The 132,121-nt window shown below is 43.9% G+C and overlaps 3 protein-coding genes across 4 annotated transcripts; 1 reads left to right on the top strand and 2 right to left on the bottom strand.

Annotated features, from left to right (window-relative positions):
• Positions 1-27,455: 27,455 nt before the first annotated feature.
• Positions 27,456-43,155, bottom strand: cript (cysteine-rich PDZ-binding protein). The gene is made up of 5 exons (XM_070889366.1): positions 43,101-43,155; positions 41,827-41,892; positions 41,675-41,729; positions 38,832-38,935; positions 27,456-35,334 (listed from the first exon to the last, which is right to left on the bottom strand). The coding sequence occupies exons 1-5, from the start codon at positions 43,114-43,116 to the stop codon at positions 35,270-35,272; spliced, it is 306 nt and encodes a 101-aa protein (XP_070745467.1). The 5' UTR covers positions 43,117-43,155; the 3' UTR covers positions 27,456-35,269.
• A 2,118-nt stretch (positions 43,156-45,273) lies between these two features.
• On the top strand, positions 45,274-110,104 carry pigf (phosphatidylinositol glycan anchor biosynthesis, class F). The gene is made up of 5 exons (XM_070889362.1): positions 45,274-45,758; positions 45,853-45,944; positions 54,389-54,505; positions 77,545-77,653; positions 109,276-110,104. Exons 1-5 carry the CDS (start codon positions 45,528-45,530, stop codon positions 109,387-109,389), a joined length of 663 nt encoding a protein of 220 aa, XP_070745463.1. The 5' UTR covers positions 45,274-45,527; the 3' UTR covers positions 109,390-110,104.
• On the bottom strand, positions 108,712-128,741 carry rhoq (ras homolog family member Q). Of its 2 annotated transcripts, none has more exons than XM_070889363.1 (5): positions 128,115-128,741; positions 127,775-127,833; positions 121,827-121,991; positions 111,786-111,881; positions 108,712-110,020 (listed from the first exon to the last, which is right to left on the bottom strand). In XM_070889363.1, the coding sequence occupies exons 1-5, from the start codon at positions 128,257-128,259 to the stop codon at positions 109,865-109,867; spliced, it is 621 nt and encodes a 206-aa protein (XP_070745464.1). In that variant the 5' UTR covers positions 128,260-128,741; the 3' UTR covers positions 108,712-109,864. The 2 variants fall into 2 exon arrangements, with proteins under 2 accessions (XP_070745464.1, XP_070745465.1); XM_070889364.1 differs by having other exon boundaries at positions 109,948-110,020; positions 111,756-111,881.
• Positions 128,742-132,121: the final 3,380 nt, after the last annotated feature.

The following is a 132,121-nucleotide window of genomic DNA, read 5'->3' as shown; positions in this document are numbered from 1 at the left end:
CTCCCTCAATAGCAAGCCTAGATTATGTGCTCAAGTCTTTGAAGTGGAGAGGAAATTCATAACTTTCTGACTCAGAGGCAAGAGTGTTACCACTGAGCCAAGCCACCTGCTGTAAAAAATAAACATTTTTAAAGGATATTGCCAAACTGGTGCTTTGCAACCTAGGTCATATTTGAGAATAACACTATACTTTATAATGTGGCCTTAATGAGTACGACTTGTATAATGTAAGATGTCTTGAAATATAGAAATTAAATAGCCATTTCAATGCTCTGTCAGGTACTATCAACTAACTGTTCTGTATTTCTTTTCATTGTCCTATTCTTTGTGTTAAAATATATACATTTTATATTGTTGTTAAGCTATTTTTTAAAGAGTCTGCAGTCTTTCTGCTGCAGATATGTGTTTATACATGTTAGTGTATGCTACACTTCCACATCATTTATATTGTACTCCTGTCCCTATAAAATGGTAAAGCTTTAGACATTTTTTAAAAACACAGTATGTGTATACTTGTGGAAATGAATTGTGCCTTTTTAATGTGTGCAATATGGAAGAATTAGAAATTGGGGTGCAATGATTTATCAACATTTGTGAAAAACTCTGTTGATTTTGCTCATTGTTTAACTGTAAACAATGTTAAAATATAGATAGTCTTTGTATAACTATACCAAAATATATGCTGCTGCTATTAACAAAATGTTCTTTTCATGTTTAATACAATTAGGATAACATCGTTTATGTCTTTCTCAGTTATATGGGTCATTAAAATTCACTTACAAATTGTGCCTTCTATATCATAATGGATGAAACCTTGAAATTATACTATGGGACTTTATCATAAGGACACTGAGCATATTTGTTCAAATTCCTTTGCTAATTTAACAGAGGCATTAATCCATTTAATCAACTCTGTGAAAAAGTGTTTATACATTTATATTGCACAGCATACTTTCCAGGGTTGCGTCATTTTGTCCGAGACTGAAGCAACAAAACTCATGCAGTATAGTGTCTATTTTGTTTGAGGCTGAACCAGACTGTTTGTAATCTTGGTGTCATATTTGACACTGAAATGAGCTTTTGACCACATATCTGCAGCATAACTATGACCACCTAGTTCCACATCAGTAACGTTGTCCATCTCCGCCCTTGCCTCAGCTTATTTGCTGCTGGAATTCTCATCCATGCCCTTTGTTACCTCTAAACTTGACTACTACAATGCACTCCGGGCTGGCCTCTCATATTCTACCTTACGTAAACTAGAGATGATCCAAAACTTGGCTGCCCATGTCATAACTCGCACCAAGTCCCGCTCACCCATCACCAAAGTGCTTGCTGACCTACATTGGCTCTCAGTTAAGCAACGTCTCGATTTCAAAATTCTCATCCTTATTTTCAAATCCCTCCATGGCCTCGTCTCTCCATATCTCTGTAATCTCCTCCAGCCCCACAACCCACTGAGATGTCTGCGCTCAATTCTGCCCTCTTGAGCATCCCTGATTATAATCACTCAACCATTGGTGGCCGTGTCTTCTGTTGGCTAGGCTCCAAGCTCTGGAATTCCCTGCCCAAACCTCTCCGCCTCTCTACCTCTCTTTCCTCCTTCAAGACACTCCTTAAAACATACCTCTTTGACCAAGCTTTTGGTCACCTGCCCTAATTTCTCCTGATGTGGCTCGGTGTCAAATTTTTTGTCTCATAATATTCCTGTGAAGCACCTTGGGATGTTTCTCTATGTTTAAGGCGTTATGTAAATGCAAGTGCATGTTGTTGTTAAAGGCACTTCACAGGAGTATTGACATAAAAAATTTGACACTGAGCTGCATAGGTAGAAATTAGCAGAGGTGATCAAAAGCTTGGTCAAAGAGGTATGTTTTAAGGAGCGTCTTGAAGGAGGAAGCGAGGTAGAGAGGCAATAGGCGGTCTTAGTTATGCTGTGGATATGTGGTCGAAAGCTCATTTCAGGGTCAAAGTTGTGAACAGTCTGGTTCAGCCTCAGACAGAAGTTGGGGAGAAGGATAGAGTCAGTGGCTAGGGAACGGAGTTTGTGGTGGGGACCGAAAACAATGGCTTGGGTCTTCCCAATATTCAATTGGAGAAAATTTCTGCTCAACCAGAACTGGATGTCGGACGGGTCGAGGGTTGGTTTTTTGAGGAGAGGGGTGATGATGGCAGGTTTGAGGGCATGGGGGACAGTACCTGAGGAGAAAGAACTGTTAATAATGTCAGCCAACATGGGAGCCAGAAAAGGAAGTTGAGTGGTCAGCAGTTTGGTGGGAATTAGGGTCAAGGGAGCAGGAAGTGGGTCTCATGGACAGGATGAGCTTGGAAAGGTCATGAGGGGAGCTCGGAGAGAAACTGGAAAAAGATATGAGGTCAAGGCTAGGGCAGGGAGCTTCCTTAGAGTAAGTTTGGCCCGGTGAGCTAGGGAAAGGAAGAGAAGAGGCAGAGGTGGCCTCTCAATCTTAGAGGCAAAGAAGTCCATGAGCTCCTCACACTTATTGTCAGATATGAGGGTGGTGACAGGGGAGAGGGGTTTAAAAAGACGGTTGGCAGTGGTTTTTTGAGGAGAGGGGTGATGATGGCAGGTTTGAGGGCATGGGGGACAGTACCTGAGGAGAAAGAACTGTTAATAATGTCAGCCAACATGGGAGCCAGAAAAGGAAGTTGAGTGGTCAGCAGTTTGGTGGGAATTAGGGTCAAGGGAGCAGGAAGTGGGTCTCCAGGGTTTATCTTTACATTCCAGAGTGATTCTGAAATAATGAGTGATTTTGGCAGACGAGAGCAGGACCCAATAGTGCTTTATGTGGTCCCGCCAGATCTGGCGGTGAATGGCTAAAGCAGTTGTCCGCCATATCTGTTCAAGTCTGCGTCCCTTGGACGTAAGGGAGCGAAGATCAGGGCTGTACCGAGGGAACGGCCAGGGTGAGAGAGAGTAATTGTTTAAACAGAGACTAGGGCTTCAAAGGTGGTGGTGAGGGTGTGATTGAGCAGATCGGTAGCTGCAGAAATGTCATGGTGAATGGAGGGCCAAAGGCTGGACAGTTGAACGAGAGTCGGGAGAGAGTTTGTTCCAGGAGCGGATACAGAAGAAGGTAGGGTTGGGGGAGGTCTAGAAGGGGGATGTGGGTGGAGAGCGATACGAGGAAGTGGTCAGAGATAGCCTTATCTGTGATTGACACGATGGGAGTAGTGAGGCCATGAGAGATGGCAAGGTCGAGGGGGTGGCCATGAATATGGGTTGAGGAATTTACATGGAGGGAAAGATTAAGGGAGGATAGGAGGTTAGTGAACTCTGAGGAGAGAGAGCATGATGAAATGAGATGGAGGTTGACATCACCGAGGATGAGAAGTCATCCGGTGCAGAGGCAGAGGGAGGAAAGTAGTGAAGAAATATCGGTAATAAAATGTTTATGGTACTTGGGTTGAGATTGAGAATTGTAAATGAGAGGTGAGAGGGGTGGAATAAGGTAAGATGCTCAAAGGAGGAGAAAGTGGCGGAGGAGTAGGGGGATAAACCAAGGTGTGATTTGACGATGAGAGCCACATCGCCACCACGGTGGTCTGAGCGGGGTAAGTTGTGGAAGGTATAGCCAGGCAGGAGGCGTCATTTAAGAGTAAGGTGACATCGACTCTCAATCACGTCTCTGTCAGGGCCATGATGTCGATGCCATCATCCACGATAAGCTCATGGGTGGGAAGGGCCTTGTTCACAAGCAAACAGACATTCTGGAGGGAGATGTGGAGAGGGTCGGTGATGACTGCCCCACTGTCAGCGTCTACATGTCAGCGCTGGGGGATTGAGTTGGACGGGGAGGAGATTGGCAAGATTAGCCCCTAGTGGGCGCGCTGGGCAGGAAGGTCAGCAAGAGAATAGGATGGGACAGTTGGGGTTGCTGCTCGTAAGGAGGCAGTGACGAATAGGATGCCAAGAGAGGTGCAGAGGGAAGCTGTAGGCTTATCTAGGAGGGAGTCAAGCCTGGGACGGCGGCAGGAGAGTAGGAAGGTCAAAGAGTAATGAAGGATCAGGGTAGGTGTTATGTATTTAATCCCTTGTAACCTTGTAACCACACTTGCATCACACTTGTCCTCCAGAGGGCCTACCTGTTGGAGTCCTAAGGGATCCCAGCATCCCTTGGGAACACGGTATGTAAGCAGGCCACCCACGAGGTAGCTGCACTCTGGAACCACAATAAAGGAGCTAAGGTCACACTTGCTCATTTCACACACAGTACTCGGTCTGACCATGTATTGTGAGCATAACAATTGGCGACGAGGTAACAAACCATGCGAAAATGCAAAGAACAGTCGGCATCCTGGAGAAGTTCTTGGAGGCGGATAATTGTGAGGCCTTTGTGGAGAGACTCGACCAATACTTCGAAGCCAACGAGCTGGAAGGGGACGCGAACACGACCAAACGAAGGGCGATCCTCCTAACTGTGGGGCCACTACCTATGGCCTCATGAAGAATCTCCTGGCCCCGGCTAAACCAACAGAGAAGTACTATCGAGAACTATGTATGCTGGTCGGGGAGAACCTAAATCCTAAGGAAAGTGTTTTGATGGCGAGATATTGGTTCTACACTTGTCAATGATCGGAGGGCCAGGAAGTGGCGAGCTACGTCACCGAACTAAGGCACCTTGTAGTACATTGTGAGTTTGAGGGATTCCTAGAACAAATGCTCAGACAGTTTTTTGTACTGGGCATCGGACATGAGACAATCCTTCGCAAACTGTTGACTGTAGAAACTCCGAATCTGAGTAAAGCCATAACGATAGCCCAGACATTTATGTCCACCAGCGATAACACCAAGCAGATTTTGCAGAACAAAGAAGTGCTGTGCATAAAGTAACGTTGGTTTTGAGCACAAATGTACAGAGCAGAATGTACACGCCGGCTGCTGTGGCCCGACCTCAATTGACCCAGAGTCCACCATCATCTGTGAATGCGAGGCAGTTAACACCCTGTTGGCGCTGCGGGGGTGATCATCAGCCCCATCAATGCCGCTTTAAGCACTATGCGTGCAATGGCTGCAGAACAATGGGACACCGTCAACGAATGTGCAGGCGAGCTGCAAACCCTGCAAACCACCATGTGCAGAGGAAGATCGGTCCACAGTGGATCAGACGGAATTGGAAACTCGTACGGATGAGGCAGAGGTGTACGGAGTACACACGTTTATGATGAAATGCCCACCAATAATGTTGAAAGTTGAACTGAACGGTATTCCCATGTCTATGGAGCTGGGCACTGGGTCAAGTCAGTCCATGATGAGTAAAACGGTCTTCGGCAAGCTATGGGGGACGAAGGCACACAGGCCCAAGCTCAGTCCCATTCACACGAAGCTAAGGACTTACACAAAGGAACTAATCCTGGTACTTGGCAGTGCTGAAGTCAAAGTCTCCTATGATGGAGCAGTACACGAACTCCCGCTGTGGATTGTGCCAGGGGATGGCCCCACGTTATTTGGCAGAAGCTGGCTGGGGAAAATCCGCTGGAACTGGGACGATATTCAAGCGCTTTCGTCAGTTGATGACACCGTATATACCCAGGTTCCAAGCAAGTTCCCATTGTTATTCGAGCCAGGCATTGAGGTTTCTCGGGGGCGAAAGCGCAGATCCATTTGGCTCCTGGTATGCGACCCATCCACCACAAGGCTCGGGCGGTACCGTACATGATGCGTGAAAAAGTGGAAATCGAGCTGGACAGGCTGCAACGCGAAGGCATCATCGTGCCGGTGGAGTTCAACGCCTGGGCCAGTCCGATTGTTCTGGTACACAAGGAGGATGGTACAGTTAGAATTTGTGGTGACTATAAGGTAACAACTAACCGTTTTTCGCTGCAGGACCAGTACCCGCTACCCAAGGCAGACGACCTAATTGCGACCCTGGCTGGAGGGAAGACGTTCACCAAGCTGGACCTGACCTCGGCCTAGTTGATGCAGGAGCTGGAAGAGTCTTCGAAAGGCCTCACCTGCATCAACACGCACAAAGGTCTATTTATTTACAACCGGTGTCCGTTCGGGATTAGGTTGGCTGCAGCAATCTTCCAGCAAAACATGGAAAGCCTGCTAAAGTTGGTTCCTTTTACACTGGTCTTCCAGGACGACATATTGGTTACAAGTCGGGACACCATGGAGCACTTGAAGAACCTGGAGGAGGTTCTTAGTTGGTTGGATTGCGTGGGGCTCAGGTTGAAACGCTCGAAGTGTGTTTTCCTGGCACAGGACGTCGAATTCTTAGGAAGGAGGATCGCAGCAGATGGCCTCAGATCAACTGACGCCAAGACAAAGGCTATCAAGAACACGCCGCGACCACAGAACGTGACAGAGCTGCGGTCGTTTCTGGGACTCTTTAACTACTTCCGGAATTTCCTACCTGGGTTAAGCACCCTGCTAGAAACCCTGCATGCACTACTGTGCAAGGGAGACGACTGGGTATGGGGGAATTCACAAGAGGTTGCCTTTAAGAAAGCCAGAAATTTACTGTGTTCTAATAAACTGCTTGTTCTGTATAACCCATGTAAACGATTAGTGTTAGCTTGCGATGCGTCATCATACGGGGTCGGGTGTGTGTTACAACAGGCCAATGAATCGGGAATATTGCAACCAGTTGCGTATGCATCCAAGAGTTTGTCCAAGGCCGAAAGGGCCTACAGCATGGTTGAAAAAGAGGCTCTGGCGTGCATGTATGGGGTAAAAACAATGCACCAGTACTTGTTTGGCCTCAAGTTCGAGCTTGAAACTGACCACAAGCCGCTCATATCGCTATTCTCGGAGAGCAAAGGGATCAATACCAATGTCTCTGCCCGCATCCAAAGATGGGCGCTCACGCTATCGGCATACAACTATGTAATTCGCCACAGACCGGGCACAGAGAACTGTGCAGATGCTCTCAGCCGGCTACCATTGCCCACCACCGGGGTGGAAATGGCACAGCCAGTGGACTTGCTTATGGTCATGGAGGCATTTGGGAACGAGAAAACCCCTGTTACGGCACGCCAGCCAGGATCCTTTACTGTCCCTGGTAAAAAGCTGTGTCCTCCATGGGAGCTGGTCCAGTGTCCCAGTGGAGATGCAGGAAGCGATTAAGCCATTCCACAGACACAAAAATGATCTGTCCCAGTAGGCAGACTGTCTCTTGTGGGGCAATCGTGTGGTCTTGCCCAAGAAAGGCAGAGACACATTTATTTGTGAACTGCACAGCACCCACCCGGGCATTGTAATGATGAAAGCCATAGCCAGATCCCATAAGTGGTGTCCAGGCATCGACTCAGATTTAGAGTCATGTCTATGCCAGTGCAACACTTGCTCTCAGTTAAGCAATGCACCCAGAGAGGCACCGCTAAGTTTATGGTCCTGGCCATCCAAACCGTGGTCGAGGATCCATGTAGACTATGCAGGCCCATTCCTGGGCAAAATGTTTATTCAAAGTGGATTGAATGTGCAATAATGTCTGTAAGCATGTCCACAGCCACCATTGAAAGTCTACGAGCTATGTTTGCCACGCAAGGCCTGCCCGATGTCCTAGTCAGTGACAATGGGCTGTGCTTCACCAGTGCTGAATTCAAAGAATTCATGACCTGCAACGGAATCAAACATGCCACATCTGCGCCGTTCAAACCCACATCCAATGGCCAGGCAGAACGGGCAGTTCAGACCATCAAGCAAAACTTGAAGAGCGTGTCGGAAGGCTCCCTCCAGACCCGGTTGTCCCGAGTACTGCTCAGCTACCGCACCAGACGCCGCTCACTCACAGGGATTCCTCCAGTCAAGCTGCTCATGAAAAAGGCGCTTAAAAAAAAGGCTCTCTCTGGTCCACCCTGATCTACATGATCACATGGACGACAAGCGGCATCAACAGAGTGTGTACCATGACCGCGCAAACTTGTCACGCGATATTGAGATCAATGATCCTGTGTTTGTGCTCAATTATGGACACGATCACAAATGGCTCGCTGGCACGGTCACAGCCAAAGAGGGGAGTAGGGTATTTCAGGTCAAACTGACCAATGGACAAACACACAGAAAACACCTGGACCAAATTAAACTACGGTTCACCAACAGCTACGCACATCCTGAAGAGGACACCACCAGCTTTGACCTTCCAACACACACACACAAGTGTCAACTGACATCACAGTTGACCATGAAACAGAACTCATCATTCCCAGCAGCCCATCATTCCCAGCATCCCTTGGGAGCACGGTATATAAGCAGGCCACCCACGAGGTACCTGCACTCTGGAACCACAATAAAGAAGCTAAGGTCACACTTGCTCATTACACACAATACTCGATCTGACCATTTATTGTGAGCATAAGAGTAGGGATTTGGGAGGGCAACATATCTGATAGAGGAGAGATGATGACAGGAGAGAACCGTCAGAATGGTTAAAGAGAAAAGGAAAGAGGGGGAAAAAGCTCGGGTTATATAGGCCGGTATGAATGTAGTAGTTAATGGGATACAATAGTAGGGAAACCAGTGTCAAAGTCAGAGGTCCCATGGAAGGACAAAGTCAACATAAGCATCGACAAACCGCTGTCCGAAGCAGGCGAAGTCCAGAAGCTACTTAAAGTGGAGAGAGATCGAGGATATGCTGTAGGAAGGAGAGTTGGTAGTAGTGCAGAAAGATGATAGGACGTTTCACTACATTAAAGGTGCTATATAAATAAACGTTGTTGCTTGTTACAGCTAGAAATTCGGTGCATTTGCACCTCCCATTAGCACCCCCATGGTGCAAATGCTTTACTGTCTGGGCGTGACGCTGGCAATGACTCCCACCATATTGGGCAGGGGGTTTGCAGTGGCACTACAGCTTTGCACCCCAATCTCCCGAAGATCATGATGTCAACGCCGCACGCATCGCCCTGTTAGCGCCCCGGCCCCAAAATTCTCTTCTGCTCCTGCAGCAGCGCTGGGCGAAAGCATAGATAGGTGCAGGGGATGAGGATTGTCGGTTTGCTGCTACTGAGGCAAAAATTAAAGGCCAGGTGGCTGGGTGGGGTGGGGGCGGGGGTGCGGTCGCGGGATGGGGGGGCGGTGGGGGGGGGGGGGGTTGGAAACTTACCTTGTGCTGCTCTGTTTTCTTCGCAGGGTCCTGGCCACAATCATGTGGCATCCCCGCTCACTGGGGGTCCTGGTAGGACAATTGTTCTTATGCAAAGTCGGCAGCATGGGCCCTTCCCTTTAAGTGAGGGAAGAGCCCCGTGGACGCGTCAGCACTGCGCAGCCCAGTGTGCAATGCTGACGAGGCATCCGCCCCATTAGCACCCCGGAAGGAAGTGGAGCGCTTGATTTAGCGTTCCATTTCCTTCCACGGCAGTACCCAAATTTCTCGAGAGGGGCGGGAGTTCGGCGCCTGGCGCTAAGTTTCGGCCTCCCAGACATTACCGCCCCCAAATTGGGTGGTAATGAATTTCACCCCCAATAATTTTCCGTTTTAATTTAGCTGATCTCAGCCGGAGTGGCAGTAGGAGCAATACAATTGGAGTCATTGGTCCTTCAGAGAAAGTGGAAAGCAAGTATTCCACCCAGGGAGAATTTAGGGCACAATCTGGTTATGTCAAGATTCTACTATGTTTACTGTGTCTCTTCAAATGCTAGTGTGAGGCTACCTACCTTCCACCTGTCCAGAGGGAATTGATAACCTTTGTCTGCAGGGACATTTTGGACATTCTTTTTCATTGGCCCAGATAAGCCTGGTGTAGCTCAGGCAGAGTGGCTATGGGCTGTTCCGCATTCCAGCTGGCATATCAGGGTGACACCACTTAATAACCCATGTAGGTGCAATGCCCCTCGAATTGGTCCACCATTCAATAAGATCATGGCTGACCTTCAATCTCAACTCCACTATCCCGCCCGATCCCTATGTAAATAATCCTATCCTCAGGATGTGGGATAGAGTCAGTGGCCTTGGACAGGCATCCCATTCTTCTTCAATTACATTGGCAGGGTGGCACCCTAGGAATTTCAGGGCTATTGTTTCCCGGCTGGGGAGAGGAAAATATTATCTGGGGTTCCCTCTTCTGATTACTTGTGGTTCCTGGTCAGAGTTCATGTGTGGACAGTGGGGAGGACTTGATTGAGTTCAGCTGTAATTCCTCTATGGTCAAATAGCTTGTTGACGCTCACTGTCCAGGCTCAAACATGAAGAATAGCCACCTGAGTGAGGTGCCAGAGGAGTAAAAGCCAGTGAAACTACTCAACAGGAGCCAAAATCATCCGGAGGGCAGAATAGGAGAGAAAACCAGCAAAGAAAATTTTCCTTTGCCAATGAGTTAACTCTTGTAGATTCACCACAGCTCTTAAGATATAACAGTTTACATTTTGTCTTGAGAATACTACTATTCAAGAATATTTCATGCATTTGCAAAAAGTACTTATCCAAATTATACTATTTTCTAATAGCCACAGATAATGTTATATTAAAATTATGTCAAATTCCTCTTCACTTAATTGATACAATTCCTACCGTCTGCATCTCTCCATGCTACCGGTCTAGTTTTGGGCCCCAGATGATCTAGTTTCTAAAATATATAAATCAAGCAAATAAAAAACTTTTTAAAACAAAAAGTCTATTTTCCATATACTGTTGTGTCTCATTAGATAGAACATTTGTTATTACCGTCTTCAAAGAATTTTCACGGTGAGCAAACCAAATAACAATACAACTTGCATTTATATAGTGCCTTTAATGTAGTAAAATGTCCCAAGGCGTTTCACAGAAGCATTATCAAACAAAATTTGACACTGAGCACATAGAGAGATGGTAGGACAGATGCTCGGTCAAAGAGGTAGGTTTTAAGGAGAAAGATGGAAAGATTTAGGGAAAGCATTTCAGAGCTTAGGGCATAGGCAGTACTGGATGGCGGTCGGACAAGCAGTGTGACAAATCAGAGATGGTGGAGGGGTCAGGAAAGGTGCTGGTGAGGTAGAGTTGGGTGATCAAGTCTTGATTGCATCCCTATCCCGCCTTTATCCTGCCCGCTATCCAGTTTTGGACTCAATAAAAAAGTCCACTCTAATTCCATGCTTTAAACATTAGTTGTCTAAAGCTCCAGTGCTAGGCCTCATCCAGTGCTGCTATGTAACTAGGAGGCATTGGGAAGGAACCATGGACGACTTACTCAGACATTTGCTTCTTCCACCCTGTAGTGGAAGTGCCCTTCCATTAATATCACCTCTGAGATCAGGGAACAGAGTACCATGAACTGAAGGCCCAAAGCCTTTGTCCTGCCAATCTGTGCACAGTGAACTGGAATACAAAATGCTCCGTTACCATGCTGTTCTCAATAATAGAATGTATAAATGGGTGGAAATGTTTCAGATAACGGTACAAACAGAATGCTGATTATTGCTCTCTGGAGTGGAGTTTGTTCAATCCCAAGTGTACTGTAGGTTTGTGCTGTTGAAATAGTTAAGTACACAAGGTATTAAGTAACATGATTCAAAAAAAACTGATGCAGCCTCCTAAATTCTGTGTTTTACTGTCAAAGCAAGCATTTTATAACTTCTGGAATGTATCAGTGTCTAACAAGTTCATATTGGTAAAAGACCTGAATTTTGGAGGGGAAAAAACAATTTTGTTAAACATTTATTGGGAGTGAATTTCCACAGGGGTTCCCTGCTCGTCCCATCATAATTCAGCGGAGGAACTGTGGAAACCTCCAATAAATGGCATTTTTCTGGGATTTCTGTGGCTCTTCTGCTGAAGTTACAGACATGAGCTGAAGAACCACCGCTGTATTCACAAGTAGGATACAGCAACTAATTTATGTAATATTTTAATATGTGTTATCAAACTGTCCTCTTTACATTACTATAAATGTAAACCTCTCCAGGTTGCCTTTTTAAAAATGTTCATGTTTCCCTATCTCTCCAATTTTAAATATATATATAAGCCTCTATTTAATTTTATCATCAAGCTATTACCAAAATAGAAGGTTTCTACCTAGTCTCCTTTTGTCAGAGGACTGAGTTATGAAGAAAGCTTGGAAATCTTGGGATATACAGCCTTGAAAGGTGGTGACTGAAGAGAAACCTCATAAAGGTACATAACAAATTAAATGGCACAGAAAAGGTAGATTTAGAACACCACTTCAAATTAAACAGTGACAGTAGGAAATGGGGACAGAGGTTCCAAATGTAAAGTCCTGTCCCCTCAGTACAGATTCACACGAGGCATTAGTGAAGTCAAGGTCACTCTGGACCTGCACCTTTATTTCACAGCTCTGGAATGCTGCACTTGCCTGAGACCTGTCCTTATATACCTGTCTCTTGCAAGTGCATCCCTGGTGGTAAGGTATGCTGGTGGTTACAGGTCATATCTTATTACAGTCATGTATAGCATGTTAGGATACAGTTACATATATAATAATGTAAGATACATGACATCACCCTCCCCCAAGGTCTTATTGTCTTGAAAGGTTCAGTCTCTCAGGTGGTCTACGCTCTCATGTGGAGCGTCTGAGTCGTGGGTCAGTTGTTTGCCTTGGTGTCTGTTTTTCTTTCGGTGTGGTTGCTGGTATCTTGCCTGGGCTGTATGTTTCGATTGGTGTGATAGTTGTTGACTCGCCTGGGCTGTCTGTTGGGATTGCCCTTTCCAAAGATTATTTCCTCTGTCTGTCCACTAGGTGTGGTGTGAGTTCCACTTTGTAGTCTGCCTCTGGTTCCGCAGTGTTGTTGGTAAATCTGCTTTTGACTTGGTCTACATGCCTCCAGCAGGTTTTGCCATTGTCCATTTGTACTACCAGTAGCCTGTTTCCTTCCTTGCCCGTTACTGTCCCTGCAAGCCATTTGGGACCCCTGCCATAGTTTAGTACAAACACTTTGTCCCCTATCTCATTCCATCTCCTCCTCGAATTTCTGTCATGGTACTCAGTCAGCTTACGGTGCTTTGCCTCAATGATTTCGTGCATGTCTGGGAGGATTAATGAGAGCCTTGTTTTTAAAGTCCTTTTCATCAACAGTTGCGCGGGGGGGGATCCCAGTCAATGAGTGCGGAAGAGATCTGTATGCCAGCAGCAGTCGCGACAGGCGACCCTGCAGCGTGGGACCTTAGATTTTAAGCATGCCTTGTTTAATGATTTGCACTGCTCTCTCCACCTGGCCGTTGGAGGCCGGCTTGAACGGTGCCGTCTTGACATGATTTATGCCATGGTCAATTATAAAGTCTTGGAATTCTGCGCTGGTGAAGCACGGACCATTGTCACTGACCAATATGTCAGGGATACCGTGTGTTGCAAACATGGTTGCGAGGCTCTCCACAGTGGTGGAGGTTGTGCTTGAGTTTAAAATGGTGCATTCGATCCACTTTGAAAATGCATCTACAACTACGAGGAACATTTTGCCCATGAATGGGCCCACATAGTCTACGTGCACCCACGACCACGGTTTGGTAGGCCGGGGCCAGGGGTTCAGCGGAGCTTCCCTGGGGGCATTGCTGAGTTGGGCACAAATGGTGCACCTTCGGACGCAGAGCTCCAAGTCCGCGTCAAGACCAGGCCACCAGACGTGGGATCTGGCTATGGCCTTCATGAGAACAATCCCCGGGTGCTCGCGGTGGAGCTCCCAGACAAATGCCTCTCTGCCTCGCAGAGGCATGACTACTCGGCTGCCCCACATCAGGCAGTCTGCTTGTAGTGATAGCTCATGTAGGCGCCTGTGAAAGGGTTTTAATTCCTCGGGGCAGGCATCGCGAGCCTCTGTCCAGTCACCGGTTAGGACACATCTTTTTACTAAGGATAACGTGGGGTCGCTGGCCGTCCAGGCTCTGATTTCACGAGCCGTCATGGGTGAACCTGTGGACTCAAAGGCATTGATTGCCATGACTATCTCACAGTCCTGTTTGTCAGACCTTCCGTGGTCGCCAGGGGTAGCCTGCTGAGCGCATCGACACAGTTGTCTGTGCCTGGTCTGTGCCTTATGGTATAGTCGTAGGACGCCAGCATGAGTGCCCACCATTTAATTCGCGCCGAGGCGTTGGCGTTTATTGCCTTGCTCTCGGATAGGAGGGATGTGAGGGGCTTGTGGTCGGTTTCTAATGCGAACTTGGCCCCGAAAAGGTATTGGTGCATCTTTTTGACACCGTACACGCACGCGAGCGCCTCCTTCTCTACCATTCCGTACCCGCACTCCGCCCGCGAAAGTGACCTGGAGGCATAAGCTATGGGTTGTAATTTGCCCGCACTATTGACATGTTGCAAAACGCACCCGACCCCATACGCTGACGCATCGCATGTGAGAATTAGCTTTTTACCTGGGTCAAAGAAAGTCAAAACACTGTTGGAACACAGAAGGTTGCATGCCTTATTGAAGGTGCGTTCCTGGGCGTCCCCCCAGAACCAATCGCACCCCTTCCTGAGTAGCATGTGGAGAGACTCCAGCAGCGTGCTTAAGTTCTGCATAAAGTTCCCAAAGTAATTGAGTAGCCCGAGAAAGGAGCGCAGTTCTGAGACATTCCGGGGCCTGGGTGCCAGGCGAATTGCTTCTGTTTTGGACTCTGTTGGGCGGATTCCATCAGCGGCAATCCTTCTGCCCAAAAATTCAACCTCGGGTGCGAGAAACAGGCACTTGGATTTCTTGACTCGTAGGCCTACCCAATCCAACTGCTTTAGTACTTCCTCCAAATTACGGAGATGGGAGTCGGTGTCCCTGCCCGTGATAAGTATGTCGTCTTGAAATACAACCGTCCCCGGGATGGTCTTGAGCAGACTCTCCATGTTGCGCTGGAATATGGCAGCTGCCGAACTGATGCCGAATGGGCATCGATTGTACATGAAAAGGCCTCGATGTGTGTTGATGGTGGTGAGTAGCTTGGATTCCTCGGTCAATTCTTGCGTCATATACGCAGATGTGAGGTCTAATTTTGAGAAAAGTTCACCTCCAGCCAATGTGGTAAATAAGTCCTCCGCTCTGGGCAGCGGGTACTGGTCCTGTATGGAGACTCTGTTTATGGTAGATTTGTAGTCCCAACAGATTCGTGCGGATCCATCAGGCTTCATGACTGGGACGATGGGACTTGCCTAGTCGCTAAATTCCACAGGTGATATAATGCCTTCCCGCAGAAGCCTGTCTAGTTCGTGTTCAATCTTTTCCCTCATCACATAGGTTACAGCTCTGGCCTTGTGATGGACCGGTCTAGCATCCTGTGTGATGTAGATTTTGACTTTGGCCCCTTTGAAAGTGCCCACACCTGGCTGAAAGAGATGTTCAAATCGCTTTATAACTGTTGAGCAGGAGGTCCGTTCCTCTAATGACATGGCATGGACATCATCCCATTTCCAGTTTAGTTTTGCCAGCCAGCTTCTCCCCAACAGTGCTGGGAGGTCTCCGGGGACAATCCACAGGGGAAGTCGGTTCACTATCCCTTTGTGTGTGACAGAGAGCATGGCGCTGCCGAGTACTGGTACGATTTCTTGGGTATAGGTCCTTAGTTTGGTGTCGACCCTTGTGAGTTTTGGTCTGTCTCTTTTATGCGGCCACATTTGTTCAAATTGTTGAGCGCCCATGAGAGATTGACTCGCTCCCATATCCAGCTCCATGTTGACAGATATCCCGTTGAGTAGGACCCTCATCATTATAGGAGGCATCCTGTTGTAGGAGCAGCGGCCATTGATCGTGTTGACCCGCTGTACATCGGTGTCCCGGGTACTGTCCCCCCATCTTCTGGTCCGCTTTCTGACCCATCCGATTCGTATACCAGCCGAGCTGCCATTTGTTTGCACATGTGGGCCAAATGCCCTGTATTTTCACAATTTCTGCAAACAGCCTGCTGAAATCGACATCTCCTTGATGAGTGCCCACCCCCACACCTCCAGCACAGACCTGTTCCATTGTTCAAAGTGTTCCCAAAGAATGAGCTGCATCTGGTTGATATCTCTTGAGCTTCTCTCAGTTTGTAGTTGATTGCTCGCATTGTGGGTTGATGAGGTGTGAACGGCTGTTCCTGTGGCCCTTGATGGCTTCTGCCTGCTGTCGAGAGCCTGTTCTCCCGGTTTTGTCTGTGTGTGGGGGTAGCAGCTTGTTTAGTGCTGTGAACTTCTTGTTCCGATATTTCGTTAGTTGTCGTACCTGCATTGTAAATCAACCTCGTTTCTTCTTCCCCTACCAAGAATGTCTGTGCAACTGCCTCTAAGGTCAGGTTCTTGGTCTCTATGAGTTTTCGGAATATGCCTGCGTGGCCTATTCCTTCAATGAAAAAGTCTCTCAGCATTTCTCTCCTCAGTTCATCGGAGAACTCACATAAACTAGCCAACCTCCGAAGTTCCGCCACGAAGTCGGGTATGCTCTGGCCCACACAGCGTCTGTGGTTACAAAGCTTTGCTGGCGCCTTTCTATAAAGTCCTCCCAATTGTCTCCCGCATTGTACTTTTCATCTGATCTGTTGTTCGCCATTCTGTGGATTCTGTAATCCCGTAACTCGTCGCCACTGTAAAGTCCTGTCCCCTCAGTACAGATTCACACGAACCTCAGTACAGATTCACACGAGGCTCTGGACCTGCACCTTTGTTTCACAGCGCTGGAATGCTGCACTTGCCTGAGACCTGTCCTTATATACCTGTCTCTTGCAAGTGCATCCCTGGTGGTAAGGTATGCTGGTGGTTACAGGTCATATCTTATTACAGTCATGTATAGCATGTTAGGATACAGTTATATATATAATAATGTAAGATACATGACACCAAATGTCAAAAGATAAATTTAGAATAGATTTCAGGATTATTTCCACATACAGAGTGAACAACGTGTGGAATGGAATTTGTGATACTGTAGCGGAGACTAAATTCCTGGAACCAATTAAGACCAACTGAGTGCTCTGATCCGTTGTTCGCCATCCTGTGGATTCTGTAATCCCGTAACTCGTCGCCACTGTAAAGTCCTGTCCCCTCAGTACAGATTCACACGAGGTTTGCCACACGCTCCTGTCTGCGCTTGATTTCTGCATGCTCTCGGCGACGAGACTCGAGGTGCTCAGCGTTCTCCCAGATGCAGTTGTCTTGAAAAACGGTAGGTTCCATAGTTTTTCAGACGGCAGTGAAATTCTGTGCTGGTGTGCGATGCTGAAACTGCTTCACCTCCTGCCCCAGTGGCAATGTGAGCATTCCAACTGTTCATGCTGGTAGTGATCATGCAATTTGCCTCCACTTGCATTTATAACACAGCAAGAAGTGACACTGCCCTCAGATGCATAAGTGAACACCACCAACTTTAGTAATGCTCGCTGCCTCTAAATCCAGATACATCACTGAACATTTGTTGCAAACTTAGGCTACTTTGTCAAAAATAAATTGTCATGTTGTGAATCGTACATCATCATTGTTGTATATGCTGAGTATGGATGTACTCTATGTGTAGTCACTGTGAGATTGTATAAGATGGAGACTTGTTTACCTGATGTACTATCAATAAGGTTCACACCATGTACATACATGCTGGCACCACTAGAGGGTGCAACTGATGGAGACTGGGGGTTTCCTGCCCTGGTGGCAGCGCCCAGTATAAAAGGCTGCACACCATGCTTGCACAGCACTCTGGAGTTTGGAATAAAGGACCAAGGTCACTACAGTTCAAGTACAACAGATTGCCTTGTGGAGTCATTCATAAGCACACTATAGACATAACAATCATCATAGGCAGTCCCTCGAAATCGAGGAAGACTTGATTCCACTCTAAAAGTGAGTTCTCAGGTGAATGTACAGTCTAATACAGGAATTACAATCTCTGTCACAGGTGGGACAGACAGTAGTTGAAGGAAAGGGTGGCTGGGGAGTCTGGTTTGCCGCACGCTCCTTCCGCTGTCTGCGCTTGATTTCTGCATGCTCTCGGCGACGAGACTCGAGGTGCTCAGCGCTCTCCCAGATGCACTTCCTCTACTTATTGGCGGTCTTGGGCCAGGGATTCCCAAGTGCTGGTGGGGAAGTTGCACTTAACCAAGAAGGCTTTGAGGGTGTCCTTGAAACCCACCTGGGGCTCGCTTGACATGTAGGAGTTCCGAGTAGAACCCTTGCTTAGGGAGTCTCATGTTGGGCATGCGGACAATGTGGCCCACCCAACAGAGCTGGTCAAATATGGTTAGTGCTTCGATGATGGGGATGTTGGCCTGAGCAAGAACACTGACGTTGGTCATCTATCCTCCCAGGGGATTTGCAGGATCTTGTGGAGGCAGCGCTGGTGGTACTTCTCGTAAACAACAATCATGTAAGGCTCTTTGACACAAACCCAATACCCTGCAAAGTCCTATTTCATGTGGCATTACATTGAATAAAACAACAGAAAAGATTGCATCCCACCATCAATCAAATTAACATGCGAAACCTAAAGCCATCTTATTCAGCTTCTGCCAAAATCTCTATACCCTTTTCTCTGACTCTCCCTTTTGGCTACATACTCAGGCTAAATCTAATGGGTCACACCTCAGTGTCCTGTTTAGCTCTGAACTGAGCATCAAACCTCACATTCTATCCATCACCAGCATTGCCTAGCTCTACCGTAGTTTTTCCAACTCCCTCCTCACCAACTTTCTGAGCTGCATCCTACACAAACTCCAACTCATCCAAAACTCTGCTGCATCAAACCTCGCCTTTGTTGTTCAGTACAAAATAAATAATTTCCAGTCAAATAATCAGAGCAAGGAAACGTTAAGAGTTTTCTAATTATGTTAGATAAGAAGAGATTCGTCAAAAGGATTTGGAGCACTCAACACTTGGGTCAGATGAATAATAAAATACATTCAGCATAAAAATTGGAAACCAATGTATACTGAAGTTAAATACATACCACAACTATGCAGTGAGCACCAAGGTAACATCTTGCAGAATATATAACAGGAGAGAAAATTGGGTGAGACAGTGCATCATTTGTAGGGTTTCCAACCCTCCAGGATTGTCCTGGAGTCACCAGAAATTAAAGATTATTCTCTTGGACACCACTGTTCACATCCTGGGAGAAAAATCAAAGAGACATTATAAAAAAATTGGGTGTTTCTCTTTCATTTTCTTTGAACACACGTGTTTATTAGTTATAAAAATATTGGAGATGGGTGGGCTGGTTGGACATGGTAGGTCATGTGATGGAACCTCCAGGAATATGTCCAACCAAAGTTGACGACCTTAACGTGGCTCCAGGATGATCAGGGCTGGGAACTCAACATCCAGGGGTATTCAACATTCAGGAAGGATAGAATAAAAGGAAAAGGAGGTGGGCTAGCATTGCTGGTTAAAGAGGAGATTAATGCAATAGTTAGGAAGGACATTAGCTTGGATGATGTGGAATCTATATGGGTAGAGCTGCAGAACACCAAAGGGCAAAAAACGTTAGTGGGTGTTGTGTACAGACCTCCAAACAGTAGTAATGATGTTGGGGAGGGTATCAAACAGGAAATTAGGGGTGCATGCAATAAAGGTGCAGCAGTTATAATGGGTGACTTTAATATGCACATAGATTGGGCGAGCCAAACTGGAAGCAATACGGTGAAGGAGGATTTCCTGGAGTGCATAAGGGATGGTTTTCTAGACCAATATGTCGAGGAACCAACTAGGGGGGAGGCCATCTTAGACTGGGTGTTGTGTAATGAGAGAGGATTAATTAGCAATCTCATTGTGCGAGGTCCCTTGGGGAAGAGTGATCATAATATGGTGGAATTCTGCATTAGGATGGAGAATGAAACAGTTAATTCAGAGACCATGGTCTAGAACTTAAAGAAGGGTAACTTTGAAGGTATGAGGCGTGAATTGGCTAGGATAGATTGGCGAATGATACTTAAGGGGTTGACTGTGGATGGGCAATGGCAGATATTTAGAGACCGCATGGATGAACTACAACAATTGTACATTCCTATCTGACGTAAAAAGTAAAAAAGGGAAGGTGGCTCAACCGTGGCTATCAAGGGAAATCAGGGATAGTATTAAAGCCAAGGAGGTGGCATACAAATTGGCCAGAAATAGCAGTGAACCCTGGGATTGGGAGAAATTTAGAACTCAGCAGAGGAGGACAAAGGGTTTGATTAGGGCAGGGAAAATGGAGTACGAGAAGAAGCTTGCAGGGAACATTAAGGTGGATTGCAAAAGTTTCTATAGGTATGTAAAGAGAAAAAGGTTAGTAAAGACAAACGTAGGTCCCCTGCAGTCAGAATCAGGGGAAGTCATAACTGGGAACAAAGAAATGGCAGACCAATTGAACAAGTACTTTGGTTCGGTATTCACTAAGGAGGACACCAACAACCTTCCGGATATAAAAGGGGTCAGAGGGTCTAGTAAGGAGGAGGAACTGAGGGAAATTTTTATTAGTCGGGAAATTGTGTTGGGGAAATTGATGGGATTGAAGGCAGATAAATCCCCAGGGCCTGATGGACTGCATCCCAGAGTACTTAAGGAGGTGGCCTTGGAAATAGTGGATGCATTGACAGTCATTTTCCAACATTCCATAGACTCTGGATCAGTTCCTATCGAGTGGAGGGTAGCCAATGTAACCCCACTTTTAAAAAAAGGAGGGAGAGAGAAAACAGAGAATTATAGACTGGTCAGCCTGACCTCAGTAGTGGGTAAAATGATGGAATCAATTATTAAGGATGTCATAGCAGTGCATTTGGAAAATGGTGACATGATAGCTCCAAGTCAGCATGGATTTGTGAAAGGGAAATCATGCTTGACAAACCTTCTGGAATTTTTTGAGGATGTTTCCAGTAAAGTGGACAAGGGAGAACCAGTTGATGTGGTATATTTGGACTTTCAGAAGGCTTTCGACAAGGTCTCACACAAGAGATTAATGTGCAAAGTTAAAGCACATGGGATTGGGGGTAGTGTGCTGACGTGGATTGAGAACTGGTTGTCAGACAGGAAGCAAAGAGTAGGAGTAAATGGGTACTTTTCAGAATGGCAGGCAGTGGCTAGTGGGGTACTGTAAGGTTCTGTGCTGGGGCCCCAGCTCTTTACATTGTACATTAATGATTTAGACGAGGGGATTAAATGTAGTATCTCCAAATTTGCGGATGACACTAAGTTGGGTGGCAGTGTGAGCTGTGAGGAGGATGTTATGAGGCTGCAGAGTGACTTGGATAGGTTAGGTGAGTGGGCAAATGCATGGCAGATGAAGTATAATGTGGATAAATGTGAGGTTATCCACTTTGGTGGTAAAAACAGAGAGACAGACTATTATCTGAATGGTGACAGATTAGGAAAAGGGGAGGTGCAACGAGACCTGGCTGTCATGGTACATCAGTCATTGAAGGTTGGCATGCAGGTACAGCAGGCGGTTAAGAAAGCAAATGGCATGTTGGCCTTCATAGTGAGGGTATTTGAATACAGGGGCAGGGAGGTGTTGCTACAGTTGTACAGGGCCTTGGTGAGGCCACACCTGGAGTATTGTATACAGTTTTGGTCTCCTAACTTGAGGAAGGACATTCTTGCTATTGAGGGAGTGCAGCGAAGATTCACCAGACTGATTCCCGGGATGGTGGGACTGACCTATCAAGAAAGACTGGATCAACTGGGCTTGTATTCACTGGAGTTCAGAAGAATGAGAGGGACCTCATAGAAACGTTTAAAACTCTGACGGGTTTAGACAGGTTAGATGCAGGAAGAATGTTCCCAATGTTGGGGAAGTCCAGAACCAGGGGTCACAGTCTAAGGATAAGGGGTAAGCCATTTAGGACTGAGATGAGGAGAAACTTCTTCACCCAGATAGTGGTGAACCTGTGGAATTCTCTACCACAGAAAGTAGTTGAGGCCAATTCACTAAATATATTCAAAAGGGAGTTAGATGAAGTCCTTACTACTCGGGGATCAAGGGGTATGGCGAGAAAGCAGGAAGGGGGTATTGAAGTTGCATGTTCAGCCATGAACTCATTGAATGGCGGTGCAGGCTAGAAGGGCTGAATGGCCTACTCCTGCACCTATTTTCTATGTTTCTATTAACTATTTGCTTTATAAGCAGTAGCAATGCACCATTTGGTAAACCAAATCCACAGCGTAAGACAAAATAAATATTCAGATGCAGAGTCAGGATAGTATACAATTCCTGAAAAATAATATTAACTTACTTATGCCACATACAGAATATTCCATCCAAATATGTTCCTACTCTGTTGGGGGACTTTTCAAGTGCAGTCCCGGGTGGGTTCGAGGGAAGTCTTTAAATTTGGAAACTGTAGGAACAGTGGATAGGACAAAATATTTTTTATACAATATAAAAACTTGTGTGTAAATGTTGTCTCATTTTATGGAGCCAAGGCAGGTGCATGGAGTTAAGATACAAATCAGCCATGATCTCATTGAATGGTGGACAGGCTCGAGGGGCTGAATGGCCTACTCCCATGTTCCTATTAAAGTGAGGGGCATTAATGCTGGTGAGCATCCTGTGTCAGCATCAAACACTCGAAGTTCAGATATAGCACACTTAGATGCCGAATAAAGTTTTGTATACTCTGCAATGTCTGCATCGCCCCTCTCGATCCGCTCTGGTTCTGACCTTGTCATAAACCGTTGGGTCAGCTCAATTACATACCCTCTAACATTTTCTGAACACAACTCCCACGTAACACGAGAGTACTGCTCTTGGAGGAATGGTAATTGCAGGTACAGACTTTTGAAATGCCTGGAATGGCTGATGATTGCAACAGCAGGCTGTAGGGGAAGTAGGTTAGTCGTGAACATTTTGCAAGAAAGAGGTAATTGTCAACAAATTGCAATAGATGGCTCATGCGAAATTGCGTGACACTTTTAAAGCATTTCTTCAGGTGGAGGACCCGCTGGAAGCACCTAAAATAGGAAGCAGGGCATTGAATTGAGACGGAAAGAGGAAAGGAGGAGCTCAACATTTTAAATAGACCAACTTTCTCCTGAATGAGATGCAAGAAAGGAGAAAAAGAGACTGTTGATTACCCATGTGAGGAAGTTTCAGCAAAGTGTCTTATGTGCCACGTTATGGAAGGTGACAGTGGCACAGCATGCCATCTCTCTAACCTACAGAAAGTGCAGACCAGTGTTGAAAGAAGTTGATCACCTGATGAGATAGACAAGGTAACACATTGGCCTTTTCTTCCTTGGGCGCTGTAGGCACCAACAACTGTGTTATGTCTGTAATGTACTTATGAATGACTCCATGAGGCAATGTGTTGTACTCAAACTGTAGTGACCTTGGTTCTTTATTCGTAACTCCAGAGTGAGGCATAAGCATGGTGGGCAGCCTTTCATACTGGGCCCTGCACACCTATGCAGGTGACCCTCAGGTCTCCCACCTCTGGTGGACAGCCTCTGCTACAGGGGCAGGAAACCCCGGTCTCCACCAGTTGTACCCTCTAGTGGTGTCAGCATAGTATATACAGAGCAGAAACCTTATTGATAATACATCAGGTAAAAGTCTCCATCTTATGCAACTATACAGTGACTACACAGAGAGTATATCTATAGTCTGCATATATAACATCACTCTCCCCCAAGATCTTTGTTCTGATTACCTTTGCACTATGTGCTCTGGCTTAGCTCTCCCCAGACTTAAGTGCCATTGCCCTTTCACCTTGGCTGTGCTTTGGCTTGGTTCTCTTCCTGTTAACCCCCAAATCCTTTTGCCACAACGTTGGATGGTTCGATGATGCAGTGGAGGTTCCAGTGGGTTCTGGGTGTGATCCATGTGTGTGTCCATGGCTACATACATCCATTACCCCTCACCCCCCCCCACAGTGAGATCGTGCAGCAGGTCCGTTACATTAACATACAGGATCAGACACAGTGCAATTACAAAGAAAGGAAGTTACAGTTTGTATCGTGACACCTTGGTTCAGTGACTTACATTCGTTATGTTTTGCGGTCATGCGCCAGGATTGGGTCGATTCCATTCATGGTTCAGTCATGGTAAGTACTGAGGTAGCAGTACAGGTATGCGAGGACGTAGGTTCCAGAGCAACCGGGCAGGGTCCTAGTCGTCTGATAGTGGTGCTGCGCCCCCTGCTAGCGAGGTGGGCTTGGTTTGCTCACCTAGCCAGGACTCAGGGCCTTTGCCATTGCCTAGTGGTGGGCAGAGCCACAGATGTGTGTGGCAACCCTGTCCTCCTTTGAGGGCTGCAGAGTCTTCTGCCTACTCTCTAATGGTGTTGGGAACCTGCCTGTTCCAGGTCCCGTTTGGTGAATTCGTTGGTTCTGACTTTTCGCTCCCGGACATGGCCGAGGTAGCGACTGGGTCTGGGGGCTGCACCGTCTCCACCCAGGTGGTGGGCAGCGGCGGCTGACTGCGCGTATTGGCGCATTTTCGTCTCCGGGTCTGTGGCGAATAGTGCCATCGGGTGCCTGCAGCATGGGATAGACCTGGGGCAGGGTATCAGGATCAGCGCCTTTACCCTCCCGAATTCATTCACTTGCTACTTTTGGGGACACTCTATCCCCGACATCTCGCAACAACATTTTGTTCTTTACATTAGGATTGGTATCGACATCTCGCAACAACATTTTGTTCACAATCTTAATCGGTTCGTTACATTGATTGCCATGCATACAATGTCTCTGTAAGTTCAGTAGGTTGCAGGTCTCCTTTAAGAGAACCCTGCTGGCTTTACCCCAATCAGATCCTTTGTTAGACACCACGTGTTGGTCCCTCAGCGTTGCACCTCGTGATATGGCCGTGGCCATCTTTTTTTTCAGCCACGCTGCACCTCGCTACAGCAGGGATGCCATCTTGCCTCAGTCCTCGAGGTCGACTGCCTTGATCCTTCTCTCCTGTGATTCTGCCACAAACACTGGAAGAGTGCCTGTGAATTTAATCTTCCTCCCCTGCCACTGGAGCTGGGAAGGTAGTTTTAGGTCATTCCGGTCGGATCACTGCCATGCAGTCATGATGGACGGTCTGTGCCTCAGGTGCTGCGCTGGTCTGTTCTCTGGTGCCTGGCCCAAGCGAAGGTGAGGTTTTGCTCTGCTTCTGAGCATGGGGGTCATCGATTGCTGGAGTGAAGAGGTCTTCCCATTTCCACTGGATTTTCCCCATTCACTTTCTTCTGAGTAGCGTTGGACCATCACCTGCAACAATCCACAGAGGTAACTTGTGCACCATGCCATTATGGATTATACTTACATCCGCACTACCAAGGACTGGGATCAGCTCCTTGGTGGAGGTGCAAAACTTTTTCTGTACTGGAACCAGCTCGGGTCATTTTTCGTTCCGTAGCCTCTCAAAGGCATCCTGGCTCATCACTGACTGGCTCCCTCCCGTATCCACTTCCATGAAGACTAGAACGCCATTTATCTCGACTTCAATCTTCACTAGAGGACAATCGGTGGTGCAGATATACACTCCATACACTTCATCTTGGAGCTGAGCTGCCTCTCTGGCCAAGTCATCAACTCCCCGCTGGATTCAAAGTCATCTACCGACTCCTCTGCTAGAGGGTAAGTCATATTTCTTTTACACATATGCTGGAGGTGACGCTTCATGTTGCAAGCTTTGCATATGTACTGAGCAAACTGACACTGGTGAGCTCTATGGTTTCCTCCGCAATGCCAGCATGGTGCTACTCAATTAGCACCCCTCGGCGGACTCTGAATTGTGGAATCCTGAGGTCTGTGCTCTCTGCCCTGGGCAGAGCCACGTTCTACAGTCTTGCCTGAAAAAGGCACCATTCTTTGTACAGTACTTGCTGGGTTTGAGTCCACAGGCTTGGTGCTGCAAGTCGAGGTCATGAACGCCTGACTGATGCTGATGGCCTTCTGCAGGTTGACTGTGGTTCGGCAGATAATAGCTTGTGAAGGAGGCCCCCGTGGCCATTTCCTATAGCGAAGATGTCTCGCAATGCTTCGTTGAGGTGCGTGCCGAAATCACACAGTGCCGCAAGTCTCCTGAGGTCGTCAGCATATTTTGCAATCTCCTGGCCCTTCGGTCTGCGGTGAGTGTAGAATCTGTGCCTGGCCGTGAGGATGCTCTGTTTTGGTTTTAGTTGGTCGTGAATTAGTTCAGTCAGTTCATCGTATGTCTTATCCTTGGCCTTCGTAGGTGCCAGCAAGTCCTTGAGGAGGCGGTAGACCTCGGGCCCACAACTGGTCAGCAGTATAGCATTCTCCACCAATGTGTCCGTCTCCCCTGCCAGGTCGTTTGCCATGAAATATTGCTCGAGCCTTTCCGTGAAGGCATCCCAATCATCACTCTCTGCGAAGTCTTTTAGAGTGGACAAGGGACAAGGGAGAACCAGTGGATGTGGTTTATTTCAAAAGGCTTTTGACAAGGTCCCACACAAGATGTGTAAAATCAAAGCACATGGTATTGGGGGTAATGTACTGACGTGGATAGAGAACTGGTTGGCAGACAGGAAGCAGAGAGTCGGGATAAACAGGTCCTTTTCAGAATGGCAAGCAGTGACTAGTGGAGTGCCGCAGGGCTCAGTGCTGGGACCCCAGCCATTTACAATATACATTAATGATTTAGATGAAGGAATTGAGTGTAATATCTCCAAGTTTGCAGATGACACTAAACTGGGTGGCGGTGTGAGCTGTGAGGACAGTAAAAGGCTGCAGGGTGACTTGGACAGGTTAGGTGAGTGGGCAAATGCATGACAGATGCAGTATAATGTGGATAAATGTGAGGTTATCCACTTTGGGGGCAAAAACACGAAGGCAGAATATTATCTGAATGGTGGCAGATTAGGAAAGGGGGAGGTGCAACGAGACCTGGGTGTCATGGTTCATCAGTCATTGAAAGTTGGCATGCAGGTATAGCAGGCAGTGAAGAAGACAAATGGTATGTTGGCCTTCATAGCTAGGGGAATTGAGTATAGGTGCAGGGAGGTCTTCGTGCAGTTGTACAGGGCCTTGGTGAGGCCTCACCTGGAATATTGTATTCAGTTTTGGTCTCCAAATCTGAGGAAGGACGTGCTTGCTATTGAGGGAGTGCAGCGAACGTTCACCAGACTGATTCCCGGGATGGCGGGACTGATATATGAGAGACAGGATCAACTGGGCCTTTATACACTGGTGTTTAGAAGGATGAGAGGGGATCTCATAGAAACTTATAAGATTCTGACAGGACTGGACAGGTTAGATGCGGGAAGAATTTTCCCGATGATGGAGAAGTCCAGAACCAGGGGAAACAATCTTAGTATAAGGGGTAGGCCATTTAGGACTGAGATGAGGAGAAACTTCTTCACTCAGAGAGTTGTTAACCTGTGGAATTCCCTACCGCAGAGAGTTGTTGATGCCAGTTCATTGGATATATTCAGGAGGGAGTTAGATATGGCCCTTACGGCTAAAGGGATCAAGGAGTATGGAGAGAAAGCAGGAAAGGGGTACTGAGGGAATGTTCAGACATGATCTTATTGAATGGTGGTGCAGGCTCGAAGGGCCGAATGGCCTACTCCTGCACCTATTTTCTATGTGCCACAGGTAGCCATAATCGCGTGAAAGTCCATATTCTCATCGCCAGTTGTTATGTCTGTAATGCACTTATGAATGACTCCACGAGGCAATGTGTTGTACTCAAACTGTAGTGACCTTGGTCCTTTATTCATAACTCCAGAGTGAGGCACAAACATGGTGGTCAGCCTTTTATACTGGGCAGATGACCCTCAGGTCTCCTCATCAGTAATACAATTAAGCAACAGCTGGATCAATCTATAATGCCACAGAAATCAAAATATCATTACATCATTATTGAAGACATTTTTATTTATAAGCCTTGACAACATTTTTGAAGAGTGTTTACACGGTAGGTGCCCACTATGAATCACTGCTTAAGCTATGGACATAATAAAGAGGCAGGACAGAAGAGTCAGCTGGAGGGGAGGAGAACCAAACCATGTAATCAAGAAAACTGGAGCATCAAAAGCTAGACTTTCTTCTGGTTGGAGTAAAAAGAAAAAGAAAATTGAAATTTTATCCTCAATTAAACATTATTTTTTATTATAACAGATGAGACCCTATATTACAAATCCAGTATCAATAAATTCCTACCTCGCACAGCACTGTCAGTTTAACCAATTGCAATCAATGGAATGTCATATGAACATAAAACATTTTTGACACATGAAAAGACCATTTAATTTGTGACAAAGGGCAGGTAGTAGTATCAGTTTATTTTAACAGTGAATAATTGGCTAATACATGACTTTTAACCAATTTACACATGATTCTTTCATCCCTGGATCATCGGTTTGAAAGAAACGCATCGTTTTATTTGTTTTCAGGAAATGCCGCATTTATTGCCCATCTCTAGTTGCCTTGGAAAGGTGGTGGTGACCTTCTGCTTGTTGTGATGATGGTGCTACTACAGTGGTGTTAGGTAAGTGTAATGTATTTGCTTCATGGGTTCTTTGCTTAAGAATTCATAGCAACACATTCTATTAAGAACTAGTTGATTTATTAGCAAAGGTTTAACAATCACGCTACACATTACAGTTCATCCACTCAGCTCACAACCACCTGCCTCATCGTGGATCCCCTGAACTCAACTGGCTGGGATTTTATTGAGTCTTGTGAACATCACGTGACTCGCTAAGCCACTCCAAATTCAACAGCTCTACAATTATTTTAGATATAACTTAAATGGAGCACCCCTTTTAGTAAGGGCACTAGAACCCACAAATTTACAAATCAACAGGGAACCTTGTCAAATCAAATTAAAATTCTGTATTTTACAGAAATAAAGATGCATCCCAATTGTTAAGGCAGAAAATCTACACTTCTGTCTGCAGTGAATACTTGCTGCTTCCTATCCTGGTAATATTAATTCTACAATATCATGCGGTAATAAAGCACAAATTGCATGTAGCATGAACTGTGTGCTAAGATGAATAAAGCTGAAAGAGGAGTCATCATTCAAATGGACGGACTGCCATCTTGTGGTAATTTTGAACGTTATTTTCCACAAATTAGGCAGATCCAGGAAAAAAATGTTGGCAAGCAGTTTTCCTAATGCCCCGTTAGGTGATCTGAGCCAGAGCAGTCATGGGTGTGCTAAAAGTGGATCCTATACAGGAAAGGGGGGACAAGTAAGCCAGCATGCTTCCTTAGGATCACTACTTAGTAATTTCCTGTTGGAAAGAGTACATTACATGTGCAAATGTTGGTGAAGGACAGAATCTGGCTTAGTTGTGATGCTCTCCACAGTTGAATAGCCTGATGACACTAGGCTCAGACATGAACAATTGGGTGAGGTACTGCAAGACAGTTCCATAGAAACATACTTGTGACTTCAGGAGAGGGAGCAGAAATAGGTTTTTAAATAGAATCGTGCAACAGCAATCTGCAAATGAATGCAAGCTTTATGGAAATACTTGGTGCAAGAGCATTTTATTGTACAATCTTGAAAATTAAAACAGCAAACCTACAACTTTTTCTGTTTTGCTACTTAGCCTGACAATCTAAAAACACAAATGGGGACACAATGGGGCTGAATGGCCTCCTTGTGTGTCGTAATTTTTCTATGATTCGTTGAATATAATCATGGTGCAGGTGGACAGATTTTTGAGCAATAAGGGAGACAAGGGTTATGGGGAGCGGGCAGGGAAGTGGAGTTGAGGCCAAGATCAGATAGACATGATCTTATTGAATGGCAGAGTAAGTTCGAGGGGCCAAATGGCCTACTCCGCTCCTATTTCTTATGTTCTTATGATTCCATAAGTATTGTAGGCCAAACACTTAGCATTACACTTTGTAAAATTGCAACAATTTCCTAATTTCTGATCAAACATTGCGTTACTGTAATTATTGATCTAAACAAATAAAATAAGTGTATACACATCATATTAATGATCTCTTAAATGCAATTTAAGATTCTGATCATTTTCTTCAGTCCCATTATGTTTCAGGATATGTTAATAATTTCACCATTTGCAGTTTCATGTGCCTATTGTTGTCAATCGGCGTGTCATTTGAGAACATTTATCTGACAGCGCCTCATGATTTAACACTCAATATTTGATTAATTTTAACTTTTTAATACTGAGAAACAAAGGTGAATGGCCACAATGCAGAGCACTGCCAAAATTGAAGAGAAAATGAAGTCTATCAGGATGCAGTAATTAAGTGACACCAAGCTTACGATTTAAAAGCCTGAAAATTGCTGCAGGAAGACTGAGCCCGAAAATTGTAGAGGAGAAAGACTGAGTGAGGTAAAGAGCTCCATGGGGTTGAGGTACTGGGATAGAATGAGTTAAAATAGGATTATGCAATGAAACATGATTGCAGTTTTATTTACACGAGGGTGTCTGAAAGCACATGGCCCTACTTATGGATATTGCTCTTGAGGTGCTGGTTTCCCTGATTGGCATTCAAGAGTACCCTTCCCAGAAAAGTCATCTGAAACTCCTGGCAGGAGATAGCTAACAGGGTGATTGTTCTCAGCAGCATGCAGCAGACCAGGTTGCAAATGTAGAAGATGGCAGATTTGGGGAAAGATGCCAAGGTAATGCTCCCCAGCAGATTCCTGGGTAGTATCTGCCCCCAAATATACATAACCACAAAATATGTTCTCAAAACCTCTTGTGTTGCTCATCCCATCAAAGCCGTCAGGCAGCCTTCTAAATGCTTAGCATGCATGACTGAACAGTCCTCACATAAATATAGGATGTAAGCTACATTTGAAACTGTTGTTGCACTGAAATCCTACCAGAGCTTCACACATTTCCTGTCAGCATACTCTAAACTGCATGATGCATGTTCAGTTACTGACACTTTAGAAAGTGCAGCAGTGCAGTGACTTTGAGCAGACATGTTATGTTACTTAATGTGAATGGAAATGAAAATGCTGTTCCTGAGAACAATACATCAGTCTAGTGCGATAAATCTGCGGGCCGAAAATTGGCTGATACTGTAGATGTTTCCTAGGCTACCCCGAAAGGAGGTAGAAAGACCCAACTGTTGAAAAATAAAGGAGCCTTGATTGCCACTGGTAGTGCCATCCCTACGATGGAGGTTGGTTACAGATGGCCTTGCAGCAGCTGGCATTGCTTTGCAACTGCTTCCATACTGACCCAAAGCCTGTGGAGGCAGTTGACAGGTACGTGCAGCAGTGTCGACAGCCACAGTTGGTGAGCAGGTACAGGCAGTTTAAGTTCTGGTGCCAGCTGATCTCCCAAACTGGCTTTCTTTGATCATCTTCAAGCAGGGAAATATGTGGTTGGCGCTTTGAAAGCAAATCCTATATTTGTAGGTGTCAGTTTAAAAAAAAAATGTCTATGCACCTTTAAAGGCTCTTGTTGCCACTTTACTATTGCTACTGTTTTAACATCCACTTTCAATAAATAGACTTAAAATTGGGTAGGAAATCTACCTAAAACACATATCAAGTTCTGGATTGCAAAGCCCTCATTAATATGGACTATGCATCCACTTAGAAGTGTAGATGAACAAAGGGACCTTGGAGTGCTTGTCCACAGATCCAGGAAAGTAGCAGGCCAGGTGGATAAGGTAGTTAAGAAAGCATATGGAATGCTTGCCTTTATTGGTCAAGGCATATAATACAAGAGCAGGGAGGTTATGCTTAAATTGTATAATACACTGGTTAAGGCACAGCTGGAATACTGCTTGCAGTTCTGGTCACCGTATTATAGGAAAGATGTGATTGCACTCGGGAGGGTGCAGAGGAGATTTACGAGGATGCTGCCTGGAATGGAGAATCTTAGTTATGAGGACAGATTGGATAGGCTGGGTTTGTTCTCCTTGGAATAGAGGCTGAGAGGAGACCTCATTGAGGTGTATAAAAATTTGAGGGGCCTGCATATAGTGGATAGCAAGGGCCTATTTCCCAGCAGAAGCAGTTCCGCAAAAAAGTTAATGCTGGGGCACTTAGAGATCCAGCTAAGAGAGCCCTATACAGCCAGCGCCTCACAGCCAATCTGGCGTGCCTTGATGACCCTGAGATGCTGAATGCCCACAGCGCTTGGTCTGCCCTCCAGGCTTCTATAACCAGTGCCTGTGAAAAGACACTTGGTCACTCAACCAGAAAACATCAGGACTGGTTTGATGAAAATGATCAGGAGATCGAAGAACTAATAGATCACAAGCGCAAAGCATTTCTGACCTCAAGCAACAACCCAACTCGGGAGCTGCAAAACAACATTACAGACAGCTCAAGGCTCAGGTCCAATAAAAAACCCGGGACCTAAAGAACAGGTGGTGGATGGAGAAAGCACAGGAGATACAACAACTAGCCAACAGCCACGATAAGCAAGGATTCTTCACTGCAGTCAAGGCCATCTACGGTCTAAACTCCCAAGGCCTCACCCCACGCCTGGCCAAGAACGGGGAAACACTCATCAAGGACAGGGCCCGATGGAAGGAGCACTTTGAAGATCTCTTCAATCGAGACTCTGCCTCTGACTCGAGTGTTCTCGACTCCATCCCACAGCATGCGACCCGCCACCAACTCAGTGAAACGGCAACGTTGCACGAGGTAGGCAAAGCCATAAAACAGCTCAAGAATAACAAGAATTTCCCTTGGTGGAGCAGTCAATTATGAGGGGGCATAGGTTTAAGGTGGTTGGTGAAAGGTTTAGAGGAGATTTGAGAGGAAGCTTCTTCACGCAGAGGGTGGTGGGGGTCTGGAACTCACTGCCTGGAAAGGTGGTAGAGGCAGAAACCCTCATCACATTTAAAAGGTGCTTGGATGGGCACTTGAAGTGCTGTAACCTGCAGGGTTACGGACCTAGAGCTGGTGTGGGATTAGACTGGATAACCTCTTGTTGGCTGGTGCAGATACGATGGTAAGTACTTCAGTGAATCTAATACGGCCAGAGTGATCTCCTGGACTAGCTTCGATCGCCTGGATGGGTTGGAGAGGAATTTTCCCAGATTTTTTCCCCCAATTGGCCTGGGTTTTTATTTGTTTTTTTGCCTCTCCCAGGATCGCATGGCTCCGGGTGGGGTGGAGTGTAAAATGTTACGATACATGGGGTATCGCAGTTGTGTGGGGCGGACTGGATACTTTTTACCTGTCTGCCCATTGTTCATTGTTTTATATGTAACCATCACAGCTACGGACCGAGGGCCATGTGGCTCTTTGTCGGCCGGCGCGGACACGATGGGCCGAAATGGCCTCCTTCTGCGCTGTAAATTTCTATGTTTCTAATTAAGCCCTCGTGCATTCTGTGCGATAAACAGAATGGCGCATGTTATAAGCAGGGTCCCAACCAGATTATTAGGTCCCACTTCTCTGTCCCTACTTGGCCATTTTTCGACAGAGCAGTTCCCACCAATCAAACTTCCTTGCTCACTGAAAGCCATGAAGGAGATCCACACGAGGACTTGAGGCTGTGAGCACTGAGTGTGCGCGATTGGAAGGAAGATGGTGAATTTTGAGTAGGACTGGTTCGGGATTTGTTAATGAATGAAGCAATGCATTGACATGGAGGAAGAACAGGGCAGGACAGAAGGGAACCCCTGAGATCACAGAAAAGAGTGAATAGACTTGAGACAAGATAAAGGAATGTGAGGAAAAATAAACTTTGTCAGAATCCATAGGATGGTAACTTATTTCGAAGTGCATAGTGCCGGACACTATTGTCAAAGGTTTTGGAGATGTTCAAAACAATGGCAGATGATTAACCCAAGTGTTTTTGAGCAGAGATGAAGAGGTACAGAACACAGACAACATGATCAACAGTGCAACAGCAATGCTTTAAATTATCCTGGTGATCTTGGATCATGCCTGATGTTTAAGGTGATAATTTGAATTTATAGCAGTTGATAGAGGAAAATTTTAATGAATGAAGGACATGAATGACAAATCAGAACAAGTCTGAGTGACAATCTCTCATTGGATTAGTGGATGCAATAGTTATTTTACTTTTTTCCAAACTGGTTATAACAAAAAGTCTGTTACATAACATTTTAAGAAAAATTAAACAGATTACAAAATCACTCAGGAATTCTGTAATTGAACTCAAAATATTAATTTCAGTAATGAAAAAAGCTCAAATTACAGAACCCTTGATGAATATTCTCACTTCCCAATCTAGAACAGAGCGAAGCCAAGATAGCAAACCAACAATCAAGAATTTGAAGTCGTTCCCAAAGTTTAGTTTGTCACTGCTATTATACGGTAGCTAGTTTTACAATAAAAGCTGTCCTCCACTTGTGTCTTTATAAACCTCCAGTTATTTTCTGTAGCACCTCCAGTTTCAGAGAGTTTGCTGCCACAGGAACAGTTTCACTTACCACACACAGGCAATGGAAAGAACTCATATGCCATCATGCACTCTAGACTTCGCTGCAATCACATCTTGCCAGTATACAGCTCAGGTAATTGTGTTTCCACAACGTCACTTGGACATGTTGCCACCCATCAAAGTCATTCACAGTGACAACATTGTATTTTTTTAACGTATATATATATTTTAAAATTAAAATTTACACACAAATAGAGGCTATTAAGCAAATAACTTTTGGGGCGAAATTGCCCCTTTTTATAGCCCTGTTCGCAGCTCCGGGGGAAGGGGGGGCGCAACCGCCTCCTGAGAAATTGCCCCGGAGGTTTGGGAGGTGCTGTCTCAGTAGCGCCGTGGGTAACACCTCGAGCCGGTGTGCAACCGGCGATGACGTCATTGGTGAGCGCGCCGACCTCGCACCGCCCCGACCCCGTAATGCCCCGCGGGGGAAGTTGCCCTGCGAGCCGGGAAGTTGGCATGGGCGGATGGCAATGCCAGCTTCATGGGTCGCAAAGCTGGCGGCGATCCGCTCCCGGGATGCTGCTTATAGGGGAGGCCTGCCACGCCCCGGGCCACCATCTTTTTTGGTTGTCTGACTTTTGGGTCGGGCCGACCATGGCAGCCCTAGCGTAAACCGGGCCGCCATCATGCAGCCCGGCACTCCATTTTGGGTGCCGGGCTGCTGGCCTGGTCGCCCAGTGGCAGTCACCAAAGGGCCATGCAGAGTGCACATCGGCCCTCCCCTTTAATTGAAGGGGAGGGGCGTTGTAGTGCGGCATTGCTACACGAAGCATCCGTGTAGCGCTGGAACTCAACGCCGCGCTGCCGGCCCCCAGAATGCCCCTCAAAGGAAGCGGAGTGCCACCGACAACACTCCGCTTTCTTGAGAGGCGGAAGGCCCAATTCCGTGTCGGGATGGGACTTCCGGGCTGGGCGATAAAAGTCCCTGCCCAGAAGGTCTAATCGGGGCAAGGGGCAATTTCACCCCTTTAGCACAGAAGTTTTATTTACTTGACATTTTTCTGCTTTAGAAATATGAATGTACTTTATCTCATTCAGCGACATAGAGTTAGTTATTATTGTGCTCACAGCACACATTGGTCAGATGTTTCAATGACAGCCAATATACCCATAAGCATATCTTTAAAGTGAAGTTATACAGATGTCTGCTTGTAGTTTTTCGTATCCAAGATTTTTTTGCCACACATTGCACAGATGCCTGTAACAACAAAAAAAGTCAGTTTATTGTTCAAACATTTGATAATTCAGTTGATCAAGATAATAAAATTGATCAAAAAGAAAAATATTACAAATGTTGGAAATATGAAACAAAAGCAGAAAATATTGGATGCATTCATCAGATCAGGCAGCATCTGTGGATAGAACAGACAAGTTGACATTTTGGGATGGAGCCTTCATCAGAACTGGAAAATTGTACAGATAAACATCATTTAAATAATACTACTTTTATTTATTATTACTTTTATTTATATAGCACCTTTAACGTAGTAAAACATCCTAAGGCACTTCACAACATTGTTACAAACAGATAAATTTGACACTGAGCCACAGAAGAAATTAAGGCAGATGACCAAACCCTTGTTTAAAGTTGTAGGTTTTAAGGAGTGTCTTAAAGGAGGAAAGAGTGGTAGCGAGCCGGAGAGGTTTAGGGAGGGAGTTCCAGAGCTTAAGGCCCAGACAGCTGAAGGCACGTCCACTGATGGTTGAACAGTTATAATCAGGGATGTTCAAGAGGCTAGAATTTGTGGGGTTGTGAGGCTGAAAAAGATTACAGAGATAGGGAGGGGCAAGAGTGATTTGTAAACAAGGATGAGAATTTTGAAATCGAAATGATCAAAACAACTACACGCACAAGACAAGAAACAGCGTAGGAACATAGGAACAGGAGTAGGCCATTTCGCCTCTGGAGCCAATTCCACCATTCAATTAGATCATGGCGGATCGGAACCTCAACTTCATTTACCTGCTTTGATCCATAGCCCTCAACACCCTTACCTAACAAAAATCTAGCTATCTCCGTTTTGAATTTTTCAATTGAACTAGTCTCAACAGCTTTTTGAGAGAGTTTCAGATTTCCAGTATCCTTTGTGTGAAGAAGTGCTTCCCGACATTAACCCCAATTGGCCTAGCTCTAATTTGTTCTGAGTTTTGCATTATCTACCCTATCAAATCCTTTAATCATCTTAAACACCTCAAATTAATCACTCCTTAATCTTCTATACTCAAGGGAATACAAACTCAATCTATGCCAGTGGTTCTTAAACTGGGGTCAGCGGAGCCCTGGTGGTGTATAGACAAGGTTCATGCTAATTATTTTCGGCCCATGCGGCCCCTTTGACCAACTGAGTGAGGGCCACTCAAAATTCCATGCATGGGCGATCTTTCTATTTAAAAGCCGTCACACTGTTCCCATTGGCAGAAGGATCGAGAAGCAGAAGACACAGATTTAAGGTGATTCACAAAAAAACCCAAAGGCAACAGGAGGAAAAACATTTTTACACAGCGAGTGGTTAGGATCTGGAATGTACTGCCTGAAAGGGTGGTAGAAGCAGATTCAATCATGGCTTTCAAAAGGGAATTAGATAAGTTCGGCGCAGTGGCCCCGACCTGCAAGGACCATCAGCAGATCGGGGCCTTCAAAGGAGCAGCGTGTGACCCGACCCGGCATTCGGCGGGCAGCCCCATCCTGCAAGGACCATCAGCAGGTCGGGGCCTTCAAAGGAGCAGCATGCGGCCCGACCCGGCATTCGGCGGGCAGCCCCATCCTGCAAGGACCATCAGCAGGTCGGGGCCTTCAAAGGAGCAGCGTGCGGCCCGACCTGGCATTCGGCGGGCAGCCCCATCCTGCGAGGATCATCAGCAGGTCGGGGCCTTCAAAGGAGCAGCGTGCGACTCGACCCGGCATTCGGCGGGCAGCCCCATCCTGCAAGGATCATCAGCAGGTCGGGGCTTTCAAAGGAGCAGCGTGCGACCTGACCCGGCATTCGGCGGGCAGCCCCATCCTGCAAGGATCATCAGCAGGTCGGGGCCTTCAAAGGAGCATACCACTTCAAGGTACAGTTTGTGCTGGAGAGCGACAGCTGTGAAGAGGGCGACTGGATTGGATGTCACCAATATCCAGGTCGTTGATTGGAGCGTGGGCAGGTCCAGCAGGCGCGGCGAAGTTGGGGCGCAGGAGCGGCGAGAGATCGCGGAGCGACGTGATTGGAGCCCTGAGGAGGAGTGAGTTCGGAGCCCAGAGAGGCGAGGGCCCAGGGGCAGCACAGGTCAGCCCACACTGCGACATGTGTGCGCACTAGGTCCGTGCAGCAGAGCTGGTCTCCAGTTGTCTTGGTTAATCCTTGCCACTGAACCAAGACCTAGCTCGGTCAAGCCCGTGTGGTGGCTGGTGTGCAATGGCCACCACACGTTAAAAAAATCCACACACAGACATCTTCCACCCTTCGACATGTAGTTCTGGACCTGGAATGTTAGGTGTTTCAATGAAACACCTGTGAACTCATCCCTTTTTGGCGTGGAAGCAAGCCATCCTCGATACAAGGGATCGCCTATGATATGATGATGATGAGATAAGTACCAGAAGGAAAAAAAAATTGCAGGGCTTTGGAGAGAGAGCAGGGGAGTGGGACTAGCTGAAGTGTACTTGCAGAGAGCCGGCACAGGCTTGACAGGCCAAATGACCTCCTTCTGTGCTGTAACCATTCTATAATTCTATATTAGGAGACAGTAGGCATAATGAAAGAAATTAAAAGAAATAAAAGGCATGTATGAGACAGTATATGTGACTAGCTAAAGGAGTAGAGGATAAAAGCAGGTAGAAAGAGAAGTATGACAAACTAGTAAACCTATCTATCTCTTGTTACACCTCCTATTGTTTTTTGGTAATCTAATTCCTGCCATTTATATATCTGTTCTTCACTTAAGCACTTTACAGGTCATTCTATTTCAAATTAATTTTTTTTGCTGCTTCACCTTGTTCCTTTTGAAATGCTGCTCATCTGCACTCTCTTCCAATTCTGATAAAGAGTTCATATCTGACACATCAACTTGTTTCTTTTCTGCAGAGATGATGCAACTACTGAGTGTTTCCAGCATTTTCTGCTTTTGTTTTAATAAAATTGATGGAAATGCTGCACAAAGCCTCGCCACAGAAATGTGGAAGTATGGATGGCTCAAGAGTAACAAGACAGGAATTCAATTCTGAAGACGGTCTTGGCCTAAAACTTTGACCTGTCTGTTCTCTCCAAGGACGCTGACTGATCGACTCTGGGTTTTCAGCATTGTCTTGTTGCAATATTTGTACTTTTTTTTTGTTGCTTTTTTACAATAATTTAAGTGACCGGTTTAGATGACAAACCATGTGTGTATGATTTTTCAATTTTTCCTTTTTAAGTAGGAATGACCAAAAATTAATTAGCTGGAAAATAATTGCTACAAGGCAACAGATATAAATGTTTTACTTAAAACAACAGACTATAAAATATCTGCCACATATGTTTGAAAGCAAAGAATTCTGAGTAAACACAAATTATTCTAAAATTACTGAAAAAATCATTTTCAGCTACATTGAGAACACTCCAAATATTTTCAATACAATCTTATGAATGATAATTAAGTTTAAATTTGAGTTTTTCCTGTAGGTGAAAATATTGTTATCTCAATGATTGAAGCAAAATTATAATGGCCAACATGTACCTTTTTTGTACGCACAGCCTTGACAATAATTAGAACCAGCTTGGTGAACTGCACTTTTACAGATACGACATACTGAAAATCTGCTTTTTCCATAAGGATCAAACCTGAAGAAAAAATATATTTTTTTGTTAAGTTTTCATTTAACTATTTCTGAATGCAAGACTTCAGAAAGACAGATTTTAAGAGAACATGGAGTGAGTTCAGGAAACTGGACTGGACAATATTGTAAGAGGGAAAAGTCATGGAAGAAGAGTGGCTTAGAAGTTTAGAAATACTTTACAGAGTACAGAACAGACACATCCCACGAGGGGAGAAGAGTAACAGATAGAAAGGACTGATGTGAGCCACAGTGGAAACAACATGGGAATAAGAGCAAAAATGAGTTTGTTGCTCAAGTATAAAACTATAGTGGAGCAAAACCAATACAAGAACTGGTAAAAAAAAAGTTACAAAATTAGTCAGAAGAGCCAAAATCAAAAGTATTAGGAAAGCAGGGAATATTAAATATTAAAAGAAACGTCAAGCATGTCTTTATTCACAGCAAGCAGGTAATAAAAGGCAAATATTGTGAGAGAGCCCAAAGGTTGCATATCAAGGCACAGCAAACACAGTAAATTAATCTTTCTTTTGTGCCTTTACAGTAGTTAGGTTTCCAGAGGGTATGGAGAAAGTACTGAAGGAAATAGAAATGTCAAACAAGTCAGTCACTAATAGCTTCCTTTAACATGCTAGTTAGCCTAAGGATGGACTTCAAGGATACATAAAAATTTGCTCAGTGAAATTATTCACATCTTTCCCATTATCTTTAGAGAATTATTATAAATGGAGAGTCATGTTCAAGGCTTAAAAATAGATAAAATAACACCAATCTTTAAAAAGGGGCATATGGACAAAGTGGGAAAGTACATACGCCTAATTGTCTGTGTGTGTAGTGTTAGAAGGCATCCCAAATGATGGGATAATAAAACAGAGATAGGTATTGCATGATAAGAGGGTGTAAGCATTAATTTGTGGGAGGAAAGTATTGAATAATAATCTTTTAGTTCTCTGAAGAAATTACAATTTTGTTGATGAGAATATACTACCGTGAGGATTAATTACTTGTGTAGCACAGTATTAAAAGCTTTAGTGCTGTCAAAATATATTGCATCTACAAAAATTCAAAAAAAGCATACAAATGAATCCTATTTATACATAATACCAAGCATACAGATCAAATGGTCCCAGGTTCATTTCCTAGTCCAGGCTGTTAGCTAATCTCTTCAAATCAGCAGCTGGAACACTTCTGTTAATCCACAATTCTGCCAGGGTTCCCACTCCCGATCTTTACCCAACAATTCCTGCTGAAAAAATATATCTACACAATGAGGACTGATTGGCTGTGTTGCGATCCACAACTGAGTAGTCAGAAACACACGTTGCTCAAGCTCATACATTAAGAATGCCAGGGTCATGAGAAGGATTTATGAAAGGGAAAGCATGCTTTACAAATCTTCTAGAATTTTTTGAGGATGTAACTTGTAGAGTGGATAAGGGAGAACCAGTGGATGTGGTGTATTTGGACTTTCAAAAGGCTTTTGACAAGGTCCCACACAAGAGATTAGTGTGCAAAATTAAGGCACATGGTATTGGGGGTAATGTATTGACATGGATAGCGAACTGGTTGGCAGACAGGAAGCAGAGAGTGGAAATAAACGGGTCCTTTTCAGAATGGCAGGCAGTGACTAGTGGGGTACCGCAAGGTTTAGTGCTGGGACCTCAGCCATTTACAATATATATTAATGATTTGGACGAAGGAATTGAGTGTAATATCTCCAAGTTTGCAGATGACACTAAGCTGGGTGGTAGTGTGAGTTGTGAGGAGGATGCTAAGAGGCTGCAGAATGACTTGGACAGTTTAGGTGAGTGGGCAAATGCATGGCAGATGCAGTATAATGTGGATAAGTGTGATGTTATCCACTTTAGTGGCAAAAACAGGAAGGCAGATTATCTGAATGCTGACAGATTAGTAAAAGGGGAGGTGCAACGAGACCTGGGTGTCATGGTACATCAGTCATTGAAAGTAGGCACAGGTACAGCAGGTAGTAAAGAAAGCAAATGGCATGTTGGCCCTCATAACGAGAGGATTTCAGTATAGGAGCAGAGAGGTCTTGCTGCAGTTGTACAGGGCCTTGGTGAAACCACACCTTGAGTATTGTGTGCAGTTTTGGTCTTCAAATCTGAGGAAGGACATTCTTGCTATTGAGGGAGTGCAGCGAAGGTTCACCAGACTGATTCCCAGAATGGCAGAACTGACATATGAAGAAAGACTGGATCGACTAGGCTTATATTCACTGGAATTTAGAAGAATGAGAGGGGATCTCATAGATGCATATAAAATTCTGACAGGATTGGACAGGTTAGATGCAGGACGAATGTTCCCAATGTTGGGGAAGTCCAGAACCAGGGGTCACAGTCTAAGGATAAGGGGTAAACCATATAGAACCGAGATGAGGAGAAACTTTTTCACCCAGAGAATTGTGAACCTATGGAATTCTCTACCACAGAAAGTTGTTGAGTCCAGTCGTTGGATATATTCAAAAGGGAGTTAGATATTGCCCTTATGGCTAAAGGAATCAGGGGGTATGGAGAGAAGGCAAGAATGAGGTACTGAAGTTGCATGATCAGCCATGATCATATTGAATGGTGGTGCAGGCTCGAAGAGCCGAATGGCCTGCTCCTGCACCTATTTTCTATGTTTCTATATTTCCTATGTACCGGAGTGTTGCCAGAACCTGCAGAAACCTGTGTGCGACTTCAACATTCAGACAAGATAATCTTTAAAAATGTAGCATTATACCGACCTTGCTTTTTTAGAAGTCAATGCCTTATTTTCATTGATCTTGCGGCCTCCGCTTTCTGTATAAATAAAATTGCAACTTAAAGTTAAAAAGACGAGTTCCCAGAGTATAAAAAGAATTTAAATCCTTATACAGCAATTGAATTTGGTTTGTACCCATCGTGTTTCTTGATCCATCTTTCCAAGTATCTGGAGTAATAACTCTTCCCAGCTTCTTTTCACCTATAAGAATATAGTAATACATAAACAATAAATTAAATAGAACCATTAATAAAGGGGAATCATTGGGAATATTATTTATATTCATTAACTGGGAGACACCGAGATGTCTCGAGGACATGAAAGGTGTTTTTAAATACAAGTTCTTTCTTTATAATTAAAAGACGCCACAGACATCAACATTTTGCGAGAGAAGGGAGGTTGGAGATGGGGCAGTGTTTGGAAGTACAGAGCGATCAAGGATGGGTTTTCTGAGGAGGGGGTGATGACAGCAGATTTGAAGGCAGTACCTGGGAGGGAACTGTTAATAATACCTGTATTAGCTAACAAGGGGGCCATGAAGGGAAATTGGGTCAATCAATAATTTGGTGGGAGCAGAAGGTGGGTCTCCTGGTCAAGTTGAGCTTGGAGAGGGCACGAGGGGAGATTGGAGAAAGTAAAAATGCGAGTTCAGGACTAAGGCAGGGGACAGGGGAGCCTTGGCTTGGTGGACTATGGGAAGGAAAAAAAGAAAAGACTTTGATTTATATAGAGCCTTTCATGACCACCAGATGTCTAAAAGCGCTTTAGTCAATGAAGTACTTTTGGAGTATTGGGGGTGGGGAAGGGCATGAGGGAGAGATGGTGGGTGGGGGGAGGGGTCGTGAGAAAGAGTGGGGGCATTGTAAGGTGGGAAACATTGCAGCCAACTTGCTCACAGCAAACTCCCACAAACAGCCATGTGATAAGGACCAAATAATCTGTTTTTGTTGTGTTGATTGAGGGATAAATATTGGCCAGGACACCAGGGATAACTCCGGTGCTCTTCTTCAAAATAGTACCATGGAATCTTTTATGTCCACTTAAGAGCTGACGGGGTCTCGGCTTAACGTCTCATACGAAAGACAGCACCCCCTCAGCAGTGGAGTGTCAGCCATAGACTTTTTGTGCTCAAGTCCCTGGAGTGGGACTTGAACCCACAACCTTCTGACTCAGAGGCGAGTGTGCTAGCCACTGAGCTGAAGGAGACGGCAGAGACAGTTTCCAGCATGTCCACACCAGTGCTCTGCGGGCCGGTGTGAGTGACACAGGCCGCGGGCCGCCTGTGAGGCGGCGCAGTGTCACAGGCGGCGATCACTGCTGTAGCGCCGTGTCCACAGAGAACAGGTGGGTGAGGGGAGCCGGGGGGCGGGAGGGCTGGGAGCCGGGCCTCACTCTCCGGGATCACTCACAATTCTCACAGACCATTCTGGCCGCCTCTCCGCTCGCTCACTTCCGGCAACAAACTCTCGCGTTTCCGCTCCGGAAGCGGCTTCCTGATTGGCTCAAAAGACAATCACTGCCGGAGGTTGCCACCTGGGTCTTAGTGCGAGCATGCGCAGCTTGACACTGCTTTAACAGTCTGTAATTCACAGACACTTTTTGCTGAACATTTATATAAAACATTCACAATTATTAGTCTTGTAGATTTTTTTTTACAGGTCTGTCAAGTGTCACTGCTCGGAGCATACATGCTAACCATCATCATCATCAGAGGCAGTCCCTCAGAATCGAGGAAGACTTACTTCCACCCCTAAAGTGAGTTCTTTGGTGGCTGAACAGTCCAATACGAGAGCCACAGACTCTGTCACAGGTGGGACAGATAGTTGTTGAGGGAAGGGGTGGGTGGGACAGGTTTGCCGCACGCTCTCGGCTTTGAGACTCGAGGTGCTCAGTGCCCTCTAGTAAGCACTTCCTCCACTTAGGGTGGTCTTGGGCATCAGCTTTCTGACCCATGTGTCAGATTTGGGATTAGAATTGAAAGTTGTCAATATGAACCACTGAGTCAGAAAGCACAACTGGGGGCTGCCAGAGCCCATTGGTTGAAAGGAGATCTGATGTTTGACAGATTATTTTCGCCCCAATGTAGGGTGCATATAAACAAGAGCCAAAGGCTTTAAGTCGAGCTGATGGTTTGAGAGCCACAGATGTGTTTTCATTTAGAGTTTGTCTTCAAAGAAATTGGATATAATAAATAAGCTGCTGAAATTCAGCTTTTGAAAGCTTGTAATATTCTTGAAGGGATTTTTCTGGGGCATGCCTGGATTTTTATAATTCAAGACTAGTTGCAGCTTTTTTTTAAGATAAGGAAAATGTTCTTTGATGTGAATGTGTTAACGGGTGTTGTTGAGCATTCTTGTCACTGCATTGGGAAATTGCCATGGTTTGGAAGTGAAGCCACCAAGGAGGGTGCTTCCAGGAACAGTGGAGATTGTGGGTTGGTTCAAAGGATGGGGATCCCCTATTGGTGCACGGCTGGTACAATGCCTCCACTGACAGTGGATAACAGCAACTTACATTACTTTCAATGGGTTACACTTCCTTGACTATACTCACCTCCAAACCTGTAGGTGCCATTTACAACAACAACTTGTATTTATATAGTGTCTTTAATGTAGTAAAACGACCCAAGGCACTTCACAGGTGTATTATAAGACAAAAATAATTGACACTGAGTCATATATGGAGAAATTAGAACAGATGACCAAAAGCTTGGTTAAAGAGGTAAGTTTTAAGGGGTGTCTTAGAGGAAAGAGGGGCAAAGAGGTTTAGAGCGGGGATTCCAGAGGTTAGGGCCTAGGCAACAGAAGGCACGGCCACCAATGGTTGAACGATTAGTCAGGGATGCTCAAGAGGGCAGAATTAGAGGAGCGGAGACATCTCGGGGGTTTGTGGGGCTGGAGGAGATTACAGAGATCGGGAGAGGTGAGGCCATGGAGTGATTTCAAAAGAAGGATGAGAATTTTGAAATCGCTTAACCGGGAGCCAATGTAGATCAGCGAGCACAGGGGTGATGAGTGAATGGGACTTGGTACGAGTTAGGACACAGGCAGCCGAGTTTTGGATGACTTCAAGTTTACGTAGGGCAGAACGTGGGAGGACAGGAGTGCATTGGAATAGTCAAGTCTAGAAGGTTATGCTGATAGATTTAGATGAGGAAAGATAGGAGGAGGTTCCAGTGGAGCAGAAATGTCGACATGGACTGGTTAGGCCGAATGAACTGTTCCTGTGTCGTATATCTTATATAATCCTATGTAAAGGTAACGTTTTTTGCCTGTACTAATTTCAATGTAAACTTCTTTACATTGTTCAATTTTAGATTGTATTGACACAGTGTTGAACAGCCGGTGTGCCCGCCCTGCCACCCACCCTCCCACACTCCCACACCCCTTGCCCAGGTGCACCTGCCCAGGGACTGACAGCGCCGTCCACCCTCAACTTCCGGACCGAAAGTTACATTCCAAACCATCGACGTCAGAAAGCCCCGCCCTCACTCCAAACGATTGGTCGGGAATCGCCCAATCGGCAGGCAGCAGGCTGCGGATGCCTCGGCTCTGATTGGCCAGAAGGTGTTGCCAATCCCCGAAAGCTGAGCCTGGCGCTTCCGCTGGATTGAGGCAGGTTGTCTTGTGCAGGATGGTGGCAGTGGGAAGGTTAAGTGAGGCTGGCCTGTAACCTGGGAAAGAGAAAAGGAGAATCCTGATGGACCAACACTGCAGAATAACGTTTGATTCAAAAGCTAGTGTCACAAGCGTTCTTTTTATTGGCTGTTGGCAGTAATTTTTGCTGCTGTGAAATTTTGCACAGACGAGTTGGTAACAGATCAATAAGGGGCAATTATGAAGGATGTCGAGTTAAGAGGCATGTTCTCTGCGCATATTATTCTCATCCTCTCTGTCGTGTTTGCCACCTATGTTCCCCCTTTATTTTTGGATGACTTTTCTGTAATTGGAACCCACCTGCTGTGGTTGTGTGTTTGCTCTGCCACTGTTGCTGCTGTTACCATTGTTTTGTATTCATTGCTGGAAACCAACCCTACCTCTAGTAAAAAGAATTCCTTCAGTCACAAGGTAAGATTGTGATATATGCTTCGCACATTTTTGGCTGCTGTACACTTTTTAAAATTTTAAATGATCTGTATTCACTGTTGTGTCTTTTCTTCAGGTCACTAAGATCTCCAGGTCCTGTTTCTTGTTCTTTACTTCCTGCTTAATGTTTCATGGAGTTATAGTTTTATATGGAGCACCACTACTCGTGTAAGTATACAATGAACTGGAATTCTACTAAGACTCATTCCCAAGGGTACTTTTGGTTTGCACACCTGTGTAAGACCCCAATTTGTGTATATAAAGGGCGTAACACCGGATGTAGGTAGGTGTACTGGATGAATAAAAGTCATTTGAATCAATATCATTAAAAATAGCAATGCAGATTAACAAGGCCAGAACAAATGGAAAATAAGTACTGGAGTTTATTTCTAGAGGAATAGAATTTAAAAGCAGAGAGGTTATGTTAAACTTGTAGAGAATCTTGGTTAGACTGTGTTTAGAGTCCTGTGTGCAATTTTGGTCTCCATATTACAAAAAGGATATTGAGACACTGGAGAAGGTACAATTATTTTTTTTAATGATAGTTATAACCTCTCAGTTCTGGTATCAGGAAAGATTGAACAGACTGAGGCTCTTTTCTCTAGGAAAGAGGAGGCTGAGAGGTGACCTAATAGAGGTCCTTAAAATTATAGTGACAGGGGATTCGATTGTAATAGGAATAGATAGGCATTTTTGCGGCTGCAATCGAGACTCCAGGATGGTATGTTGCCTCCTTGGTGCAAGGATCAAGGATGTCTCGGAGCGGCTGCAGCGCATTCTGGAGAGGGAGGGTGAACAGCCAGCTGTCGTGGTACATATAGGTACTAACGATATAGGTAAAAAACGGGATGAGGTCCTACAAGCTGAATTTAGGGAGCTAGGAGTTAAATTTAAAAAGTAGGACCTCAAAGGTAGTAATCTCAGGATTTCTACCAGTGCCACGTGCTAGTCAGAATAGGAATTGCAGGATAGCTCAAATGAATACATGGCTTGAGGAATGGTGCAGAAGGGAGGGATTTAAATTCCTGGGACATTGGAACCGGTTCGGGGGAGGTGGGGCCAGTACAAACTGGATGGTCTGCACCTGGGCAGGACCGGAACCGATGTCCTAGGCGGAGTGTTTGCTCGTGCTGTTGGGGAGGGTTTAAGCTAAAATGGCAGGGGATGGGAATCTACACAGGGAAACAGAGGGAAGTAAAAAAGGGGCAGAAGCAAAAGGTAGGATGGAGAAAAGCAAGAGTGGAGGGTGGAGAAATCAAGGGCAAAAATCAAAAAGGGCCACATTACAACATAATTCAAAAAGGACAATGATTGATAGAAAAACAAGCCTGAAGGCTCTGAGTCTCAATGTGAGGAGCATTCATAACAAGGTGGATGAACTGACTGTGCAGATAGCTGTTAATGGATATGATGTAATTGGGATTACGGAGATATGGCTCCAGAGTAACCAAGACTGGGAACTCAACATTCAGGGGTATTCAATATTCAGGAAGGACAGACAGACAGGAAGGAAAAGGAGGTGGGGTAGCGTTACTGGTTAAAGAGAAGATTAACGCAATAGCAAGGAAGGACATTAGCATGGATGATGTGGAATCTGTATGGGTAGAGCTGCGAAACACCAAAGGGCAGAAAACTTTAGTGGGAGTTGTGTACAGACCACCAAACAGTAGTTGCGACGTTCGGGATGGCATCAAACAGGAAATTAGGGATACGTGCAATAAGGGTATAGCAGTTATCGTGGGTGACTTTAATCTACAGATTGATTGGGCTAACCAAACTGGTAGCAATATTGTGGAGGAGGATTTCCTGGAGTGTATAAGGAATGGTTTTCTAGACCAATATGTCGAGGAATCAACTAGAGAGCAGGCCATCCTAGACTGAGTGTGTAACGAGAAAGCATTAGTTAGCAATCTGGTCGTGCAGGGCCCCTTGGGGAAGAGTGAACATAAGATGGAGAGTGATGCAATTAATTCAGAGACTAGGGTCCTAAACTTAAAGAAAGGAAACTTCGATGGTATGAGATGTGAATTGGCTAGGATAGACTGGAGAATGATACTTAAAGGGTTGATGGTGGATAGGCAATGGCAGGCATTTAAAGATCACATGGATGAACTACAACAATTGTACATCGCTTTGTGGCGTAAGAATAAAAAAGGGAAGGTGGCTCAACCGTGGCAAACAAGGGAAATTTGGGAAAGTATTAAATCCAAGGAAGAGGCATATAAATTGGCCAGAAAAAGCAGCAAACCTGAGGAATGGGAGAAATTTAAAATTCAGCAGAGGAGGACTAAGGGTTTAATTAGGAGGGGGAAAATAGAGTACGATAGTAAGCTTGCAGGGAACATAAAAACTGACTGCAAAAGCTTCTATAGATATGTGAAGAGAAAAAGATTAGTGAAGACTAATGTAGGTCCCTTGCAGTCAGAATCAGGTGAATTCATAATTGGGAACAAGGAAGTGGCAGACAAATTGAACAAATACTTTGGTTCTGTTTTCACTAAGGAAGACACAAAAATACTAGGGGACCGAAGGTCTTGCGAGAAATCCTTATGTCAGGAAATGGTGTTTGGGAAATTGAAGGGACTGAAGGCTGATAAATCCCCAGGGCCTGATAATCTGCATCCCAGAGTACTTAAGGAAGTGGCCCTAGAAATAGTAGATGCATTGGTGGTGATTTTTCAACATTCCATGGACTCTGGATCAGTTCCTATGGATTGGAGGGTAGCTAATGTAACCCGACGTTTTAAAAAAGGAGGGAGAGAGAAAACAGGGAATCATAGACCGGTTAGCCTGACATCGGTGGTGGGGAAAATGCTAAAATCAATTATTAAAGATGTAATAGCACATCTGGAAAGCAGCGACAGGATCGGTCCAAGTCAGCATGGATTTATGAAGGGGAAATCATGCTTGACAAATCTTCTAGAATTTTTTGAGGATGTAACTAGTAGAGTGGATAAGGGAGAACCAGTGGATGTGGTGTATTTGGACTTTCAAAAGGCTTTTGACAAGGCCCCACACAAGAGATTAGTGTGCAAAATTAAGGCACATGGTATTGGGGGTAATGTATTAACATGGATAGACAACTGGTTGGCAGACAGGAAGCAAAGAGTGGGAATAAACGGGTCTTTTTCAGAATAGCAGACAGTGACTAGTGGGGTGCCGCAGGGTTCAGTGCATGGACTCCAGCTATTTACAATATACATTAATGATTTAGACGAAGGAATTGAAGATAATATCTCCAACTTTGCAGACGACACTAAGCTGGGTGGCAGTGCGAGCTGTGAGGAGGATGCTAAGGGGCTGCAGGGGGACTTGGACAGGTTAGGTGAATGGGCAAATGCATGGCAGATGCAGTATAATGTGGATAAATGTAAGGTTATCCACTTTGGTGGCAAAAACAGGAGGCAGATTAGTAAAAGGGGAGGTGCAAGAGACCTGGGTGTCATGGTACATCAGTCATTGAAGGTTGGCATGCAGGTACAGCAGGCTGTAAAGAAAGCAAATGGTATGCTGGCCTTCATAGCAAGGGGATGTGAGTATAGGAGCAGGGAGGTCTTCTGCAGTTGTACAGGGCCTTGGTGAGGCCACACCTTGAATGTTGTGTACAGTTTTGGTCTCCTAATCTGAGGAAGGACGTTTTTGTTATTGAGGGAGTGCAGCGAAGGTTCACCAGACTGATTCCTGGGATGGCAGGACTGACATATGAGGAAAGACTGGATTGGCTAGGTTTATACTCACTGGAATTTAGAGGAATGAGAGGGGATCTCATGGAAACTTATAAAATTCTGACAGGACTGGACAGGTTAGATGCAGGTAGAATGTTCTTGATGTTGGGGAAGTCCAGAACCAGGGGTCACAATCTAAAGATAAGGGGTAAGCCATATAGGACCGAGATGAGGAGAAACTTTTTCACCCAGAGAGTTGTGAACCTATGGAATTCTCTGTCACAGAAACATGAGTCCAGTTCGTTGGACATATTCAAAAGTGAGTTAGATATGGCCCTTACTGCTAAAGGGATCAGGGGGTTATGGAGAGAAGGCTGGGTTGGGGTACTGAGGTTGCATGGTCAGCCATGATCTTATTGAATGGCGGTGCAGGCTCGAAGGGCCGAATGGCCTGCTCCTGCACCTACGTTCTATGTTTCTATGAAGAAGTTTGATAGGGCAGATGTAGAGATGATTTTACTTGTGAAGGATTCTAAAACTAGGGATCATAAATATAAGATAGTCACTAATAAATCCAATAAGGAATTCCGGCAAAACTTCTTTACCCAGAGAGGGGTTAGAATGTTGCACCTGCTACCAAATTAAGATGAATAGCTTGGATGCATTCAAGGGGAAGTTGGCTAAGTACATGAGGGAGAAAGGAATAGAAGGATATGCAGATAGGATGAGATGAAGTAAGGTGCAATGGGACTCGGTGGAGCATTAAAAAAAAATGGCATAGAGCGGTTGAGCTGAATGGCCTGTTTCTGTGCTGTAAATTCTATGTAAAAGGAAGGAAATGTATCTCTTAGATGTGATATGCACTGAAGAATTGAAGATGCAGGAGAAACCTGATATAGGCTATTGTCATAAGAAAGTAAGAAATAGGAGCAAGAGTAGGCCATAGGGCCCCTCGAGCCTGCTCCACCATTTAATCTGATCATGGCTGATCCGATCATGGACTCCGGTCCACTTCCCTGCCCGCTCTCCATAACCCCTTATTCCCTTATCGTTTAAGAAACTCTCTATTTTTGTCTTAAATTTATTCAATGTCCCAGCTTCCACAGCTCTGAGGCAGCGAATTCCACAGATCCACAACCGTCTGAGAAGAAGTTTCTCCTCATCTCAGTTTTAAATGGGCGACCCCTCTAGTTCTAGTCTCTCCTATCAGTGGAAACATCCTCGCTACATCCACCTTGTCAAGCCCCCTCATAATCCTATATATTTCGATAAGATCACTTCTCGTTTACCTCTCAGACATTCAAGTTTGCAGATGACACTAAACTGGGTGGCGGTGTAAGCTGTGAGGGGGACGCTAAGAGACTGCAGGGTGACTTGGACAGGTTAGGTGAGTGGGCAAATGCATGGCAGATGCAGTATAATGTGGATAAATGTGAGGTTATCCACTTTGGGGGCAAAAACACAAAGACAGAATATTATCTGAATGGTGGCAGATTAGGAAAAAGGGAGGTGCAACGAGAGCTGGGTGTCATGGTACATCAGTCATTGAAAGTTGTCATGCAAGTACAGCAGGCGGTAAAGAAGGCAAATGGTATGTTGGCCTTCATAGCTAGGGGATTTGAGTATAGGAGCAGGGAGGTCTTACTACAATTGTACAGGGCCTTGGTGAAGCCTCACCTGGAATATTGTTCAGTTTTATTCTCCTAATCTGAGGAAGGATGTTCTTGTTATTGAAGGAGTGCAGCGAAGGTTCACCAGACTGATTCCCAGGATGGCTGGACTGACATATGACGAGAGACTGGATCAACTGGGCCTTTATACATTGGAGTTTAGAAGGATGAGAGGGGATCTCATAGAAACATACAAGATTCTGACGGGACGGGACAGGTTAGATGCGGGTAGAATGTTCTCGATATTGGGGAACTCCAGAACCAGGGGACACAGTCTTGGGATAAGGGGTAGGCCATTTAGGACTGAGATGAGGAGAAACTTCTTCACTCAGAGAGTTAACCTGTGGAATTCCCTACAGCAGAGAGTTGTTGATGCCAGTTCATTGGATATATTCAAGAGGGAGTTAGATATGACCCTTACGGCTAAGGGGATCAAGGGGTATGGAGAGAAAGCAGGAAAGGGGTACTGAAGGAATGATCAACCATGATCTTATCGAATGGTGGTGCAGGCTCGAAGGACCGAATGGCCTACTCCTGCACCTATTTTCTATGTTTCTAATGCACTTATACAGCTCTGGAATACATTTGCTGCTGTTAAACTTCTGTTATTGACAAGGGCTATAATGCAAATTACTTTTTGTTTTCCTATATTTTACCTAATTCATCTGACATTTCAGATTGTGTCATGGCTCAGGTACTGCCACTCCTGGAATACTTTTTTCAGATTTGCTTATTCCCCTCCCCCACCCCCAGAATTTATTTGAATTATTGCAAAGGATGCCAGGAGCATTTTGACATTTATGAACATACAAAAAAGGATAAGAAAAGACTGAGAACCAGCAATGCTCCCTCCTTTTAGCTAGTGATGCAACTCTGAAGGGAGGCCAAAAAAAATACAGAAACAAAATCTGCACCTAATTTTAAGCAAGTTTGGGTCATTGTTTGTCTTGGGTTATCAGAGAATCAAGCAAACCACAGAAGATGGTTTTTCATGATGCATCACTATTTAAGCAACTCGACTCTCTAACATATATTCAAAAAGGAGTTAGATGTAGTCCTTACTACTAGGGGGATCAAGGGGTATGGCGAGAAAGCAGGAATGGGGTACTGAAGTTGCATGTTCAACCATGAACTCATTGAATGGTGGTGCAGGCTCGAAGGGCCGAATGGCCTACTCCTGCACCTATTTTCTATGTTTCTATTTTATATGTTCCAATGTGTTTAGGAAATAGGACTGTTCAGGGACGGTAAGACCATTTCAGTCCATCTGGTCTCAAAGGTCTCGGATGTCATACTCCATTTTATCTATCTTGCCTTTTAGTAGACTTGTGCGGCAAAAATATATCCATCACCTCCTTCAAATTTATAATATCGTTCACTTTCATTGCTCAAAGTAGACTATTCCAAATATTCACCACTTGCTGTGTGAAGAAGTTGGATTTTAACTGTTTATTCACCTCCTGGTCTAAGCTTGAATCTGTGTCTCCCTGTCCCAGAACTTGTTAATATTGAGCTTATCTATTCCCTTTAATATCTAAAATGCATCAATAAGATCACCTATAAACTGCCTTTTTCCGATGTAAACATCTTCAGTACCAATAATCACTGTTCAATGCATAGGTGCCCAATCCTATTTATAAAAAAAAATGAATCGCCTTCGTTTATACTGCTTCCAAGGACAGGATGTTTTTATTTTCTCCTTTTTCCCGCAGATGGGGTGAACCTGTGCTTTGTATGTGCAAATGCTAACTTGCAGAATTTGTGTTGTATCCCATGCTAAGATTCTTTTTCACTGCTGCAGTATGTGCTGGTGATTGTAGGGTGTTTTCCACTAAATCTCCCAGATCCCCCATCTGCCTTTCCCGTGGACTGTTCCCATTAGTTTTGTATCTTTACTATTTTGTTTCCCTTCCACATCTTCATGACTTTGAATTTCTATTCATTTAGCAACATTTCCCACTTTTAGGCCCAAGCTCCCAGCCATCCCAATACTAATGCAAATGGTCTAATTGTTTCATATTCGACCCTTTCAATTTGTTTTCATCAGCAAACTTACATGCCTTTGTTCCCTTTTCCACAAAATAATTATTATACGTCAGAGATAACAATGGCTCGAGCCATGTGGGACCACGCTAGTCCTTGTATGTTAATGTTCCCTTAATAACTAACCTTTACACCCCCCCGACTCAACTAATTAGGTATCTATTTTGTGCCTTTCTATCAAGTAAAATAGCACTATGCCAAAGGCTTTGCTGAAATGTTATTGTTTTAAATCAACTGAGTTCTCTTTGTGAAATGGCTGCATTATAACCCTGCAGAACCCCAGAGTTGCTGAGTAAGGTCTCCCATTATACTGTATTTCTTCTGATGCCTCACTATTAAGAACATAAGAAATAGGAGCAGGAGAAGCCATATGGCCCCTTGAGCCTGCTCCGCCATTTAATACGATCATGGTTGATCCAATCGTAGACTCTGGTCCACTTCCCTGCCTGCTCCCCATAACCCCTTATTCCCTTATCGTTTAAGAAACTGTCTATTTCTGTCTTAAATTTATTCAATGTCAAGGTGCTTTAGTCATGGATAAATTAGAATGTCCAGCTCACGGGTCGATAATTCCTTGGGTTATCCTTCTGTCCCTTTTTTAAATGTAAATTGAGTGGAACTAGTTGGTTTATTCTGGTGAATCAAATCCAATTGAGATGCCCCATCCTGCCTTCGTGCACCTCCAAATAATTGCCGACAGAATGGTATTCAGAGGCTTGCGTACACTTTCAACTGGGGCCTTCTATGGTATGGAGAGACATACTGAGGGAAGGAAAACGAAACATAATTATTGTTTCAGATTAACCTTAGTTCCTTTTACTTTATTCACAAGCTAATCTAAATTTTGTAAATTCACTTTGGACTCTTTCTATCAATCACGTTCCCATTGATAACCAAACTGACTACCCGCAGGTTATGGAGAAACGTGTTATAGTTTGGGCTATCTTCAAATATCTTTTCTTGTGCCCAGCGCAAAAGGTCCCTTCCATAAGCAAGCCCCCACTCACTGTGCCTGATAACTTATGTCTGATAATGTAGCATTCCTGGGACACACCACACTCCTGCATGATAGTTCTTCCCAGTTTCAGTGAATGGATTCGGGGAACATGAATCTCAAAATTCGGGTGGTCTTCGGAACACTTTGCTGGCCCCTATTTTGTGTTTGCAGTGAATAATGTCTAGTAAGTACTTGACTATGAAGCTACCAATTGTAAACTAGTTTTGTATTTTACAGGTCCTTCAGGGAGACTTTTTTGTTTGCAGTTCTATTATCTACCTTTACTACACTTCGTTGTCTATGTATGCTGGGACCCAATGTACCGGCATGGATACGTGTCTTCAGTAAAAACGGGTAAGCAATGGAGAGTGTGTAGACTTGGTGTTGTTTCAATCTTGCGCTTTTGCAGGAAAACTGAACTAAACAGTGAAAATGTGAATTCAGCTGGTAACCCAATATATCCAATAATCTGATTTATTCTTTGCTTTGTAATCCTATGAAATCTAGTCCGATTAATGTGAAATAATATGTATAAGTTTTTGCAAGCTGTGGTATATGATTTATGCAGTAATTATTAAGAGTTTTACCAATTGGTCTACTATTATAATTACAGCATCTGTATAATTTTTCCTCACTAATTGGAGGCACATATTATTTATGTATCAATGAGTGTTAACAGACTATTTGACCACAGCTGGAGAGTACTCCATTACACCTTGTGCCTTTATAGATGGTAGAAAAGCTTTGGGGAGTCAGGAGGTGAGACACTTGTTGCAGAATACCTAGCCTCTGACCTGTTCTTGTTGCTACAGTATTTATGTGGCTGGTCCAGTTAAGTTTCTGGTCAATGGTGACCCCCAGGATGTTGATGGTAGACATTTCAGCTATGGTAATGCCGTTGAATGTCAAGGGTGGTTAGACTCTCGTTTGTTGGAGATAGGCATTACCTGGCACTTGTGTGGCACGAATGTTACTTGCCACTTATCAGGCTGCATGCCGGCATGGACTGCTTCATTATCGGAGGACTTACGAATGGAACAGAATGCTGTGCAATCATCAGCGAACATCCCCACTTCTGACCTTGTGTTGGAGGAAAGGTCATTGATGAAGCAGCTGAAGATGGTTGGGCCTAGGACACTGCCTGGATGAGTGCAGCTCCAACAACAGTCCAGAAGTTTTACACCATCCAGGACAAAACAGCCCGCTTGATTGGCACCCCAAAATAATCTAGGCTGACACTTCAGTGCAGTGCTGTGGGATGCCACGTTAAACCGAGGCCCCGTCTGCTCCCTCAAGTGGACATAAAAGATCCCATGGTACTATTTCGAAGAAGAGCAGGGGAGTTATCCCGGTGTCCTGCTGCTATATAAATCTAAGTCTTTTAAACATTCACTCCCTCCACCACTGGCGCACTGTGGCTGCAGTGTGTACCATCTACAAGATACACCGTAGCAACTCACCAAGGCTTCCTTGACAGCACCTCCCAAATCCGCGACCTCTACCATCTAGAACGACAAGGCAGCAGGCGCATGGGAACGCCATCACCTCCTAGTTACACACCATCCTGACTTGGAAATATATTGCTGTTCCTTCATTGTCGCTGGGTCAAAATCCTGTAACTCCCTCTCTAACAGCACCACCACCTTCTCAAGGGCAATTAGGGATGGGCAATAAATGCTGGCTTTGCCAGCAAACGCCCACATCCCAGGAATGAATTTTTAAAAAGTAATTAATATGACTATACTACCAAGGTAGGTTGCAAAGTATTTTGGGACATCCTGGTAAGAAGCACTTTATAGCAGACTCTTTCTGGATAAAAGAGTGCAAGTCCACTTAGTGGGGGGGCTGAAATTTGGGAAAAGGAAATAATAGACTTGTTAAACAGTTACTTCCCCACTTGTAGGTGAAGTGGCCAAAAGGTAAATGATAGATCAGCCAGTTTAAATGGGGCTGTTCTTGAGAATGTTGTATTTGTTTACACATCAGACAGTTTCTAATACTTTTTTGTGTAAACAGCTTGAAGACAGTTTACATAAGCAGAGTAAGTCCCTATTCGTAGCTATGATTGGATTATCATCGTTCAGACCTATCAATCAATCCTGATCCCAGCAAATTGCTTACTGAATAATAAGTAAGATGCGAACTATATCTCCTATCATATTGAACAGCTAGAATGTTTGGTTTAGTCTACGGTTCTAGATTTATATACAGATACAAATAAAATAATGCACAGAAGAAAAAAGACCTGGGCATTACTCTACACAGCCACAATATCTGATTAGAATTGAAAATGGTCCGCAAGGGCTTCCCCTTTTTAGAAAGCTGTCTCATAGTCTGTTGTCATGTAATTGACCCTTCTGATAAAATGGTCTTGCTTTTCTTTCCTTGCTTGTAGTCATTTGATCAGACGTTACAAATAGATTAGATGAGTCATGGAGCCTGGGTGTCTTCACCAGGACTAAAGATCCCTGGAAACTTCCCCTCTTTATATCGGTTAATGCCTTTGAAGACATTGCTGCTAACTGCTCATAATCAAAGGTGCAATAGCTTAAAATGGTCCGATGGAATGCTAAGGGAGAGTTAAACACACGGGGGGGTGGGAGGATTTTAACGGGTGGTTTGGGGACGGGTGGCTACTTAAAATAACTGAATTTGCAATCACGACCACAACCCAACTCCAATGCGCTCACTTCCGTTTAACGGAGGAGTGTTTGGAAGTCGGGACTATAATTAGTGCAGGCTCACGGGTACTTATTGCTGCAATTAACATCCTTCATAGACATTAATGGGTTCTTTTTGCATTGTATTTTATTTGGGTGTCAATGTAACCTGACCAGCACGGGTTTTCTGGGCCGTGGGAATCTGACCAGTGAAACGGAGGCGAGATTGAGCTGCAGTTCAGGTGGCTATTTTATTCAGATTGCCCCATCTGAATAAAAGCTCACCTACTGCACCCGGTGTCACAGTTCCCTCTGGCAAGCGTTTGACAGAGAGCTCTTATGTGGATGCAGCTCTTTCTAAACTTTGGAGGCTTTCAAACTGACAATAGCAGGACGGGAGGCGTGTTGGAGGCGATGTGTTCTGAAAACACATCAGAAACAGAAGAACATCTCTATTGATGGCAGTGGTGTGGGGGGAATCGCGTGAGCATGGGAGAGGTGCACAGGGGAGAGGCCGAGGTTGAAGGAGGCACTACCCACGTTGCTGGGTTTACAGACAGGACTTCAACTTCCTTGACGTCTCGAAAGAGCAGTGCTTCCGCAGACTGAGGTTGTCAAGTGGTGGCTAACATCTGCAACATCCTAAAAGACGATCTGCTCCCTGCTGGACCTGGCGGACGCGTACTCAGTGGCTGTGAAAGTCGCCACCGCCCTCAATTTCTTTTTTTTGCCTCTGGTTCCCTCCAGGACACTACTGGAGACATCTTGAGCGTCTCGCAGTCCATAAATGCATACGGCAAGTGTCTGATGAATTGTTTGCTGGGGCTGGGACTGGGAGTTATGAAACCCCCACCCCCGTGATGACAATAGCCAAAATGAGCAGGCACTCTGTTTCGCGCCTCTGTCTGGATTCCCACAGATACAGTGAGCCATCAGTTGCACACTCGTGGCAATCCGAGCACCATCACAGCAGCCAGGAGTTTTTATAAACCGCAAAGGATATTCATCCATCAATGTGCAGCTGGTGTGCAACCAGGAGAGGTTTCTGCAGCCAGAGGTATGTGCCAGATTCCCTGGAATCTATCTTGATGCATTCTGACTGTGGCAGTCTAACATTCCAGATATTATTGTTCCAGAAAGTAGACTTGAGGGCTGGCTCTTGAGAAACGAGGGATGCCCCTCTTCAAACTTGGCATATGACATCTGTGAGGAACCCCACCAATGAGGCGTAGGAGCACTACGAGAGCCACATGACCATCAGATGTGTCATAGAGCAAGATATTGGAATGTTGAAGATGCGTTTCAGGTGCTTAGATAGGTTCAGCGGCGTGCTGTGGCACCCGCCAGCCACCGTATCCAGAATCGTCGTGGTGTGCTACGTCCTGCACGCTGTTGCGCAGCAGAGAGGATTGCAGGTCCATTGAGGAGAACATGGAGGAGGATGAAGATAGAGTACCCATCACCAGAGCAGTTGCTCACATTGCTCTCAGAGGTGCCTTAATATCGCAATGGTGCACCTAGTGTTGACTCACACAATAAAATATTAGAAATGAAATCCTGAGGCCTGCTCCCACCACCAGAAACACCCCACCCCCTTATATTAAACTGTTCAACCACTATCCACCCATTGCACATCCACCCAATGGTTCCCATCATGTATTGACATTCATCATGAAACAAGTGAAAGGACGAGTTGGTACTCGGGACACAATAACGGGAAAGATGTAGAACTGCTGTTAATAACATTTATGTGGCATTATAAAGAAAGGAAACTTAACATAACATTTTGTCAAAAAATCCATGTGCATAGCTTTGGTGAATTACAATTGCTTTAACTTGGCGTCCTACTGCTTCTACATGGTGCAATCTGTGTGGCTTCAGTAGAGAGAGAAGCAGGCTCCTTCGATCCCAGCCCTGACTGCTGAGTTGCTTTTGGCCTACTACACCCTCTTGGTTCTGGAGCCCCCGAGAGTCCTGCCAAACACTGCTCCACCTGTGCAGGGACAGACTTGGCCTTCGGGAGATGAAACAGCATTTTGAGCACTGACTGGCGGGTGGGGTTGGTGGGAGCAATGGGTGAGAAATGGGAATGCTTTGAGTGGAGTTCCTACTTCCAAGTCCCCTTTCGTCATCATCTCTCTACTGGGCCAGCGCCATTTCACTCCTACCACTCAGCTGCAGACCAGCTTGGTGAAGATCACTGATGCGTTGCGAGGCCACGGATAAAGTATCGGTCATCCCTTTTAGGCAAGCATCGAAGTTGACATCTAAAGTCTGCACGGCCATGGCCTGCATGGATCATTTGAGAGCCGTGCTTTAAGCTCCGTGGAAGCGGCCACTCTCTCCATGGCAAACATTTTTGCCATTCTCTGTGCCACCAATCCACTAGTGATCAAGTTGTACTCTTCCATCCTTTCTGGTGTTGTGTAGTGTGTGCATGTAAATAAAAAATAAAAAATTATTTTTAAGATAGCTGTTTTAAGATCAATGGCAAAAGAACCAGAGAGGAGATGATTATTTTTATGCAACGAGTTAATATGATCTGGAATGGACTGCCTGAAAGAGTGGTGGAAGCAGATTCAATAGTAACTTTCAAAAGGGAATTGGACATAGAAATTTACAGCACAGAAGGAGGCCATTTCAGCCTATCGTGTCTACACCGGCTGACAAAGAGCCACACGGCCCTCGGTCAGCAGCCCTGAAGGTTACATATAAACCAATGAACAATGGCAGAAAGGCAAAGAGCACCCAGCCCAAACAGTCCGCCTCACACAACTGCGACACCCCTTACACTGAAACATTCTACACTCCACCCCAACCAGATGTGATCTCCTGGGAGAGGCAAAAACCAGATTTAAAAATCCAGGCCAATTTAGGGGGAAAGAAATATGGGAAAATTCTTCTCCGATCCATCCAGGCGATCGAACCTAGTCCAGGAGATCACCCTGGCCATATTCGATTCTCTGCAGTACTTGCCATTATATCTGCGCCAGCCAACAAGAAGTTATCCAGTCTAATCCCAATTACCAGCTCTAGGTCCATAACATTAAGTGCCCATCCAACCATCTCATAAAAGTGGTGAGGGTTTCTGTATCCACCACTCTTCCAGGCAGCGAGTTCCAGATCCCCACAACCCTCTGCGTAAAGAAGCCCCCCCCACCTCAAATCCCCTCTAAAGCTTCCACCAACCACCTTAAAACTATGCCCCCTCGTAATAGATCCCTCCACTAATGGAAATAGGCTCTTACTATCCACTATGTCCAGGTCCCTCAATATTTTGTACACCTCAATGAGGTCTCCTCTCAACCTCCGTTCCAATGAGAACAAACCCAGCCTATCCAATCTATCCTCATAACTAAGATTCTCCATTCCAGGCAGCATCTTCTGCACCCTCTAATGCAATCACGTCCTTCCTATAATACGGCGACCAGAACTGCACACAGTACTCCAGCTGTGGCCTAAGCAAAGTATTATACAATTTAAGCATAACCTCCCTGCTCTTAAATTTATGCCTCGCACAATAAAGGCAAGCATTCTGTATACCTTCTTAACCACCTTATCCACCTGGCCTGCAACTTTCAGGGATCTATGGATAAGCACTCCAAGGTCCCTTTTGTTCATCTACACTATTAAGTGGCCTACGGCTTAATGTGTATACCCTTTCCTTATTAGCCCTCCCAGTGTGTGTTCTCTGAATTAAATTCCATTTCCCGCCTGACCAGTAGATTGATGTCCGCCTGCAGCCCATGACTTTCCTCTTCATTATCAACTACACAGCCAATTTTAGTGTTGTCTGCAAACTTTTTAATCATACTCCCTATATTCAAATCTAAATCATTGATGTTGATCACAAAAAGTAAGGGACTCAGTACTGAGCCCTGCGGAACCCCACTGGAAACATCCTTCCAGTTACACAAACATCCATCAATCATTATCCTTTGCTTCCTACTTCCAAGCCAATTTTGGATCCAACTTGCCACTTTGCCCTGGATCCCATGGGCTTTAACCTTCGTGACCAGTCTACCATGTGGGACCTTATCAAAAGCTTTGCTAAAGTCCATATACACTACATCATACGCACTACCCTCATCGACCCTCTTGGTTACCTCCTCAAAAAAGTCAATCAGATTAGTCAAACACAATCTTCCCTTAACAAATCCGTGCTGACTGTCCCTAATTAATCCTTGCTTTTCCAAATGTAGATTTATCCTGACTTTCAGAATTTTTTCCAATAATTTTCCCACCACTGAGGTTAGGCTGACAGGCTTGATCCTTTCTCATTTCTTAAACAAGGGTACTACATTAGCAGTCCTCCAATCCTCCAGTACCATGCCCAAATCCAAAGAGGACTGGAAAATAATGGTCAAGACCTCTGCTATTTCCTCTCTTACTTCGCTCAACAGCCTGGGATGCATGTCATCCGGGCCTGGGGACTTATCTACCTTCAAAGCTGCTAAACCCCTTAATACTTCCCCTCTCACTATATTTATTTTATCCAGAATATCACACTCCTCCTCGATAGCAGTATCTGCATTGCCCCTTTCCTTTGTGAAAACAGATGCAAAGTATTTAAGAACCTTACCAACATCTTCCGCCTCCATACAAAGGTTACCCTCATGGTCTCTAATAGGCCCTACCCTTTCTTTAGTTACCCTCTTATTCTTAATATATTTACAGAACATCTTGGGGTTTTCCTTAATTTTACTAGCCAAGAATTTTTTGTGCTCTCTTTTAGCATTCCTAATATCCTTTGTAATTTTGCCTCTTAACTTTCTATATTCCTCTAAAGATTCTATAGTATTTAGCCATTGGTATATGACATAAACGTCTCTTTTTTTTCTTTATCCTCCCCTGTAAGTCCCTAGACATCCAAGGGGCTCTAGAATTATTGCCTTTTTTTTTAAAGGCACATGTTTGGCCTGAGCCTTCCGGATCTCCTCCTTGAAATCCTCCCATGTTCGGACACTGATTTACCCACAAGTAGCTGTTTCCAGTCCACTGTGGCCAAATCACTCCTTAACTTAGCAAATTTAGCTTTTTCCAATTCGGGACTTTTATTCCAGGCCTATTCTTGTCCTTATCCATAACCAACTTGAATCTGACTGAATTATGGTCACTAGCACCCAAGTGCTCTCCCACTAATACCCCTTCAACCTGCCCAGCTTCATTCCCCAAAACTAAATCCAAAACCACCCCTCTTGTGTTGGGCTTGCTACATACTGTCCAACAAAAGTTCCCTTGAATGCATTTCAAGAATTCCGCACCCTCTATACCCTTCACACTATATTTGTCCCAATCAATATTTGGATAGTTAAAATCCCCTACTATTACTACCCTATGGTATTTGGACTTCAGAGCAATTTGCCGACATATTTGCTCCTCTATCTCCCTCCCACTGTTTGGGGGTCTATAATACACGTCCAGCAGTGTGATCGCCCCTTTTTTATTTTTCAATTCGATGATCCCTCTAACATATCATCCCTCCTCACTGCTGTAATAGTTTCTTTAATCAGTACCGCAATGCCCCCACTCCCCTTTTTACACCCTCTATCTTGTCTAAAAATCCTGTAACCAGGAATATTGATCTGCCAAACCTGCCCCTCTTTCAGCCATGTTTCTGTAATGGTTATAATGTCATACTCCTAAGTATCTACCCGTGCTCTTAGCTCCTCCGCCTTATTCAATATATTCTTTGCATTAAAGTATATACCATTTAGCATAGGAAGACCTCCTTGCTTACTACTTACTAAGCCTTGTTTCCTCTATCTTACGGATTCGCTTTCTAGATTCTTGCCATCCAATTTCTGCTTTACTTCCTTCCCTATTGAATGTGTTCTCTGGCTCCCATCCCCCTGCCAAACTAGTTTAAACTCTCCCCAACAGCACTAGCAAAACTCCCCGCCAGGATATTGGTCCCGGCGCTGTTGAGGTGCAACCCGTCCGGTTTGTACAGGTCCCATCTCCTCCAGAAGCGGTCCCAATGCCTCAAGAATTTAAAGCCCTCCCTCCTACACCAACTCTTAAGCCACATGTTCATCCTCTCTATCCTTCTATTCTTGTACTCATTAGCATGTGGTACCGATAGTAATCCGGAGATTACTACCTTTGAGGTCCTAGCCTTTTATTTTCTTCCTAGCTCCCTGAATTCTGCCTGTAGGACCTCATCCCTCATTTTACCTATGTCGTTGGTCTCGATATGGACCATGACCTCTAGCTGTTTACCCCGCCCCACCCCCAGGATGCCCTGCATCCGCTCTGTGACATCCTTGACCCTGGCACCAGGGAGGCACCATACCATTTGGGAGTCACGTCTATGGCCGCAGAAACACCTGTCTGTTCCCCTAACTATAGAATCCCCTATCACTCGGGCTCTTTTGTTCTTCGTCCCTCTCCCCTGTGTAGCTGAGCCACCCGATATCCACTTCTGAGTATCGCCCTCACCGACACTCAGAAGTGGATATCGGTTTGAAAGCGAGATGGACTCATGGGGAGACTCCTGCACTACCTGCCTAGCACACTTACTTTGTCTGGTGGTCACCCACTTCCCCTCTACCTGCATGCCTTTAAGCTGTGGGGTGACCACCTCTGAAACGTGCTATCCACATAGCTCTCAGCCTCACGGATGCGCCGTATTGGCTGCAGCTCTGAAACGCGGTGCTCGAGACACCTCCTGCACACGTGGTTGTGTAGGCCACGTGAAGCATCCAGGCTTCCCACATGCCACAGGATGTGCACTCCACGGAACTGAGCTGCCCTGCCATCCCTCTAGTTAGACTTATCTAGTTTAAAATCTAATTAAAAAGAAATAGAGAAAAGAGAGGTACTTACCAACTCACTTCACCGACCTCTGTGGCCTCCCGAACTCACCGACCTCTGTGGCCTCCCGAACTCTCGGACTTGTGACGTATACTTGAAAATGGATCAATTTACAGGGCTATGGGGGAAGAGCAGGGCAGTGGGACTAATTGGCTAGCTCTTTCAAAGAACTGGCACAGGCATAATGGACCGAATAACCCCCTTCTGTGTGATTGTATGATTGGATAAGGATAACGAAAGCAAGATTTCCAAGTTTGTTATGGAAGTGGAGAGGAAAAATTGAATCGGATTCAGGACAGTTTGGATCTCTTGGGAAAATTAGGGAAGGAATACCAGCTTAATGTAGACAAATGTAAAATAATTGATCTGAGGAACCAAATTGGAGAGTGTCTGTAGCATACTGATTAGAAAAGGAATCTGGGGGATTATTGTGCAAATGGTTGGCTACAGTGAAACATAGAAACATAGAAAATAGGTGCAGGAGTAGGCCATTCGGCCTTTCGAGCCTGCACCACCATTCAATATGATCATGGCTGATCATGCAACTTCAGTACCCCATTCCTGCTTTCTCTCCATACACCTTGATCCCTTTAGCCGTAAGGGCCATATCTAACTCCCTTTTTGAATATATTTACCGAACTGCCCTCAACAATTTTTTGTGGTAGAGAATTCCACAGGCTCTCAATTCTCTGAGTGAAGAAGTTTTTCCTTATCTCGGTCCTAAATGGCTTACCCCTTATCCTTAGACTGTGACCCCTGGTTCTGGACTTCTCCAACATCGGGAACATTCTTCCTGCATCTAATCTGTCCAATCCTGTCAGAATTTTGTTTCTATGAGATCCCCTCTCATTCTTCTAAATTCCAGTGAATATAAGCCCAGTCGATCCAGTCTCTCCTCATATGTCAGTCCTGCCATCCCGGGAATCAGTCTGGTGAACCTTCGCTGCACTCCCTCAATAGCAAGAATATCCTTCCTCAGATTAGGAGACCAAAACTGTACACCAAGGCCCTATACAACTGCAGTAAGACCTCCCTGCTCCTTTACTCAAATCCTCTCGCTATGAAGGCCATTTGCCTTCTTCATCGCCTGCTGTACCTACATGCTAACTTTAATGACTGATGTACCATGACACCCAGGTCTCGTTGCACCTCCCCTTTTCCTAATCTGTCACCATTCAGATAATATTCTGCCCTCCTGTGTTTGCCACTAAAGTGGATAACCTCACATTTATCTACATTATATTGCATCTGCCATGCATTTGCCTTCTCATCTAACCTGTCCAAGTCACCCTGCAGCCTCTTAGCATCCTCCTCACAGCTCACACTGCCACCCATCTTCGTGTCATCTGCAAACTTGGAGATATTACATTCAATTCCATCATCTAAATCATTAATGTATAATTGTAAATAGCTGGGGTCCCAGCACTGAACCTTGCAGTACCCCACTAGTCACTGCCTGCCATTCTGAAAAGGACCCGTTTATTCCTACTCTCTGCTTCCCATCTGCCAACCAGTTCTCTATCCACATCAATACATTACCCCCAATACCATGTGCTTTAATTTTGCACACTAATCTCTTGTGTGGGACTTAGTCAAAAGCCTTTTGAAAGTCCAAATACACCACATCCACTGGTTCCCCCTTGTCCATTCTACTAGTTACATCTTCAAAAAATTCTAGAAGATTTGTCAAGCATGATTTCCCTTTCATAAATCCATGCTGACTTGGACCGATCCTGTCACTGCTTTCCAAATGTGCTGCTATTACATCTTTAATAATTGATTCCAACATTTTCCCCACTATTGATGTCAGGCTAACCGGTCTATAATTCCCTGTTTTCTCTCTCCCTCCTTTTTTAAAAAGTGGGGTTACATTAGCTACCCTCCAGTCCATAGGAACTGATCCAAAGTCCATGGAATGTTGGAAAATGACCACCAATGCATCCATTGGCCCCAAGTTTCGGGCCACGCCGAAAACGGCGCACCTCCGAGCTGGGCGCCTGTTCTTCGCGCCTAAAAGTGCGCTAGAAAAAAACTTCGATATCCTCCGGCTCCTCGGAGCTCGATCTCAGCTTGCCGCGGTGCGCTCTTCACAGCGGGGGGCGGAGCCAAACACTCGCGCCGATTCTGTAAGTAGTGGGGGGCGGGTTCAATTTAAATGAGCCAATGTGGTGCCGGCAACCCTGCGCGTGCGCATTGGAGCGTGCGCGCACGCGCAGTGTCAAACAAACATTGGCACGCGGCCATTTTTAAAAGGACTCGGCTGCCGTCGAGCCAGTGACGCCGCCCCTTAAGCGTGGCTGAATGGCCTCAACCCCCTTGAAAAGCTGCGTGCGTCCGGTGTTGATCCTTTGGCTGCCGGCCAGCCACTGACGCCAATCCTATCCCATGGCCGAATGGCCTCAACCCCCTTGAAAAGCTGCGTGCGTCCGGTGTTGATCCTTCGGCTGCCGGCCAGCCACTGACGCCACTCCTATCCCATGGCCGAATGACCTTAACCCCCTTGAAAAGCTGCGTGCCTCCGGTGTTGATCCTTCGGCTGCCGGCCAGCCACTAAGAGAATGAAGGCCTGCCTGCAGCACCGCAGCTCAGCTCGAAGGCTGCTTGCTGCCGCTGCTGGGGCTGCCGTCGAGACACTGACGCCACACCCCTGCCTGTCTCCAACATGAAAGGCCTGCCTGAAGCACAGCAGCTCGAAGGCTGCTGATGTTTCACACAGGTAGGAACATGCTTTATTTAATCTTTTCTTTGCTTATAAATTTTTATTCAAATTGGATTTATTTGTATAATATTTGTATAAGTATAACTAAGGATTGATTGTAGAATTTAATTACTTCCCTCCCCCCCCTCCCCCACCTCGTTCCCTACGCCTAATTTTTAACCAATAAGGGAATTAAGGGTTCCGGGGAGCGGGCGGGTAAGTGGAGCTGAGTCCACGGCCAGATTAGCCATGATCTTGTTGAATGGCGGAGCAGGCTCGAGGGGCTAGATGGCCTACTCCTGTTCCTAATTCTTATGTTCTTATGTTCTAATTTGTAACCTACGCCTGATTTTCTAAAGTGTAGACAAGGTTTTTTTGAGCATACAAAAATCTTCACTTACTCCATTCTAAGTTAGTTTGGAGTAAGTTTTCACTGCCGAAACTTTGAAAACAGGCGTAAGTGGCCGGGCACGCCCCCTTTTGGAAAAAAAAATTCTGTTCCAAAGTGAAACTGTTCTAACTGACTAGAACTGGAGCAAATTTAAATGCCGAGAATTTGAATTTCTAAGATACTCCATTCTACACCAGTTGCTCCAAAAAATCAGGAGCAACTGAGGCCGAAACTTGGGCCCATTATTTCTAGGGCCACTTCCTTAAGTACTATGGGATGCAGACTATCAGGCCCTGGGGATTTATCGACCTTCAATCTAATCAATTTCCCTAACACAATTTCCTGACTAATAAGGATTTCCTTCAGTTCCTCCTTCTCACTAGCTCCTCGGTCCCTTTGTACTTCCGGAAGGTTATTTGTGTCTTCCTTCGTGAAGACAGAACCAAAATATTTGTTCAATTGGTCTGCCATTTCTTTGTTCCCCATTATAAATTCACCTGATTCTGACTGCAAGGGACCTACATTTGTCTTCACTATTCTTTTTCTCTTCACATATCTATGGAAGGTTTTGCAGTCAGTTTTTATGTTCCCTGCAAGCTTACACTCATACTCTATTTTCCCCCTCCTAATTAAACCCTTTGTCCTCCTCTGCTGAATTCTAAATTTCTCCCAATCCTCAGGTTTGCTGCTTTTTCTGCCCAATTTATATGCCTCGTCCTTGGATTTAACATTATCCCTAGCCACAGTTGAGCCACCTTCCCCGTTTTATTTTTACTCCAGACAGGGATGTACAATTGTTGTAGTTCATCCATGTGATCTTTAAATGTCTGCCATTGCCTATCCACTGTCAAGCCTTTAAGTATCATTCACTAGTCTATTCTAGTCAATCTACGTCACATACCATCGAAGTTACCTTTCTTTAAGTTCAGGACCCTAGTCTCTGAATTAACTCTGTCACTCTCCATTTTAATTAAGAATTCTGCCATATTATGGTCACTCTTCCCCCAAGGGGCCTCGCACAACAAGATTGCTAATTAATCCTCTCTCATTACACAACACCCAGTCTAGGATGGCCAGCTATCTAGTTGGTTCGTTGACATATTGGTCTAGAAAACCATCCCTTATACACTCCAGGAAATCCTCCTCCACTGTTGCTACCAGTTTGGTTAGCCCAATCAATATGTTGATTAAAGTCACTCATGATAAACTGCTGTACCTTTATTGCACGCATCCCTAATTTCCTGTTTGATGCCATCCCCAACCTCACTACTACTGTTTGACGGTGAAGAAGTCAAACAAGATACAGCATAGGACCAGATGGGGAATAATAGGTGATACCTTGAAAAGCACTGGGTAGCACCTGTTTGGTGTACTCCATGGTACTGCCACCATTAAGGTGCAGTATTGGGGAGCCAAGGTTAAGGAGGTAAAAATAAAGATGTTAGTCTATCTTCTTTGGAAAAGCGACTTCAAGTGACCTTTTGGAAACTTACAAAATTATGAAAGGCGTTGATAAGTTATTGACACTGATAAATGGTTCAAAAATGAAGGAATTGAATAAATAGCAAATTCAGGTAGAATTATTTCATAGAGAGTAATGGATTATGGAATTACTTACCAGGAAATTCATTGAAACAAATGGTGTAAGTAGGTTCAAGAGACAACTGTGCATGTTTTAGAGGATTATGTGGTGGGAGAAGGTTTGAGATAGATTTAGGGGTGAGCTTGTTGGACCCAATAACCTTTTAGCTTTTACTATCTAAGGATAAGAATTTACAGCATATTTGAAGTTGTAGCAGACTTCATATAGATGCTTGTGGTTTAACTTTCTATTTGAAATCATTTTACTGACACTATCTGCACAAGAATTAACAGCATAAACCTTCCCAAAATGTCCGCTTTCTGTTGTTCCATAGTTTCTTGCAATATTTTAACCACTAGGGGGGGTGTAGCCACACATACATAGTTGAATATTTTGTTTCTGAGGAGCTATAATGCTTGGATTGGGGCTTCTGTAGATTACACACAAAAATGGTCTCAGACAATTTAATAATTCAAAGCAAGTGCTATTAAACATCTGTTGAAACATTGTTGCTAGTATGCAAACGGATATACTTTTAATTTGTCTTTCAACAATAATGGATTGCTGATGCTCTGTGGAAATAAATATATTGGATTATGATTACTATGCACTTAAGTATTTATGTTTGGCTAGCTCATGGGCTCGATAGAATAGGTGTGATTGGAAAAGGGACTTGATGTGTTGGAATTCTTTATCTGAACACCACTCCACTCTGGGATCAGCAATTGGCCACTTTCTGAATATTAAAGCTGGCCTTTCAATCTCCTTTGTAGTTGCACCTCTTGCCCTTCATTTTATTGAATAAATTCCTCCACTAATCAAGTGAGTTAAAACTTTCCTTGCATTTCTGAATCTACTAAGCAAACAAAGTGCTTGGCTGGAGTATAAAGAAATTGGAATTCTGACTGCATGTGTGATCCTTCATCCCAGTTTTTTTTTCTTGCTTCCTTTGCTCAAGGCAACAACTGTCTAGTACTCCAAAGTAAGTGAAGCTTTATTTGGGAGCAGAGCCAAGATGAGCAATTGAGCTGCCCCATTTACACTGCAGCCGCACTGTAGGACAGCTGCTCATTGTTAATAATGGCATGCATATGTACAGAGCAAACCTCCAACTTCCTGACTGATTGATTGGCAGGAACTAGCAGTGCAAAGGGGAGGTCAGTACCATTTGTTAACAAAATATAGATCTTTGCTCAAAAAAAAAAATTATGTAACCTGGTTGCATTTGAAATTTGGTGAGAGGTATACTGAAGTGAAATTTGAATTGACTAAATTTGGCTCTGGCACTTTGCAATCTTTTTAAAATTACATCTAAGTTTATATCTCTTTGTACTTTCACAGATTTTCATCTAGGGGAGGGGAGAAAAGTTAACTCTGAGCAGGTTTTTCAGTGCTGACCTTTCTCCATGTTTAATGAAATGTAATACGAGCATTAAAAGTATTGTTAACCAAATTGAAAATGAGTATTTGTATAAACTGATAACACAAGAAGAAATGGGTAGGCAATGTGAAGCATCACTTAAAAAAAAACTTGAGACACCAAGGTGGACAGAGAAGGTAAGGTAAACAGGCAGCAATGATTAGATGGTGCCAAGCTTGGTTTTAAAAAGATTGAAGATTGTAGAAGGAAAGTTAGATTGAATAAAGTAAGGCTTTCCATAATTTGGAGGTCCTGGGAGAAAATGAGCTGGAACCGGGGAAAATGCAGAGAACGTTGACTTTTTGCTACAGGTTTTTTCATATATCCTGTCCAGGAGTGTGAGAGGTGTTCAAGACCTTTCCCAGATGTGGCATTCTATTCTGGACTTGGATGAATTTGGGCTTTGCTAGGCACAACAACAACTTGTATTTATATAGCATCTTTAACATAGTGAAAAGTCCCAAGGCGCTTCACAGGAGTATTATGAGATGAAAAATTTGACACCGAGCTGCAAAAATTAGAAATTAGCACAGGTGAACAAATGCTTAGTCAAATATATGCTTTAAGGAGGAAAGAGAGCTGGAGAGATTTAGGCAGGGAGTTCCAGAGTTTGGGGCCTAGGCAACAGAAGGCATGGCCACCTTGAGCGATTTATAATCAGGGACGCTCAAGAGGGCAGAATTAGAGGAGCGCAGGCATCTCTTGGGTGGGTGGGGGGGGCGGGGCTGGAGGATTACAGAGATAGGGAGGGGCGAGGCCATGGATTAGATAAATATTTATGCGTTATTGAGCAGAAGCTTTCTTGCCAGTGTTCTCCCCATCTCTCCCGAAGACTCATTACCTCATTCAAGTTGTTTGGTTGACCTTTGGAACTATTATGGATATCTGTATTATTGAGAAGCTTAGACAAGTGGCTAGGGAACATAATAACATAAGAATTAGGAGCAGGAGTAGGCTATACAGCTCCTCTAGCCTGCTCCGCCATTCAATCCGATCGTGGCTGATCCTTGACCTCAACTCTACTTTCCTGCTTGATCTACATATAGAAACATCCCTTGATTTCTCTAGAGTCCAACAATCTATCGATCTCAACCGAGAAAATACTCAACGACTGAGCATCCATGGCCATTTGTGGTAGAGAATTCCAAAGATTCACAAGCCCGAGTGAAGAAATGTCTCCTCATCTCTGTCTTAAATGGCCGACTCCTTATCCTGAGACTATGCCATCTCTCCAACCAGGGAAAACAGCCCCTCCGCATCCATTCCAGGGGTGGACAAAATATGGTCTACGGGGTGTATCCGGCCCGTCAGTTCATTCTATCCAGCCCACAGGCGCTCCAGCTGCACAGTCGTCAAGTCTTGCAATGGGCCCCCTCCACCCTACACATGGAGAGCTCGCTCAGGGTTACCACATCCTGGGAACAGGCTGCGTCCCTGAATCGGGGAAAAGCTGCCAGGAGTGCCTGATGCAGATCTACTTCCCTTTTGTGTCCCAGAGCTGGCCTAACGTCTGTCTGCGGCTCTCTCGCGCTCTGACTTGGTGAACCACTCTTCAAAAACCTGCGAAATCCGCCGCTCATCACTGGCTGGTGTGGGCACTGCTGCGCATGTGCACTGGATGCTCCTCCGCCAAGCCATAGCTGCTCATCTCGACGACTCTTAGTTTTACCGAAGATAGAGACCGGCGCTGCATCTTTATGTATATACAATGCTCTTGACAAATTAATCCAATTAAATAGTAAACTGCAAAAAATTCTATGTTACATGAAAAAAACATAGAAACATAGAAAATAGGTTCAGGAGTAGGCCATTCGGCCCTTCGAGCCTGCACCACCATTCAATAAGATCATAGCTGATCATTTCCTCAGTACCCCTTTCCTGCTTTCTCTCCATACCCCTTGATCCCTTTAGCCACAAGGGCCATATCTAACTCCCTCTTGAATATATCCAATGAACTGGCATCAACAACTCTCTGCGGTAGGGAATTCCACAGGTTAACAACTCTCTGAGTGAAGAAGTTTCTCCTCATCTCAGTCCTAAATGGCCTACCCCTTATTCTAAGGCTGTGTACCCTGGTTCTGGACTTCCCCAACATCAGGAACAATCTACCTGCATCTAACCTGTCCCGTCCTGTCAGAATCTTGTATGTTTCTATGAGATCCCCTCTCATCCTTCTAAACTCCAATGTGTAAAGGCCTAGTTGATCCAGTCTCTCCTCATATGTCAGTCCAGCCATCCCGGGAATCAGTCTGGTGAACCCTCGCTGCACTCCCTCAAGAGCAAGAACGTCCTTCCTCAGATTAGGAGACCAAAACTGAACACAATATTCCAGGTGAGGCCTCGCCAAGGCCCTGTACAACTGCAGTAAGACCTCCCTGCTCCCATACTCAAGTCCCCGAGCTATGAAGGCCAACATACCATTTGCCTTCTTTACCGCCAGCTGTACCTGTAGGCCAACTTTCAATGACTGATGAACCATGACACCCAAGTCTCGTTGCACCTCCCCTTTTCCTAATCTGCCACCATTCAGATAATATTCTGTCTTCGTGTTTTTGTCCCCAAAGTGGATAACCTCACATTTATCCACATTATACTGCATCTGCCATGTATTTGCCTACTTGCCTAACCTGTCCAAGTCCCCCTGCAGCCTTTTAGCATCCTCCTCACAGCTCACACTGCCACCCAGTTTAGTGTCATCTGAAAACTTGGAGATATTACACTCAATTCCTTCATCCAAATCATTGATGTATATTGTAAAGAGCTAGGGTCCCAGCACTGAGCCCTGCAGCACTTCACTAGTCACTGCCTGCCATTCTGAAAAGGACGCGTTTATCCCGACTCTCTGCTTCCTGTCCGCCAACCAGTTCTCGATCCACATCAGTATATTACCCCCAATACCATGTGCTTTGATTTTGCACACCAATCTCTTGTGTGGGACCTTGTCAAAAGCCTTTTGAAAGTCCAAATACACCACATCCTTGTCCACTCTACTCGTTACATCCTCACAAAATTCCAGAAGATTTGTCGAGCAAGATTTCCCCTTCATAAATCCATGCTGACTTGGACCGATCCTGTCATGCTTTCCAAATACGCTGCTATTTCATCCTTAATAATTGATTCCAACATTTTCCCCACCACTGATGTCAGGCTAACCGGTCAATAATTACCCGCTTTCTCTCTCCCTCCCTTTTTAAATAGTGGTGTTACATTAGCTACCTTCCAGTCCGTAGGAACTGACCCAGAGTCGATAGACTGTTGGAAAATGATCATCAATGCATCCACTATTTCTAGGGCCACTTTCTTAAGTACTCTGGGATGCAGACTATCAAGCCCTGGTGATTTATCGGCCTTCAATCCCATCAATTTCCCTAACACAATTTCCCGCCTAATAAGGATATCCTTCAGCTCCTCCTTCTCACTAGACCCTCTGTCCCCTAGTACTTCCGGAAAGTTATTTGTGTCTTCCTTTGTGAAGACAGAACCAAAGTATTTGATCAATTAGTCTGCCATTTCTTTGTTCCCCATTATAAATTCACCTGAATCCGACTGCAAAGGACCTACATTTTTCTTCACTAATCTTTTTCTCTTCACATATCTATAGAAGCTTTCGCAGTCAGTTTTTATGTTCCTGGCAAGCTTCTTCTCGTACTCTATTTTCCCCCTCTTAATTAAACCCTTTGTCTTCCTCTGCTGAATTCTAAATTTCTCCCAGTCCTCAGGTTTGCTGCTTTTTCTGGCCAATTTATATGCCTCTTCCTTGGATTTAACACTATCCTTAATTTCCCTTGTTAGCCATGGTTGAGCCACCTTTCCTGTTTTATTTTTACTCCAGACAGGGATGTAAAATTGCTAAAGTTCATCCCATATGATCCTTGCATCATATCAGCACCGATCACCCAGTCTTTAAACACTGCAAATGGAAGGCAATAATTGGCAAATACAAGTAATCCGTTCTTTTTCAAATGAATACAATTACATTTTATGGTCAGTTTCTGCTTTAAATATTATAACATAAACCTACAAATGAGTCAGACTCAGAATCACTAGGCATCCTGGCATTCTGGTTAATATATATACCTAGAGTATGACGGCAGGCGAGTTCTCATGGCTGTTTTAAACACTGGAGTGGATCTCGAAGCACAAGGACTCCAGTTCTAGTTCAGGCCTTGTGAAGCCTCGGGTTCCTGTGGTCAGCACACTAAAAAGAGAACAACGCTCGCGTCGGAGGCCCTTTGGGCGGGCCACATTGCCCGCATGCCAGACAAGAGACTCCTAAAGCAAGCACTCTACTCTGAACTCCTACACGGTAAGCGAGCCCCAGGTGGGCAGAGGAAATGTTTCAAGGACACCCTCAAAGCCTCCTTGATAAAGTGCAACATCCCCACCGACACCTGGGCGTCCCTGGCCAAAGGCTGCCCAAAGTAGAGGAAGAGCATCCGGGAGGGCGCTGAGCACCTCGAGTCTCGTCATCAAGAGCATGCAGAAAACAAGCGCGGGGAGCGGAAGGAGCGTGCGGCAAACCAGACTCCCCATCCACCCTTTCCTCCAACGACTGTCCCACCTGCGACAGAGACTGTAATTCCTGTATTGGACTATCCAGTCACCTGAGAACTCGTTTTTGGAGTGGAAGCAAGTCTTCCTCGATTTCGAGGGACTGCCTATGATGATGATGATGATGATGCAGACTTGAGCCATGTAGACTTTCAGTACAGCATGTCATCGATCAATCAGTCATTTAATAACGGAAGGCTTGACTATTTTACAATACATTTTGTGTATTTAAGATCGTATCTGACTACTATCTCAATTTATGCTTATATTTATGCAATGTTTATGTGTATGTAATGTGCCCTCTTTTTTGTGCGTGGTCCCTTTAAATTTGCATGCGCAGTGTCTCTTCCAGCGGAAGAAGCTGGTGAGCAGCCTGCGCGGGACCTCGAGATTGTTGCGCAACCGTGCACCTTGGGGGGAACATTGGTGTGCGGCCCTCAACTGCTCAGCAGAACTTGCTAAATGGCACCCCCAGCCCAAATAATTGCCCACCCCAATCTAACCTGTCAATCCCCCTCAAAATCTTTTATGTTTCAATAAGGTCACCTCTTATTCTTTTAAACTCCAGAGAGTGTATGCCCAATCTACTCAATCTCTCCTCGTGTGTTGAACACCACTGATGTTGAAAAGAGTAAGGGAGAAATTGAGGGGGTGTGATTGGATTTTAAAATCTTGCAGATGGTGACTGGAAAGCTAGACTTGGGCAGAAATTTTGACATCCTTGGTAGGAATGAGTTAGAATAGGAAATGGCGCAGTGAAACTTGATTTTGACACTGAGGATCTAAGAAGGAGGAAGCGTATGAATTGGTATATTTGGAACTTAAAAGGAACAAGAGAGGACATTTCAGAAGACAAATAATAACCACAATAATATCAATGAAATGGAGATGAGGGGGTTGCAATTTAGTGATAATTATTTTAATCTGTTTAATTATTTTAATGGTTATCCCTGCTGGATTCCCGCCCTTCTGCAGATGTCTGCCTCATCGACACAGTAGTATCTGGGGCCCAGATTGCCCAATACCATTTACATTAAAATTTGGCACTTTAAATATTCCACTACCATTTTTTTTGATCCAACATCATGTGCTTCAGCATTTTCCATTTTTAAAACTATATTGCTGCCATTTTTTTGGATCTGTATATATTGGTAAGTGCTGGTAATTAACATGATGAAGCCATAGTTATAAACTCTTGTACATCAGCCATTTATCATTCTATGTAAGTGTGAGTTACAAGACACTAATTTAATTATGTTTTAGGGCATCAAATAAATTAGTGGTTTGACAAGATTGGAATCCCTGCCAAACATTATTTTGATGTATTTTTTAAAGTTTTTTGACAGTATGCACTGTATGTAGTCAATGTAACTGTACAAGCAAAAGAGTAATAAAGGTCATCGAATCATGGAACCTGAAGTTTTATAAGGTGCCATAAACCTTAAGAGTATGATATAATCTAATATAACCAGTTCTTTATGGTAGTAGGTTAATGTAGTATACGCTGTACAATTAGAAATATTTCAAATGAGCTTTGTCACACTGTTCTATGTTTGATTGTGATATATTCAGAGTAATCCTGCTCCTGAAATAAAACCCAACATCAGTTGGCTTCAAATTGTAGCTTGCTAAGGGCTGGCCTGCCTTTCTATCTTTTTTAAATGTGTTTAGTCACAAGACATGATAACTATGTGCTGTCACTCTGTGCTGGTTATGTTTGATAACTTGGGGAGGGAACCAGTACTGTTATGGGCTTGCAGAGCTTCTTCGTTTGCTTACAAAAACAAATTTGTTACTAGATATCTAAAACCAAAACTATAATTGACATTGCAACCTTTTGGGAAAATCCAGTATCTGTCAAATTAATTTGATGATTTTTGTGGCCACATTAAAATAAGTGTCAATAAGCAATGTTTTAACACTGAACTAGTCATTAGCCATTTCACAAAGAACACACAAGTCTTTCTTTGTTGTTTTTATTTGATCAACATTATACATCATAAAACAACTTGCATTTGTATAATACCTTTAAAGGAGTAAAACATTCCAAGACACTTCACAGGAGCGGTATCAAACATAATTTGACACTGAGTCATATAAGGAGAAATTAGGACAGATGACCAGAGGTCGTTTTTAAGAAATGTCTTGAAGGAAGATAGAGAGGTGGGGAGGTTTAGGGAGTAAATTCCAGAGTTTAGGACCTAGGCAGCTGAAGGCATGGCCGCAAATAGTGGAGCGATTAAAATAAGGGATGCGCAAGAGGTCAGAATTGGAGTGGCATAGAGATCTTGAAGGTTTGTAGGGCTGGAGGAGGTTACAGAGATGGGGAGGGGCGAGGCCTTGGAGGGATTTGAAAGGAGAATTTTTAAATTGAGGCATTGCCGGACCAGGAGCCAATGTAGGTCAGTGAGCACAGGGGCCATGTGTGAAATTCCTGAATATTGTGAGGTCCCATGTACAGCACTGGATTATAGGTTGTCGAGCTCTTTCAAACTCCAGCCACAGTACTGTAATGGGTGCAGTATTATTGTGCTTTTATTACTAGCCTAACAGCCCAGTGGTCATGAGTTCAAATTCCCCATGGCAAGTTGTGAAATTGAATTCAAAAAAGAGAACTGACCACCCCAACCCATCCTACGTGTGATTTCAGTCCAGCGTTACCTGGTTGACTCGAAGGCTGTTGACTCTGAAGTGGTTTAATAAGTCACTCTGTTGAAAGAAGGCCTGCCACCAGGGCAACTAGTGATGGACAATAAATACTACCTTGCTGCATCTCAAGAGTAAATATTAATAATACCTGAGCTGGTCCTGCAGAGACACAAAAATCTAATAGATTTGAGATGCTAGATGTAGGAACATTCAATATGTCCGGCATGATTGTCGGGCAAAGAACAGTCATGTAATCGCTGCATTGTACCTAACATCATCATCCATACCTGGTCACATTGCAGTACAATTGCTCAGAAACAATTCCCCCCCCCGCCCCCCCAGCCAAGAACTAAAGGCAGCTAGGGAAGCTACTGACTGGATAAAAGACCAATGGCTATCTTAAGAGTTTTCCTTAGAGTGGGAGCTAACACAAAACTCTCGCAAACAGGGAGGAACAACACAACACTGCGCTCACTCTCTTTCATGTGCTCTCTTTCATTTGTCCCTCTTCCTCTGCAAACTCGTGTTGCCTTGCATACTCCCCTCCACCTTCCTTCAGCCCAGCCTTTGAAGATTATTAGAGCAGGAAGTGACCTTGTAACGACTGTATCCTTTTCGTTATACAGGGCTATGTCTATCTGGGATACCAGTCTTCAGATCACCACAATTTGCAGTTTGCTTGGAGCTTGGCTTGGAGCAATTCCTATTCCGCTGGACTGGGACAGGCCTTGGCAGGTATGCAGTGGTTCATATGAATCTTGAAAAATATGTATGCCTAAATGATCTACTGTTTCATGTGATAAATGTATTGCTCTTTTAGCAATGTGTCATGGAAAAGGGACAAAGTTTGTTTGAAAATAAATTGAAATTGACAAGTATATGTGTCGAAATTGGGGGGGAAGAGGGTGGTGGAAGTCATTAACTGGTAGGTATGTTTCAAACTCTAATTGTTAAAATTTCACATGCTTAGAGAAAAAGTGTTTGAGTTATGATGTAAGGGCCTTTTGAGAATTATATCTGAAAGTACAAGTATTTATCTACAAGGCTGATTAATGTTCCGACATGTTTAATACATGAATAAATTACACTGAACTAACTAAAGAATAAGATGCAAAGCTCTCTGCATCTCTAATATAGATTGAACCTCTATTATCCGGGACACTCTTATCCGGCACCATCCCTTGTCCGGCACTATTCCTGGCCGCTGGGTGGGGCATGCGCAGAATGCGCCGGCCAAAATCCTTCCTTCTCTGCCAACTCTTGCGATAGTGATTGTCTATTTTCCTGTTTGTCATTTTGTTGCAGATCTATGTTTGTGTTGCAGGTCCCCCCCCCCCCCACCCCTCCCCCTGCGGCCTTCCTCACTGCCGCACTTCCAGCCCCCAGCCAACCAGCCAGCCCTGAAACACCGTCGCACTCCCGCGACCAGTCTCACACTGTACATTTTTTTTTAATTTGTCCAGGGTACTCACCAATATAATCTTTCCCCTCGATGCCGGGGTTATTGGCTGCCTTCACCTAGTTGCCCTGCTGGAACTCCTGCAGCCACAATCCTCGGGCCGTCCGCTCCTCTGCTCACCGTTCCCTCTGGGGGAGAGGGGGGTTGGGCCAGCGGGCTGCGGCAACTCTTCGGGGCCCGCTTGGGCCGACGACCCCACCCCGACCTCGGGCGACCTCCTCCTCCTTCCTTTCCCCCGCCCCCCCCCGACCTTGGGCGTCCTCCTCCTCTCCCTCCCCCTCCTCCTCCTCCCTCCCCCTCCTTCCCTCGGCCCCCCCCCCCCCCAAACCTCGGGCGACCGCCTCCTCCTCCCCCCCCCCCCCCCCCCCCCCCCCGACCTCGGACAACCTCTTCCTCCCCCGACCTCTGGTCGATCGCCTCCCCTCATCCGGCAAAATCCCTCATTCGGCACAGGCCAGGTCCCGAGGGTGCCAGATAAGGGAAGTTCACACTGTATATTGGTTTTCAACTTGGGGTCCCCGACTCTCAGAATTCCATGGCGTCATCAGATTTCTGTATTGGTTGAACCGTGTCCATGTGTGTCTGACAGTCTGTTACTTAACTACTTAGTGCCTTGAAAATATTTTATCCAAACTTTTATTATTTCATTTTGTATGCTTCTATAACAAAGAGCTTGTAATTATATAGCGCCTTTAATGTAGTAAAACATCCTAAGGCGCTTCACAGCAGCATTATTAAACAAAATTTGACACCAAACCACCTAGAGATATCAGAACAGGGACCAACAGCTTGGTCTAAGAGGTAGGTTTTAAGGAGCATCTCAAAGAAGGAGAATGAGTTAGAGAGAGACGAAGAGGTTTAGGGAGGGAATTCCAGAGCTTCAGTCTTCAGCAGTGGAGTGATGAAAATCATGGATGCGCAAAAGAGGCCAGAATTGGAGGTGCGCAGAGATCTCTTGCAGGTTGTAGAGTTACAGAAATAGGGAGGGGCGAGGCAATGGAGGAATTTGAAAACCAGGATGAGAATTTATAAATCTAGCTGTTGCCAGACTTGGAGCCAATGTAGGTCAGTGAGCACAGGGGTGATGGGTGAGCGGGACTTGGTGCGGGTTAGGAGACGGGCAGCAGAGTTTTGGATGAGCTCAAGTTTATGGAGAGAGCAAGATGGGAGGCTGGCCAGGAGAGAATTTGAATAGTTGTGTCTAGAGGTAACAAAGGCATGGATGAGGCAAGGAAGGAGATGGCCGATATTATGGAGGTGGATGCCAAGGTTGCAAACGATCTGGTTCAGCCTCAGACAGTGGCTAGGGAGAGAGATGGAGCCGATAGTGAGGGAACAGAAAACAATGACTTTTGTCATCACTATGGCAGGGACTGAAGATAATGGCTTTATTCTTCCCAATATTTAATTTGAAGGAAATTTCTGCTCTGCCAATACTGGATGTCAGACAAGCAGCATGACAAATCAGATGCAGTGGAGGGGTCGAGAGAGGTGGTGAGGTAGAGCTGGATGTTGTTGGCGTACATGTGGAACATGACATTGTGTTTTCGGATGATTCCGCTGAGGGTCAGCGTGTAGTTGAGAAATTGGGGTGGGGTGGGGGGGGTGCAAGGATAAAGGGGGGACTCCAGAGGTAACAGTACAGGACTGGGAAGAGAAGCCATTGCAGTAGATTTTCTGGCTTTAACTGGATAGAGAGGAATGGAGCCAGGCAAGAGGAATCCAACCCAGCTGAAAACTGAGGAGAGAGGCGTGGAGGATGGGGAGGAGGATGTGGTCAACCGTGTCAAAACCTACAGACCGGTCGAGAAGGATGAGGATAGTTTACCTTGGTCAGAGTCACATAGGATGCCATTTATGACTTTGATATGAGACGTTTCAGTTCTGTGGCAGGGACGGGAACCTGATTGAAAAGGTTCTAAAATGGAGTTGCAGGAAAGATCGGTACGGATTTAGATACATCAAGCTCTAATCTGATTTTGCATTAGTTTTATCAAAAAGTGAGCATTTTGCTTAAGATGAGAAATATCAGTATGAGAAACACTTTTGCACTTGCTCCCAGTATCGTTGTTCACTACTGTTCAAGTACAGCCATGGGTTCAATACAGAGTAAAGCTCCTTTTATTGCTCCAATGTACCTTAACTTTATATATGTCCAAGCTCATTTTGCTTAAGACATATAGATCCAATTGAGAAAGAAACTTAAATCTGGTTGAATTCAACCCCGGTGCTAAATATATTTTTTTAATCAATTGTCTACTTTACTTCTTTTCCACCCACAGGTGCTACATTCACATACGGTCAATTCCAGATCATGTAACAAGGCTTGGGTACAGACTTTGCCAGAATATCTGTTAATGGCGCTGACATAATTCAGTTAAGACTTCAGCTAGTGATGGGATACTTACAATTGTCAATACTTTTATTCTCCTCACAAGAGATGAAATGCCAACATGTAGCACTTCATAGAAGAGTTGACAAAGGAAAGCAACTTTCTGTAGCAGTGGTCCTGAGACTTTTGGCTCCAGGGATACATTGAATCAGATCATTGTTTTAGCAGCTACCAAGACTTTTGGCAAACCTAAAAAGTGGATTGCTAGAGATTTTTCATCTGTACATGAGTACAGGTTTTAGCATCAATGCAGTGATGCAGTGGGTTAGAATGCTCCATTCATCTCAGGACTCTAGATTTGAACTAAAACTGATGAGATGCAAGTCTTTTCCTTCCTTCTGTGTATAAGAGGCCCGAGTGTGATTTTTGTTTATGTATCCAGTTCTGGGTACGCAGCAATAAGCAGACTGAGATGCCTGAGGTCACAAGGATGGCTCGTGTCGGTAGCAAATGGAAAATTCACTGGTTTTATGAAGGAAATTGCTCTGGTTGAGCTGGCAAATTGTGAGTCTATGCAAAAGAGAAATCGGAATAGTGAAACATTTTTAGCTTTAGTCACCTTGATGAACACGAGAAGAAAATCTGATGCTCTCATTCGTTGCTTTCAAAGATCAGCATTTTTTTTTTGAAATTGTGTAATTTTGCTTCGCGTGTTGGATATTTTCGGCATATCAATCTCAGCAGTTTTAAATAACTTGAATAAACTCCAAAACCAGTTCTACCAACATAGAATTCTTCACAGATGAGAATTCTTGGCAAATTTTCCTTTGGAAAATGAGTACTCCAGAGACTTTAACATTAATTTTTAAAAAAAAACTTGAGCAGCAGTACCATACTGTCACTAATACCGTTATTCACAAAGTATGTAAGAGTTGGCACTGTCGCTTGTGGTTAAACTTTTAGTGATTCATAGGCTCTAAAATTAAATATATATTTTTTAAATGTAATCTATTTTCCCCTTCGTGCCAGTTTCAAAATGACAAGCCTTTTAGATTCCCTTATAGATTTTCATCTTTGTATTTCTGAAACGTGTTTAATTTTTTTTATTTATACTTGGCTTGTCCCTCTTGGCTTAAGCACAATCTGTTATCTAGCCATCAGGAATAAACAAACATGCATTTATATAGCTCCTGTTACAGCCTCGGGATGCCCCAAAGCGCTTCGCAGCCAATTAATTACTTTTAAAGTGTGGTCATTGTTTTAATGTAGGGAAATGCAGCAACAAATGTTTGCAAAGCAAGGTCTTGCAAACAGCATTGAGCGAAATGTCCAGATAATCTGTTTTATTGATGTTGTTTAAGAGATAAATGTTAGCCAGGACACCAGGGAGAACTTCCTGCTCTTCAAATAGCGCTAAGAGATCTTTAACTTCCACCTGAGAGGTCAGGCAGAGCCTTGGTTTAACGTCTCCCCTGAAAGACGACACCTCCTGGCAGTGCAGCACTCCCTCAGTACTGCACTGAAGTATTAGCCCAGATTATGTGCTCATGTCCTGGAGGGAGCACACGAGACAAGCCTTTGGGTGGGTATCTTTCCCTCATTGACATGCTGCTTGGCACTTCATCACATCAACACAACTGCGATCAGGAATTCAATGGGTGATATATACCTGCATCCGATAACCTTCTGCCACTGCGTGTTCTCCCAACATACTGGGCAACTGCACTCTCATTGTTGCAGTAAACTGTTGTGATTTAAAAATTGGTTATATAATATGGTTGGACAGCGCTGCTTTGTAATTTTGTCATCTCGGATCCTACAGCTTGCAATTTTTTAAGTTACTTATGTATCGATTCAATAATCTTCGTGCCAATAGTGACCATTTGTCCAAAGTATTGCATGAAAGACTTCCAATTTGGTTTAGTATTGTTTTCCATCAGTCTGAATATTCTCTCAGGCTGCCAAGATAGTCGCCCCCTATATACCTCTTTAAGTAAAATGTTACCACAATTTCTAAAGCTAAGCACTCTGTGCCTAGTCTCCACACCACTAGCAGAGCCTTGCTTGCAGCAGGCAGCTTACTGAGCAAGTGCAGGTGGGACAGTTCATGATACACTGTCCATTAGAAAGAAATTTGCTCAAATTTCAGAGAGTAAGAAACCAATTTAAAAAAAAAATACTTGCACTATTTTTCAAAAAATGACTAATCACATTCCTCCCCCCAAAAACTCAGTTCATCAGCAGCCAAATTTGGTTTCCCACCATCTCACTGTATTCCCCTAAGGTTAATTTTATAACATGAAAAATGTAATTATTGTTTTTAAAACAATAAAACGTGCCCATTCCATCTTCTAGTATCTCCAACAACTTTATCTGGCACAAGCTTCCCCTCTCTGGCCTCTTCTGCCTCTGCCTCATTTCTGGAGATCCTGTCCTGCAACTGAACTGCTTCCTTTCTGGACCTCCTGATATTTTTGTACCCACCTTCATATACAACTCTTCTCCATTTGCTCCAAGTGTGCATGACTCTGCTACCTCCATAACAGTACTTTACCTCTGATCCTAGCTCAGCAGCAACAGCACAACAGTTGTGATGTTCTGTGCATCCCACACCATCAGCACTTTGTGTTTCATATAACGCTGTGTGTGCGCGTGTGCCTGCCTCTTTCTCCCTCTCTTTTTTTTTTTCTGTCTCACTCTCTTTCACTCTTTTGCAGCCTTCATGTGTATTTAAAGAAACTTGGATAGGTTTCAGCAGTTCTTTGTCAAGCTGCTAGATGGAGCACTGCCCAGTAGTAGAGTGATGAGAAAAGGGCAGTGCCAATCCCATTTAGCAAAAGTATGCTTCCTATCTGCCAACCATTGACTGATGATGCCTGCAAGAGACAAGCAAGATGGTCTCGATATCCTAGCCGAATGAGGAATGTAACGATGTTTAGATTTGTGGCATTAATTCTACTTCATAGAAGTTCTATTGGCATTTTATTTAGTACAGTTGGGTCCAAAGGTGACTACTATTCAGGCTTCCATTGTTATAATGGGGTCAAGTTTCGGCCTGAGTTGCTCCAATTTTTTTGGAGTAACTGGTTTAGAATGGAGTATCTTAGAAATTGCAAATCTCGGCATTTAGTTTGCTCCCGTTCTAGTCAGTTAGAACAGTTTAATTTTGGAACAGATTTTTTTTTTCAAAAGGGGGCCGTGTCCGGTCACTTATGCCTGCTTTGAAAGTTTAGGCAGTGAAAACATACTCCAAACCAACTTAGAATGCAGTAAGTCTAGATTTTTGTATGCTCAGAAAAACCTTGCCTACACTTTACAAATCAGGCGTAGGTTACAAATCAGGTGTAGGAAATGAGGGAGAGGGAGAAAGGGAAGTAATAACATTTTACAAGCATTCAACAGACTTACTTATACAAATAAAGAGCCATCCTGAATAAAAAATTATAAACAAAGCAAATACAAAATATTGAATATTTCTACCTGTGTGAAGCAGCAGCAGCCTTCGAGCAGCGGTAGGGGCGGCGGCAGTGGCTGACGGTGGCCGAAGACACAGCAAGCAGCCTTCGAGCTGTGGGGTAAGTTGAGGCCATTCGGCCGCGGGATGGGGCAGCGGCAGTGGCTGACGGTGGCCGAAGACACAGCAAGCAGCCTTCGAGCTGCGAAGGAGGCTGAGGCCATTCGGATAGGGAGAGGCAGCCAGATAGCCAGTTTGAAACTTAAATTTGTAATTGCAGAATGGGTGCTGCATTGTCAACACCAGGGGATTATGCAATGGTTCGCCAGCAATTCACTGCATAGGAGAGAATTGATTAGAGCTCACCACATCAGGAATGTCATAGCCTGATGGGTAGGAGACCTTACCCACGTCGGCAATATCGAGCCAGGCGCTCGTACCTGGACATGAGTGAGGCTGATTGTGTCAAAAGGCTGTGTTTCCGCAGAGAAGTTGTCGTTGAGATCTGTGATCTGCTGAGAGCAGATTTGCAGCCCAGAAGCAGGACGCCAACTGTCTTGTCTGTTGAAGTGAAGGTAACAGCTACACTTGCCGCCTTTGCCTCGGGATCGTTTCAGGCTACAACTGGAGATGTATGCGCCATCTCTCAATGTGCAATACATGCCTGCGTTTACCAGGTCACGGCTGCACTGTATGCGCGGCGGAATGACTTTATCAAATTCCCAATGACCGCTCAAATGGTCCATGAGAGGGCTGTGGGCTTCTTCAGGATTGCCGGCTTCCCAAAGGTACAGGGCTGCATTGATTGTAGCCTTGCAAGCACCCGTGGAGGATTCCGAGCAGTACAGGAATAGAAAAGGTTTCCACTCCATCAATGTGCAGCGCATCATGTCAGTCGATGCACCTGGCAGCACCCATAATGCGTTCATCCTAAGCGACAGCGTTCTATCTGACATGTTAGGGCAGAGCTGGCTACTGGGAGTCAAAGGGTACGGCCTGACCATCTGGCTCATGATGCCCCTACGCGTGACACGGACAGAAGCTGACCGTCAATACAACATGGCGCACATTGCGACGCACAGCATCACTGAGAGGACCATTGGCATATTGAAACAGCGTTTCCGATGCCTGGACCATTCCGGAGGCCACTTGAAATACTCTCCTCAGATTGTCGGTCACTTCACTGTTGTGTGCTGCATGCTTCATAACTTAGCCATCATGAGGCAGCAGGAGCTGGTAGTGGAACCAGAAGACCGACGTGAGAGTCCAGTGCATGATGATAGTATTTTGGAAGAGCAGGATGAGGATGATGATGACGATCAGGAAAGCATGCAAGTGCCTGATGCCGGAGCACGAGGTCGGAGGAGGGCCATCCATCGTGCTCCTTTAACGATTGCTCGAGCCTTGCGCCAGCAGCTCATCCGTGAACACTTCAACTACTGATGCCTGAGGGCTCTGCGACCACTGTTGCGTATGGACATGTTTATTCTTTGCAGTTGTTCCTACGTTGTGTTGTGTTAATGGAAGATGATTCAGTTTTAATGAAAAAATATTTTATTGAGAAGTTAACGTCACTGTAATAAAATATTTGTTGTATCAAACTTTACTTTTTAATATGACTCTTGAAGATCACTTAAAAACTTTAAGATCACTTATAAACATGTAAAGTTACAGAACGATTTCAATGTGAAAAATCTTACACTCTCAAGATCACTTTTAGGTGCAAAATTAAATAAGTTACAAAAAGTGAGAGCATTTACACTATAAGAACACTTAAAAACCCGAAGATCACTTGTAAGTTTTGTAACTTTACAACTTATAAAACAATTTCAATGCGAAAAACGCTACTACAGCTACATCAAGAACAAGAACAAAAGCAGCAAAGAAAGGCTGCAATCATCTCTCATCCATATCTCAGTGAATGTTCACTTCTTCATGGGGGTGTCATTTGATTGGCCGGGCTGTGTGCCCTTATTGCATGCCCTCCCCGACGGCCTGTGTCGTCGATTGCACTCCCTCGGACATTCCCTCCCTAAGTTCCCGTGTCATTACTGCTATTTCTCCCGTCAGGACCGTCAACTCTTCACCCACTGCACTGATGCCACCGATGAGTGATCGGGTAAGCCCATTGGTCTCCATACCCAATGCCGGGGTTGCAGACGGCAGTACTAGAGAGAGAGGCACGGGCTGTGACGGTGGGGCGCTCGGTGTTCCAGACGACAGCACTCGAATGCGAGCAGTGGGCTGGGATGGTGGGTGAATGGGTGTAAACTGCTCCATGATATCACCAGCACCACTGGGACCCACAACGTCGGAATCAAAACCATGGAAGGTGGAACCAGAACCGATGCTAGGGGTTGAAACTCTGAAGCCCCTTAATGGGGGCTCATAAACATTAATTTGGAAGCTCTCCTCTGTAGACATTTCAGTCATCTCTGGATCGTCCGCATCTGGTTGTACTGGTTCTCTTTCTGTACCCTCAGGATCCTCAGGGTTGGCAGCAGCAGCAGCATCATCATCACCATCATGTTCTGCAAAATACATCAGAACAGTCAAATGTTTCACAGCAAGGGAGGGGGCAGGATGGGTGGCATGAGTACTCTCACACACAGCAGGCCAGGCAGCAGGTTGATTTGAAGGGCCACGATGCATTTTCAAGATTTACCCTCTTCCTTGCGTGCGGGCCCAGCTTGTGCTGTACTGATTGCTTTTCTCCATGCACGACTCATCATAGCAGCTACCCTCTGTTCCAAGGGTGTCAGTGGATGCAGATTAGTCGTGCCTCCTCCTGTTCGAGTTGCTTCTGTTTTGTTGTGGGCCAATTTCTTCTGCAAAGAGTAAAATGTAACTTTTTACAGAGTGCGTCTTTCTGCAGGGTGGGACATACAGTTAGTCACGTTACAATTACGATTACATTAAAAAATGAAAATATTACTTTCACTAACTACTTGACCAAGGTCGTGCCATTTCTTTTTACACTGGCTACCAGAGCTCATGGTATGCACCACTGCGCAATAATCTTCTGCAACTTGGTTCCAACGTTTCTTCATTTCTTTTGGTGGCACTTTTATGTGACCTCTGTTGCTGGTATCTAGCTCCTGCCATCTCTGCTCACTGATGTTGACTAATATCTCCACTTCCTCATGCAAGAAATTCTTTGTTCTTAGTGGACGTTGTTCCATTGCTCTATTGAATTGACACTCTGATTTTTCAAAACACACAGTGCTTAATTTGCATGCACCTATGCAGCACCTGTTCTGGAAGTTTAGCAGTGAAAAGCAGCACTCACTGATTTCAGCTGGTGATTTATTCAACAGTGCTGCTAAAAGCACTCCTTCAGACACCAAAAAATCATCATAAATTCAATCCCAAGCCTTTCCAGAGGTCCACGAGACAAATCAGCACTTTTCTTTAAGTTCCTTTAAAAATGGCCAAGTGCCAATGTTTCTGGGCTACTGCGCGTGCACGCGCAGGGCTGCCGGCACGACGTTCCCTCATTTGACTTAGCCCCGCCCCCCCTTCACTTGCAGAATCGGCACGACTCTGTGGCTCCGCCCCCCCCCCCCTCCCCCCAGCTGCTGTCTGCGCGCCGAGCACCCGGGGACCAGCAAGGAGCCCGAGAATTAAGAGGTAGATTTTTGTCGCGCTTTTAGGCACGAAAAACGGGCGTCCATGTCGGGGCTTCGCCATTCTAGGCGCGGCCTAAATCATGACCCCTTAGTGACTTTGTTATAGCAAGCCTCTCTCATTAACTGCCAGAAAGCTAGTCTGAAACAGTAAATCATTTGAAGATTTAATTGGTCAGACAGGATGTATGAGACTCTTCCAATTGTAGAAAAAGCCAACAGTCCTACCAAATTTCATAAAAATGTTTAGGCAAATTCAAATGTTCCTTTTATATATACGAGTTTGTGATAGAAGGATTCATTCAAAAATGTTTCAGTACTTCATTGTATGTAGTTTAACCACTTGAGAACAATATGGTTCCGTTATCTGACCATCGCTAAAGCATCTCTAGCAATGTTTACTCTTCTGGTGAGAGGGGAGCGGCCTATAAAAGGCCCAGCGGGAGATCGAGAGCCAGCGGCAGTTGGTGAGACGCGGGAGCGGCGTATAAAAGGCCCAGCGGGAGATCGAGAGCCAGCGGCAGTTGGTGAGAGGGGAGCGGCCTATAAAAGGCCCAGCGGGAGATCGAGAGCCAGCGGCAGTTGGTGAGAGGGGAGCGGCCTATAAAAGGCCCAGTGGGAGATCGAGAGCCAGCGGCAGTTGGTGATACGCGGGAGCGGCGTATAAAAGGCCCAGCGGGAGATTGAGAGCCAGCGGCAGTTGGTGAGAGGGGAGCGACCTATAAAAGGCCAGCGGGGGATCGAGAGCCAGCGGCAGTTGGTGAGAGGGGAGCGGCCTATAAAAGCTCAGCGGGAGATCGAGAGCCAGCGGCAGTTGGTGAGACGCGGGAGCAGCCTATAAAAGGCCCAGCGGGAGATCGAGAGCCAGCGGCAGTTGGTGAGACGCAGGAGCGACCTATAAAAGGCCCAGTGGGAGATCGAGAGCCAGCGGCAGTTGGTGAGAGGGGAGCGACCTATAAAAGGCCCAGCGGGAGATCGAGAGCCAGCGGCAGTTGGTGAGAGGGGAGCGACCTATAAAAGGCCCAGCGGGAGATCGAGAGCCAGCGGCAGTTGGTGAGAGGGGAGCGACCTATAAAAGGCCCAGCGGGAGATCGAGAGCCAGCGGCAGTTGGTGAGAGGGGAGCGGCCTATAAAAGCCCAGCGGGAGATCGAGAGCCAGCGGCAGTTGGTGAGACGCAGGAGCGACCTATAAAAGGCCCAGTGGGAGATCGAGAGCCAGCGGCAGTTGGTGAGACGCGGGAGTGACCTATAAAAGGCCCAGTGGGAGATCGAGAGCCAGCGGCAGTTGGTGAGACGCGGGAGCGACCTATCAAAAGGCAGCTACAGCGGGAGAGAAAGCAAAATAGAAGCAGAAAGTAATCAAAAAGTGACGTCACAGCCAATGAGGTAAGTGATTGGCTGGTGATTGGTGAGTAGCTTTTCTTTTATTTTTTATATCAGTAAGTGAACTGTAACATTGTTATTACCAATTTAAGTGTATCTAAGGTTAAGGCATGGCAGGAGAGCTCGGCCATGTGATATGCTCCTCCTGTACCGTGTGGCAACTCGGGGACACTTCCGGTGTCCCTGGGCGCTACGTGTGTGGGAAGTGTATCCGCCTCGAGCTCTTGACGGTCCGCGTTGCGGAATTGGAGCTGAGGGTGGATTCACTCTGGAGCATCCACGATGCTGAGAATTACGTGAGTATCACGTGTAGTGAGTTGGTCTTACCGCAGGAAAAGGGTCCACAGCCAGATAGGGAATGGAAGACCAGCAGGAAGAGCAGTGCAAGAAAGATAGTGCAGGAGTCCCCTGTGGTCATCCCCCTGCAAAACAGATACACTGCTTTGAATACTGTTGGGGAGGATGACTCATCAGGGGAGGGCAGCAGCAGCCAAGTTCATGGCACCGTAGGTGGCTCTGCTGCAAAGGAGGGCAGGAAAAAGATTGGGAGCGCGATAGTGATAGGGGATTCGATGGTGAGGGGAATAGATAGGCGTTTCTGCGGACGCAACCGAGACTCCAGGATGGTATGTTGCCTCCCTGGTGCAAGGGTCAAGGATGTCTCGGAGCGGGTGCAGGACATTCTGAAATGGGAGTGAGAACAGCCAGTTGTCGTGGTGCACATTGGTACCAACGACATAGGTAAAAAAAGGGATGAGGTCCTACGAAAAGAATTTAAGGAGCTAGGAGCTAAATTTAAAAAGTAGGACCTCAAAAGTAGTAATCTCGGGATTGCTACCAGTGCCACGTGCTAGTCAAAGTAGGAATCGCAGGATAGCGCAGATGAATACATGGCTTGAGCAGTGGTGCAGCAGGGAGGGATTCAAATTCTTGGGGCATTGGAACCGGTTCTGGGGGAGGTGGGACCAGTACAAACCGGACGGTCTGCACCTGGGCAGGACCGGAACCAATGTCCTAGGGGGAGTGTTTGCTAATGCTATTGGGGAGGAGTTAAACTAATATTGCAGGGGGATGGGAACCTATGCAGGGAGACAGAGGGAGACAAAAATGAGGCAAAAGCAAAAGACAGAAAGGAGATGAGGAAAAGTGGAGGGCAGAGAAACCCAAGGCAAAGAACAAAAAGGGCCACTGTACAGCAAAATTCTAAAAGGACAAAGGGTGTTAAAAAAGCAAGCCTGAAGGCTTTGTGTCTTAATGCAAGGAGTATCCGCAATAAGGTGGATGAATTAACTGTGCAAATAGATGTTAACAAATATGATGTGATTGGGATTACGGAGACGTGGCTCCAGGATGATCAGGGCTGGGAACTCAACATCCAGGGGTATTCAACATTCAGGAAGGATAGAATAAAAGGAAAAGGAGGTGGGGTAGCATTGCTGGTTAAAGAGGAGATTAATGCAATAGTTAGGAAAGACATTAGCTTGGATGATGTGGAATCTATATGGGTAGAGCTGCAGAACACTAAAGGGCAAAAATCGTTAGTGGGAGTTGTGTACAGACCTCCAAACAGTAGTAGTGATGTTGGGGAGGGCATCAAACAGGAAGTTAGGAGTGCATGCAATAAAGATGCAGCAGTTATAATGGGTGACTTTAATATGCACATAGATTGGGCCAGCCAAACTGGAAGCAATACGATGGAGGAGGATTTCCTGGAGTGCATAAGGGATGGTTTTCTAGACCAATGTGTCGAGGAACCAACTAGGGGGGAGGCCATCTTAGACTGGGTGTTGTGTAATGAGAGGATTAATTAGCAATCTCATTGTGCGAGACCCCTTGGGGAAGAGTGACCATAATATGGTGGAATTCTGCATTAGGATGGAGAATGAAACAGTTAATTCAGAGACCATGGTCCAGAACTTAAAGAAGGGTAACTTTGAAGGTATGAGGCATGAATTGGCTAAGATAGATTGGCTAATGATACTTAAGGGGTTGACTGTGGATGGGCAATGGCAGACATTTAGAGACCGCATGGATGAATTACAACAATTATACATTCCTGTCTGGCGTAAAAATAAAAAAGGGAAGGTGGCTCAACCGTGGCTATCTAGGGAAATCAGGGATAGTATTAAAGCCAAGGAAATGGCATACAAATTGGCCAGAAATAGCAGCGAACCTGGAGACTGGGAGAAATTTAGAACTCGGCAGAGGAGGACAAAGGGTTTGATTAGGGCAGGGAAAATGGAGTACGAGAAGAAGCTTGCAGGGAACATTAAGGCGGATTCCAAAAGTTTCTATAGGTATGTAAAGAGAAAAAGGTTAGTAAAGACAAATGTAGGTCCCCTGCAGTCAGAATCAGGGGAAGTCATAACGGGGAACAAAGAAATGGCAGACCAATTGAACAAGTACTTTGGTTCAGTATTCACTAAGGAGGACACAAACAACCTTCCGGATATAAAAGTGGTCAGAGGGTCTAGTAAGGAGGAGGAACTGAGGGAAATCTTTATTAGTCGGGAAATTGTGTTGGGGAAATTGATGGGATTGAAGGCCGATAAATCCCCAGGGCCTGATGGACTGCATCCCAGAGTACTTAAGGAGGTGGCCTTGGAAATAGCGGATGCATTGACAGTCATTTTCCAACATTCCATTGACTCTGGATCAGTTCCTATCGAGTGGAGGGTAGCCAATGTAACCCCACTTTTTAAAAAAGGAGGGAGAGAGAAAACAGGGAATTATAGACCGGTCAGCCTGACCTCAGTAGTGGGTAAAATGATGGAATCAATTATTAAGGATGTCATAGCAGCGCATTTGGAAAATGGTGACCTGATAGGTCCAAGTCAGCATGGATTTGTGAAAGGAAGATCATGCTTGACAAATCTTCTGGAATTTTTTGAGGATGTTTCCAATAAAGTGGACAAAGGAGTACCAGTTGATGTGGTATATTTGGACTTTCAGAAGGCTTTCGACAAGGTCCCACACAGGAGATTAATGTGCAAAGTTAAAGCACATGAGATTGGGGGTAGTGTGCTGACGTGGATTGAGAACTGGTTGTCAGACAGGAAGCAAAGAGTAGGAGTAAATGGGTACTTTTCGGAATGGCAGGCAGTGACTAGTGGGGTACCGCAGGGTTCTGTGCTGGGGCCCCAGTTGTTTACATTGTACATTAATGATTTAGACGAGGGGATTAAATGTAGTATCTCCAAATTTGCAGATGACACTAAGTTGGGTGGCAGTGTGAGCTGCGAGGAGGATGCTATGAGGCTGCAGTGTGACTTGGATAGGTTAGGTGAGTGGGCAAATGCATGGCAGATGAAGTATAATGTGGATAAATGTGAGGTTATCCACTTTGGTGGTAAAAACAGAGAGACAGACTATTATCTGAATGGTGACAGATTAGGAAAAGGGAAGGTGCAACGAGACCTAGGTGTCATGGTACATCAGTCATTGAAGGTTGGCATGCAGGTACAGCAGGCAGTTAAGAAAGCAAATGGCATGTTGGCCTTCATAGCAAGGGGATTTGAGTACAGGGGCAGGGAGGTGTTGCTACAGTTGTACAGGGCCTTGGTGAGGCCACACCTGGAGTATTGTGTACAGTTTTGGTCTCCTAACTTGAGGAAGGACATTCTTGCTATTGAGGGAGTGCAGCGAAGATTCACCAGACTGATTCCCGGGATGGTGGGACTGACCTATCAAGAAAGACTGGATCAACTGGGCTTGTATTCACTGGAGTTCAGAAGAGTGAGAGGGGACCTCATAGAAACGTTTAAAATTCTGACGGGTTTGGACAGGTTGGATGCAGGAAGAATGTTCCCAATGTTGGGGAAGTCCAGAACCAGAGGTCACAGTCTAAGGATAAGGGGTAAGCCATTTAGGACCGAGATAAGGAGAAACTTCTTCACCCAGAGAGTGGTGAACCTGTGGAATTCTCTACCACAGAAAGTAGTTGAGGCCAATTCACTAAATATATTCAAAATGGAGTTAGATGAAGTCCTTACTACTCGGGGGATCAAGGGGTATGGCGTGAAAGCAGGAAGGGGGTACTGAAGTTCCATGTTCAGCCATGAACTCATTGAATGGCGGTGCAGGCTCGAAGGGCTGAATGGCCTGCTCCTGCACCTATTTTCTATGTTTCTATGTTTCTCATTCCCACATCACCTTTGGAGTAACCCAAGGATCCATTTTTGGCCCATCTCATCTAGATGCTGCCCATTACCGATGTCGCCTGCACACACGGGATCTATTTCCACGTGTGTGCCAATTGCACCTAGCTCTCCCTCTGCATTGCTTCTTTTGAACGTCCCACTGCCTCTGTGCTGTCGACTGCTAGACCAACCTCCAGTTTTGGATGAGCTATAACTGCCTTCAGCAAAACAAAGTCAAGAGATGAGCCACTTCCTACAGAATATCGAGCCTCTGATCATCGCCAGCCACGGCATTTATGTGACTGGTCCAGTTGAGTTTCTGTTCAATGGTGGCTCCCAGGATATTGATGGTGGGGGACTCGGTAATGATAATGCCAATTAATGTCAAGGGAAGGTGGTTAGGCTCTCTTGCTGGAGATGGCCATTGCCTAGCACTTGGGGCCCAAGTTTCGGGCTGCGCCTAAAACGGCGCAGCCTGTACCTGGACACCCGTTTTTCACGCCACAAAGTGCGCCTAAAAAAAACTCACCTATTCTCCGGCCCCCTGCTGGTCCTCTGGAGCCGGGCGCGGCGCAGCATGAGCTGTAGGGGGCGGAGCCAGGTCCCTGCGCTGGAAACAGTGCCGGGACCTCTGCACAGGCGCACTACAGTGGGCGTGCATGTGCAGTAGCTCCGGGCGCCCAAAACTGTGGGAGAGGTCCGAAGCACGCAGTCCCTAGCCCTGGCCGAATGGCCTCACTGGGGCTGCGTGAATAAGGCTTACCTCCCACCTGACTGGACCCGACCTGACCCCCGCTCTCTTTTTCCCCCCCCCTCCGCGACTCTCTCTTCCCCCCCCCCCCCCCCGGAACTCCGCGACTCTCTCCCCTCTCCTCCCCCCCCCCCCCCCCCCCGAGACCCTATGCCACCGACCTGTAAATCTAGCCCGAAGTCTTGGGCCCGGCCGTTCAGCCTCCTTCTCTCCCTTCACTCCCTCCCTCTCTCCTTCTCTCCCTCCCTCTCTCCTTCCCTCCCTCTCTCCTTCCCTCCCTCTCTCCTTCCCTCCCTCTCTCCTTCCCTCCCTCTCTCCTTCCCTCCCTCTCTCCTTCCCTCCCTCCCTCCCTCTTTCCTTCCCTCCCTCCCTCCCTCTCTCCTTCCCTCCCTCCTCTCTCCTTCCCTCCCTCCTCTCCTCCTCCCCTCGCTGTCAGAAACACAGAGATTGACCGACAGAGTGAGACACACACACACAGAGATAGAGACACACTGGGGGGGCCGTCCCAGCACGCTGTTGGAGGACTCCCGGTGCTGCAGTCGGTAAGTAGAAAATGTTTTGTTTTATTGATAATTTTTTTATATTTTATTAATTTTTTTTTGATTTATTGATGTATTTATCATTTATTATTGATGATGGCTCTTTATTTGTAAAACTGAAGTGTTTAATGTTTGTAAACTTCCCTTTAAACCCCCCCCCCTCTAGTTTGTAACCTACGCCTGATTTTCTAAAGTGTAGACAAGGTTTTTTCGAACGTACAAAAATCTTCACTTACTCCATTCTAAGTTAGTTTGGAGTAAGTTTTCACTGCCTAAACTTTGAAAACAGGCGTAAGTGGCCGGACAGGCCCCCTTTTGAAAAAAAATTTCTGTTCCAAAGAGAAACTGTTCTAACTGACTGGAACTGGAGCAAACTAAATGCCGAGATTTCAAATTTTTAAGATACTCCATTCTAAACCAGTTGCTCCAAAAAAACAGGAGCAACTCAGGCCGAAACTTGGCCCCTTAATGTGGCACGAATGTTCAACATGTTGGCCGAAATTTTAATCTGGAGCCAGGTAGGAAGAACATTCGAACATAATAGGAGCTGGAGTAGGCCATTTGGCCCCTCGAGCCTGCTCCGCCATTCAATAAGATCATGGCTTATATATCTTTACAACTCCACTTCTCTGCCCGCTCCCCATAACCCTCAGCTCCCTTATTGTTCAAAAATCTGTCTATTTCCACCGTAAATACATTCAATGACTCGGCCTCCACAGCTTTCTTGGGCAGAGGATTACAAAGATTCATGACCCTCGGAAGAAATACCTCCTCATTTCCGTTTTTAAATGGACGACCCCTTATTCTGAAATTATGCTCCCTAGTTCTAGATTCTCCTACAATTAACATGGATAGAGGATTGGCTAACTAACAGAAAACAGAGATTTGGGATAAAGGGGTAATTTTCCGGTTGGCAAACAGTAGGGATCTGTACTGGGGCCTCAACTACTTACAATCTATATTAATGACTTGGATGAAGGGACCGAGTGTAATGTAGCCAAGTTTGCTGATGATACAAGATGGGTGGGAAAGCAAATTGTGAGAAGGACACAAATCTGCAAAGGAATAAAGATAGTGAGTGGGCAAAAATTTGGCAGATGGAGTATAATGTAGGAAAATATGAGGTTATCCACTTTGGCAGAAAAAATAGAAAAGCAAATTGCAATTTTTCTCCATTTAAATTATAAAGCGTTGTAGTACAGAGTGACATGGGGTGTCTTTGTGCATGAGATACAAAAAGTTAGAATGCAGATACAGCTAGTAATCAGGAAGGCAAATGGAATGTTTGCCTTTATTGCAAGGGGGATGGAGTATAAAAGCAGAGCAATCCTGCTACAACTGTACAGGGTATTGGTGAGGCCACATCTCAAGTACTGCGTAGAGTTTTGGTCTCCATATTTAAGGAAGGATTTACATGCTTTGGAGACTGTTCAGAGAAGGTTCACTAGGTTGATTCCGGAGATGAGGGGTTGACTTATAAAGATAGGTTGAGTAGGTTGGGACTATACTCATTGGAGTTCAGAAGAATGAGAGGTGATCTTATTGAAACATATAAGATAATGAGGGGGCTTGACAATGTGGATGCAGAGAGGATATTTCCACTCATAGGGGAAACTAAAACTAGGGGGCATAGTCTCAGAATAAGGGGCTGCCCATTTAAAACCGAGATGAGGAGGAATCTCTTCTCTGAGGGTTGTAAATCTGTGGAATTTTCTGCCCCAGAGAGCTGTGGAGGCTGGGTCATTAAATATATTTAAGGTGGAGATAGACATTTTTGAGCGATAAGGGAATAAAGGGTTATGGGGAGCGGGCAGGGAAGTGGAGCTGAGTCTATGATCAGATCAGCCATGGTTTTATTAAATGGTGGAGCAGGCTCGAGGGGCCAAATGGCCTACTCCTGCTCCTAGTTCTTATGTTCTTAATGATGGTCTCCAGAAGTTTCCCAATAATAGATGTTGGACTGACTGGTCTATAGTTTCCAGTTTTCTGTCTCCCTCCTTTCTTAAATAGGGGCGTTACATTTGCAGTTTTCCAGTCAGTTGGGACCTCTCCAAAATCCAGGGAATTTTGGTAGATTACAAACAGTGCGGCCATCAGGTCCAGGGGACTTGTCCACCTTTAGTCCCATTAGTTTGCCTAGTACTTTCTAGGCAACGGGTCTAGAGAGAACGGGTTTCCCGTAGGCCGTGCCAATGAAGAGGCTGACTCGCTGCAGATTGATACGCCTGCAGCACTAGGCCGCAGAGAGAAGGGAGGCATCTTGCGGTGGACGGGTGTGAGGGGAAAGAGGAGAAGGAGAACGGAGTCAGTGGATGATCGGGGGAGGGGTGAATCAAGGCCGCTGGATGGTCGGGGCGGTGAATCGGGGCTGTGGGATGATCGGGGTCGGGCTTGGGTGGCCGTGGACTGAAGGAGCATCGGGGGGGGTGGTTGTTTGGAGGAGATCAGGGTGTGGGGGTCAGAGGCCTGTGGGGGTGGGGGGGGGGGGGGGAAGTAGCAGATTGGAGGGAGGGGGTGGAGTGAGGCAGGGACACTGGACCCAACATGCAAGTGGAAAGATGCTTACTCCTGGATCCAGTGATCTGCTTTAGCTGGCAGGTTCCCTAAGGCCTGGGAAACCTAATCAGCCAGAGTTAAATTTGCAATGGTGGATCACCAAGAAGCATGCCAGCCTCAGTATAATATTCCAACAGGCGACCCGCCTCCATTAAAACCAGAAGTGGGTGGGTTGCGGTTGGGATCCCGATTTTTAAACTAACTTCGCACCCAAACCCAACCCACCTGTTTATTAGGGTTAAAGTTCCCCCCATTGGTTGGACTAGCTCACCAAAAAGGCTGTATTGCAGATCTTACGCCACATTATTCTCTTTGGTAGTGCTTATTAAATGTCAATGCATTTGTTTCTCTAAAGTACAATGGGTTGCGAAACAACTCAATGACAGTGCAATTAAATTTGAGTAAGAATTACTCTGCTTGCAGTTGAGCAGTAAAGGTGATTTACAGAACATACAGTGGAGCAGATGAAATTTAGTCTTTGGGAGCACAGTACAGGTGGCCATCTGGTGCCTTACTCGTGTGCACTTCAAAACGCTACTTGATCATGGGCTTATCACATCTGTGTCCGATCCAGTCTTTGAAGGTCACGCATATATGTTATGGCAAGGATCACTGGATAGGGAGCAGGAGGAGGAATCCTGTGAGTCTCTTTAAAATCTTGAATCTCACTGAGAAGCAGAAGTGGGAAAATGTGAGCCCAAAACGCTCAGCAGATGGCAAACAAACTTTGAGGTGGACAAGGAGTTGAACAGTTTAAAACCACGAGAAATACTGCAATCTACTGAATTTGCAGAAGTATTCGGGGGTAGACCCAAGACAGAAACCACGATAACGGACCCTCATGCAGAAATGGATCAGCCTCTTAACACCGCATCTGTATTGCATAATTAAGCAACCCACCCACCACCAGCTCCTCACCGAACAGAATTATGGGGAGGAACGTAAAAGACTTCAAACTGCTGCTGCTCATTTTGAAGCAAAAGTCATTTAATTAGCAAATATTGCTCAGCCTGCACTCAACTCTCTCCTGCTGATCTGATATTACAGAATGCAACCAAGAACCCAAATGCAATCTCCCCCTCCCACTGAGCAGAAACTCCACCAAAGAAATGGAAACACAATCCTCTCCCAGCCCCACTGAACATAAAAATCTCAATCAAATCCAAATGCCACTGGATTCTCCACCTATGGAGAGTGATTATAATCTATCTCATCCAGCACTGCAGCTTCCCACGCAGAGCAAAAATATCACAACCTTACTCTAACCTGCTCTAACCCGACAGTGGACTCTTTCTCCCTCTCCCCTTGCCTCTGGTTCAACCACAGAGAAAGAGGAAATCAGTACATGTTCACATGCAGCAGGACCTGGACAACAACCAGACTTTGGCTGATCAGTGGCAAGTAACATCTATGCCTCACAAGTGCCAGACAAGGACCATCTTCATCAATAAAGAGCTTAACCACCTCCCCTTGACATTCAATTGCATTACCGTTGCCAAATCCCCCACCATCAACAGCTTTGGGGTCACCACTGACCAGAAACTGAACTGGAACAACCACATAAATGCCATGGATACTTGGAGCAAAGCAGAGGCTGGGTATTCTGCAGCAAGTGGTTCACCTCCTGACTCCCTTAAGTCCCTCCTCCACCACCTACAAGGCCCTATCCACCAGCTTAAACATCCACTCCCTCCACTACTAACTAGCGTATTCATTTTTACCTCCTCACAACCCTTCACAACTTTAAACATCTCTGTCAAATCGCAATCTCTGTTCTAATGCAGTGAGTCTCAGTTAGTCCAGTCTCTTATGCAGAAATTACTAAAACCTGGTGGCCAAATACAAAATATAATTAGAAAGGCTAATGGAATGTTGGCTTTTAGCTCAAGGGGGCTGGAATACAAAGGGGTGGAAGTTATGTTGGTTATATAAAGCTCTGATTAGACCTCATTTAGAGTACTGTGTTCCATTCTGGGCACCGCACCTTGCGAAGGATATATTGGCCTTTGGGGGATACATCACAGATTCATCGGAATTATATCTGTGCTAAAAGGGTTCAATTATGAGGACGGGTTGAATAGACTGCGCTTGTTTTCCCTTGATTATAGAAGATTAAGGGGTGGTCTAATTAAGGTGTTTAAGATGATTTAAAGGAGTTGATTTGTGTAGATATAGAGAAACTATTTCCTCTGGTGGCGGGGGGAGGGGGTTCCAGAACAAGGAGGCATATCCTTAAAATTAGAGCTAGACTGTTCAGGGGTGATGATAGGAGGCACATCTTCACACAAAGGGTAGTGGAAATCTGCAAAACTCTTTCCCCCAAAAAGCCTTTGAGGCTAGGTCAGTTGAAAATTTTAAAAACAGAGATTGATAGATTTTTGTTAGGCAAGAGGATTAAGGGTTACGGAACCAGGGCGAGTAGATGGAGTTATCAGGCCTGATCTAATTGAATGGCAGGACAGGCATGAGGCGACGAATGGACAACTTGAATCTGCCAGATTTTGAACAACTTTTGTTTGAATTGCTCAGCAAGTAGCCGGAAGTAGAATTTCTTCAGGTTGAGGCAGGGAACTGCTGGCTGTCCACGGGCATGATCCTCACTGCAATGATAAATCACCAGTGGGGCCAATACTCCCTTCTGTCTAGAGGAAATTGGGTAGGGGGCTGGCACGGATGAGCTAAACGATTGTTGGATGCAGAGTCAGAGTGCCTGTCCCAGCAATGGGGGAAGGGTCCCTTTTTTAATTTTAGAGGTGCGGAAGTCCAATCTCTCGTACTCGCCTGGTCAGCAGGATGAGTTTAAACTGTGCCTTGCATCATGTTCACTCTCCTGGCACGGCGGGTGAGTTATTTCCAGAATAATCTGGTCCCAGAGCTGCTACTTCAGGCAGCTAGCTGGGCCACCATGTCACGTGATCTTTTAATTAGAAAACCTGGACTGTCTTGATTGCGCTGAATTCAGTTCTTCCTCATAAATGGAATTAATTCTGTACCAGTTTTTAGTAATAACCTCTATAGACCTTCCTGGCCATATTGATTTCACTGACATTTTTAAAATTAAATGTTTTTTATTTTAAATTAAATTTTTAGAATTTTAGTAATGCAAATAAGGATTTGATAATAGTGCTATTTCATCCTTTTTTAGATCACTAAATATTTCTGTATCTGTGCACTTTTGATTCCATGCTGTTTGGCCACTTACTATTATGGCTGCCCATTGCTTCTGGCCACTGTAAAGGGTGATTGCTAAAACTAGAGACCAAAATAGATATTCATTTGTGGAACCAGATTCTTTGTCTGAACTCATACATTTTGGCTTTTAGCTAGAGTACAGTTGAATGGTTCTGTTAACTGCATTTTCTTGGGACACAACCCTTGTCACAAGACCTGTTAGGTCAGGCCCTAAATGAAGCATCTTTCGATTTGCATTTTTAAAGGAAAAAAACTTGCACTTATAATAGTGCCTTTCATGCTCTCAGGACATCCCAAAGCGCTTCACAGCCAATGAAGTAATTTTGAAATGCAGTCACTGTTGTAATGAAAGCAAACTTGGCAGCAAGCTCTCACAAATAGCAATGAGATAAATGACCAAATAATGTATTTAATAATGTTGGCTGAGGGATAAATGTTGCCAGGACATTGGGAAAACTCCCCTGCTCCACTTCAAATAGGACCATGGAATCTTTTAGATCCACCTGAGAGGATAGATGGGGTCTCGGTTTAATGTATCAACTGAAAGACGGCACCTCTGATAATGTAGCACTCACTCATTACTGCATTAAAGTGTCGGCCTCTAGAGTGGAGCTTCAACCCACAACTTCCCAACCCTAAATTTCTGATTCATAGTCGAGACTGCTACCACAAGCCAAGGCTGACACTACAAGTCTATCAAATTACAAAAGTTGCTTCATAATATTAATACTTTTGCACAGTGTGCTTTTGGAATACTGTAGCTTCCTGGTCATTTTGTATATTGTATCTCGACCATCGACACTGATCTTCAGTACCGCCATTCTTCTACTGAACAGTGAGCCCCAGTGTTATTACGTACTGCACTGTAAACTTGAGTAGCCTTCTATAATAGGGAGCTCTGAAATAAAACTCCACCCTAAACTATCTCAAAGGATCAGTCAACCAAACCCTGTCTTTTGCATCAGCATGTTCTCTGCCAGTGCTTGATCAGCTATTTGCTTCTTCCTATGCTTGGTAAACATTGCTGTTCTCTCATTTAATTACGGCATGGAGTTTATAAGGAAGCTACAAGCAGTTTATAAGCCATAGTTGAACCGCAGTACATATGACAGATCATGCTGCTTGACTGCAATACACAGTACTGTATTTGTCTGCCAAACCAAAACCACTTTCTTTCCATCTGGTCTTGCAAACAAACTAAAAGCGTGCTATGCTGCAATCGCGTTTCCATTTTCTGCACATGCAGCACCTGACTTAAGACCTTGCTATTTCACAGGGAATTTGGGGGTTAAGTAACTCCACTGTAGACATCTGCAATTTTAGTTTAACATTTATAGTGAATGCTTTCAGTGTTTTTTTTTTCCCCTCCCTAAAGTGTGACTTAGCTGTGGCATATTTTCAAAGCTGCTATGAAAAATGAGAGGAACTGAGGAAAGCTGTGCATCTGTCAGAAATTGAATGATGTAGCAGATGGATGGTTTCAGAGATGTGGAAACCTATATCGTGGCGTTATGGGGGGGTAGGGGGGGGAATTGTTAAGATTGTAATTTATGCATTGTTAAGTTTTTTTTTCCATCAAGTATTTTGCAAAAAATGCAGAAGTCTAACTTCTGGAGCTGAGAGCCACTAACAAAGCAGCAGGAAGTTTAAATCTGACCGATTTGAGTATTAAGTATTGCTTAAATATGCACATTACACCAGAGAGGAAGTGAGCAGCTATCCAGCTTCATGTAGATTTTAAACCATGAGGTAGCGGTCTTTAAAAATTCCAGAGCAGAATTGTACAATTACCCATGAGACACTAGATATGGGTGAAAAGTTTCCCCAAGCAGATCAAAGTTAAAACCACTTAGTTCACTTACTGCTTTCTCATAGAAACGTATAAGATTCTGACGGGACGGGACAGGTTAGATGCGGGAAGAATGTTGCTGATGTTGGGGAAGTCCAGAACCAGGGGACACAGTCTTAGGATAAGGGGTAGACCATTTAGGACTGAGATGAGGAGAAACTTCTTCACTCAGAGTTGTTAACCTGTGGAATTCCCTGCCGCAGAGAGTTGTTGATGCCAGTTCATTGGATATATTCGAGAGGGAGTTAGATATGGCCCTTATGGCTAAAGGGGTCAAGGGGTATGGAGAGAAAGCAGGAAAGGGATACTGAGGGAATGATCAGCCATGATCTTATTGAATGGCGGTGTAGGCTCGAAGGGCCAAATGGCCTACTCCTGCACCTATTTTCTATGTTTCTATGTCTTACATTAGCAATGCATCAGGTTTATTAAAAAATACATATAAACAGATCAATGCCATTGATGATTTTATTTTTGCTAACAAAAGGTGTAAATTTCCTACCAAGGACCTGGCTTATACTGTGTTTTGGTTGCAATACTAGTAATAATTTTTCATCCAGTATCAATCTCATGGCAATCTGATCTTTGCACCGTAGGCAAGATGCTCATAGAATATCTAAACTATACACCGAAGTGGGTGAAGGTGCTAGCACCTGTCTTTCAGGTAAACTTGGGGAGTTACTCGATGAAGCAGAGCCGTAAGGGCAGTAAATCAGGGCACACGAGTAAGCTGCAGCCTTCACTCTGCCCATAAGATGAAGAAATCTCTCCAGTAAAGGATGGCTTTATACTTGCAAAGTTGTGTTGGAGTGAAGCAGATGCTAATTTTACCTTGGCACCAGTTTCAGTTAAACTGATTGCATGGTACTTTTCATACTTCCCCATAGCATAAAAGTGAATCAAACATTAATTCTTCATGCATAAACGACCTTACTTTTGGTTAAACTCTGCTTTCAAAATTGCTGTGGTAAATACTTACAACTTTAATGTTTTTTCCTGATGAATATAGATTTTCTTGATGTGTAATAATTACCTTTTTGTCCTATGTCCTACTGAGTATATTTAGAGACCAGAGACTTAAAAAACAAAACAGGCCCCAAGAGAGGTGACGTGTGTGTGTGTGTGTGTGTGTGTGTGTGTGTATAATTACTGTAAATTCATTGTGTTCTGTACACTGCACTTATTGTCAAATTGAATCCAAATTTTCTACCTGTATTTCCCTTTCACGCTAATCATGATTATGTGGAAAAAGTCTTCATGGTTAATGAGGGTGTGTGTGATGGCCAGTCACATGTGTTCCATAATGTTTTGACTTGGGTCCCGATTGTCATACTACTGTATTCATAAGTATTGTGGGGGAGGGGAGCATTTCTTGTCATAAATTTCATTGCTGCTGAGCTATGTGGCCAAGTAACAAAAATATTGGAGATTGATGTGCGAGAGATGAGCACAAATTAAATAGCTAGCTAATTAGCAGTTAGAATATTATGTAACTTAGTGGAAGAATGCTTATATTTATGTATAATACATAGTAGGTGGGCAGTGAAAGAATGAAAAGGGTGTGATTAACCTTTTTCACAAAGTATCCAGTGAACATAAGGCTGTTATCAACCAGGTTAAATCAAGTAGTTGTATGTGCCTCGGGGCAATTTAAGGCAATGTAAACTGTTCTAGCCATGTTTTTCATTGGTAAGACTTCATTTGAATATTATTTGCAGTTTTGGATACTGTATTATCAAAAATGTATTACTGTATTGGAGAAAATACAATGATTTTTATTTTGGACTTAATGCACCTCACCTCATAATTTAGCTTTTGGCAGAGAAAATTAGAAAGGGATGTGATCCAGATCTTTAAAATGCCTGAATAATGTAGACATAAGCAAGTTATTAAATCTTGACAGCAGACTGGGTGGTGTATACAAAGCTCCCAAACTTACAGCAATAAAAAAGAATAATTTACATTTTTTTCTCTCGCTTTCTTCCTGCCCCCCCACCCCAACAAAAACAAGTTGAGGTAGACCGACACTTGTCAAAAATTAAATAGATTAAAAGAAAAATCAGTTGAAGGGGGTCAAAATTCTTGTTACTTGCCAAAAGCCCACACCGATCAGGAGTGCATGCAAGGTATGTATATTCCTGAGAGGAAAGACTATTTTCATTGAATTCTGTGTTGAATCAAGAGGGCAGATTTAGTAAATATTACAAAATCTTTTAATAGGATTTAAAAAAGAAAATAGCATTTGGACAAGATGGGACTGAGAAAGTGACCACAGAAATGAACATTGTGTTTTCTTTTCTTATAAAAGTTATATTTCTTTACTCTTGAGAGCAGGAACAATCTGGATACAGCATAGTACAGCTCCCCATAATGTGCCTCAAACTCTTGCAACATCTCATAAACCAGTATGGATTTTTCTATTTCCTAAACTAACCATCCTTATGGCCTTTAAGTACTAATTTATAAGAAGCTTTTCTGCAGTAGCTGTGTACCTACCAAGAACTGGTTTGAGACTGAACAGATGAATTTCACATGGGGTCCTGCTATTTCAGTGGCAGAAATAAAGACTTGCATTTATATAGTGTCTATCACGACCACCAGACGTCTCAAAACGCTTTACAGTCAATGAAGTATTTTTGGAGTGTAGTCACTGTTGTAATGTGGGAAACACTGCAGCAAACTTGCTCACAGCAAACTCTGACAGCCATGTGATAAGGAACAGATATGTTATGTTGATTGAGGGATAAATATTGGCCAGGATATCGGGGATAACTCCCTTGCTCTTCTTCGAAATAGTGCCACGGGATCTTTTACGTCCATCTGGGAGGGCAGACGGGGTCTATGTTTAACATCTCATCCGAAAGACGGCACCTCCGACAATGCAGTGCTCCCTCAGTGCAGTGCCTCCCTAGATTTATGTGCTCAAGTTCCTGGAGTGGGATTTGGACCCACAACCTTCTGACTCGGAGGCGAGTGTGCTACCCACTGAGCCACAGCTAGATTCAAGCCATGCGGTGGTTTTTCCCACATGCTGATTTTTCTCCTCCCTGTGTTAAGTGCTGACTTCTGTTGGGTTATGGGTCCATGAAAAGCAGCCTTCCAGTACATTTGCCCCCAAAGGTCATTCTTGTATGAATTAACCTGAAGTTATTCAAGCATGGATTGTATCATAGCCTAGCCTGGCCTAATTTTGTTGTAGGATCAGGTGATCAGGAATAGGAACCATCTCTTTTTCTCCTTCTGAACTTGGGACTGAGGGACCAATATATCACCTCTGGCTTAAGGCTACACGAGTGCCGTTATCCACTAGGCCAGCAAGGAAGCCGAATGTAGAAAATGAGCATAAATGTCACAAAATGTCTTGAAATCATCCTATTTGCAATGAGTGCCAGAATATTATGCAAATGTAACCCTTCAAATACAGCTGCTAACCTATCTTAGTTGTTTTGATGTATTGAATGCCAGAAAATAGTTTGGCCCAGTACTGCAATGACAACCACGTCAATCTGATTAACCTTCTGATCCACTCCTTTAAATTGATTTTCAACCACTGCCTAAATTTTATTTGTTTAGGTGTTTGGTTATTGGGCCAAAGGGAAAGCAGAGGTGAGAAAAACAGTTCAGACTCTGTAATCTAGATTTTATTTAAAATAGAAGTTAGCAAATTAACTTTGTAAATCTTAAAAGGGTAAAATGAAAATGAACAGGAATGTTTTTAAAAACTTTTTAATGTTGGAATTTACGGTGTGTATTTTAGTGTATCATTTCAAGTAAAACTTCTGCTATGTAAGCAGTAATACTGCAATAGGGGATTTTGCAGGGTTACTGTGAATTTCTTTAAGTTGACCAGGAACCACACTATTCCTGCAGCTGGAGGTAGTTTAAAGCTTAGGCTCAATGAAGAAAAAAATATGATCTGGCAAATGGACGGTGCCTTCTTTCTCCTCTGATAATGGAATAGTCCAGGGCAGATTACAGCAGGACCTACATAACAACCAGGCTTCAGCTGACAAGTGGTGGGTAATATGTGTCATGTAAGTGCTAGATAATGACCATCTTGAACAAGAGAAACCTTAGCCAAACAAAAGCAAAATACTGTGGATGCTGAAATCTGGAATAAAATGTTGGAAATCTCAGCAGGTCAGGCAGCATCTGTGGAGAAACAGAGTTAATGTTTCGGGTCAATGCCGAAAGGTCTCATCGACCCGAAACGTGAACTCTGCTTCCTGACCACAGATGCTGCCTGACCTGCTGAGAAACCTCAGCCATCTCTGCAAGAGCAGCATTGGAAACATCATCACCTCCAAGCTGCACATCATCCTTTATTGTCACTGGGTCAAGATGCTGGAATTTTCTGCTCAATACTACTGTGGTCACGCCCTTACCACACTGACCGCAGTGACTCAAGGAGAAGGCCCATCATCACGTTTTTGGGCAACTAGCGTGGGACAATAAATATGCCCTTGTCACTTGCCCACGTCCCAAGAACAAATTCAAAAACTTTCCATTAGCTACATTAACATTTTGGTGAAATATGTGGCTGGTCAATATTAAAAAAAATAAAAACAAATAATTAAAATTGAACAAGTGTTTGTCGGAAGTGTAAACCTTCCACTTTATTTTTTTTGGTGGGGAGGCGGGGTAAAGAGAGCTACTTAATTGAAGTTTAAGATTGGATGGGAATTGATTAAATGGAACCAAATCGTTCAAATACCTGGGAGGTCACAAGTTTTAAAAATAAGGAAGTTGGGAGTAAGGACCATTTAATTCAAAGAAAAACAGTTGTGGAATAAGTCAACAACCATTAAAGTAGACACCCAGTGGATTCTGGAGAAAGGATTGAGAGCCAGCGAAGTTGGTTGTGGCATTGATCTGTGTTAAAGGACAGCTTGTTTAGTCCTAATGGCCTTTTCATTAACATGCAAATTATGGGCCCAAATTTGCCCAGGAGTTGCTCTAGTTTTTTTTTGAGCCACTTGATTTTTCTGGGGCATCTTAAAAATCCCCATTCTGCACATTTAATTTGCACCAGTGTAAGTGAGTTAGTTAGGATTTTTTTTTAGTTTAGTTTTTTTTTCAAAAGGAGGCGTTACCAGCCGTTTTGGCCATTTAAGCCAGTTTGGACAACTTAATAGTTGCTACAAACTAACTTAGGCCAGCGTATGTGGCCGCACAGAAAACCCTTGCGGAGAGTTAAGAAATCAGCGCAGGTAGCCAGAGATGGGGGGGTGGGGACCTTGCAAAGCACTAAACACCTTCACAACAACATTCAAGAAGCATAAAAACCATCAATAATAAAAAATAAAACTTAAGTCCTACCGTCCTACCTTCCTAACTCGGCCCCCCGAGGGACTGGACTTCTCTCCAGGGAAGGCAGCGGCCGGCCTGTGCAGCAGGCCACTCGACCAGGGGTAGAGGCAGCGAACATCAGGTCGTCCCTTTGGCCAGGGATGGGGATGGCGAGCATCAGGTCCCGCTCACAGCCTGCAGGGCGCGCTGGGAGGGCCAGGAGCTACTGCGCATGCGTGCAGACTCCATCATGCATGCGGACAGCTGCCAGCAGTGTTTTTGGCGCAGGGCTGTAGCTCCGCCCCCCACTGCACTATATGCACCATGCCAGGATCCAGTTCACGCAGCAGAGCGGCCAGAATCGTGAGTAAATCTTTTGGCGCCGTATTGAGCGCACAAAGTTGGTGCATCTCTGGTTAATGCACTGGAAAAAGGGGTTGGGGAAATTTGGGCCCTATATTCCGAGTTGCAGCTTTTTTGCACATGCTCCCATGAATGTTCTTTGGAATTCTTTTGTCCATGAATTTCAGTTAGAATCTTCTAAACTGCAGTCTGATTCCTCATCTCCCCTTTTCTAATTTAACAGATCATTGCAACACATAATAAGCCATACCTTTGTTTCAAACTGTTAATACACCAAATTTTTTTAAAGTATTTATTTGTACATTTTTGACTTTTGCTCATGCAGTTGGATAGGGATGTGCAACAGTCTTATTCCCTGTGCTGGTCACTTATAGATGAACATTGCATACAGTATTACTGAAACATTTAAATCCCTTTTTCTTAACTGCAGTAAAAAAATGCTAAGGTCAGAACTTCCATAATAAATATAAAGTTGGAGCAGGAATCTCGTATCATTAGGGTAACTACTGAAACACTGAGCCGAAACAGATTTCAGCAACTGGAACTAAAAATCAGTCTTGCAAAATAAGCACTTGCATCATCCCTAAATGCATAGCCCTGAAACCAAACATTATCTTGTTCGGTGATTTAATTTTTTTAATTATGCTCAAGATCAAGAACAATCAGTTGGAACAGTAGGCAAACTTTAGCTTGTTTTTACGTAGGCTTGCTAATGTTTATGACACCTGTTTTTACTCCCATTTGCTACTGTTATCCAATTCTGCAACTTTTCTTCCTAAAACATCAGCAAAATACCATGAGCATTCTATCATTGGCATGAACAAGTTGTCTGGCTGCAACATCAATGACTTTACACCACTATACACTGAGATAATAAAATTTATTTTGGTATCAAACAACATTACAAAGTTGAATCCTCAGCATCCAGCTTATGGACACTCAAATGAGAGGGGTGGGGGAGGGAGTTGAACTTTATTTTCGATGTAGCTTGCAACTCTTAAAAGTTTAGCTGTGTTTCACATTTCTATACAAGAGGATGTTTCCTATATATTCATTTTAAATTCAAGAAAAACCTTGATTAATACAGGTATGGTATATAAGTTAGTGTTTAACATTCTTTAAATAACACTTGCCAAAGTAGGTGAAACCTACAGAAAATTTGCCATGATCTTTAAGAAACGTTCTGTGCGTGTATAAATGGCTGCAATGGTGAAAATTAAACTACAAAAATTTGTTTAACTCTTCCTTATCTGCACAAAAGTACAATAATATGGAACAAATCTGGTACTATGCTGTACAGATTTAAAGTTTTTAATTAGAGCCAGTTTAGGCAAAAAAAAACATACTCATTTTGGTTGCTTTAAAATCTGTGCTTAAATTCTCTTTGTGTCCAACCCAACATTATGTATTTGTTATTTTTCACAGGTGTGGCCAATTTCCTGTACACTTGGAGCAACACTCGGATTCACGATCAGTCTTGTCATCGCACCATTATGGATATACTGGCACAAGAAACACCTCACATACAAATGCAGATGATTTCAGCAGTTGCTGAGAATGCTGTAATATATTTGGTTAAACCAACTCCATTCTGAACTCTGCAGAATCGCATGTGGGCATTTGGCATCTCTCCAAGGCTATGTTTTGTAGAATAAAAATGTTTGCTTTTCTTGAACACTTGTGTTCCAGAACAGAATAGTTTTTTTTTGTGGCATGCCTTGGATGACTTGCTTCCTAATTTAAAAAAAAAAGAGGGAAAAAATTGTAGCTTTTGCAAGTGAAACGACCCCTGAGAATCTTAACATTGTACCTTCCAGGGAAATAAATTCCTCCATATGACATCAATTTGCTGTGTTTTTTCCAGACAGTACAAAACTTGTGCGGTTGATGATGAATCTAGATTACTTTCATCTTTAGCTGCAATGCACACTCATTATATGTAATACAAGCACTATTTTATAGTTGCTGGAGGGTTCTTCAGTGGGCTGGATCAGCCTTTTCTGTATCCTCACTCTCATGTGATCATACAGCAGTTTATGCATCTTGATCCAAGTCTTTTTTTCAAAACATTTTTCTTTGGAGTTAAAATAGCTATTATGGCTTCATCAAAGACAGTCTTCAGTCCTTTTTGTGTCAAAGCTGAACACTCCACATAGCAATACGCTCCAATCTGTCAGATGGATAAAGGAATTGAGTTACATTTTGCAAAATCTGTTACATTTGAAAAAGTAAAACTTGTGCACAAATATATAAAGTCTTAGTTATTTCATTTGTTTCTGGTCTTTGTAAAAAAAGACAAACTTAAGAATGTTTTAATGGTACAGACGTTCTCCAGTAGCTTTTCCAAGTGGCTATTCGTTGTGAACTTGAGAGCAGTAGTTCTCAAACTGTGGGTTATAAGGTTTGGCCAAATGGGGTACAGCGAGCAGCCAATCAAAATCTACTGTCCTTAAACCAGTAGTAAATGTGCAAGCCAGATCCAGGGCTATGCTTTTACAGCAAATGTCCCACAGGCTGTACAACTAATCCTGGTTATCACCCCATGCCTCTTGTTGCTTGGGGTGAATTGTACCAGCCAATAAGACATCAGTAAAAGGCTAACTCAGCCAGGTATGATGTCCATCTTCAGCTGAGCCAGAGCCTATGCTGGTAACAAAGGCCAAGGAGAGCAAGCTGAACGTAGGGAAATGGGAGGAGGTGAGAAAAAGCAAGTGTCAGGAATTCCACAATCATTCAAGATCATTGGCCCTGAATTTGCAGGCAAGGCGTACCTCAGGAGTGAGTACGCCTCCGACCCGCGTAAGATCTACGAACGTACCTCCTTACTACGGAGAGTTTGGGTCTCGGGCCTCCAGGCCTACCGACACCTGCGTAAAGTCCCACGGATCCCAGGGACGCAGGCAGTTCGGAAGCGTTCCTGGGATCACGTTGACCAGGGTGGCCAATGAGAAAGGAGAATTCCATTTATAAACAGGAACCCAATAAACCCTACTGGAATCCCCAAATAATTAAACAATTTAGACAACTGTAATAAATAAATGTTCTGATTTTTAAATTTAATTAAGTCCCTTCATTGCAGCAAATACAGTAAAAAAAAAATGTAATTTTTTGAAAAATGATTTTAAACATTTTAATCCAGGCCAATATTTGTATAAACTAATTTGAAGTGTTTGTGCATCATTTTTTTAGTTAAATTTTTAATTTAGGATTTATAATAACCCTTACGCTGGTGAAAACAGGACCTTTCTGAAGGCTTACGACAGCGTCCGCTGTGCATACGCTGTCACTGGGAGCATTCTGGGCCAATGTTTACAGCTATCGAGTCAAACAAGTACAAAATGATTAAAAATACAAATGACTCTCTCATCCAAGGACAAGGACAAACTTTGAATATCCCTAGGAACTCAGTACATTTGGCTCTGCTGCAATTGTACTTCCTCCTTCAATTACACATGCACCGACCACCAAGTGATCTGCACTCTGACTGCTGATTTCATTGAGTTAAATAACCTGTTTACATTAATAAGTACCAGTTTTAGATTTATTGTGCAGACGTGGTAGTGTATAAAGGCACTGTACTGACCAACTGAGTAATGAGGAGAGCTCTTTTCTCTACCCCTCCCCCTCCCCCCATTGCTAAGCAATTAGCCAGGCTTTTGAACCTTAGTGTGGTTTTGATGAGAGGTTTTGTTTAAATCCTATTATTTTCTGACATTCCTTGCAAAGAACTCATGATGTAATTATGGTAAAGAATCATCTAACATGAGAAATAAAACTGCTCTGCATGGAGGGAAAAGCCAGGGCTCTAGATCATGTAAAGTTTTGATCTTTTAAAACCTGAGGAAGTTTAGATATACTCCAATGGTAAGTTTTTCCAGTCCAGAAAGTAACAAGCAGTTTAATACCAGATAAGAATCTTAAGTGAGACACTGTACCCCCTTTGCCAACTTCTCCCCTTGCTCTGTTGTCACAGGCTTTTCCTTCAAGGTATTTAGTCTTGTTAAAGTTCTTGGGTCATCACGAAGGTCAATCTGAAAAACAATCCAGACAGAATGTGAGTTTCAGACAAATTTAAAAGATGGTTATTTTTTTGCAGATATCCTCCCGATATGTCAAACTGAAGAAAAATATTCTGAACCTCCCTTTGAAATGGGTTGGTGCAATGGGTTCTAATGCAGTCCTCCATTTGTGGTACCTGGATGTGAATCTAGCACTGACTGAATTCAAATCAAGTCGTCGGAGCCCACATCTTAACAAGTTTTGCACTGATTCTCATTTTGCACTGATTCTCATTGGTACTAACCCAATTAGAAGGGGCAAGCTGTTGGCTTATCAAGATGTGAATTACTGGAGCTCAGAGTGCCTACCTTTCATAGAAACATAGAAATTAGGTGCAGGAGTAGGCCATTCGGCCCTTTGAGCCTGCACCACCATTCAATAGATCATGGCTGATCATTCACCTCAGTACCCCTTTCCTGCTTTCTCTCCATACCACTTGATCCCTTTAGCCGTAAGGACCATATCCTAACTCCCTCTTGAATATATCCAATGAACTGGCATCAACAACTTTCTGCGGTAGGGAATTCCACAGGTTAACAACTCTCTGAGTGAAGAAGTTTCTTCTCATCTCAGTCCTAAATGGCCTCCCCCTTATCCTTAGACTGTGTCCCCTGGTTCTGGACTTCCCCAGCATCGGGAACATACTTCCTGCATCTAACCTGTCCAGTCCCGTCAAAATTTTATATGTTTCTATGAGCTCCCCGCTTATCCTTCTAAATTCCAGTGTATAAAGGCCCAGTTGATCCAGTCTCTCCTCATATGTCAGTCCTGCCATCCTGGGAATCAGTCTGGTGAACCTTCGCTGCACTCCCTCAATAGCAAGAACGTCCTTCCTCAGATTAGGAGACCAAAACTGAACACAATATTCTAGGTGAGGCTTCACTAAGGCCCTGTACAACTGCAGTAATATACCTCCCTGCTCCTATACTCAAATCCCCTAGCTATGAAGGCCAACATACCATTTGCCTGCTTCACCGCCTGCTGTACCTACATGCCAACTTTCAATGACTGATGTACCATGACACCCAGGTCCTGTTGCACCTCCCCTTTTCCTAATCTGCCACCATTCAGATAATATTCTGTCTTCGTGTTTTTGCTACCAAAGTGGATAACCTCACATTTATCCACATTATACTGCATCTGCCACTCGTTTGCCCACTCACCTAAGTCACCCTGCAGCCTCTGAGCGTCCTCACAGCTCACACCGCCACCCAGCTTAGTGTCATCTGCAAACTTGGAGATATTACACTCAATTCCCTCATCCAAATCATTAATGTATATTGTAAATAGTTGGGGTCCCAGCACTGAGCCCTGCGGCACCACACTAGTCACTGCCTGCCATTCTGAAAAGGACCAGTTTATCCCAACTCTCTGCTTCCTGTCTGCCAACCAGTTCTCTATCCACGTCAGTACATTACCCCCAATACCATGTGCTTTAATTTTGCACACCGATCTCTTGTGTGGGACCTTGTCAAAAGCCTTTTGACAGTCCAAATACACCACATCCACTTGTTCTCCCTTGTCCACGCTACCAGTTACATCCTCAAAAAATTCTAGAAAATTTGTCAAGCAGGATTTCCCTTTCATAAATCCATGCTGACTTGGACCTATCCCATCACTGCTTTCCAAATGTGCTGCTATTTCATCTTTAATAACTGATTCCAACATTTTCCCCACTACTGATGTCAGGCCAACCGGTCTATAACTACCCATTTTCTCTCTCCTTCCCTTCTTTAAAAAGTGGTGTTACGTTAGCTACCCTCCAGTCCATAGGAACCGATTCAGAGCCAATAGACTGTTGGAAAATGATCACCAATGCATTCACTATTTCTCGGGCTACTTCCTTAAGTACTCTGGGATGCAGACCATCAGGCCCCGGGGATTTATCGGCCTTCAATCCCATCAATTTCCCTAACACAATTTCCTGCCTAATAAAGATTTCCTTCAGTTCCTCCTTCTCACTAGACCCTCGGTTCCCTAGTATATCCAGAAGTTATTTGTGTCTTCCTTCGTGAAGACAGAACCAAAGTATTTGTTTAACTGATCCGCCATTTCTTTGTTCCCCATTATAAATTCACCTGAATCTGACTGCAAGGGACCTACGTTTGTCTTCACTAATCTTTTTCTCTTCACATATCTATCTATAGAAGCTGTTGCAGTCAGTTTTTATGTTCCCAGCAAGCTTCCTCGCATATTCTATTGTCTCCCTCTTAATTAAACCCTTTGTCCTCCTCTGCTGTATTATAAAATTCTTCCAGTCCTCAGGTTTGCTGCTTTTTCTGGCCAATGTATATGTATGTCTCTTCCTTGGATTTAACACTATCCTTAATTTCCCTTGTTAGCCACGGTTGAGCCACCTTCCTCATTTTATTTTTATTCCAGACAGGGATGTACAATTGTTGAAGTTCATCCATGTGATCTTTAAATGTTTGCCATTGCCTATCCACTGTCAACCCTTTAAGTATCACTCACTAGTCTATTCTAGCCAATTCACGTCTCATACCATCGAAGTTACCGTTCCTTAAGTTCAGGACCCTAGTTTCTGAATTAACTGTGTCACTCTCAATTTTAATAAAGAATTGTACCATATTATGGTCACTCTTCCTCAAGGGGCCTCGGACAACAAGATTGCTAATTAGTCCTTTCTCATTACACATCACCCAGTCTAGGATGGCCAGTCCTCTAGTTGGTTCCTCAACATATTGGTCTAGAAAACCATCCCTAATACACTCCAGAAAATCCTCCACCGCATTGCTACCAGTTTGGTTAGCTCAATCAATATGTAGATTAAAGTCACCCATGATAACTGCTGTACCTTTATTGCACGCATCCCTAATTTCTTGTTTGATGCTGTCCCCAACCTCACTACTACTGTTTAGTGGTCTGTACACAACTCCCACTGATATTTTCTGCCCTTTGGTATTCCATAGCTCCACCCATACCGATTCCACATCATCCAAGCTAATGGCCTTCCTTACTATTGCATTAATTTCCTCTTGAACCAGCAATGCCACCCCACCTCCTTTTCCTTTCTGTCTATCCTTCCTAAATGTTGAATACCCCTGGATGTTGAGTTCCCAGCCTTCGTCACCCTGGAGCTATGTCTCTGTGATGCCAATAACATAATATCCGTTAACTGCTATCTGCGCAGTTAATTCGTCCACCTTATTCCGAATACTCCTCGCATTGAGGCACAAAGCCTTCAGGCTTGTCTTTTTAACACAGCCCCTTTAGAATTTTGCTGTAATGTGGCCATTTTTGCTTTTTGCCTTGGGTTTCTCTGCCCTCCACTTTTACTTTTCTTCTTTCTATCTTTTGCTTCTGCCCCCATTCTATTTCCCTCTGTCTCCCTGCATAGGTTCCCAACCCCCTGCCATATTAGTTTAACCTCTCCCCAACAACACTAGCAAACACCTCCCCCTAGGACATTGGTTCCGCCTACTCAGGTGCAGACTTGCCCCCATCCCATTATTGTGACCAGAGTTGGAATAAAAGAACATAGAAAAAGGAATTTTTATTTTGCAGTATTGTACTTATTGGTATACAGGGTGGTGAAACATAGAAAATGGGTGCAGGAGTAGGCCATTCGGCCCTTCGAGCCTGCACCGCCATTCAATGAGTTCATGGCTGAACATGCAACCTCAGTACCCCATTCCTGCTTTCTCGCCATACCCCTTGATCCCCCTAGTAGTAAGGACTACATCTAACTCCTTTTTGAATATATTTAGTGAATTGGCCTCAACAACTTTCTGTGGTAGAGAATTCCACAGGTTCACCACTCTCTGGGTGAAGAAGTTTCTCCTCATCTCGGTCCTAAATGGCTTACCCCTTATCCTTAGACTGTGACCCCTGGTTCTGGACTGCCCCAACATTGGGAACATTCTTCCTGCATCTAAACTGTCTTAACCCGTCAGAATTTTAAACATAAGTCATTTTACTTTTTGTCATTTTATTCTCTCAAATCAAAATATTCAGTTCTTAGACACAACTATCACCCTTGATGTTAGAATGCCAAAAAACTAATGAAACTGGGCAGTGCATTTGTTGAAATATGCTGTAATCCCATATATTGCAATACAGTTGCACAGTACATAAATGTAGCAAAATGCATTTCTCTACAGCATGTTCAAACATGTTTCTTGATCAGATGGGCAAACTGGCATAAAATATTCATTTCCAAAGGGCAATATTCTGTTGGATAGTGATGAAAACAAGCATTATAAAAAATTGTACTATCATCATTTTGTGCTTGGGAGCACAGTACGGTTGAATGTGCACAAACTAACAGTAGATAGTTAATTTAAATGCAGAGATCCAATTGGCTAAGCACAGCTCCCAGAGGTATTATACTCTTATTATTTTCTTGGACCTCATTCCCAAAGCAAAGGGGGAAAATCTCAAAAGTAAATGAGTCAGATGATGAAGAAGCGGAGATAAGAGAGTTGGAATGATAAAACTTACAACAACAAATGAGGCAGGTATGCCTTCCCACCAAAAAAAAATAATATCCTCGGCCCTTCTATATGTGGTAGATTCATTTTTATTCGTCATTAGTAATTTATCACAGAAATTACCCAAACACAACAATTGTGTTGATGATACTCTCACAGGCCTTGATTACTAAAATGTGTTAATGTTTATATTTTGGATTTGTGCAAATTAGAGACAATATTTTGATATGAATATACTCACTAGCACCATTTATAACAGAAAAAGATTCCCGTCGTCGTGATAAATAGGCATGTGTTTCTAAACTTGTGATTGAATCTGGTATTCTGTGAAACTGATGCAACACATAGCTCTTCACATTCCTGCAAATACTTGTCAATATTCCTTAAGTACTGCCAGTAGAAATATAGGCCCCAAGTTTCCACACGCGGCAAAACAGGTGCCCCTCCGAGCTGGGCGCCCGTTTTTCGCGCCGAAAACGGCGCCTGAAAAAAAACGTGCTATTCTCGAGCGCTTTGCAGCTCGATGTCTGCTTGGCGTGGCGCACGGGGGGCGGAGCCTACCACTCGCACCGATTTTGTAAGGAGTGGGCGGGTACAATTTAAATGAGTTTTTTTCGTGCCGGCAACCCTGCGCGTTGGAGCGTTCGCGCACGCGCAGTCTGAAGTAAACATTGGCACTCGGCCATTTTAAAAAGTGCTGCAGAAAAAGTGAAAATTTGTTTATTGAACCTTTGCAAAAGCTTGCATTTTAATTTTCTTGATATTTCTGTGTGTGAGGGTGAGGGAGTGCATTCTGTAATTAAAGATAGACTGTGATAAACGGGACACATGCACTTGTTTGAGACTATTCAAATTCTTTGTAGCTGTTCAATTTTTAACATTTTTTTAATAAAACCACATTGCCCTTCCATGATCAGCACTGAGGCTTGTTGCAGCTTTCTCCCTCCCTCCCCCCCCCTGCCGTCGGTCGGGCCCAATGGCAAATGGCTGCCTCAAGCACTGAGACTTCTTGCAGCTTGCTCCCTCCCTCCCCCTGCCGTCAGTCGGTCCCGACGGCAAACCGCTGCCTGAAAGGCCTGCCTGAAGCACTTTCACACAGGTAGGAACATGGTTTATTTAATCTTTTCTTTGCTTATAAATTTTTATTCAGGTTGGATTTATTTGTATAATATTTGTATAAGTATAACTAAGGATTTATTGTAGAATGTAATGACTTCCCTCCCTCCCCCACCTCGTTCCCGACACCTAATTTATAACCTGCGCCTGATTTTTTAATGTGTAGACAAGGTTTTTTCAAGCCTACAAAAATCTTCACTTGCTCCATTCTAAGTTAGTTTGGAGTACGTTTTCACTGTGGAAACTTTCAAATCAGGCGTCAGTGGCCGGACACGCCCCCTTTTGAAAAAAAATTCTGTTCAAAAGTGAAACTGTTCTACCTGACTGGAACTGCAGAAAACTTAAATGTGGAGAATTCCGATTTCTAAGATACTCCGTTCTCCACCAGTTGCTCCTAAAAAATCAGGAGCAAATCATGTGGAAACTTGGGGCCATAACTTCCAAATAAAAAATATTCTCCATCTTTGCCATCCAGCAAAGATTGTTTATTTTAGCAGATCTCAAATTAGAGAAATGGTGATTGTAAAGATAGAAATTGAAATACAATCAAAGCTCGCATTCCAAGTATTTACAGCACAGAAACAGGCCATTCAGCCCTATAGGTCCATGCCTTGTGGTAAACCTTGTGGCAAAGCATTTTTTACTGACCCTGAATGATCCATTATTACAGTAGCCCAACTCACAAGCTAAATATATTCTCTTCCCATCCCAATCCAAAAGCAACTGCTTTTGCTGCCACAAGAATTTGAATGAACAATGTCTGCCTATATCTAACACAGGAACAAGTGTTTACAAATAGTTTCAATTTACTCCTTTTGAATACAAACATTATGGAAAAATAGTTTTTAAGTAGAAGTCAAAAACTTGATACATAGCAGGGTGGAAATTCCTTTAGGACTGTTTTCGGGTCTGAAACAGACGCTTTGCACATACCGCGTGCCCCAACTAGCAGGTCCGGGACCAGCCCAAAATTGGGCCTTGGCTTCACCAAAATTATTTGGGCGAGCTGCTGGTGTCTGTCGCAGCTCCACAGGTAGCTCACCCATTTTATGAAGGTGAATGTTGGGCTGATTGCCTCACCAGCAGCGGTCTGAAGTTAAGTCCCGGAGCTTGTGCAGAAGACGGGAAGGTGGGATTTTCCCCCCCGAGAGTGACGTGGAGCACTCCGGCTCCGCCTGGATCCACATCAAATGGTTTTAAAAAAACATAGCTTTTTGGTGGTGGTTGCTTGCACGCCCATTGCCTATTCCGCTCAAGGCAGCCCAATTTTTATGAGGGTCCTAAAGCAGATGTTCAGCGTCTTGCATATACTAATGAGAGTCCTAACAGTTGTTTTAGGTGGAACCCTCAGATTTCTGAAAAATGGCTCAACCCAATATCGGGTTGGACAAATTACAGGCCTTCTTGGGACATACGACATCACTGCCTGAAATTGGCCCTCGGTATACCTGTTTTATGCCTGTAAAATGGGTGAATTGAAATCCATTCACTCCCTCCACCACTAGCGCAACGTGGCAGCAGTATGTACCATCTATCTACAAGATGCACTGCAGCAACTAGCCAAGGCTTCTTCGACAGCATCTCCCAAACCCGCGACCTCCATCACCTAGAAGGTCAAGGGCAGCAGGTGCATGGGAACACCTCCTCCAAGTTCCCCTCCAAGTCACTGATCGTCCTAACCTGCAAATATATTACTGTTCCTTCATTGTCACTGGATCAAAATCCTGGAACTCTCTACCTAACAGCACTGTTGGGAGTACCTTCACCATACGGACTGTAGAGGTTCAAGAAGGTGGATCACCACCACCTTCTCAAGGACAATTAGGAATGGGTAATAACTGTTGGCCTTGCCATTAATGCCCATATTCCATGACTGACTGAATTTTTTAAAAACACAGAAATGCAGTTTACAGACTTCAGAAGAGGTTTCTTTTATGGAATCTTTTGCACAAAATTCATAGTTTTAAAAACAGTTTTCAGCTTCCACTGAGTGATGCACTAATGTTGCATTTTTTTGGATATGGGAGTTATTTTACTCAATTTGTTTTATGTCATGTTCCCAATGGAGCAGACCCTTGAACAAAGCAAATGTAGTGTGACAGTAAATAAAACTGGAATTGATGCACGCTTCATTCTTCCAAATGTTGCATAGAACAAAGTAGAAAATGAAATCTCACTGAAGGTTAGATTAAACACAGGCTTCACCATTAAATGAGTTAAAATGTCAAGTAATTGTAATCTTGTTCCGTAGATCCTTTCAGTTAAAGTTATGGTCCATTCCATTTCGAGAGGGAAATATGTTTCGCAGTTTAAAGATTTATATCAAAGTGCCCAGTAGCTTTAAAGCTTGAATATTTAACCTTCACAATCACCCACCCTCCCCCGCCCCCGCAGACACTAAGGGAACATGTAGGTAACCTCTTCCCAGCCCTCTGCTATTACTACTCTAGATAGCCAATAGGAGATGTGCATTAGTCGCTTAGGGCCATTTGTACTACAATTTCCCCTCACTGTGGACAGACATGTAGCTAATACTGTACAAACTCAACATACTGCAAGTGTATCCTTCCACTCCATCAAGGCACAACTTGTTAAAGCACCAACACACCTCTTGATAGGTGACTACTGACTACATTCTAAGCAGTCCATAGATCATTTGTGCACAAATAATGGATAGGTTCAATCATATGGTCTCTAAATACTGGGGTGACATCCAGCAGGGTACCCGCATCCGAACGGAGTGACCACAGGCTCAGTGGTAGTATTCGCACCTTTTGAGTCAGAAAACTTGGACAATATTGGACAATTTAATGGTTCTTAAAAAAATATATACTAAGCCAATTTCACACCATATAGGCTATTTTCTATCTGTTCGTTGTGTTCTTCCCTAGGGCAGGTCCTAACTCATGTGTCACATGATTCACACCCAATATTCAGAGCTATCTCTGCTTACCGGGACTGTCTGGAGTGGGGCCCGAACCCAAGCTTTCTGACTCAAAAAGAGCCTGTGGTCACTCCGTTCGGATGCGGGTACCCTGCTGGATGTCACCCTTGTATTTAGAGATCATATTCTAGTCTCCATTCGCCAGTGCTGTCTGGAGGAAGGCTCAATCAAACCCTCCAGCTTCTGACTCAGGGCAGGGATGCTATCACTAATTAAAAGGCTTCTTCCGTAGGCTGTGTTAGCAATCTTTAAATTGTGCTTGGTTTCCTGAACAATCAAATTGCTGTCTAATATCCTGATGTCTAATGAAATATTAAAATATAGATCACCATTGATATACAGTAACCCAAATATAAAATAAAAAAACAGTAAATTGATTACCAATGTATACAATATACATCTTGCCACATGTGTTTGTTCAACTAGGCTTAGAACATTTCCAAAATAAACTTTTTTTTTGTCAATTGACCAGTTCAATATATCCTATAATTTTAAACCTTTTTTTCTGTCACCAGCATACCATTAGCTGATGCTAAAGATTGAAATACTTTAACCAAAAATTTGCCTTATTGTAATTTAGCATTTTGTTCCCTTTTGCCCATATAATAGACATGCTAAAGTCACCCAAGAATAAAACCAAATAAGTTAAATTCAGCAAAAAAAACATTTCTACTGCTAAGGTTGTGTCACTGTTGAAGATTTATTGTTCACCCATTAATTTTCAGATTTGCTGCATTAATCAGCACTAAGTGTCTGATTCACAAGATTTAATGATACACTGGAGCATTTATTAAGTGAACTAACAGTATTTTGCGGCACTCAATTCTGCACCAAATTCTCATTATCTGAAAAATTAAGATGCTATGAAGACCGTCAAATTTAGGCTTTTTTTATTTTACATTCAGTAATAATGCTCAAGAGTTCCACTGTAAGAATGCAAGCTGAGCTTCACCCGTTTCTAATCGTCCATTCCCTCCCCCAAATCTCTTTGATCTAACAAAGTTGAACAGTCCAGGCTGTAGGCCAACTGTCACAAATGCTGCTTCATGTTTAACTAATACATACTTGTAGCAGGGCAACTCAGCAAGGTAAGTAATGTGGGAAACACAGACTAAAGTAACTGCCCTGCCCACTACATCTAACAAACCTTATCCCCTTTGTGCCAAGTGAATTCAAGGTTACCCCAGTCGGCAAACCAAAAACATCTGGTTGGGAAGTCAAGAGCTGTTAAGAAAAGGCATTACAACATTTAACTAACAAACTGAGAGGAAGGGAACCCAGGGTCTAAGTTGTAAAGACAGGAAATAATCATTAATCTGTGCATAACAAAGCTTGCTATTACTTACTATAGACACACTGGACAAATTTTGGCTGGACAAGTTACTTAAATTGCAAAACTGATGTACCTGTGTTCCAACTAATAGGAATGGAACGTTTGGTGCATATTCTTTAAGTTCAGGCACCCACTCTTCCCTTACGTTCTGAAATGAGGCTGGATTCACGACCGAGAAGCAGATCAGAAAGACATCAGTCATAGGATAAGACAAAGGTCTCAAACGGTCATAATCTTCCTAAGAAAGCAAAGTAATTGTAAATGTTAAGAAAAAACTGCAAATGCTGGAAATCTGAAATAAAAACAGGAAATGCTGGAAATACGGAGTATCTCCATCTATATCTTTAAAAGAAAATATTTCAGGTACTGCTCCTTCCTCAGAAAGGTCAATACTTAATACCCTTTCTTTCTCTTTACGATACTGACTGACCTGCTATGTGCTTCTAACACTTCCTGCTTTCATTAAAGTTAAATATTTTTGCCTCAAAATAAGGGAAGTGGGACATTTTACAGGAAAAATTAAAAAGTTACTAACATATTGCATTCATTCTTCTAATCATATCTTTCAGTCAGATCCATTTTCCACAATGAGAAATGCAGAAACACACAGACATATACCGGTGTGAAACAAGTGAGTAAAGTATAATTAAATAAATGAAATAATGGAAATTACTGTAGTATAGATTTACTTCTGATCTGAAAAGCTAACCTTTTGGCCTTATGGTATGTTAGCTGTTTCTCAGACAAGTGAGCAGGTAACGACGACTACATATATTGACTAAACAAAGTTTTAGTCGTACTGTCCAGTGAGCTATTTCATGCCACTAGGATTGTGACTCAGTGGTTAGACAGAGAGTGGCACAATAACATTCTCTGTATACCAGTTGTTAACTGGGCCTTTATGTTGAGCTTTCCACCACTGGAACAAAAAGCCAAAGGCAAGACTCCTATCAAAATAATTCCATGCAGTGACACTATTAGAATCCAATCTGCTCAGCTGAAATGAGATGCATATCTTCAAGTCGAAAAGAAAAACAAGAACAGAAACAGAAAGACAGTTCAAGAGGCACAACTTATACCATTTGGGGCAGCCAGCACAACCATCTTTTTCTAGTTTAATAGTCCTGGAGCCAAAAATAGAACTATTTGGAGTGTAAAAAAGGTTGGAGACTTGTATGTGATGAGAGCAAAACCTAAAAAGGAACATTTTTAGCATTATTTTACCTATGAAAACAGACCCTTTTTAAAGGTATTGAGACTGCTACAATTTAAAGTCACAACCACTTTTCACAAATTGGTTACTGGATTATAACAAGAAACAACAAACTGATGTTGTGCTGCACAACATAAATCACTGATGATAATGAAAATATTATGCAATTAGTTTTTGAATGGATTTAGCTAGACAAAACCAAAGGCCATAGAAATGCTATTCTCCAGCCCTAAAGTATATCCTTAAAGGTTTATTCTTACCCTGCCCAAACAAAACATTTTGGATATAAAATTAAGTGATATTACAAATATAATAAATACCTTAAAATACTTTCAATTTTGTTTAACTGTAAATATAATTCATTATGTTCTTTTTTTAAAACTTTGTACACAGTCCATTTATTTTTATCAGACTTCAGATATAAAACTGCAGTAATTCAATTGTATATTTTTCTATTTTTATTTTTTGAATATTCAAGTTCTTCCACTGAAAACTAAAACCTGATTTTGTTAAAATTACCAATTAATCAAGCTTGGTCCTAGCCAATAAAGACTTAACATCAATTATTTGGACTGGAGAAATGATTGAGTAGAGGGAAGAGTTTATGTCAAGGAATAACCATGGATGTGATATGACATTTTCTGTTTTTGCATCTGACTAGTGTTGAAGGGGGAAAGGAAAAGGGAGGAGAGGAAGAAGGACACATCAAATATGAATTTTCCTTAAAGGGCATCTGTTCAATTCATTTACACTATACACTATGGTATCCATCAGCAGAAGCTGCTCAGCAAAGTGAATCTCAACTCATAACTTTAACAGTTTTGACAAGCAGTTGAAACCATTGGAATGTACTAAAGCATATTTAAATATGTAATTTAGACATCACATAATTCAAAACATCCAGAACTGCAGCGAGGGTTCTGTATTTGCACGGAATTGCTATTAAAGTTTCATGTGAAAGTAGGAAAAAGATTTTATTTAATTCGTTTGAAGGCTCAGCTCAAGATTAAAAGCTTGCTAAGCACAAGCTGTACAATTCAAAGAAAGACATTTAAAACGTCTCTCAGAGGCTTAACTTGGGAAAGATGTGAAAAATAAAACCTTATATGTATAGGATAAGGCTGCTCTGAAACATAAAGCACAAATGTTAAACATATATAAACATAGTCTAATATAGAAATTACCAGTTTAATAATCTTTTTAGCTTTAGGAAAAAAACTATCAGAAAATATAAATTTTAAATTGTTAGGTTACCAATTGTAAAGTAATTGACCATCTGTTGCTTTCATGCTCGTACTCTTAATCACGGCAGGGTGAGTCAATCAAAACCATCTGCCTGACACAAAAATAGATGGGGAGCATGTGGTTGCATTCCTACAAATATCAAAATATCAATTCATAGATGGCGAGGGAAAGAAAAACTTAAGTGAAGCAGGGTTTAAAAAGTATTTTACAAAAAACGCAAATGTTGAATGGGAAGGGGTTTTTTTTTGTCCTCAAACCCAAGAGAAATAGGATTTTCAAGCTAATTCACTTATCTTATTTTTGAAGTTAGTAGGTATACAAATATTCTACTCTCGATAGTACTTCAAATGTAGCTTCTTTGAGACAAAACACAGCAAAGTTCCCAAGAGTTTCATTTTTTCAGGTAGTAACTCTAAGGTATGGATACTAATATTTAAAAATAAAAAATAAAGCACTATGACTCCTTTCTATAACTTTATTAACCAGACCCATACTAGCTGAGACCATGCTTTCTGCAGATGTTAATGGATCAGAATCCAGTTTCAGCAGGAAATGTTCCCTTGCAATGAATGCTTGCTGCAATACTTCCAATTTTCTCTGCTGCAATTTAAAACAATTTTTAAACATTAGGGGTACAGTTTCCACTTGTTTACACGAGTAATATCAGCGCAATCCGGACAGAATCAGCCAAACCAGCGCAAGAGTTCGGGTAATTTTAAATGTAAGTGAGTTATGCCCAAAGCCACTTGTGTTCATGTTTTCCGCAATCTTTTATGCATATTCAAGATTCAATTCGCCCGGATCAGGCTCCACCCACAAAATCAGCCATACACCCCCAGGTCAAAATCGTGAGATTCTGCCAATTTCGCTGGTTAGGGAAGGCACTTCCAATTGCGCTCAATTTCTTAGGCGTACAGGCGCGTTTTAAAAGTTTTTTCAAAACAAAAATATTTAATTTACTAAGAAACTGACTAAGTGTACACTAATGAAACTATTAAATGGTTCAGGATAGTTTTTTTTTTAAGTAATTTTCAGTGATTTTAAAATCAGGTGACTCACAGGTGAAGGACTGGATACCCTTATTAAAGATGCTTATTTTTAGTTATAAACTCATTTTCAGCTGTCATCTTGGTTATCACGATCATAATTTGAGTTGGCTGATCAGACTCCAATTTTATTAGATTGCTCTGGTTTTCCTTTTACTGCCTCTTTAAATATATTACTTTTTAAAAGCAGATCGTTCCCAAACAATTTAAATTTCAGCATGCAAGCAAAGCAATTACATTATCAGTGGACCCAGTCTTGCTCCAGTACCGATGGCGAGAGATAAGAAAGTAACAAACGGGACTCTCATACACAGCCTTTAGTTTCTGAGTATGTACACAGACCATAGTTACCATTACAACCAACATAAATCCATACGTCACAAATGAAGACCAAAACATGATGAGTCTAGTGTAGCATAACCAAGATCTCAAGCTCGCAAATTTAAGTATTCTACCCTCAAATTTCATTTGTAACATTTTTAAAAAATGTTTCTTTATAACATTAATCAGGTACTTCTGGTCACTCAAGGACGTACTTAACTAAGCATAATAGAAAGTGCCTACAATGATGCAAAATAGACAGTTAGCCTTTTCAGCTAAGTAAAATGCTGTGTTTTAATTTGAAAAAGCCTTGTGTTTGTCAGAATTATCGAGAGTTGTGCCCATTGAAATTGACTGTAATCAAAAGTTTAACTACAATAATAAAGATAACGAGTTTCTTGAACAGTTTAACAACCTAACTTAGCATCTCCCTCTTTGAGACATTTGATTCCATGTCTATTTGTTTGGAATGTTACAATGGTCGATGACCAGATATTTGCGATTTTGCAAGCCTCCTACAAGGTTAAGTCGTTGCAGAGTGTAGCACTACAGTCTACTCTTTTCAATTCAAAGTGGCTTAATTTGAATTATTTGAATACATTTTTAAAGTACAAAATTCCCATTTTATGTTATTTAGATTAGTTATTAGTTATTTAAACATTTAATGCAAAAAAATGACTGAATGATCTGTAGACACAAAACTTAGGATTGGGAAAAAATATCCAGCGAACACTAAATGAAAAGTACAGCCAAAATGTACATGTCATTCAGCCCAAAGTTAACACAATATCAAGGAAAATATTACACTTGATAAAAAAATGTTGTTTGTAAAAGTGTCCACATATTCAAATGATTTGATTGCATTTTTACATCACCAGCAATCTGTCAGCACAGCTCTACTCATTTTTAATTTTGCAGCTTTCAAAGTTAACAGTTTAAATTTTCCCACATAAACTATACTTTTCTACCCAAAACATTAATTAATATAACTTCAATAGAGGGAAAATGTTAACAATGCATATTCATAACACAGTATGGCTCACAAAAAGTAAAATAAATCGAAGTTTGTTTGTTAGTTTGTTTGTTTGTATTAACACGTAAAGACACACACAAACCTACCAAAGTGTATTTATCAAATCCCAATTTCCTTCCAACTTAGGACGTACTGGTATGACCATTATCCACACATATCCAACCTTCTTGGCCCATTTGTGCCAAACCACCACATAATAAACCATTTGAAAAAATAGCTACCCTGATTGTCAAAAGTTGAACTGCATAAAATATCTTAAATATAATGGGTCAGAATTTTCTGGAGCAGGGCGTGCCAATTTATTTGGTGTTTTTCCCTCACCCTTCAGCTCAAATAAATTTGCTGCAAATTACTGGAAATGCAAGCTAATAACTAGATACCCGGTGCCTCAGTGAACGATGTGACCAATAGTTTATCTCCTTAACCAATAACATTTAAGGATAGAGAAAGGAACAGAGTGAAGCACAAAGAAGGAAATAGGGGGAATTAAAGTCAAATTAGATACAGAAAGAGAAATAATGAAAAAGATTGGATTAGGAGTGAGAAAAAGAGGCAAAGGAAAATAAAAAAAATGTAAAACCCCAGGGACAATTTACAACCTGCAGGAGTGAGACTCCAGTTTCAATTGTTCCCTTTCTGGGCCTCAGCGATGGAGTGGCATTGTAGGAACAGAAATCTCGTCATTAAAGTGTCCTTATGTCGTGAAATACCAGCCATAACTTTCTGCGGTGAATTTAATTCGTATTTATGACACAAATCCATCAATTTCTTGAAATTCATGGGAAGGTTAACGGCAAGCTCTGGTTTTTGCATGGCTAACGGTGATTTGCAACACACTTCTTTTGCTCACCACAAATTGCTGGGGGGGGTGGGGGGTTACGCACTAGTAACAGCGAGTGCCATAAACCTGCTGTTATTGTTCCAGCAGTTTTTGGGCCAATGACTGTTTATATCATCGACATGATTACAACTTACATAAACCCCCTCCCCGGGGAATTCATCCAAAGAAAATAAAGAGACATTTTCACTCAGACTAAGGAAACAAATCATGTGTCAAGTTCAATCATGAGACTAAAATACATACACCCCACAGCATGCACATCAAAAATTCAAACAAGTTCCCTTTTCTTGAAAGTTGTAAAAAAAATTAAAACTCAGCTCACCTGTCCTGCAGTATCATAAAGTCCAAGGAGATATTGTTTACCTCCCACTGTGACAGTGACTGTCCAAACAGGAAAAAGAATGTACATTTTATTAGTTACATGGAAATACTACAGTAACTTACAGAATAATGTAGCAAATGTTTTTAATTAATAGCGGATGGAACATGCATCAGAAAGGCAGACGTCTGGTTGAAAAAGACTAGATCCAGACAGTGAAACTTTACTGAAACTTTCCCAAAAGTTCGCGTTCAGCGTTATGAATTTGAAAATTAAATTAAAACTTCTCCAAACAAACAAAAAAAATCAGACAATATACTTATTTCTAATATTAAAAAAATACCCGCATAATGGTCGAACACAGTCGGCACATATTCCTCTGGAAAAGCGTCGTTGGCGTAGCTCATCAGCAAACAAGTTTTGCCCACCGCTCCGTCTCCGATCACCACGCACTTTAACATACTCCTCGCACCCGTTCCATTGGCCATGGTGCGGGCAGCTTCATTGCTTCAGGATCACCTTTCCACCGGGACATGCCAATGGTGCCATTTTCCACATGTTCAACCCCGTCCTGCGGTTCTCAAACAACTGCATTAGCCCAGTAACAAAAGAGATCTTATTTTTTAAAAAAGAGAAAATTGGCATCGACTTTCCCCTTTCCTCTCGCTTTAATCCGACTGTGTCAAGAGGACGAGCAATCTTGACAACATGCACAAATAGGGAGCTTTGCTGCCCGCACTCTAAAGCAGGAGAGTTTGACACATCTGGATTTCCTTCCACCAGCAGCAGCAGTAACAACGATCTGAATGTCAATATTTAAAACTCCATGCTCCAGTACTTTTTATTTATTTGTCCCTCTTTCCTCTCTCTCTCTCTCTCTCCCCCTCTCTGCTTCCCTCTCTCGCCGTCCAATGCCTACACTCGGGCTGCATTGTACAAGCAGCCGAACTTAGCCTGGACAAGGAGGTGGTGTTGGTTGGGGGGGGGGGGGGGGGGGGGACGCCGGTCGATTGACAGTCCGCTCCACCACTCACTGGTGCCGGCCGACCGCCGCTTCGCCAGTGAGGATAGCACCAGGGCGAGTGCTTCCCATAGCACAAATCCAGAGAGTCATTGTACCACCGCCGCAGATATCATGTGACAATAAAGTGACCTCATCTATTCAGAGCAGCGCTGAGATTTAAAACGGAGTCACAGGCACTCTGTGGAAAAAAAGCCAGAATACAATTTTGCAAGATCCCCTGCTAAAACAAAAATACTCGTTGAGAGATAAAATTTATTGTAGCATAATATAATTGCCTATTCTATTGTTGCTCACCGATCATAATACTGTGAACGTAACGTCGCAGCAGTAATAGATTATTTTTCAGTGGGAGATACCACCTTTATTTAAGCTGTTTTCCAGTATCCTTGTTTGTGTAGTACAGTCTTACATTATTCGTCATTCAAATGGGAAACCTCTTTGCCATCCTATGATTCTAATATCACCCCAAAATTGGAAGGCATGAAGGCGTGGGAGCAGTCTGGGGAATGACTCTCCTTCCAATTTTCCCATCTCTTTGTAGGCCTCTGCTTCGTGATCATTTTTTCAGGTTGGAACCACAAAGTCTGATTTTAGTACTCACTGCCTCCTAACTGATTTTACAAGATCAAGGATCAGGAAGCTATTCAGCCTCTCCTAGGCCATCAGGAGATAGTCCAGTAATCTAACGATCACATCTAGCTATATTTGTTAAATAATTTCAGAGTTTTTGCCTCCAGAACCCTATGCAGAAGTCTATCCATTTGTTGACCACTATTTGTGTAAGGAACTTCCTGGCTCTAAAATTTCCATTCAGCACTTTGAATGTGTACCGCCTTGTTTAACTATGTTATGTTCTAGAATAAAACTTGCTCCAGCTTAATGTTAGCAAAACCAAAACAATTGTCTTCCACTCAAACAAATAACTGTGAACCTTCACCTCAAATCCAGCTGTCTTTCAGGTTAAAATCAGAGGTGTAGAGTCTTGCACATTGTTTGACTACCAACTCAGTTTCCTTTCCCAAATCTGATCTTTACTTAAAACTGCTTATTTTCACATCTGCAACATTGCTCGTTTCTGTCCCTACCTTTCCCACTCTTATCACATTACAGCTGGGATTCTCCAATGTTTTCCTCACTGACTTCCCAACTTACATAGAATTACATGGAATTTACAGCACAGAAACAGGCTATTCGATCTAACTGGTATGTTTATGCTCTACACCAGCTTCCTACACTATTTTATCTAACCTTATCTGCAAATCCTTTTATTCCTTTCTCCCTCATGAATTTGTCTAGCTTCCCCTTAAAGGTAGCTATGCCATTTGCCTCAACTACTCCATGTGGTAGAAAGTTCCATATTCTAACCACTCTCTGGGTACTCTTCCACCATCTATAAACATAAGTCAATCAGAATACTGAAGGCCATGTTGCACCTTCACTAAGGCTCATATCTTTATCACACGTGTTCTCACCACACCGCACTAGCTTCCCCTGTCCCAGAGAATCAACTTTAATGAGTGTTTTAAAGATTTAAGTTGTTGTTGAAAAGCTCAAGTTTCATCTGTCTTTGTTTGATTCAAAACTTACATAAGAATATAAGAATTAGGAACAGGAGTAGGCCATCAAGCCCCTCGAGCCTGCTCCGCCATTCAATAAGATCATGGCTGATCTGGCCGTGGACTCAGCTCCACTTACCCGCCCTCTCCCCGTAACCCTTAATTCCCTTATTGGTTAAAAATCTACCTATCTGTGACTTGAATACATTCAATGAGCTAGCCTCAACTGCTTCCTTGGGCAGAGAATTCCATAGATTCACAACCATCTGGGAGAAGAAATTCCTTCTCAACTCAGTTTTAAATTGGCTCCCTCGTATTTTGAGGCTGTGCCCCCTAGTTCTAGCCTCCCCTACCAGTAGAAACAACCTCTCTGTCTCTATCTTGTCTATCCCTTTCATGATTTTAAATGTTTCTATAAGATCACCCCTCATCCTTCTGAACTCCAACGAATAAAGACCCAGTCTACTCAATCTATCATCATAAGGTAACACCCTCATCTCCGGAATCAGCCTAGTGAATCGTCTCTGTACCCCCTCTAAAGCTAGTATATCCTTCCGTAAGTAAGGTGACCAAAACTGCAAGCAGTACTCCAGGTGCAGCCTTACCAATACCCTATACAGTTGCAGCAGGACCTCCCTGCTTTTGTACTCCATCCCTCTCGCAATGAAGGCCAACATTCCATTCGCCTTCCTGATTACCTGCTGCACCTGCAAAGTAACTTTTTGGGATTCATGCACAAGGACCCCCAGGTCCCTCTGCATCTCAGCATGTTGTAATTTCTCCCCATTCAAATAATATTCCCTTTTACTGTTTTTTTTCCCAAGGTGGATGACCTCACACTTTCCGACATTGTATTCCATCTGCCAAACCTTCGCCCATTCGCTTAACCTATCCAAATCTCTTTGCAGCCTCTCTGTGTCCTCTATGCAACCCGCTTTCCCATTAATCTTTGTGTCATCTGCAAATTTTGTTACACTACACTCTGTCCCCTCTTCCAGGTCATCTATGTATATTGTAAACAGTTGTGGTCCCAGCACCGATCCCTGTGGCACACCACTAACCACCGATTTCCAACCCGAAAAGGACCCATTTATCCCGACTCTCTGCTTTCTGTTCGCCAGCCAATTCTTTATCCATGCTAATACATTTCCTCTGACTCCGCGTACCTCTATCTTCTGTAGTAACCTTTTGTGTGGCACCTTATCGAATGCCTTTTGGAAATCTAAATACACCACATCCATCGGTACACCTCTATCCACCATGCTCGTTATATCCTCAAAGAATTCCAGTAAATTAGTTAAACATGATTTCCCCTTCATAAATTCATGTTGCATCTGCTTGATTGCACTATTCCTATCTAGATGTCCCGCTATTTCTTCCTTAATGATAGTTTCAAGCATTTTCCCCACTACAGATGTTAAACTAACCGGCCTATAGTTACCTGCCTTTTGTCTGCCCCCTTTTTTAAACAGAGGCGTTACATTAGCTGCTTTCCAATCTGCTGGTACCTCCCCAGAGTCCAGAGAATTTTGGTAGATTATAACGAATGCATCTGCTATAACTTCCGCCATCTCTTTTAATACCCTGGGATGCATTTCATCAGGACCAGGGGACTTGTCTCCCTTGAGTCACATTAGCCTGTCCAGCACTACCCCCCTAGTGATAGTGATTGTCTCAAGATCCTCCCTTCCCACATTCCCGTGACCAGCAATTTTTGGCATGGTTTTTGTGTCTTCCACTGTGAAGACTGAAGCAAAATAATTGTTTAAG

The sequence above is a fragment of the Pristiophorus japonicus genome, chromosome 9 (assembly GCF_044704955.1).
Source record: "Pristiophorus japonicus isolate sPriJap1 chromosome 9, sPriJap1.hap1, whole genome shotgun sequence".
Classification (NCBI taxonomy): Eukaryota; Metazoa; Chordata; class Chondrichthyes; family Pristiophoridae; genus Pristiophorus; species Pristiophorus japonicus.
This window is presented reverse-complemented; position numbering and strand designations above follow the sequence as displayed.

Bases quoted from the DNA above. Each gene is read 5' to 3' on its own strand.
- cript (XM_070889366.1), bottom strand. The intron at 41,730-41,826 runs GTACAAACCAAA...TTATTTATACAG, and splicing joins TGGATCAAGAAACACGATGG to AAAGCGGAGGCCGCAAGATC. The intron at 35,335-38,831 runs GTACATGTTGGC...TTGTTGTTACAG, and splicing joins AGGCTGTGCGTACAAAAAAG to GCATCTGTGCAATGTGTGGC.
- pigf (XM_070889362.1), top strand. From the start codon at position 45,528: ATGAAGGATGTCGAGTTAAGAGGCATGTTCTCTGCGCATATTATTCTC. The intron at 45,945-54,388 runs GTAAGTATACAA...TGTATTTTACAG, and splicing joins TATGGAGCACCACTACTCGT to GTCCTTCAGGGAGACTTTTT. The intron at 77,654-109,275 runs GTATGCAGTGGT...TATTTTTCACAG, and splicing joins ACTGGGACAGGCCTTGGCAG to GTGTGGCCAATTTCCTGTAC.
- rhoq (XM_070889363.1), bottom strand. From the start codon at position 128,259: ATGGCCAATGGAACGGGTGCGAGGAGTATGTTAAAGTGCGTGGTGATC. The intron at 127,834-128,114 runs GTATTTTTTTAA...CTGTTTGGACAG, and splicing joins TGTGTTCGACCATTATGCGG to TCACTGTCACAGTGGGAGGT. The intron at 121,992-127,774 runs GTGAGCTGAGTT...TTGCTTTCTTAG, and splicing joins TTTATGATACTGCAGGACAG to GAAGATTATGACCGTTTGAG.